This window comes from Cyprinodon tularosa, unplaced genomic scaffold, assembly GCF_016077235.1.
Source record: "Cyprinodon tularosa strain WSP-4 unplaced genomic scaffold, ASM1607723v1 ctg26, whole genome shotgun sequence".
Taxonomy (NCBI): Eukaryota; Metazoa; Chordata; class Actinopteri; order Cyprinodontiformes; family Cyprinodontidae; genus Cyprinodon; species Cyprinodon tularosa.
Genome location: NW_024038961.1, coordinates 1 through 144,179, shown reverse-complemented (window position 1 = coordinate 144,179; position 144,179 = coordinate 1). Strand labels below are relative to the sequence as shown.

Genomic DNA, 144,179 nt, shown 5'->3' with positions numbered 1-144,179 from the left:
AGTAGGCTTTTTTTACTAACACTTCTACTTTACGTTGCATCATTGTTTCTTTGGAAGAAAACTATATAACTCGAGTCTGTCATGATCTTGGGGCTGATAACTGGAGGGATTGCTGATTTCATTCATCTGCCTAGCTCTGCCCATATTTAACCATACCGTTCATGTGTTTCACCCGCTCCAGTCTCCATTTAACCTGCCTTCTTCCACATATCAGATTATTCAAGCCCTTGGTGAGAGACTTCTAGCGATTATTATTGTGTTCTGATTGCCTGACACAGATCCGCTCTGTCTCTGGACTACTGAGCCTGCCTGTTCCCGTTCTGGTTTGTTTGCATTAACTGTCTTTGGATTCCTGCTGGATTCTGCCTTTTTCGGTCAGGACTCCTGTGAACCTCCTTGTCATCGGCTTTGACTTCACCCTCTAGATTGCCCTGCCTTCATTCATCTGCTTGGATCTGATCTCCTGCCTGCTCTTCAGTCTTCAGGGCTTCAGTGCCTGGGACTCTCTCGGTAGCATCCGCCGCATCTTGTCGGCAGTCGACTGGCTGGAATCCACCTCTTCCTCCAGGCACACATTGAACTTTAAGACCAGGTTCAGGACTAACACGTTCATAATCTTCCTCTGCCAGGTTGATGTGGTCACTAAACTGTGTTTTCTTCCTGCAGAGGTTCCTGCCTCAGACGCCCCAGCTGTTTACTGCAGATCCATCACTTTAAATAAATGCTTTTTTATGTATCATACTGTCTGTCTTCTTCAATACTGGATCCTCTATTCTGAGCCTTGACATATTTTTCCTTGTGAAAACAGAAATTCGGTCTTAATACAAATTAATAGCCTTCTTTTTTTATAAAGTCTTCAGCAGCATTGTTAAATATTGTAGAACAAAGCTATTTTTTCTTTGCACAGCACTAATTTTTTCAGTGAACAAACACAGTGATTGTTCAGTTTTTAAACAAAGGTCTCCTATGTAATAACACTTCCCACTAGGGCAGCTCCTTTAACAGACAAATAAGCAAACATGGTTAATTAATTAGTTGTAAAGCATCTGAGTGTATCAATTTGTAATGTGGACTTTACGATTTATATGTCTGAGTTTCCTCATTTTAAGTCAGACAAAAAAAAAACCTATGAAGATGGAGGTCTAACTTGTAAGGTCAGAAGTCCTCACTCAAGCTGAGCTTCACAAGTGCATCCATACACAAACAGTACAACAAGCTTTCATGGACTTTTGGAATATAAATATTAAATACATAAACTGTTGTTAACTCAATTTTTATGAGAGGGAGAGAAATACATAGGCTGTGTCTGAACGTCCGTCCTAACCTCAAAATCCCTCAATCACTATGTAGAGCCGGGACTATATAGTGGACATTATATGGAACTCAGTTAACTGACCGTTCAGACAGATGATCACTGCTTTTAGCTCCCCGTTGGTCACTTGACTCTGGCTCTTTTTTCTTTCTCGCCTCCAAAACAAATCCCAGGGTGCTTAGCAAGGAGAGCCTTTGCAAGGCCTACTAGGATATATCTGTTGGTTTAGTGACTATGGATGCACATTTCTTTTCTTGGTGCGTTGTGGGTAATTTTGAGTCCACTACTTTTTCACCCACAAGACTTTTGGACACTAAAATGGCGTAACGGCTATATAGTTCTCTATATAGAGCCATGTTTGTCGGGCGGTGTTGCATGTGTTGCAAATTCCTCTGTTTCTGTAACATCTGAAGAGTGCAAAATCAACCCAGCGATCAAGTCATCTCTAGATTTGAGCTTTTAACTCAAGATAAATCAAGCACAGCATGTGTGTGCTAAAGTACATTGCTGTTGAACTGTAGCCTAAGTTTTTGGCATTCCATTTGTCTTGCACACTGAAATAAGCCCTGTCACATCAGTCTGAAGAAGGGGAATTTAAGGGGATTTTTGAGAACTTTAGTTCCTACTACATAATAAAATTAGGTGTTGCATTTCATGCGCTTATGCAAACTTTGGAAACAAGGATTTGGGATTTAAAATTCTTAGTTTGATTAAGACTAGTTATGTCACAACTGGAAAGAGTCCATGCCTTGTTTTATGTAATTGTCACTCTTTTCAACATTCTATCTCAGATCCTCCAGGGTATTTTTTTGGCCAATATTTCTTGACAGTATTCATTTAAAGAAGAGAGTACAGTCATGTATAAATCCATATAGGTTGTTTGCTCAAATCCATTGCAATATGTCAATTGGTAACATCACAGTGTTAAGAATTGGGAAAGTTAAACTTTTGAAATAAGTATTTAGGGTGTTTAAAAAATAAAAATTAATCCACCCTACTTTATAAAACACATACGTTGTACAGAAAAGAGAATCCTTTATGGAGAGCTTAAAAGCAGCACAGCCACTAACAGGGATGGACGTCATTTTGGGTATTTCTCACACACATTTTAACTCTTTTTGCAAAGTTTGAGTGAGGCAGTTTGTTCTAGAAAGTGTCCCACAAGGTCTTTCTTGTTTTATAGACCATGCAGTGATCAGCGCAGCCTTATTTTAATTGACTTAAAAATGAGTAATTTCTCCCTTGTGCATGCATAAATGTGATTATGTGAAGAGCAGCATGACCTCTCAATGAAATTAAACATAGCTCTGCTGAACTATTTAAAATTCATAACCAAGTCTCCCAGTTTTACAAGCAACCATTCAATGCTTCTTGCCATTTCTCTTCCAATTACACTCCTAAACCACCTATAGCTTTGGCAATTTAGCATTAATAATTTCTCCACACGCTTGACAGGACAAATATTTTACAAAAACTGTAAGCTGAGTACTAAAAGTAATGGGAATTTAGTGAAATGGAAAACACAATATATGGTAGACATGTTGATCTAAAATAATGCATTGTGTCGTACTTTTTCATTGGTCAACGCCAGCAGATTTGAGTTTTCTACTAAATGTCTTGGTACATCATTTTTTGTAGGACATCCAAACTAAGACCAAGGTCTTTGCCAATTCTTAGTAATATTAAGATCACTAAGCCTTATGTGGCTAAGTCTTGTCTTGATTGCGAATTCAGAAATGAATGTGCAACATAATCAGCCAAGCAAAAAAGCGGAAAAGAGAAAAGATTGTGGTAAACATTGAACACATCTGAAATTATTAAGCTCTTCCACAAAGGTGTGCTGATTGATGCCATCAGCCAAACCCTCCTCCATCATAGATTTTTTTTTTTAGGCTAAATCAGTCCAAGGTTTATAAAAACTGACACATTTCTTTAAGTGTAATTTTCCATACTACATTCAAAGCAACTAAAAACTGCTTTAATTTGCTATTCTGTGACTCTTGTTTTTTGTGAAAACGGTCCAATGGCATTGATGATGGTTAATAGTAAATTAAGGAAAAATTAGGTTATATATATATATATATATATATATATATATATATATATATATATATATATATATATATATATATATATATATATATAATGTAAAATTTCCAGTGTATAAACACCAAATATAGTTATATATATATATAACAATATTTGGTGTTTATACTCTGAAAATTTTACATTATATCCAAAGCCACAGGTTTCCCTCTGTATTGTCAATAGTTTTCTCTAGGCATGGTCTGGGTTCTATTTTTGTGCCTTGAAAATAGTATCATGTTTCACTCTTACAGAGGTTACTCTATTTCAGTTCGATGTATTGAAATATTGATTATCACTAAAATGCTTACTAATATTTTAATGGATAATTCATAGTGTTAGGAATAATTTGTTGGTTTAGTATCTTCAACTAAGGTTAAAAAATGTCTATATATTAGGTTTTTAATTTTCATGTCAATGCATTGAAACCATGTTATATCTACTAAGTTATTTTGAGTCCATGTCCAATTTTTTGAATCATCTTTAAGATTTGCAATGAGAATTTCCATTAAAATAGTTGACAAATTACAAATGTAATCAGAAAATAATTTGGATTGTAAACATGTTAATTTTCTCATTGTTTGATGAGTAAATGTTTAAATGTTTAACGTTTAATATTTCTTTCATTTCTCAAAATGAAATTCCCACTTCACTATTAATTTATTGGAAAAATAAGAAAAAGTTTTTGGTTTATTTATTCATTTATTTTTTTGTTTTCAAAAATGCAGCCAATTATGTTCTATGAAACATAATTTTTCTATTCTCAGAGAAATATCACAAATGAGCCTAGAAAAACAGCCATATTTCTGTACATCCAAGGAGCAGAGCTACCGGACCAATAAATCAGAAAAAACACTGTATTCAGCAATGCTTTACCAAAGCCTTCATTGGATCTCCATGGTGACCAGGACTTGCACTGTCCAATGAGTGATGGTAATCGCCACAGCATTCATAAAGTATCAGGATATGCATTTTTCAGAAAATACACAACTCGTCATCCGTCTAAAAGAATATTACTTAGAGCCAATGGACAACCACTTGCAGGAAAAAGCTGTGGCAAAGATATTTCTTGTAGGCCTTCACTTAGCCATGTCCAGCTAACTTTCTTGCTGCTTTTCTTTTATCTCCAAGCATTCTAGGCACCTTCTTGGAGTGAACTCAATCAGTTTCATCCACCTCAGCTATTTAAAAGCAGCTTCACCTTCATCATAATTTCTCTGGTATCCATTATATCTAATGGAAGGTTAAAGGAAACTAGATAGTAAAGATAAAGACAAAAAAAAAAAACTAGGTTCTAGAGAGTTCACTGATGAGATTTAATACATTTGATAATTATATGCATTCTTTCAGAAATAATTTTTGTCGTACATTTAAATAGTTTCAAATTATTGCAGTTCCTTAAGGATTGATGTTAGGTATAATACCTCAAGGCTAATGTTTCTCTGGACCCATTATGCATGTAGCTTTAGTCTGGTTTAGTCTAACACTTTTTCAGTTCAGAACTGTAAAGCCATAAAAATTAATCAGCCTTCTCAAGTCAGCCTTAATGACTCACTAAGATTTGACTCCTCAATTAACATAGCGAATATTTCAATCTGATTTCGGTTCACAGAACTCAGCAGGATTGTCCATCCTTGCCACGCTTGGTTTATGTGATTAAAATTTGTGGGGTTTCCATCAAACAGCAGCTTACCTGAACATTTATGCAGCCTCTCCCGATCTTGCACAACTCCCTCTTGCCTTAATTAATTTGATTAATTGATAACAAAGCAGGGTTGAAGCTCACGACATGTGATTTGTTCAGCTGCGAGGCTGACATAGTTTTAAAAGCTCTTACTAAAAACGCATTGGTTTGTTTTGGCTGGAGAGTCATGTTCCATTCTACAAAACGGGTTTGCAGACTACTGGTGTGGAGCCTCTCTGTTTGATTCAACTATGTGGCTCTGTGTGAAAAAGAAAAAAATTGGCTTTGTGTAATCACAAAGCAGACTCACGGTCTGAAAAAAAGCGAGAAAATGCTGGCAACTGTTTTTTGTTTTGTTTTTTTTGAACATTTAAAACTGAGCTTATAAGAGGAAGAAGGAGAATGGTTGGAAAGTGGGTAGGGGGAGACATTTCTGACCACAACTCATAAACCGCACTTTATTTAGACTGGCATGGAACCATTATTTGTTCACAGAGGCTTTCAGTCAGTCTGAGGGAAATATGTTCCAGCATATGGGGATGGGAGTGAGGGGAGGAGGAGGTGAAGCGGGAGGGAAAAGTGGGGGATGATGGAGGAGAGAGAGAAAGAACGAGAGAGGAGGTGGGATGAACTCTTGCCAGGTGTCGGCCGTTGCCATGGCGTTCCATCAGGCAACTCCATTGCGAGCTCATCAGTGACTGAATGCCAATGGGAGGGCGTTTTCACTGTAGAGGAACTGAAAGTGGCTCTAAAGCCCTGGGCTCAAACCAGTTACCACCCACCCATCCCACCCGAAGGGAACGTATAGCATGGGCCTTGTTTGTGTGATGTGTGATTGGCAGAGAGGACGTCTATATACAGCAGCGCAGAGCACTCAGCAGCAACTTTCTCGCTTAAGTCATATGAACATTTTCTATCATACATTTACAGAGGCTGCATTTGAAATAAAGGGTTAATGATTTCTTTTAGTTGTGATTTGCTCCAACTGTACCAATGTGACAAAATGGGACTCAATGATGCAGAGAAATATCTGCATATTGATTTCCAGTTTTAGCATAAAGTCTACCATCCAGTTATTTCTTCTTCTTTTTTTCTTTTTTTGTCAATGTTGTTGTTGTCAAACAAATTTTAATATCTGACTACAAAGGTAGAAACCCAATCTGGCCCTGTGATAGTTCATCTATGAAACACAGTAATAACCATTATCAACAATTGTATATCATTAGTTAGACTTTAACAAGAGTCACCACCTCACCAAAATGACTTCAAGCTCTCATTGACTCCTTCAATAGTCACACATTAAGCAGAATAAGATCTAGCACCACAAACTTTACCTACCTCAAAAACAGACAAAGAATACAGTTCATCCATTAGAGTATTCCACATCTAAAACCACAGTTGACCTAAAACAACACAAAGGCCCATCTCTTCTTTTCCAAATAAACGTTTTTGACCTTTAGCATTAATCCACTTTATGCAGCATCAGAACAACACCAGAAAATCCACATTTTACTAGTTTTTCAAAAATTAAGATAGCAATAACAAAGCAACATTAAAGCTTTGGCATGGCTTATTCAAAGTAAGGTTGATTTCAAACACCAAAGGGCCAATCACAATACACTCCCTAGCCCTACCCCTAAATTTTGCACATTGTCATGGAGGTAGTGATGTCCCAATTCCTCTTTGCATGTAGGGATAGTGGACATAACGAGTGATGAAAACAAGGACAATGGTGGAGAACAGTTGCAGCTTGATGGAGCAGAAAGCCGTTGGCAAAACAATCTTTTTGAAGCAGAGTCAGCGATAATTACTGGCCATGGTGGAGGGATGCACACAGCTGCTAGGCTTCCTGTCTGAATATTTCTCTAAGCTTGATTTAGTTACTCTGCGCGTCACTTGAATTTTGTTGTTCACCTGAAGAGTTCTGTCATCCTTTACAAAGCCTTTAAAACATTGATTGTATGCATCCTTGGATTCAGAGTGTGAAGCTCCTCTATTGTGCAGGCATTCTTCACTAAGTAAATAACTATAGGTGTCAAAGGCTTTAGAAGGCAGTTTGTCCAAGATTTTCTTTATTTTCTTGTGGTTCTCTACTTCAATCCCAACAGCAGAGAGTATTGTTCTCTTTCACATTGGTCAAGATTGTAAATATACTTTATCTTATTAGTGTAAAAGCCATGATAATCTTAGTTGTCTAGCGCTGCCCTTGCCTACAAAGATGGAGAGTGGAACACTTCTGCTTCCGATGTGTGGGTTCTTAGTATTAAACAGAATTGAATGGACACTGCAAAAATATTCTTGACATAAGTACAAATTTATTAAATTTAAGTGTATTTACCCTTAATTTGAGGAGGTAAATAAGATAATTTGCGAATGGAATGATAATTTTTACTCTTAACATAAGAGTATTTGATAATATGTACTTGAAATAAGACAATGTAATTGTTTTTTTTTATCTTATCTTAAATGTAAATTGTCTTGTTGGCAAATTGTCTCACTTACCTCCTCAATTCGACATTTACTTATTACTTGAAGAAATAAATTAAATAAATTACATTTTTTGCAGAGAATTCTTTTTTCCCACTTTGAGGAAATTCAGGTGCATTTGTCACAAAGTAAATTGGTATGAAAGCATGAAAGCAAGTATAAAACAAAGATTGTAAAATATGAAAAGAAAATGTATTGATAGAATTAAAGTTAAGAAGTTAAGAGATATGGCAATTGTTTTAACTCCAGTTGCGGTTTAATCTCCATATGTTTAAGGGGAAATCCTACTCATTCGATATCCCTCAGCGAAGAGCAATTCAATTTGGTTCATAATATATTTTTCATGCACACTCACTGAACGATTTATTAGATGTAGCTATGCATTTGATTTTTAGACCCAACTGGTAAATCAGCAAAATGACAGCAGTTCAATGCATTTAGGTGCACCGATGTGTTAAAGACACCTTGCTGAAATTTAAACGGATAGATGATTTCTGAGACTCTGAAAGTAGTAAGGTTTTTACCTGCTGGACTGGTTGCTCAATTTAAAGTGTTTTAGTGGGATTCTCACAAACACATATCACTTGGGTTTAAAGAGAAAGGTCAGAATAAGAGAAAACAACCATTGATTGAGAGGTCTGTGAACAACAACGCCTGGTTAAAGTTTGAGGTCAGCAGGGAATTGGCAGATCGGATTGAGATAACTGAAATCTAAAAGGTTGCAAGATTATGAATAAAGTCATTAGGACCAAGGTATGCTGAATATCTTTGAATGCATATCATGTCAGACTTTGAAGGAAATGGACTACATAGGAGAAGGTCACTCCCGATGAGTCTCCGGTCAAAAAAAAAAAAGGAGATATAGGCTGTAACTCCCACAAACCCACCAATAACAGACTAGAAAAACTTAGCCTGGTCCAAGTGGTGTTGGCTGTGACATAGATTCAAAGCTGATAACATGACAGCGAGGATCTATCCAGCCTTGCGTTGATGGCTCGTGCTACTGCTGGTGGAGTAATGGTATGAGAGAGATTTGTTTTGCACTTTGGCCTCTTGTTACCCTTGAGAATCAATCAAACCCCACAGCTTGCCTGAGTATTGCAGCTAACCATGACCAAACTGGTTTGAACATGACAATGAGCGCACTTCAATGGAACTTCATGTGCTATCATGCCAATATGGACGTTATCTTGGGAATATTTCTTTGCCTTATTTAATCTGTAAAAGCGATTTCTTTTCAAAAACATTTATAGGTTCATATGTCTTTCCAAAATAATGTCATTTAGACTTGACTAGACGAGACAAACAATGCATGACAACAGTTGAGGCAGGGTAATATTTTTAAAAACTTTGCATAGTGAAGCAAAAGGAGGGTTGCATCAATTGGAACGTTTATCTTTTATACTATATGATAGAACATGCCTTTAAGAGTGAAAAATTTTGCATGAAAACAACAGTTTTTCAACAAGCACACAGAGCTTGTCTGCTGAACTATTTCTTTCCCAGACGGAGCCCCACTTGTGGAGTTTTTTTACTATTACCTTTTCTAAAAAAAAGTTTTTTAAAAACTACGTATAGATCAGTCGCTCTTTGTTCTTTGTGTATGTCTGCTTCTGAACCCCCTTTCGGCCTCCGCAGATGGCCACTCACACTGAGCCCGGTTGTGCTGGAGGTTTCTTCCTTTTAAAGGGGAGTTTTCCTCTCCACTGTCGCTACAAGCATGCTTGGTCTGAGGGATTGCTGAAGAGTCGAGGCATCAGCTTTTTGTCCTCAATTTTGAACTAATCTGACTGTTTAATTTGATTGAATTGTCTCCTTAAAGTACCTTGAGATCACTTGTTATAAAGTGGAGCTACATAAATAGACTGAATGGAATTTAATTAATACTACGGTTAAAATGGGTCCTTTTTGTAACCAAGCATAGAAAGAAAATTAGTTGGGTTTTTTTTGCATTAGAAATAATATTTTACAACAAAACCATAAACACCACATGAGTCTTTGATGTATTTTGCTTTGTTACCTCTTCAATTATTATCATTCACAGTTTACAAGCATAAAGACTAAGAATGGATGGTGACTTCTCTAATAAGATTCATAAAGCTAAGAGATCTAGAGGCCAATAATGTAGCATTGGCATATATATGAGGAACTAACAACTGATTATATAATCGCTATTTTTTGTGACACGAGAGTGAGAGTCAAGGTTGAAGAAGTTCAAAAGAATTAGACAAAGCCGTAATGGATAAACTGTAGTTTTAACAATTTGCATGTTTCCTGCCATGGTTTGAATGATTTAGCCTCTCTGTTATTCAAGATTCCAAGCCCTGGCTCATTTATATCCTGCAGTTCTGTTAGAAATGTCACCATTATCAGCAATGATACATAATATTGCTCTATTCTTATTCACCTATATTCCTGCTCAGCCACAACTGTACTCACCAAACAGGGCTAGCTCACTGCAACTCGTAGCAACTGTTGCTATGTGTAACATTGTTGAACTGCACCCCTCGCATGCTCTTCAAACCTGAATGACTAATCCATGGTGGAGCGTGCTGAAAGCTCTTTGGAAGGCCCCTGGAGCCGCTTGACGCCCCCCATGACCCTCTCCTGGATGTTTCCTCATTACTTTATAATGTATTCATGCTTATGCTTCCGTGGCGCTCACCCTGGCCTCATAATGGGAGGAAGCAGCGAGCTGTTCCAATAAGCCCAAGCATAATTTTCACTTCATTTTTATTAACAAAAAAAAAAAAAGAAGAAGACAGCCCAGCTTTTGGTTTTGCCTTGCCAAAGCTCCCAGGCTCCGGCGTGCACTGCCGACAAATTCCCTGCCATGTGACGACAGGATAGAGTCTCTCAGCATCAGTGGGGTACCTCCGCTGGCCCCCGGGAGATGCTGTCATTATGCATGTTTGCAATCATGGAAGCTGAATACCTTGGCTGGAAGTGAGGGAGAGGACTGACGAAGGCAGAGGGAGGGAAGGGGGGGGTGGAGAGAATGTTTCGGCTCCTCGTCTGTGCTTTGAGCTCTCTGAAATGCATGTGCTATCATAGGCTGTGTTGTGTTTACCACAGCAGGAGGCAAACACAGAGTCAGGGAGGAGAGGCGCGGAAATGCCAGACACAGTAAAATGAGCAAAATACATATATTAGGACTCTCTGTATTCACCACACACAAGCAGAGGAGAGAGGAAAACTCATTTCAATATAAATAGAAGACAAGCAGGGAGAGTTTCTCTTTATATCAGCTTCTGAACATCTTTTTTTTTCTTTTTCTAATACTGTCCTCATGTAAATATCCAGCAGAAGACAAGTTTTTTCTGTCAAGTCGGGATATCAATAATTTTCTTACTGTTGCTAAGGAGACTCTCACACACATACACACACAGAGGCCTCGGTTCCCTCCCCCATGGTCACTGGGCTTTCAGTCAAAGAAGGCTTTCTGTTTCTAGTCGTTTTCTGGTGCAATCAGACACTCAGTAACATCTCTGCTTTGGGCTGCACCGCGGACCACGAGCACCTCAACATCTGGGGGGCTTATATTGATTTTCCTGTGGGGATGGGTGGAAATGTCCACCCAGTGAGCTATTCAATTTAGCTTCTACTGTGACCACCATGATGTACACAGTAAAAAGATAGACATTTAATAAATGACAGTTTTTTTAAGTGATTTTTTTTATTTTTTTATTTTACCTGTAAATTTTAAAATAAATTTTGGGGAAACTTTGATTAGAATAACTAAACTTTTTGGTGAAGTTAGCCATTATCCCCATTCTTCACATCTGCATTGATAAAACAGAAAAGCAAGACCTATCATCATTCATTTTAAGTCAATTAAAAAAAACGGATTTATTCCAAATGTAAGTTAAATAATAATGGGATATTATTTCAAATTCATCACTGACAAAGTTTTTGCTTTAGAGCTTCCACTTGCTTGATGATCATGCTAAAGTCTAAAGTCTCGAAAGTCTTTCTCATCCCTTTTTTTTCATACAATCTTGTTTAAATTGATTTTAAAAGTCAGTATCTTGTTTAAGTAGTTTACAGATCAGGTTAATGCTAATTCTAAAGTCAAATCTGTCAGCAGGTTTAACCTTTCTTCCTGTAAAGACCATATTCTGTGCCATTTTTGTATAAGAACAACAATGATTGTAGAAAAATCATGAGGAATTTTATTTTGTTTCTGCTTTAATCGTGCTTTAATGCTGGTATTACATGAACAGTTGAATAGCAACATGCAACCAAAGATAACCTTTGATAAATATCTGACAGTTTTGAATATTTTAAAAAAGGTTTAGGACTGGAGCCGTACCCTAAACATTAACCAGCCTTGTTTTCATATGTAACACAGTATTTTCATTTATTCTGTCTTTAACCAGTTATTCAATGTCAATTGAGAAGTAAAAGTGTTGTCTGTTGCAGCATATACATGTGAAATACACCCACATTTGACAACATTTCTTTTTCCATTAAGTAATAAACTTTTAAGTCATAAACAGTTAACTTACAATGTGCACACATCAAACTTCCCATTGTACCAAAGTGGTGAGATCCATGTTGCTTAGTATTTTATTTAATAAGTCTTATAAGATAGCTAAAATCACAGAATGTAAATATCCATAACGAATTCATTGTGAATCATGGAGATAGCTATTTTTGTCAGAGAAAGGGCTTTAAAAACATATTATCTAGCATCAACCAGTATAGTCACTAATCCAAGTTATTACCTTATTCGTAAACTTACTTTCTTTGTGATTGTTTTGAAATCTGAAGAAAAACCAAATGGATATTACCATAACAAATACATAGCAGCATATCAAGCTGAGTATATAGATTTAGAAATAGGTCAGTATTTTAACTGAATTATTAAAGTGAAGTTTTTGTTATTTTATTATTGCGTTTTACTTTATTACTACTTTTATACACCGCTTTCTTGATAGTTTTTATGATTAATTATTTGTACTTTATGAATGTGTTAAAGACTTTGGTCCTGATGGGTATTGAAAGTGCTTTATAAGTCGATATGGTATGGTATGGTATGGTATGGTATGGTATGGTATGGTATGGTATGGTATGGTATGGTATGGTATGGTATGGTATGGTATGGTATGGTATGGTATGGTATGGTATGGTATGGTATGGTAAATGTCCTTTGGCTAATAAAACTACAGAAATAAATTAATGTCTTACCCAATAAATGACTGTAAACTAATTTAAATGCTAACAGTTTCTTTTGTAAGTGTGGTTTTCTGTGTGGCCTCAGTCTAGAGGCTTGTATTTTTTTTTTTTTCCTACTTCCTTTGATTCTGTTTTATTTTCCTCAATTTTAATCATGTAAAGCACTTTGCATTGTCTTTGTACTGAGTTGTGCTACACAAATAAATTTGCCTTGCCTTGTATTACAAGGGAGGGCTTGACATAAGCAAGTAGTGTAATGTCTTTATACCTCTTGGTGCCAGACACTTAGCTGCTAGCAACACCAAAAATAATGCAGCAATTGTTTGGACACATTGGAGGAAAGTCTTTGCAAAATGCTAAAGATTTCAGTCTGTCAGTGTCTAGTTAGGACAGGAAACCAGTGACACAAATAGCTGTTGTGTGGCTGCCTCAAAATGATCCCTCTCGGCCTTTCGTTGTCACCTTTTCGACAGGCACGCCGTGCTTGATAACATCTAACTCACCGGGCGCTCATAGGTTTAGATGATATGCTGTGTGGCTGAGGTTGCACTAACACCTCTCACCTCACTACAGGCTCTCAGTCCAACTACATAAAATGCTGCTCGCATTTGATTACCACACCTATGGTACTGCATTTACAGGTGACACAGATTTGCAGCAACAAAACTAGTCTCTAGTTATACTGAGGGGCTCACTTTGCATGCAGCCTTTTTGAATTTCCCCAACAAAATTCAGTTAATTAATAAAAAAAAAAAAACATTTCTATCTGAACCATGACAATTTATTTTTATTAAAATGTAATTCTATTTAGTTTCAAGCAATGATATATTCTGAAGGCTTGATTTGCATATCAGCTGTTTAATCACACCAGACCTTCACAGGATGTTTATCTGCTTTTGTATTTATGAAAATTATCTTTATCTTTGAGATCAATTTCCTTTAGATACATTTTTGTAAATACTGAGACAGACACAGGTTTCTGAATGTAAAGCTTTATTTCACACACAGATACTCTTTCTAATTGTGTTTCTCTATACTACTTCTAAACAAATGTCTAACTTATTACAAATGATTCCAGCGATGAAAGGGCAGTAAAAAAAGGTAAAACAGCAAAGTTGCAGTTACAATATGTTTTAAACATACATGCACATGAATACATGAATATTGAGGTGCATTCTACCCTAAATAGATCTTCTGCCACTTTTGTCTGCCTTAAATTAAAGTCCATAATCAGCCTAAGTGCTTTGAATCATTAGGTTATCAATATATAAAACAGTTCCTTGTTTAACAAACTATTAATATTGATGCACATCTGTTTTTCTCCTCATCTGCTACCTTCTGTTATTGTCCTATGAATGTTTGACAGTGACAAAATCAAATGGCTTTATTATGCATGCAGAACGCACACAGAATGTCAACGGCAGACTGGGCTTTACATGGAAATTGGACGAGCCCCTAAGACGTGAGTTGATGTTTTCTAAGTGCATACATGCTAGGCGATGGAGTTGTTGCAGGCTGAGGGCTAAACAGGCAAAAGACAAAAATGACAGGGATTTCACTGGCGAATCCTTTTAGCAGGCCACTGACACATGAATGGGGGGCAAAGACAGAGAAAGGAGAGAAGAGGGAGGGAGGGAGGGAGACAGAGAAAAAAAGAGTAGACAACCAATTTGGGAGTAATGCAACTAAAAACTGACAAGTGTAATTTCATCCATCTGGGCCGATGTGTAAAAAGCGCTGCTCTGAACATTCCCCATGATTCCCCCTGATTGATCTTCCCCTGGTCTGAAACACCTATTATTAGCCACGAGCCTAATAGCACCAGGATGGCTCAGCGCTCTCCCAGGGGCCAATTCTCCGGTCATCTGCCCCTCACTCACCACAGCTGTGGAAACCAACCAGGGAGAGGGGTGGGAGAGCCAGGCAGCAGGAGGAGGAGGGCAGCAGCGATGAGGAGATGTAGCTGCCAAGAATGGATGGAGGCGTACCTATTGGGGGTGAGAAAGGGGTGAGGAGAGGAAGGGGGGAAAAAACAGAGAGAGGTATGGAGGGTTAGAGTTGATGTGAGGGAGTGGGTATGAAAAGGGACATGGAGTAGAGGGGAATAGGATGGAGACCAGAGGCTGGACACTGATGCAGTGTTAGGGGAGAATGTGAAAAAAAGCCAGGGAGACAAAAAAAAAGACAGAATTAATGACAGTGCAAACAGTCATTTATATTCTCAATAAACTTATCTCATCTTTGATTCGTTGATTTTATATTTATTTTTTAAAAAGACATTATATACAGAGTTTTCCAGAGCTGAAAAGGCAGCATCGAAAATGAAAAAGTGACAAATATGATTAAATCATCATTTTAACAAAAACAAAAATAATATTATTATCCATTTTGAGGGTCCTATTGAAACATTTTCTTGCAAGTAATAGAGATAGAGGCTTAAAGATAAACAAAAGCAGCTTAAACTAAAGCATCATTAAAAGAATACAGTCAGAGAAACTGTTGCAAATAAGAAAAATAGGCAGTTGTTCTTCACAGGTGTTGAAGCTTCTTCCAAAGAGGCGTCAGACAATTTGACACCATTTCTGAGCTTTGATTCATTATCATAAACAATGACATAACAAAAGGAATGAAGTATAAATAGGCAATTACTCATTGTGCAACACATGGAGCAGATCCGTTCTAAAGAATCGGAGAGGATGAAATGGAAGAGAGTTTGCATTCGTAACAGAGTGTTATGGCTTATTTGCTGAGTCAATCCTTTCCACTCAAAACGATGAAGGAAATATGTGAAAAAATCGTTCTACAAATGTTTTCTTGGCTCCAAAGGGGAAATCACTTTACAGAATAAGATAGATAAAATAAATCCAAGCAATCAAACAACTAGGGTATCAGAGGGTTATTGTAATCTAACCAAAAAAACTTGATGTGAAGAATCTTTTTCTGCATATATGATTCTATCTTAAAAGCCATTCATTTGGTCTTTGAGTTCAGATACAATTTTAGTGTCTGTAGTGATAGCTGCACCAATAATAATAATAATAATTATAATAATAATAATTATAATAATAATAAAAAATAATAAGGTTACAGTTTTTCTTCAGAGCCAACCCCAAAATACAGGCCAAATATGCTGCTGCTTAGGGCCGATAGGCCGAGGGGCTTGTTTATCTGAACCCCATTTTTTAGAAATGTTCTAATAGTTGCGATTAAAATTTTTTATTCATTTTGAATTTTAAAGAGCTGGCATGTTGCACAATTTAACTGAAAACTAATCAATGAACAATTTGGCCACCTTTTCTATTTCTGCCCTGGAACATTGTACTGTAGACTATATAAGATGTCTCCACATGTTAATTCCTGCTGTTTTTTTCTTCATTAATCTGGAATTGTGACCCCATATTAAATTCTGCTCAACTCCCCGTAACATTTTAAGCCTCCCACACATTCCATAATAATACCTTTTTCCCCAAAAGTGCTTCAGTGTTACTAATTAAACTGTTTGGGCTTTTTCTTGACTAAGCTTTTTTTTCAAATTCATTACTTAGCATATTAGCACCATTTATAATTGATCTTTTTAAATGCTATTGATTATAAATAACATTGATATTAAATAAATAAAATTATTAGTCAAATCAACACTGAGGAGATTATCTAAATTCCCCCTTTCTGCACAGCAATCTGCCTCTGACACTGCTCAGTAACCAGACCAATCATTGTGGTTGCTTAGGAAAGGACAAATTTTCAACTTTAAAAGAGTCACACAAAATTAAAAAATGTTGATCTTAGAAATAAACAAGCCATAATGATAACCAATGTGGTTGTTGAGCAGCAAGAAAGTTTACAGCATGAAGCCAAATGTTTCTCACTACTGGTTCTGACTCTCACAGTGGATTAAGGTGAGGGGTCGTCTGTTAAACGCCCATTCATCCTCTTTGATTGAGAGAGTCCTCAGGTGAGGCGTAATGCATTTTCAAGGGCAGTGATGACAATAATTGGCTACTTTTGCTTCACTGAAACGGACAAGGTCCTGAAAAAGAGTCTCTTCAAAGATTTAGATCCGACAGTTTGGGGCTAAATGAAAATAAAGGCACTATGGAGTTCTGAAGGCAACAAATTAATAACTGAAGCTAGATATAGAGCTTCTGACTGTAAATCAGAGGTTATGATGCAGTAGTTAAGATAATCTGGTCTTCAATCAAACATCTTATGAGACACTAGGAGAGTCAATTCTTTTGTTAAGACTTGCTTTTTTCATCTTTTGAATAAAACTATAGTTTTAATGACACACAAATGTGAAGAATTTTACTGTCATCAGAGTCCAGAACATAACTAAACCCACACTTTTTACAGCAATGAAATTGTTTAGGTAATTTTACTATACAATTCAGCTATTATTTTGCCATGTATTGTTGTGAGCAAATATGCCAGTATGCACTTTTATAAATCCTTTAAGACAGCAAGGTCAGGGCTTCCCTATAATCCATAGGTTTTGAACGTTTAATTTAATTACAATTTCAAAACAAAAACAGTTTAAAGTTAAAGCATCATTAAATTTAATTTAATTTAATTACAATTTTAATTAGGACTTTTGGGGGAAAAAATCACTGTCTTTTCCAGTTTGCCTAAGCTGTCATTCCCAATGCAAAAGCACATTGAACTGTCTCAACAAAAAACAAAATTGCAGCTTGAGAACAAACACCAGCATCCCAGTCTGATCTCAGCCTTTGCTTGCAGGTGGGAGTGCCTCAAGGTGCAGAAGCAGCAGCAGACAAAGGTGCAGAGGCGTATCACCTGACCAACCCCTGCCACGCACATTCTCCTGAGAACCGCAGCAGCATCTGAGAACCAGACAACCTCCTTTTTTGCACACAGCGTTTCACCAGGTGTGACTTCTTTTCTCTTTGCTTCTTTTCCACTTCACTTCACACTGAGCTCTTAAATTTCAGGCTCTTCCACTTTTGCAGGTAACGTTGTGGCCATTGTGTGCGCAGCACTTCCTTTAGTGAGGGGATTGGTTGTGTGTGTTTTCAGCCCCATGCTGCTTTGTGCCATTCCTTGAGGATGCACGCTTTGCTTAGTTTGATTAGATCAATCTTCAAATTTCTACATTAATCTTTTAAGGTGGTTTTTAATCATCTTGTTTTAAACTGAAGGCCTCTGAGGCATTATTAATGTTTGAATTAGACCTAATCCCACTCCTGTCAGAAAAAAAACATTCTATATATATATTGTTTTTTAGGGAACACCATTTTTATTAAAATGTCCTACTCTTTCCCTCGTAGTCCATGACAGTGGTGTAACAATGCCACAGATTGTATCATATCGCCGCTTCAGTGACAGCTATTTGGAGGTAGTCGGCAATTTATAATTTCCTCTCCAAGAGGTTTCACTGTAACTCAGGTTTCAGGTGACATTTCTCCATCTATCAGACTCCATGTCACATGTGGCGCCCTCAGAAGCTTTTTAAACCCACCTGCTGGACAGTAACCACCACCCAGCATGGCAGTACTAGAAAAGCCATGTGCTGCTGAATAACACTAACTGATGAATGAAGCTTATATCATTATGACAGATAAGAAATACTTAAGGCCCCAAAAAATAATGATAATAATGATGACTATTACTAGTTATTTATTTATTTATTTTTCATATTTTAATTAGTAGAAAGTTGAAATGTTAACCTTAGGGGTGGGATAATGTAATTTGACATGTTTTTAATATATATTCACAAAATTGAAAGTTATTATTATTATTATTTTATTAGTATTACTATTGCTGTTGTTAGTTATGTTAGTAATTAAATGTGTTGCTTTTTGTACTTTTTTTATAACTTGTCATCATTACTGCTATTATTATTATTGGTTTTTATATAAATTAAGCCTCTAATGTAAAATAAACTGTGTTTTTGCTGCTGCTGTTGTAGTATTGTTTGTAATTTTGCTAGGAAATGTATTTGAGTTGATAGAAATACTACTGCTGCTATTAATAATAATGATAATAACACTGATAATAAATAGGAAGAAGAAAACGAAGATGAGGAATAAGAGTGTTTTTATAACAAACATTTTTGGCTTATTAAATTGGTATACAAATGAAAAGGATTTAGTATTGTCAATGATTAATAGTTTAAAATTGTGTTGATTCATTCTATGTAAAGAAAAGAAATATATATATATATATATATATATATATATATATATATATATATATATTCACTACTGTCTCAGGTCACAGTTTCCCTAATGGTTAAACATGTCAGGAGTTTAGGCTACTTAATGCTCCTTGTTGTCAAGGATTCTGTCCTAATTTCTTTCTCTCTCTCTCTCAGATGAAAAGGCGCTCTAATTATTCCGGGAGGTTGGGAAATAAATGATTGGCTTTGAAGTAGGCTCGGGCCTTGGACTACATTAGAAGCCAACCATGTGATTTGCAACTGTTGAAGTAAAAAACCTTCATTCTGCTGCACTAAAGCAAGAAAAAAAATAAAAATAAACGAAGCAGAGAAAATGAGGAGGTTGGATTCTCTGCAAAAAGGAAAAAATGGTATCTTTGTTTGCTCTCCTTTTGTTTACCGGGAGATTCTAATTTTCATGCCCTTTTTTTTTTCTTGACTAACTCATTTCAATGGCTTTTCAATCTGGAAAATGGAAATGTTGCTCCTGCCCTCTGTCTCTGCGGCAGCGTCCTGGCAACAGAGCAATTTTCTATCATCAGGGATAAACGGCATCGAACAGTACATTCTGATAAAAAAAAAGAAGCCCATGATTGCTGGCCTTCCTGTCTGTCATCTAGCGACCAAATCCTCTCCTTCAAGACCGACCACTGTGCTGTCAGACCTAATAATGTCGCGTATTAAGTCGAGAGGAGGAAAAGGAGGACCATGTTGCACCGCCGGCCTGCACTGCTCTTATTTGTCACCACGCAGCATAAAATTCACATGAATCTCCTGCAAATAGTGCATTATGTTCGGGACTTGGTGCACAACATGAAGATGCAGGCATTAATTCTGCATATCACGGTATTTGAAAAACAATTAAAACTGCTAAAATGTTAAAACATGGTTGATGAAATAGTTGCATAAAACATCATACATTTAAATATTAATTATCGCCTTCCTAACTGTTGCTCTGATCAAATTTTTTTCAACGTTTGAGAAAAAACGACATTTTGAATATTTAAACACACTATTAAAGGTGAATGCAAGCAGCGCAGCCATGCAGTCAGATCCCAGCATGCAATATAAAAAAACAACAAATAAATAAATAAATCATAAATTAAAAATAATAATTATAAAAGAGGCGGGCACTAATTTTGGACCAGTTAATATATATTTAATCTTATATATATGGGTTACAAACCTAGAATTTGGGTATTGGATCTTTTGGCATTTAGGATGTTTTTAAGTACAGAAAAGTAAATTAATGGATCAATAAATCAACCAACAGCAACACCAATACACAAAAATACTAAAATACAAAAATAATAATAATTTAGAAAGTGCATTTAATAGATATTAAAAGGGAATCAATCTAGAATATTGAGTGATAAATAAATAAATAAAAAAGAAACAAACAAATACACATATATATAGCTATTCTACACGTCTAAAACACTGGTTAAACAACTACTGTTGGTCAGCAAACTTTACCCCTTACTCAACACCACCCCCTCCTCTGTATCGTTGCTGCAAACGAATGAATCAGGCGACAAGTGAAATGAGCAGTCTTAATTAGAGCACGGTCTTCCCTGAGTGAGACCAGTACAGATTCAGCCTTGCCAAATTAAATCCATTAGTCTGTGAGAGGCTGTGGAGACTCGGGTGTGCAGGCCCCGCTGCTTATTTTGTGGTCATTTATTGCTTGTCTTCGAGTACGCTACGTTGGTTCCATTTGAAGGCCCCTCTCCTCTAGCGCCTGCACCTGGGGCCATGCATATGCCAATTTTGCTATTTGCTTACGAAATAATGCCAGGAGCGCATTATTTATGATGCAAAACTTATGGTAAACTGCAATCCGCCGTGGGTGCGCTGCTTGGTTTGCTTTATGACCAAACCACACTACCCTTCGTTAATAGTCGTACTTTTTTTTTTTTTTTGCAAAACACATCAAAGCCTGGTTTAAGTGGATTTGTGTTCGTGCGCCCTGCGTAATTTAAGTGCGTAAAACAGAAATAAAATTGCGCATGGATCCTTGATGAGGCTTTGCTTACTGCATTTATTTATTTATTTTATTTTTTTTTATTATGGTTTAGAGATCTATAACATGCAAAGTTCCTGCATGGGGGCCAAAGCAAAATTTTGCACAAACAGTTTACACAAGTTATTAAAGAAATCAGTTTGTTGTTTGTTCATTTATTGATCAGTTTTCACAGCTAATTTATAAATATAACATTACTCTACAGACATAAGAGACAGATTACAACAAATTTTTGTTTGGATGTTTTTAACACCTGCGTTTCTTTAAAAGATACCTAGGTAATTTTGCTTTTTTTTTTTCTGGAGGGGGGTAAGGGGGTTGATGACATCACTGTACATTGAAATAAGGCTATTAATCTGGCATTAGTACTATGGACAGAATACATGTGAAGGCAGAATTTGATACAGTTTGCTGAAAATAAAGAGGACAATTTAGAGAATACAAGAAGAGCCATTGTGCCTTGTGTGATGTCTCCAGTGCCACTGACAGCTTCTTTTGGGAGGGAAGATTTTAGCTTTACAATACAAATGTTTAGGAAACCATCAATTCTTTAAAGTTTTAGTATAGGCCAACATATGGAGAAGTTTTTACACTAAATTTGTTCATTCTTGATAAGTCTAGCAGATTTGAAATTTAGAGAATAATAAATTGTGAGGCCCAATAAAGCAACTTAGTTGTTTTTTGCCTTGGGCTGGCCCCTGCATTGACCCACATTATGGTGACAGCTGAGCTGCGGTGTGCGATCGGGCCTCTTCCCGCCCCTCTCTGGTCAGAGATGGGGATAGTGTAGACGCCTGTGGCTTTGCACTGTGGAAGAAAAGAGGACACGTTGTTTAAGTCCGTCCCGGTCCCAGAGAATCCACGGAGTTTAGCCCACTAAAGCTGTCAAGGGGACCGCAAACGCAGCTCTTGCATGACCCCTGTCTCTGCAAGATCTATGTGTTAACTCTTAGATATGATTAACACATGAGGCCAAATATTCTGATTTAAGGAAAGAATATATAAGAAGGATCACTCAAAAGTCTAACTTGTCTTGGTTTATTATAAATCTGTCCCCTTAACACCATACTATAAATCATTGAATCCATGTTAAAGCTGCCCGTCCTGTTAACCCCAACACAACCTAACGTGATGCAGGTTTCACTCCTTAATGTAAATACTCTCAATTTTCACTCATCCCATAGTAGACAGTGGGTGTCATGGGGATCTCTGGGCCTGATCCGGCCCCAGTAGACATACAAAAAGATTTTACTTTAAGAGTCATTCATCAGCGTTTGCAGAAGACAGCTGGATATGAAGACCACTTCTGCTGAACCACTGGGGGGCATTGATTGTAAGGTCAATCATCTGCGGGTGATTTTTAGATCTACAGCAGCTGATTTTGTGATTGACACTCTGAAGTTGCAAAATGTTAAATAATGTCTCTCCGTGGAGGATGCTGTGAGCTGTTCAGCGCAGGATCATGAGAAATATAGCACCAGGAGGCAGGAGAAGGCAGGTGAAGCGTGGACCGAGAGGAAACAGTGGTGCCACTAAGGGTTAGGGCGGGAGGGCTTGCTATAGCACAGGGCCTTGTGTCAGATATTTATAAAGGCCTTATACCATAAGATAACTACATTGGAGTGCACCTGTCAATGAACCACAACCTCTTATTATGTATTAGGTTATCTATCTTTATGGAACACGCTGTTCATTTTGAACTTCATATTGTGCTATTAAACAGCAGAAATAAAAAAAAGAACCTATACAATGAGGTGAAGAGTGAAATAGTCACTAGTGTAAATGCATATTCCTAATTTTCAGTATTATATGGCTTTTGGCTTTTCTGTGCAAATCTTAGACACTCAGTCATTTCCAAAGCTTTCTGCAGCCACACATAAATAAAATTCTGTCTTTACTTTCAAATAATATGGACTAATAATATTAATAATAATAGTAATATAAAAATGTATTATTGAAGTTATTATTTTTGTTAGTATTGATATTATTAGTAGTATTCTTGTTGTTATTTTTATAGTAATACAAATAATAATGCTATTATTTCAACGCTGATTTCAATTTAGATTTAGATTGGAATAAGTCCTATATTAGTCAACATCTACGCAACAAGGTCGAGAAGCCTCTGATGTTAAAGACAATTAGTCCTTTCATCACTTCAATCTTAATCCCGGTGTTGACAGTTGACAAAATCTGGCAATGCAATCGAGCAATGCAATAATCCCGCCTGGTCAGCAGGTATGGAGGGGAAAAAAGGAAGAAGGAAAAAAAAGGGATGGGGATGTCTCGTATAATCATCGAACCCCGTGTTTTTTTAAACCCACAGGGAAGCAAGCAACATCGCTGCAAAGCATGTCTTTGTAGTAGCACTCAAAAGGCGATTAGAAAGGCCGGAGGATCTGGTTTCTCCTCTGCGTGTCCAAGTGGAACACGGGCACTGGGGGGAATTGGCCCCAGTGTTAGATCACTGATGGGTGACCGAGGCGTGCAGACTTCTACAAGGCCGGTGTGGCTTTGCAAGTCCGAATTGTCAAATGCAATCTAATAATATATCAGTATAATTAGACGTTAAACAAAGAAAAACTCCAATATTAAGGTCTTACCTGCAGCCCTCTGGAGTTGCTGAATTAAAAGGAAATGAATATAAAATAAATAAAACAAATAACAGCAAACAGATCCATCTGCGTGTCCTCTGCTCGCTTGGTCGCCTGCGCGCTTCTCTGTGGCTCCGCTGCGCTCCGACAAAATGATTATCCGGCTGGCTTGCGCACTTTTTAAATCCCACAAAGTAAATAACAACCGTAGCATGACGATAATAGCAAGGTACCAAGTTCTTGTTTCAGTTAGAGGGGAGAAAAAAAAGGAGAAAATTGAAACTAAACGCTGCATTTAGACAACCATTTTTGATAAGAGGATAATTGAGGCCACACTGGCGTATAATTAGGGGATAATTTATGCTATATCCACTTTTATTCCACCCTCCCCAAAATAAATCCATGTCCATAATCATTACAGGCGAATTGTTCTTAATTTTATAGCTGCAATTTGAGTAAAGTGTGGCCCGCTAATCAAATAGGTTTTCGCAGTAACTTGATTGCTGGCGTAATTATTTTTTCATCACCATTTTTTCCTTTTGCTCCTTCTGAAATCATAAATGCAGAAAAAAAAATAACGAGAGTGGTAAAACAAAAAAAGAAATAATTGAAATATCACCACTTCATATATATATATATATATATATATATATATATATATATATATATATATATATTGAGGACCTTACCGGGCCTCATGTTACAGCCTGATGAAAGACACTGTCAGTTTATCTGTATCCAGCTTTCTATTTTGCAAAAATAACCAATTGTACATCAGGCATATTGTTGTTTGATGTGTCACATGTGCTGCATTTTGAATCAATTGAGGGATCTTTAATCATATGGTCAGCACCTCCTGTTATAATATATGTAACCTGGGGGGGCTCTCATTTTTAGACATCAAAGGAGACTCATGTAAACCCAGAAAGAAATTAATGAATAAATAATGATAATTATATTTCCATTGGAAATAAAAAAAAAATCCCCTTTTAGTTTTAATATTGTTCTCTGTAGGTACTGTTTTTTTTCTTGCACCTTGAAATAAGGTGACGCTTTCTCGTATTTAATTAGTTCCTAGATCAAAGGGGAAGTAACTGTGAGGGAGACATACATTCTCCTACCTCATCTGACTTTACTTAAAGTGCACTCACTGTTACGCGTCGTGCGTAATTTCCAGCTTACGATGCCAAAGAAAAAAGATCCACTCTGCGCATCCACCGGGGCCGTTTTTTTTTTCTTTTTTTTTTCTTAAACTTGTCTATAGGAATTAGGCGTCTTTCCCCACCACATATTGTTTTCTCCCCCCGCATTTGTGGTGGGAGCTGGTAAGGTGGGTTAACTCTAGCTCAAGTCTCCGTAAAAGCGCAGAGCACTGATGACGTTGGGCCGGATGACCAATCGGGAGGCGCTGCCCTTTGGAGACAAACCATTTTACTTGTAGTGTCTGCATCAAGTCTGCAAGCGAGGGCTCAATTTTAACAGAATCCACCTTAAAATCTCTCCCTTAACTTATGCCTACCTTCTGCCACTTTGAGTGAGAATACCGCAGTATAAGAGAGGTGGGGGGGATAAACACGGCATCGGGAAATTTGGGGTGTTAATAGGAGAACCGGGTGGGGGGGAGGAAGAGACAACAGCACAGCGAGAGAGCGAAAAAACGATTTGGTCTTGAGAGAGGAGGGGGTGGGGGGGTGAGCGCTCTCAAGGCAGAAAATTCGATGATGACCATGACAACGATGGCTGACGGTCTGGAGGCTCAGGACTCGTCCAAGTCTGCGTTCATGGAGTTTGGGCAGCAGTCGCACTCGCAGCAGAGCTCCCCGTCCATGGCCGGCGGCCACTACCCGCTGCACTGCCTCCACTCCGGCTCTCACGCCCACCACCAACACGACAGCAGCGCTTACCCCGGGACCAACACCTATAACAGGTCGCTACCTTATCCTTACGTGAGCCATCCGCACCACAGCCCCTACCTGCCCTCCTATCACAACAACGCGGGAGGACAGACGCGGCTAGACGGCGCAGGTAAGAGACCCCCTCCAGCCTTGTTCAGCTGCAATTAAATGCATACCTGTTTTGTGCTCTTTGCGGCCCGGATCGAACCTTAATATCTCACTGATCCAACGCCTGGGGCGAGCTTTCCCCCCCCCCCCCCCCCCCCCCCCCTTCCTTCCGTGCGTAAAAACGCTCCGGGTAAAAATCCAGGAGCAACCTTGTTCGCCTGCTTCTTTGTTGCTTATTTGTGTTTTTTCCAGCACTCCCCTCCACAAAACCTCTGATTTAATGCACTGGGTGTGATCATCTCGACCACGCAATCCTCACCAACTACTCGTGAAAATTAGGCAGCCTGCACGCCTCGAATGTTGTAATTAGCATTTAATTGACATGTCATTACCAGCAATATCCTAAATATGACAGCGCATGAGGATTGTGGCTGCAGGAAAACCAGAGAATAGAGAGGGAGAGATGTCAATGTTTTATCATCTTCATTAATTTTCATTTTTTCCTCTGCTTCTATTCTTTGTAAATCGGATAATCCAAAGTATTTATTTTAAGTATAATGGTATTGTTGTGTGGCTTTTCTGGATTAATAGCATTGCTTGTTTTTGTTGCAGAGCAGCAGAAGACGACAGTGATTGAAAACGGAGAGATTCGGTTTAACGGGAAGGGCAAAAAGATACGCAAGCCGCGGACCATCTATTCCAGTTTGCAGCTCCAGGCGCTGAACCACCGTTTCCAGCAAACCCAGTACCTCGCCTTGCCCGAGCGGGCTGAGCTGGCCGCCTCTCTGGGACTGACGCAAACACAAGTAGGGCGCAAATTTTTGCATTTACTATCATTTGTAGCAGCAGCTTTTGCATGAAAGGCCTATCTTTTTACAGCCTCTCACACAACTTCATCCACTTATCCAAAAAAGAATAAATGTTAAAAAGAAAAAATGGATTAATATTAACTGATCAAGTAAGGGTTTTGTCAATTTTCTAGTCTTAATCAAATGCTAGTATTATAACAACAGATTATTCAAACTGAACCTTCTTTTTCATGTTTAAAAAAATAAAAATATATATATATTTTTTTGTTATAATGCCATAGTGATTAAATTGTGCCATGAAAAGTGTAAATTAGGTACAATTGGTCAAATCCAGTTCTGACCTTATATTGCTATTCCTACACAGCTCCCAAATCATAACAAAGAGTTAGAAATCCTGTTTGAGGCATCCCACCTGATTTGCAGCCCTGGGCAGAGAGCCATACCCCTAAACCAAAACCACTGCTGATAATTTGCAATAATGACTAAATTAAATGTCCTTTTTTTCCCTAACAGGTAAAGATCTGGTTTCAAAACAAGAGGTCGAAATTCAAGAAGCTGCTAAAACAAGGTAGCAACCCGCACGAGAGTGACCCCATCCCGGGCTCCATGTCCCTATCCCCGCGCTCCCCGACCATCCCTCCGATCTGGGACGTCTCGGCCTCTTCCAAAGGAGTAAACATGCCGGCCAACAGCTACATGCCCGGCTACTCTCACTGGTACTCGTCTCCACATCAAGATTCAATGCAGAGATAGACTGGCGAGGCCCAAACAGAGGGCTCAGTAAAAAAAAAAAAAAGCTATCTGCATGGAGGCCCTTTTCTGCAGGATCCTATCCCCGTGCAGTACTTTTTTTCCGCAAGGTAGCCTACAATTTGGACCCTGCAGAGGAGCAAGAAGGTGCTGCTCATCTACAGGAGGATTTAAACCAGCCAAGCCTTGGTGCGGGTACACAAACAAGGGGACTTCTCGTTGTTTCAAGCGTACGTGGCTGTTCAGTGCGCACGTTTTTGTCATGCTTTCATTCATGTCTACATCTGAATATACCAAATATTAGTGACATTTTTTGGGCATGAGAGGCAAAGACTGTCCCCTACCCGTGCGCCATTACGCAAAGAAAGCCCTTTTCTTTAGCACCCACGGACTGCATTTTATTTGATTTTCCAACATGCAAAACAAGCAAAATTGTCTGTAAATATATTCTACGACTTTAGTTGTACATACACTTTTTATGTTTTGTCAGAATGAGTAAAACCGTGACTCTAAACAAGACGCCTTCTGTTTGCATGATTTTCAGCAAGAAAAACAAAATGGCATTCATGTGAGGCCTTTTTAGTCATTTTTATATTGGGCCAACATCACATCAGTGCATCACTAATGACGCATTAAAGTTTATTAGACGGTGCTCAAAAAATAAAACATTTCATCAAGCATTTTAGATCCACCATTGGTTAGGATGAAACGCCAGAATATAGAATCAAATGCACTCACTCAACGCCAGAGGAAATGAACTTACCCCCGAAAGACATTTGCTCCAGGTCCAGCTCATCTCGTCGCTTCACCCACAATTATTAGAAGTATTGACAAAATGTTTTCTCCCTTCCCTCCGTCCTAAAATGCCAAGCTCCACGGGGATCGATGCTTGAACAAAGCAGCCAGCTGCAGCAGCGTTCAATATGAAGGAGATATTTGGGACAATTTGTGCGTTTTTATCCAAGTGAGCCCTTTTTCTCTCTTTTTTTTTACCACCCCTCCATTCTCATAAATGCAGGCATAATTAGGGTAATTTTTGATGTAGCCCCGCTGATTACAGCGTTTTTACCGTCAAAGATAATTACCTGTAATTTTCTACCACTTTTAATACTAAAAAGCCATCTTTATTTGGATTTGAGGTAGCAACGGATGGAACAAAAGGGGGGGAAATTATTCGGTTATTCATATACAAATTGTCAGAGAGAGGAGAAGGCGCACGGCTCGGGGTATTATCTGAAATTACGACTTCAGAAAAAAAAAGGCTCCGTGCAGCTGTCAAAGTCGCGGATGTCCCACACACCCATTCTGCTTCTTTTTACCTGCATGGTGGCCCCCACGGTTAGGTACGGAGGCCCTCTGTATAACCGGGCTGCAGGGAGCCAGTAGCTGCGGTTGAGTAAACATCAACACAGCTCATAAAGATGGAGTTTGGCACAATGAGGAGAATGCAAAAAACTGTTTGTAGAGAAATGGATGTGTTGCACAATGTTTTGCTTATAGATAGATAGATAGATAGATAGATAGATAGATAGATAGATAGATAGATAGATAGATAGATAGATAGATAGATAGATAGATAGATAGATAGATAGATAGATAGATAGATAGATAGATAGATAGATAGATAGATAGATAGATAGATAGATAGATAGATAGATAGATAGATAGATAGATAGATAGATAGATAGATAAATAGATAGATAGATAGATAGATAGATAGATAGATAGATAGATAGATAGATAGATAGATAGATAGATAGATAGATAGATAGATAGATAGATAGATAGATAGATAGATAGATAGATAGATAGATAGATAGATAGATAGATAGATAGATAGATAGATAGATAGATAGATAGATAGATAGATAGATAGATAGATAGATAGATAGATAGATAGATAGATAGATAGATAGATAGATAGATAGATAGATAGATAGATAGATAGATAGATAGATAGATAGATAGATAGAGGAATGAGGGTGCAGTCGATGGGGGTGTGGTTGCAGAGAATAATGTGTCACATGCACCTGCACCTCCAGCAGCAGCTAATGCATTATGTCTCAAAAATTTGAAACTGGAAATCACTGTACTTTTACAAAGGGATACACAATCTAAATGCCCAATCTAATATATATATTAAAAAATACAATAAAATGAAAAGAGTCATATTTTCATATAGAGTCGTGTTTTCCTAATAGAGCTATGAAACCTCGCTTGGTTCTCACAATGAGTCTAAACGACCAGGGAAGCTGCAAAGTTGACGCTTACCTTTCCTCGCTTGTATCCAACACCAAAATAAAACAGGCTCCCGCACCGCGCTGCTTTACCGCTGCTGGTTGAATAAGCAAAATCCAGGTGGGAAAGTGTGTTTGCACACCCTGGTAAGCTCTTATATATATTGCCTGCAAAATTAGCTGTTATTACTGTCACTGTTTAGTGATGGCGAGCTCGGAAAAAAAAGAGAGCCCTCTCTGCAATCAAGAACCAAGCGCATCTTTGCAAATTATAGGTAATTGTCAATGTCCAGATTATGATAATGGAGGCCCCCCTAATCCTGCAGAATAATTATTGTGGAGTGTTACAGTTGAAGCTGTCCAGTAAAGCTTAACTGTCATTATTTAGACTCGATTTGCAAAAACTGTGATGGGGGGGGGGGGGGGGGGGGGGGATGGGGGGGGGGGACGGTAGGGTGGGGGTCTAGCTGAGTGGAAAATGTTCGGTTGGAAATAAACGGGGGAGCTCTCTCGGTGTAATGGCACCTCTAGTTTGTGCGCGTGACAGATAACATTTTTGTGTGTTTGTGTTTGAACAGAAACAGCAGTGCACATGAAATTGTGCGCGTACACAAAACGTGCACGTTGGGTTTAAATTTCTGGAGTTAGCCTCTCTGCAAATTTGTTGGTGACGCTCCATCTGACCTGCAGCAGCAATAAGGGCAACCGAAAAGCGCACTGGGGCTTTGGATTAAGGGAAGCATTGTCTGCAGCATGTTGCATCAGTGGTCCTGTGTGCGCCTGCAGGCCGCAATCGCTGAAGAGATTGTGTGTCAGATGGAACATGCATAGGTCAATGTTCTGGTCATATCAGCGTGTGCGTAATGCATCATGTTCACCTGCACAAGCTCATCCATGGTATCATTCTGCACATGTCCCCTTAAATTCAACCATATGCACCAACCTTCATCCCTTCTCATGCAAACACCAGTGGTATTACTCTAAGTTAATAAAAAAATTATGATCATATATCTTTCCCCTTTTCATACTTCTTTCTTCCTCCCCCCGGAAGGTGGGCTTATGTCCGCGGGAGTGGCGAAGCGCTGGAGCCGCTCTACCCCCACAGGAATGCGGATTGTCTCAGATCTCCGTGCCGCCCCCTTCTCCCCTCGCCTCCTCTCTGCCATTCAAAGCGAGCGTAATTGTAGGGGAACACAAAGCGAGAGCAGCCGCAGACGGTCTGCAGCAACGAGCGGGCACTTTAACATGGGAACTGGAAAGAACTCCAATAAGTCCTAATTAGCTTCTATACTAAGACACAATAAGAAAAGGAATCATAGATAGACTGATAATAATAATAATAATAATAATAATAATAATAATAATAATAATAATAATAATAATAATAATAATAATAATAATAATAATAATAATAATAATAATAATAATTGGATTTCCTTACAATAATCGTCTATAATTAATACAAGTCATGCAAATTAAAGCATTATAATTCCCATATCTGTTATGGAAACATCAAATTCTGCAAGAATTACCGAGCTGCTTTAAAAATCCTTAAAGAACAATCCTTCCGAAAGAATCTGTTTGTCCTCTCTGACTTATTTCTAAAGAAGTTTTTTCAATTTTTTCATAAAGGCGCAACCAAATTTCCAAGAAAAAGCATTGTTGTTTTCTGGCTAAAAGGGTCATATATGTCAAAGAAAGCATCTAATTTAGTTCAGAGACATTAACGCACTTATCGTCAATATGATAAATACAGCAGCCTTTCATGGAACAAAATAATTTGGATTCAATAAATAAAGAGCACATTTGGTGCAGGTGTTACTCATCTTAATGCAGTTTAGTTAAGCCAGAGGTCTAATTAGGAGCAGGACTTATTTCAGATTTTTTTGTTTAGTTCGTTTGTTTCATTTAGTTTGAATATACCAGCTTTGAGAAGAAGAAAAAAAGAAGATACTGAAGGGATCTGGTTGCAAATCTCCATTGTCCATTTAAACGTTTAATATTCTTCCAAAATGCAATAAATTACATGCACACATTTACACATTTTACACGTTTCCTCTATGACTGCCATCAAATACATTGCATAATTCCTCTGAAATTTGAACACGAGTCCCAATAATAAGGAAAGAAAAAAAACAATGATAAAAAACCAACAGGAGAGGTTCTTTTGTTTGTTTTTCTTTTCAATATAACGTCCCAGCTCCAAGGGCCAACGAGTGCTGTATCGAGTTCGGTGTCTGAAGGTGGGGGGGCAGGGAACTCCCGGCTGAGGAGTACCAATTAGAGGTGTTGTCCAGAAAGTTAGAGGCCGCCGCGTTGATGCTCTGCGGCTGTAAGCTGTGAGACCTGGAGGGGCCTTGCGCGTCCCACACGGCCGGGGACTGCGGCGAGTTGCAGGCCATGAGGTCGCTTGAGCTGGGGCTATGCTCTGGAGGAAGCTCGCCGTTTTTCATGATCTTCTTCATCTTCGATCTTCTGTTTTGGAACCAAATCTTGACCTAAGAATTGGATTAAAATTTGAAAAAAAAGCATGTTAACATAATACCGTGAAGTTGTTTCATTTTTGTTTTTGTTTGGGTTGGTGTAGTATATTTACGCATGGTGCGTAAAAGTAAAACATATGCAGCAAAAAAGGCAGAAATGTTTTTCTTACTCAAGATAATCAAACCATTTTTATTGATTAATTAAAAAAATTAAATTAAATAAAACCCCACCTGGGTTTGAGTGAGTCCCAGTGATGCTGCAAGCTCGGCTCTCTCAGGCAGCGCCAGATACTGTGTGTTCTGAAATCTCCTCTGTAGGGCGGCCAGCTGGAAGCTGGAATAAATGGTCCGGGGTTTTCTCACTTTCTTCGGCTTCCCATTCACCATCCTCACCTCAGGTTCGCTTATGTCTTTTTCTGATATAGATAAGCAAAAACAAGGATGTAAATCACCAGATAGGAACAAATTTAAATTGTGTTTTATTTTTCAGCATCATCTAAAAAAACATTTATTCTCATATTTTGTATCCATCTTTATTTAACGTGGCTTTAAATCAATGTAAAATCAGAAATCAACAGTTTTTGCTTGTAATTATATGGGTAATTTTGGAAGGAATACGCAGGAATTTTACATTTTACATACATATATACACACACACATTATATATATATATATATATATATATATATATATATATATATATATATATATATATATATATATATATATATATATATATATATATATATATATATATATATATATATATATATATATATATATATATATATATATATATATAAATATAATATGTATTTTTAATTTTTTTGGAGGAATAATTCTAGTAATTCTAATCTACTTTTAAGGAGACAGATATTCATTTAGGCCCATACCTTGTGGACTCGGTTGGGCTTGCACTCTGCTGTAAGTTCCGGCATACTGGTGGTAGGCGGGGGTCGTGTACGAGCTGTAATCACTGTAAGACTTGGTCGTGTAATTCCCAGCAGATCCGTTCACACCGGGGTACTGATACTGATAGGCGTTTAGTGGTTTTCCGTATGATGACGAAGAACTGGGCGAACAGTAACCGTGAGGGACTCCACCAGCGGGGCTGTAGTATCCAGAATCCGTGGCCGATGACTCGGGTAGCGTGGGGGATTCCTGAGACGGATGATGCATGCTGGAGAGTTGAAAGGAGCTCTGGTAATCGGTAGGCTTTACACTTGGGATCCTCCGGTCGAAAACTCCGGTCATCGTTTGAAGGACAAAAAAACAAAACAAAAACGCGTGGTTTTAGGTTATTCGGTTATCAAAAAAATATATTTTTCTGAATAAAAAATGGTTCTGGCTCCAAAGCGGTGTTCAGATTAGACTCTCATTGCGTCTGGAGGCTCTCAGGCCGTCGTTGCTCTGATGAAGACTGTAGCCTGCCCCGCAGCAAAGACTTGGTTAAATCCTGATTCGCGCTCTTACGCACTGCAGGGAGGATCTGGTTCCATTGGCCAAGGCGCACATAGACACAGCTACACCCAGTTCACTCCGCCAGCTTTCTTACGAGGGGGGGGACCACTGGGGATACGTAGTGATATATATATATATATATATATATATATATATATATATATATATATATATATATATATATATATATATATATATATATATATATATATATATATATATATCGTTTTTGCATCATTCCCAATATTTAGTTTAGAGGATACTGCTTTGAATTAAAATAGGGTTTTAACATGTATTCGTTTGTTTTTATTGTTTTGAATTCGACTTTTAGTAAGAGGGTTCTAAGAAAAATCGATGATAATCTCTTAATGGCCAGACGCATTTATTATATCATCATTTATATTTATGGTTTTTAAGCCATAACTAAATATGTACATCATTTACATCATGTTAAGCTTAAACATGCTGCATGGAACACAAAGGCCAATGCTTGTCAGTCCATTTAGTGGTGAACAGCGCCTATGCGTGGTATAAAAAGGCACTGCAGATTGAACTCCAACTGGAAAACATGCAGATTATAGAGTTTTTTTTATTTCACATCATATATATATATATATATATATATATATATATATATATATATATATATATATATATATATATATATATACAGTGCTGCTTGAAAGTTTGTGAACCATCCAAACATGGCCATTGCTTTCTAAAGAAAAATTATAATAATCATGTAAAATGAACATCCAAAGCTCAAATTGTAATGCGGACCTTCCAGATATGAAACACAAAGACAAAAAAGATGCATCTTTTTATTATTTATTCAACAAAAGTATTTTATCTGTCAAAGACAGAAAATATGCCAAGTGCAAAAATATGTGAACTCTTTCAGTTAGTACCTTGTGGCACCGCCTTTTGCAGCCATTACTTCAACTAAACGTCTTCTGTAACCACAAACAAGTGTCTCACATCTGCTTTTTGGGATTTTCTATGGGATTGAGGTCTGGACTTTGACTGGGCCAATCCAGAGTGCAAATCTTCTTTCTCTTAAGCCATTCTTTGGTACTTTTGCTGGAATGCTTTGGGTCATTGTCTTGTTGCATAATCCATTTCCGTCCCAGCTTCAACTCCCTGACTGATGGCAAGAGATTCTGATCAAGAATTTGTTGATAGCCCTGGGAATTGACGGTTCCCTGGATAATATGGAGTCGTCCAGGTCCAGAGGCAGAAAAGCAGGCCCAGACTTTCACATTTCCACCACCGTGCTTCACTGTTGGGAGGAGGTTCTTCTCTTTAAATTCAGTGTTTACTTTTCTCCAAACATGGCGCCTGTGATTGTGGCCAAATAATTCCATTTTGGACTCATGCGTCCAGAGAATGGACTTCCAGAAGGCCTCTGGTTTGTCCAAGTGTTCTCTGGCAAACTTTAAACGAGCAGCTTTGTTCTTTCTTGAGAGCAGAGGCTTCCTTCTAGCAACTCTCCCATGAATGCCATGTCTATTGATATTTCGCCTGATTGTAGACGCATGTACATTTATCCCAGACGCTGACAGAGAGGTCTGCAATTCTCTGGAGGTGATGCGTGGGTTGGCCTTTACCTGCATCATTATTTTTCTGGTGCTTCTTTGTGAAAGTTTTGACGGCCGTCCACATCTGGGCAGAGTTGTAGTGATGCCTAGTGCCATCCATTTGTAAATGATTTGTCTTACAGTGAATGGATGAAGCTGGAATCTTTTGGAGATGGTCTTATAGCTTTCCCCAGTGTGATGGGCTGTCACCACCTTCTTCCTGATGTCCTCAGATGTCTCCCTTCCTCTCGGCATTGTTGATCTGGTCTTTATGCCTTGACACAACAGTGGTTTGTTCGGTTTCGTCTCCCTTTTAACCAGTGCACCTCCAAACTTTTCCCAAGGACGTCTCATTTGATTGGTCTGCTTAATTGATTACTCAAGCACTAACATGTGCTTCACCTGAGTCTTTTACCTGATTGTCTTTACCAGTGCAGCTGTGGTTCATTTACTTTTGCAGATGCTCTGATTCCGTTTTTCATTTAGTTTGCGTTCAACTCCCACATTTTCCTCAAAACAAATGAATGGAATTGATGAACATAAACCTGACATTTCATATACAAAAACTGGTGATGAAAAAATAAGAAAATCATGGTAAAAATAAAGAAAAATCTAAACTACTCAACTAGTTCACAAACTTTCAAGCAGCACTGTATATATATATATATAGTATATATATATATATATATATATATATATATATATATATATATATATATATATAAAATCACCTGAACATAACACCGCCATAGAAGACCTGTATGCAAGATGTTGCAAAAAATCAGTGTTATTGCACATAATAAAACCATTATCATTATGCTAAAAACGGAATATTTTTTATTATTTCAACCAACTGTCATTTTTTGCACACAAAAAAAAGTAAGGTTAAAAATGCTAACTTTTCTCCATGGGAATTGGTGATGTCAGTATTTAATCAAATGAAACAGAGTTTTTTCAAAGCAAAAATGTTGTTAAAAAATACAGAGATAAACCTTTAGAGAAATTAGCTATTTTTTCATGGGTCCTATTTTTTTGTTGTTATTTGTTTGTTTTCTATGGCTTTTAAAGATTAAAATATGCAGGTCAAGAAAAACTACCTGCTGTACCATTTTTAAAGCTATTTATATAAGATCTGTATTTTATTTGAATTGGAAAACGAATAACACAATTTTAACACAATGAACTCTGTATAAAACAAAATCTTAAATTTAAGTCCACTTAGTTAATGCCCCTTTCAATTCATAGTCCACTTATTAAACTATATCAAGTAATCAGTTCTATAAAATCTTGGAGTGCTGATTCCCTCTGTTGCCATATGTTTGCTTAGGAGGAAAGATTGATGCAAAAACAGTTGCAGGTGCAAAGGATTACTCTTACGTAGTAGATATCTACCACTCAGACATCATAAAGAGGAATGGACAACACTGCACAACAACTACAGTTGCAATGGGAAAGTAATTGAATTAATTTCTAACTATATAAAAAAAATGCGTGCATTTGAAAACCTTCAGTGGGATGGATGTAGTCGATATGCGGATTCTGGTCATATTTGGTCAAACAAAGAAGGGAGGCCAGATACTCCTTTTCTCGCATAATGGCCTTATTTTATTTGATGGCTTTGGCGACAATATTTTATTACAAGAACACATTTTTATATCAAGTGTTTGGTGTATCCAACAAATTGCTGCAACTGATTATATAGTAGGTAAAATAAGTGTTGAACACAACAAAATTTATAAATATATTCTATAGGTGCTATTGACATGACATTTTCACCTAACAATCCATACAATCCAAACATGGAAAGAAATCAAACTATAGATGTCCAGAAATGAAGTTATGTGTAATACAGAGAAATGGCAGTGTTGAAAACACTTACAGAAATGTACTTAATAATTTTTACAAAGGACTTTGTTGGCATTGAAATCTTCAAGACGCCTCCTGTATGGAGAAATTAGTCACATGCATTGCTCAGGTGTGATTTTGGCCAATTCTTCCACACAAACAGTCTTCAAATCTCGAGGATTTCATGGGCCTCTTCTATAACCTCTAAACTTTAGTTCTTTCCATAGATTTTCTATTGGATTCAAGTCAGCTGACTGGCAGTGCCATTCTAGCAGCTATATTTTCTTTTACTGAAACCTTGAGAGTCTCCTTGGTGTGTGTCTGGGGTCATTGTCTTGCTGAAATGTTCACCCACATTTCATCTTCGTCATACTGGTAGATGGCAGCAGATTTGTATCAATTATATAAAGTTTGTCAGTACCATATGTTGAAAAAATAGCTCCACACCATAATGTTCCCACCTCCAAACTTCATTGTCCGTATGGTGTATTTTGGGTGATGTGCCATCTGACCTCCAAACATGACGTGTATTATGGCATCCAAAAGTTTAATTTTCATCTCATCTGTCCGGACTATTCTCCCAGTATTTCACAGGCTTGTCTAAATGTTGTACAACAAACATTAAACAAGCTTCAACATGCTTTTTCTTCAGCAATGGAGTCTTGCGTGGCGAGTGCATTACTTATTTTCTTTGAAAAAAACTGTACCTGCAAATTCCAGGTCTTTCTGAAGCTCTCCACTAGTGGTCCTTGGCTCTTGGACAACTCTTCTGAAAATTATTTTCACTCCTCTGTCAGAAACCTTGCGAGGAGCACCTGGTCATTTTCGGTTTATGGTGAATTGATATTCTCTCCACTTCCGGATTATGGCCCCAAAAGTGTTCAGTGGAACATTCAGAAGCTTAGAAATCCTTCTGTAACCAATGCCATCATTTTGATTTGCAACAATAAGGTTGCAAAGGTGTTGAGAAGGCTCTTTACCTTTACCCATCATGAGATGTTTCTTGTTTGATACAAGAGAAGCCTTTTTATAGGCCATCATTTGGGACTGAACCAGCTGATATTAATTAGAACTGACAAGGGGCAGGATTGCTTTCTAATTACTGTGAGGTTTTGGCTGGTGTCTTGCCTTTTACACCTCCCTTTCTTCACATATCTTAATTTTTGGACATCTATTGTTTGATTCCTTTGTATTTGTAAATTGTACGGATTGCTACTGACATGTGGTGAAAATGCAATGTCAATAGTAGCTCTAGAAATATATTAACTGAGAAAAATAGTGGTCAATGCTTATTTTACGTCAGTGTTGACTATCCTCCTCCTAAGATCATTCACACTGTAAACCTTGAATTCAGTGCATTTCCCCCTCTCAAGCCAGCTTGTGGTGACAGTGGAATGGAACAACTCATTTTAAAGAGAAGGAAATCTGTAGCAGAACCAGGGCTGGATGAGAAGCCATCAGCACTGAACAAATCAAATGAAATGTATTTGTATAGCCCTTTACAATAGCCAAATGGTACCCAAATAGCTTTACAACAAAGCCATAAAACAATACATAACACATATGGAACATACAGATACAATTAAAAGTGCTGTAGTGGTGCAGCGCTGCAGGACATTAAAAGCCTTCCAGAGGTGCATAGAAAGGAGCACACAGAGAGAGGACATCTAAGATAGTATTATCCTAGTCAGAATTAAATGCTAATTTAAAAAAGTGGGTTTAAAGCTATTTTTTTTTTTTTTTTTAAACAGCAGAAGTTTAGAGGACACAACACAAAATAAATGGTGATGGTGCAAAATGTTCTAATCATATATGGTCAGAACTCCACTTGTTACCTGTTTAATGGTAACTGTCTGAACTTGTTATCTGTAAGACACCTGTCCACAGGCTCAATTGACCAGACACACATTATATAATCATATCTCATACCGCCGGACTCCAAACTATACGATGTCCAAGACCAATGAGCTTTTGAACGACACCAGAAAGGAACTTGTAGACCTGCTCCAGACTTGGAATAGGCCTACAATAGGCAAGAAGGTTTGTGTGAATAAATCAACTGTGGGACAGTAAGAAAATGAAAGACATACAAGACCATTGATAAGATCCCTTGATCTGGGGCCCTATGTAAGATCTCATCCTGTTCTTGAGAGTGGTGAGCAGAAATCCCAGAATTACACAGAGAGCCCTAATGAATGACTGGCAGAGAGCTGGGACCAAAGTAAAACAGACTACTTTTAGGGGCACACTATGCTGAAAGGGACTCAAATCCAGAGGTGCCAGGTGTGTCCCCCTGCTTAAGCCAGTACATGTCCAGGCTTGTCTGAAGTTTGTCAGAGCAGGTGGATGATCCTGAAGAAGACTCAGAGAGTATCATGTGATCAGACTCATTATGTTTGGAGGAAGAAGAATGTTGTGGCACACAAAGAACACATGACTATTTTGAAGCATGGTGATGGAAACAATATGATTTGGGGCTGTTTTCCTGCTAAGGCGACAGGAGGAGTGATCCGTGTTAAGGGAAGAATGAACGGGGCCATGTGTCATGAGATTTTAAGACAAAATGTCCTTCCATTTGGGAGAGTATTAAGGAACACTGCTGGGTCCTCCAGGATGAAGGAAATTTGTTGAGAGAGTTGAAAGTCAGTGTTGCTCAGGTACAGGTCTAAGAAAATCACTCCAATAAAGGATATCGGTTCAGAGGAATGGGCAAAAAGATCTACAGTGCTTGCAGACCTGATGTGGACTTGCAGGAATCAGGTACATCTGTCCAACAGCTCATTAATGCAAATTTCTAAATGCATGGCAGCAATTCATTGCATTTAGGCATGTAGACATTGTAAATATAATGCTATCTCTTCTATATGGACCAAACTTTCTGAGGAATTAATATATGCCACAAAGTACGGTATTAGGGCAGTTCTGAAGGCAAAAGAGGGTCGAACCCGGTACTACTGTAGCAAGGTGTACCTAATAAAGTGGCTGGTGAGTGTTTATATCTATGCATATATATCTTCTTTAATTGAGAACTTTAGCATCTTTCTCAAATATCTTTTCTATATTATCAACATTTCAAAATGATTAAAACTGGCAAGAAAATATTATTCTACTTATGTATCCCTACTTTCTGCGTTTATTAACATCTAAAGCTTGACTGAGGCCCAGTTTCAGCCCCTGTCCTGTTCAGAGACAGCAGCAAACATACATTTCAGCTGAGTGATAGATTGAAATTAGGACTATAGATTATAAGATATTTTATCTATAACTGAATAGTTTAAAATGTGAATGTTGGTTCCAAGCATATGTAAATCATAATTAAATTCAAATTCCATCCATCTTTTCCCACTTATTCTATCAGGTTCATGATGGGCCGGAATGCCCATATACTGCCTATCTGCGGCAACATGGGCAAGAGGTGGGGTACACCCTGGACAGTTCGCCAGTCTGTTGCAGGGCAACACAGAAACACACAACCATGCACACAATGATTCACACCTAAGGAAATTTTAGAGATGCCATTTAACCTAATAGTCATGAAAGGTCAAATGGCCACTGTGGGAGGAAGCCGGGGTGTCCGAAGAGAAACGACGTATGCACGGGAAGACCCTGAGAAACTCCATGCAAAAAGGCCCTGATCCAAGGATCCAGAACCTTCTTGGTACAAGGCAACAGTGCTACAAACTGCACCACTGCCCATCTCACAAATTAAAATTTTGAAATTCAAATTCTACATTCAAATCAAAATTAAAATCTATTTCAGTGCACACACACACACACACACCCCCACACACACATATATATATATATATTTATATACTGTTATCAAAGAACACTGCAGGGCAACAAGATTGCACATGATACGATAATTAACAAAATTTATATTCCATGGTACATCTCCAAATGATTACCATTCACATCAATGGCTTCATTTTGTGCAAAATGAATAAAAAATAAAGTATAGCCATGCATTCAGAGGATAGGGGCAATTGTTGTCTAAATATGTAAATTAAATATGAAAAAGGCTTCTTGAGTTTGAATTGCTTGAATTGCTTTGCATTTATATAAAACATTACTACAATTATAATAAGGTAAATACACCTTATGCGATTTATTTGGTTTAATTTTACTGTTTCCCTTAATGACGGACGGAGAGGGTGCCAAAAGTTATATCTGTTTAATTTCGTCTGACGTCACTGAGAAGGTCCTACAGCAAGATAAGTCCCCCGTGATGCAAAAAAGAAGAAAAAAAAGTCCCACCGTTATGCGCAAAAAAGTCACTTTTGTATTGACGGCAGTGTTTGAAAGCCCACAAAAATATGTAGCTATGGCTAGTGAGATATAATTAAGTAGATTTTTTTTTTTTTTTTTGAGCCACAAATGGAAACACACAGCACATTCAGCACATTACGGCTAGCCTAAATCCACACATATATTTTATTTATTTTTATTTTTTGTTTGTAGGAAATCAATCTAAAGAACTATTTATGGGTACAGTAAACGTTTGTTGGTTAAAAATGTCTTGGCTCGAGCTCAGGAGGTGGGAGGTGTAGGTTAAAAACGCAAGCGGAAGTGGTTGGGGGCGACTTCTCTTGCCGCACATCTTTTCTCTCCGCTCTCGTTTGTGTGCTGCTGGGGGGATGGGGTCGTGTCGAGGATGAGATTCAAAATATTTATCTCTTGGCTAACCGAATATCTATACTTCTGAGCCACACATCCTTCCCAGTTGTTGGACCATCAATCGATTTGGCTTCGTATGAAGCTCGGCGGTGTTCGCCCTCTGTAAAGTGGAGTATCTGAACGTCCACGATACGCTTAAAAAGTCGACAAAATGTATCCTGCTGGAGGTAAGTGCCGAAGCTACTGTTAGCAGCGGCTAACCGATGCGGCTGGTGGTAATTCATGTTTATAATAACTAGTAGCTTCCTTCATACTATATTTATGCAATTTATTAAAAACAGTTCATTCGGCAAAGTATGTTTGCCCTTGTATCTCAGCGGGCGATAGATTTAGGGTAAAGCTTAGTTAGCATCAAGCAGCCGTTAGCTAAATTAGCTTTAGCTGCACCTCGTTTTGTCAACTTGTTCACTGTGGACTAACTACTATAATCGGAAGAACCGAAGCTCAATTTCGAAAAAAAGAGTAATATATGCGAGATGAACTAATTACTTATTTTTATCCTCCTGCTAAACACATAACAGGAATTTTAACCGGTGTTTAACGCCCGACCACGCTTTCTAATCTGATCCCCAACCATACAGTAAGTCTAATACTGTACACCCTGATCAGGGTAAAGTTACCTCAGCTGTTAGCCGACGTTTTTATTTCTAAATTGACAAAAAATTCATATGAGGGAATTATGATTTTTGAGACTTAAATTTTAATTAATGTAAATTGCATTAGAGTATAAAAAATTAGTAAATATTACTCATACAATAAATAAAGGGAATGTCAGTTGGTGCCAAAGAAAACAAATTTCAAAAAGAGTTTTATTTTTTAAATAGGTAGTGATTAAGCTTATGGGGAGACTAAATTACTGAGGAATTGAATTAAAGTTTAAAAAATATTTCTATTTTTACATAAATGAAGACTCCCAGAACTTTAACTTTTTATAGATTAACTATGACCTGGATAACTTCACCAGAATTTTTCACTCTATTTTATTGTATAATTCTACAGTTGTTTTAAAACAATTTTATAGTGTTTAAAATAAAAATAAAAAGCCTCAGGTTCCTTTCTTATTTTACTGAAATAAAGCTTTGATTATTATGTTACAATTAATATACAGAAAAGAGGTACAGATATCAAAGGTAATAAACGATGTATTCTTGTTCATGAAACTACCTAACAGATAACCCTATGTATCCAAAGGAATCATATTAAAAGACATAACCCAATTTAATATAATGCTTCAATGTACTAAGAGTTGGTGAATAGATGTGAAGCTGGGGTTAATTTTTATATTTTCCTTTCAGTAAATATTGTTAAGGAGCACATCTGGCTGATATTGGAGTGTTTTCTTGTATCTGTTTTTGCTGAAACGTGCATGAGTTTACCGTTTATGCATTTAGCTCATGTGCATTAATATTTTGTTTAATTTGTAAATAATCTTACCTGGCACAGCTGAAACGTGGTCAAATAACAAAAATATAGTTTCTTAAAACTACATCGCTTGCATTTATGGTTCCTGAATTCATGGGGTATGACAAAGGTTTCAAGCTAATTCATCTGTCATTTTTACCCTTATTTTGCTTCTTTCTACTTCTATTTTCTTACATTATAAACAAAGCAATTGGAATTCTTGTATATCTGTTAATTTTCATTTTATTCTCATTTGATATTGGAAATAGATTGTATGATCTCACTCTTACAAGAAACTTTGTCTTATTAAAGACTGTGCTGTATTGCTTTTTTATGATTGGGAGCCCCATGGAGCATTCGACAAATGAAATCAAAATAAATGTGATTGACTACCAGATGATGGGTTATTTTCATGATTAGGATTATCTCAAATCTTCACTGTACTCTGGGATTTAAAATACTTTCAATCCTTTATCAAAGTAGGTATGAAGAAAGGGCTTTTTTAGTCAAGTTTTCTGTGGCTGATGCATACTTTTGTAACTGTAAAAGTTTTATTCGATAATTCCACAACGGCAAAAGACCTAAACTTATGTACACATACTTATAATGATTTTAGTGCCATCAAACTCAAAATAATCATGAGACTTAGTAACGACCATTTATTAGACTTAAACACTTTAATCTGCCTTTATTATCAATCAAGCAAGCTGTGGGGAAGTGCAACTTATTGATTATTGTTTGCTAACATTAAATTACATTTCCGTATGAAGTAGTTAAAAAAAATCAGGGTCTGTTTTTGATTAAAACTTCTACACTTTTGAAGACTATTGAATGAACTTGAGGGAGTTGGGTGGATTCTCTAATTTAAGGTTCCCAGCTTGGTCCAGGTCTTCTGCTTGTTTACTGATAAGAGTCCTTTCATCGTGAATGATGGCGCTTTAGTAACGATAAGAAGGAAATCTATCTGCAAAATGCAATTTGAAACAAGCTGCTTTCTTTATTTTCTTACAGCACGACATGTAAAAATTTGTCTCTCTTTGGATTAATAAAAAATGTCTAGATTAAATGATAACTAAAACAACTGAAAGCTGCAGCCCCCTAACCCCTTGTTACTGTCACATTTATGTGTAAGTGGACACTTATTCGATTCTAACATGTTTTCTTTTTTTGTTCTTTGCAGCTACAGAGGTTCTGGAGGGACCACGTTCCTCTGGCTCAATGAGCTCTGGTAAGATTGCTTACATTTTGGGTTTGAATTGGTCCCAGCTATAATGTTATACTACTGGCAAAATAGTTTAACAATTAAGTTAAGTTAACTTCAATCTGCTTAATATACTATACAAGTTTTGATAAAGATATGCAGCATGTTAAATCAAAATTCTTAAAATAAAGATTTGACTTCCTACTTTTGAAGCGATACTGAGGTCGTATTATAAAACCAATCTTAGATTGTTTTTATTCCATTTGTCTGTTAGGGTCCGCTGATGAAAAGTAATCCAGCATATTGGTGATTAAAAACATTCCATGATAAAGTCCCATCCTTGTAGCTAATGTTAAACCTCTTGCTAATTACCCTAGCTTTCACAAACATTTCAGGGTAATGTATGTTGTTTGTTTTCATCACCTTCCATCACCTTCTCTATGACACCTGTCGCAGAAAACCCAAAGCAGTTCCAAACAAACCAGCTACGGAAGTTCTGGGGAGCAAAAAATGTACATTAATTAATTAATTGAATTGTTTTTGTTCTTCCCAAGGCCTAATTTATACTACTGTGCATGAAGTAAAACATTTCATTTCAGAAAAAAAAGCTTTGTTTTTATAGATTCATGCTTTTATTCGAACTTAAAGCTTTATTTCTCAAAAACACACAAAAAAATAAATAAATAAATTGTGACTAATGCTTTTCACATATGTATATATACACACATATATATATATCAACTTTTAGGGGGATTCATATCATAGCCGTACCTTTCAACAATTCAACATGTCAACACTGAAATGATTAAAGCCTTAGAGATCCAGTTCCATCACGGGTACTCTGTGCTGGTCTGTAGACATTGACCAATGTTTCTAATTGGAGGTCCTATGCTTGATGTGTCGGGCGTTTAAGGGAGTTTGTTGCAGAATAAAGCTGGCGCTCAGAGATAAGATGGTGAAGGGTTTGGTGCACTCTGACAGACTGGAATATCAGAAGTTACATATGTGGAACACACTGAGTGAGCAAGTAAAAATGACATATCTTTAAAGGTTTAAAGATAAAAGTCCAGATATGGTTTTTTGGAAAACAAAATGGTCATATTATTATCTACTAAAAGTTTTAATGATATGTATGAGGAAGAAAAAACAAACAAAACAAAAGCATACATACCTTTTTTCTTAATATTAGCCAGTTTTCCACATGAACATGCAAAAAAAAAACAAAGTGGTGTATTTTCTGGAGTATAAGTCACACCAGCCCAGATATCTATTATAAAGAAGCAAAAATCCATAAATATGTCACACTGGTCGATAAGTTGCAGGGACCTAGAGTTGTGCTAATTTTCCATAAAAAGTTCAGATGATAAGAAAGATGATGAAGGGTTAAGGAATGTGGCTCTGCAACAGATGTCATTACTCAAATCAATCATGTCACTAAGGGTGCTGAAAATGGGAAGACGCGCAATACGCCAAGAGCACATTTTTTAATGGCACCTTTTCAGTCCTTCTCGGTTGTCATGTTAAGTTATCAGTAATGATTATTCATTAAAAAGTGTGACTTATAGTCAGAAAAAATAAGCTTCTCCATTATTCTTACTCAACTTTTTTTTTTTTTCACTTAACACTGGATCCCAGTGTTCAGGTTTTGTCCTCTAAACTTTTCCTTTGATTATTTTTGGATTCGGTTCTAACTGTGCATTTTGCTCTTCTTTAATTTCCATTCAGATCCTCCATCTTCCCCGTTGCCAGAATATGTGTTCAAGCCACCATCAAGGCCGGATTTCGGCACCATGGGAAGGGTAATCAAACTCCAGGCCAACTTTTTTGAGATGGAAATTCCCCAATTGGAGGTCTATCACTATGACATCGACATCAAGCCAGAGAAATGTCCCAGGAGGGTTAACCGGTAGGTCATTTTTTTTTTTTTTTTTTTTTTTTCAGCCAAGTTTGTAGAGATATGCTTTTTTGTTGTTGTTTGTTTTTGCACTGTGGTGATTAATTTCTTGCTGATCTTAGTGAAATTGTAGAGCACATGGTTCAGCACTTTAACACCCAAATCTTTGGTGATCGGAAGCCGGTGTATGATGGAAGAAAGAACCTCTACACGGCCATGCCTTTGCCCATTGGTCGAGACAAAGTACGTACTTTACCTCTGAGCCTGCTTGGGTTCCGTTTCCTTATACTTTAAAAAAAAGTTTTAACATCATCTGTTCTTCAATCACAGGTGGAGCTTGAAGTGACGATACCAGGCGAAGGCAAAGACCGCAGCTTCAAGGTGTCCATCAAATGGGTTTCCTGCGTTAGTCTACAAGCGCTACATGAGGCGCTAGCTGGACGGCTACCGAGTGTTCCTTTTGAAACTATTCAAGCTTTGGATGTAGTCATGAGGCATTTACCTTCTATGAGGTTAGATCTTTTGTTTTTGTATTTTGTTGTCACTTTTTATTGTCTTGTCTTTAAAATATATTCTAATAATCTTTATGCAAGTCCAGAATGTGTGTCAATTAAGGAGTGATATTCTGTTTTGAGCTTTATTTATGAATTCTTTACAAATTATTATTTTTAAAAGGATTTTTCATTTTAGCCATAAGCAAACATGCTTAGATTCTATGCTAACTATTGAACATATCATACTATGGTCTGATACAGGTACACCCCAGTGGGACGCTCTTTCTTTACTCCCTCAGTGGGATGCTCAAACCCCCTAGGAGGTGGGAGAGAGGTGTGGTTTGGTTTCCATCAGTCTGTCAGACCATCCCTCTGGAAAATGATGCTCAACATTGATGGTAATCTACTTGCTCTCCCCCAAATCAGTATAAACCCTGTCGTTTCCGCACGTCTCACCTCTGTGTGGTTCCATTTTGCTTGCAGTTTCAGCCACAGCTTTCTACAAAGCACAGCCTGTGATTGAATTCATGTGCGAAGTTCTGGATTTTAAAAGCATCGAGGAGCAACAGAAGCCTTTAACAGATTCTCAGCGAGTGAAATTTACAAAAGAAATCAAAGGTAAGAAAGCTGCTCTCATCAGTTGGAATCATAAACAAAATAAGCTTCCAGATATTCTGGTAGTGGGGAAAAACTTTTTTCTACATATTGTATTTATTTGTTTTAAAAAATTTACAGTTTTCATTAAGGCAGTGACATTTCCAGCTATTAGTGTGATATAGCTATAAGATCTGCAGCTATATCACCAACCCAACATGGCGCACACACTCTGGACCTATATGTCTATAATCTAAAAACAGCTGGAAAAATTGATAAAAGCAGAGTCTAGACAAGTGGAGAATTTTAAAGATGAAACGTAATAGGACTTGACGCTTAAAACAAAAGTCATTGAACGTATTTAACACCTTTGATTTCTTGATATAGGCCTCAAAGTCGAGATAACGCACTGCGGGCAGATGAAGAGAAAGTACAGAGTTTGCAACGTGACCAGAAGACCAGCCAGCCACCAGACGTAAGCCCACAAACCTCTTACCACAGTTTACTTAAATCTCCTTATCAATACATTTTAGATGAACCAGCACATGCAGCAAGAAAATGAATTGAAGAAACCTAATGTTGGCTGATCAGTTTTTGGGTTACTGTAGTTTAAATTGATATTTATTTGTCTTTATTTTCCTAGGTTCCCCTTGCAGCAGGAGAATGGCCAAACTATTGAATGCACAGTAGCCCAGTACTTCAAAGACAAGTACAAACTCATCCTGCGATACCCTCATCTCCCATGTTTACAGGTGGGACAAGAGCAGAAGCATACCTACCTCCCTCTAGAGGTAAGAATCTGCAACATTTCGGGTGTTTTGGGGAAAAAATGAAACGGATTAGACTTTTTTGTTGTTAACACATCTTCCATAAACATGGTCTGTTTAGGTGTGCAACATAGTGGCAGGACAGCGCTGCATCAAGAAGTTGACTGACAATCAGACCTCCACAATGATCCGGGCCACAGCCAGATCTGCACCAGACCGGCAGGATGAAATAAGCAAACTGGTAGGGCATAAAGGGTTAAATGAACTAAACAGGAATCTATAATGAACCAAAAAATCTAAGATAAAGTTTAGAAATGTCAATAAACAATTTGCACTAAAATAAAGGACATGGAGCTGATGCAGTACGTTTGTTTTTCTTCCAGATGAGAAGTGCCAACTTCAACGCTGACCCTTACGTCCGTGAGTTTGGAGTAATGGTGAGGGATGAAATGACAGAAGTGAACGGCCGCGTCTTGCAAGCACCTTCGATACTTTATGGCGGCAGGGTATGTTGAACAGTTCATTAGATGGATTTAAATGTATTCACTTTTTTTTCATAGTTAAATAGTGTGAAGCATTAAAAAATAATTCCTGATTTTGACATTTTCAGAACAAAGCAATAGCAACGCCAATTCAGGGAGTCTGGGACATGAGGAACAAACAGTTCCACACTGGCATTGAGATCAAAGTGTGGGCCATTGCTTGCTTCGCACCACAGCGACAGTGCTCCGAACTCTTGCTTAAGTACGAGGATTTTTTTTATGCATCTGCTGTAGCATCCTTATGTCATGCATATGTGGCAAAATACAAAAACAAGGCCAATTTGTTGATCTTTTGGCAGAGCTTTCACAGATCAGCTGAGGAAGATTTCTCGAGATGCAGGGATGCCCATCCAGGGTCAGCCTTGTTTCTGCAAGTACGCCCAGGGGGCAGACAGCGTGGAGCCGATGTTCAGGCACCTCAAGTACACCTACCAGGGCCTGCAGCTGGTGGTGGTCATCCTCCCTGGAAAGACACCAGTTTATGGTCAGAAATATTTGAATAACTTGTCTTACTACCTTGTCACTGCTGTGAGCTGTTGTGTTTTAAGTTAAATTTTTGTCAAATTTATTACTAAGAAATATCTATCTATCTATCCTCTCTTTAAGAATCTGTTATATTCTTACAGTTTATTATGGCTTCCTGGTTTAGTAAAAATAACTGAAATAGTGTTGCTGTAACATTTAAAACATTCACTTTAAAGTGTAATTTTGTTGCATTTTTCTAGCTGAGGTGAAGCGCGTTGGCGACACTGTGCTTGGAATGGCAACGCAATGTGTCCAGGTGAAGAATGTCCAGAAGACAACACCTCAAACTCTCTCTAACCTCTGTCTGAAGATCAATGTCAAGCTGGGCGGCGTCAACAACATCCTGCTCCCACAGGGCAGGTCAGTGGAAATGCTCACACCTCTGTTTAACGGGACTTACTTTTAAAATGAGCTTATAAACAGTTAGCTTCTGTCTTACAGTAGAAGTCTCTGAGTCTTCATTTCTTTTGTAAATTCAAATCATTTTTTATTTTTTTTTATTCACAATCCCTTTACACATTTTATTTTAATTTAAGCAATTTATGCAGAAACTAATGTGTATTTCCATGGAGATGAGACTTGATGAGCCACCAATGACCTACGTGTTCAAAACTCTTAATGACAACCGGCCACGTAAAGCCTCTCTGCTCCAACTATCTTTCTGATATAAAACTAAAATCTAGCGAAAAATTTAAAGTTCTATGGTGGTTAAATTTATAGATATTTTCGAATCCGGTCTGTGGTCCTTTGCCGCTTGTCTCTCCCCCTCTCTTATACCCCCTTTCCCGTCAGCCTACTGTCAGGAAAAAAAAGCCACTGGTGCTGTAAAAAAAAAAAAAAAAAAAATGTCTTTGCAAGAGCATGCATGAGCCCATTTCTCCTCGTGCACGCCCTGTTTAAAACGTGCTGTTCTAATAGCTACCGTATTTTCACGACCATAAGGCGCACCGGACTAAAAGGCGCACTCTCAGTTATGTGTCCCATTTCTGTATTTAACACACACAAGGCGCACCGGACTATAGGGCGCGTTTTTTATATACAGGTACATGTCCTCTACTACCTTTAAATACCTCTACTGCGTATTTAAAAATACAGCGGGGGCAAAACTGAGTATGACTGTGCTTTATTCATGTATTTATTACAAAGTATTAATCAAACCTGGCAGCTGAGAGAGACACATCGCAGATGACACAGCGCTGTGATCACTCCTAAATTAACTTAAAATCCTGAAACCTGCTGACGGAATATGTTCGCTTTTATTGCCGGTATCCTGGTGCCTGCAGCTAAAATTATTTAGATGAAAAACACCTGCCAGCAGCCGCGGTGAACCCCAGGCTGCCCAGCCTACAGGCTGCTGATGAAGAGATTTCTGCTGTCAGCGCACCGCTGGTATGTGGGGGTCTGAGCGCCTCCGACAGAAATAGATAATCTGGATGAACTGACTGCAATTATTAAGTTTTCAGGTGGACTTTCTCACTTAAAAACATATTAAAACTACTTTATTCCCACTGATCACAGCAAATATAGCTGCAAGATTTAGATTATTTAGATGAAAAAACACCTGCCAGCCACCGCGGTGAAGAGGAGGAGACCCGCCCAGAGGCTGCTGTTGAATTAAGTTTTCAGGTAGAAAAATAGAGCGGGAGCAAAACTGAGTATGATTGTGCTTTATTCATGTATTTATTACAAAGTATTAATCAAACCCATCAAAGTCATCATCCTCTGTTTCTGAATAAAACAGCTGCGCTAAATCAGACATGCCAGTTTCCCCTTCTTCGCTGTCAGTCACTTTCCGTGCAGCGCAGCTCCTCAGAAATAATGCCGGCTTTTGCGAAAGCTTGAACAACAGAGCCAGCAGACACTTTAGTCCAAGCATCTACAATCCATCCGCAAACGGTGGCGTAATCTGCCTGGCGCTGCCTTCTTATCCTGAAACTGTGGTCTCCGTCGGTCATCCATCTCTCCCACGCCGCTCGCAGCCTTACTTTGAACGGCTGCTTCACACCGATGTCGAGCGGTGGAAGCTCCTTTGTCAGACCCCCGGGATAACGGCGAGCACAGCGTTCATTTGATTCATCTTTTTTTCACATCGGCTGTGAGATGGGCACGCAGCGATGGTGATGCGTGGAAAAAACCACCTAGTCTTCTCAGATACACCTGCCTTTCATCATCTCCTCATCGATCCAGCCTTTTCATTTGCGTTAATATCATATGTCATCAGAGCGCTGTGTCTGTCTCGCTGTCAGCTCCCAGATCAGCTTCTCTGATTGGTTGATGCGGCGCGTCCAGCAGCAAAACTTAAATTTTTCCATGTCGAGCAGCAGCAGCGCGTTGGCGGTGCGTCAGATGCTTAAACGCTCCCGACGTGCTGCACCAAAACGCGCTGCGGGACCTTTTGCTGCACCTATATGCGCGTCAACCATTGACTTTGCATGTAAACTCGCTGCTTCTGCTGCACCTGCTGGGTCCGGTTCACACCCATGTCGAGCGGTTGAACAGCGAGCACAGCGTTAATTTGTTTCCCCATGTTTTTCACATCAGCTGTGAGATGGGAACGCATGGAGTTACATATTAACAGCGATGGTGAGGGGTGGAAAAAAAAAACAGCTGGTCTCCTTACATTCAGCCACTCTTTCATCATCTCCTCAATGAGGTGGTCTCAAAAGTCGCAGTTACAACACACATAGGGCGCACCGCACATTTTGAGGAAAAAAAAAGACGTTTAAGTGCGCCTTATAGTCGTGAAAATACGGTAATACAAGCTTACTGTGTCCACATACAGCGGGGAGTATTTAGTAGACTTTATATTCAACTCAGTTAACTGACCGTTCGAACAGATAATCACTGCTTTTTGCTCTGTTGCTCTTGTAACTCTTCCTCCTCCACTCATTGTCTGCACCATCTTTGTTATTAGTCGCTGCTATCCGGTAGCGATATCGGGCCGCTGTGACAGCAAATCACAGAACGCTTTGCGAGGAGAGCTCTGCTCACAAAGCATTCTGGGATATAGCTGCCTCTTCTGAGGCCTTTCTTTTCTTCTCATACACTTCGTAGACACTTTGTCTCTTACGACCCTCGGCCATTTTCAAAGAACTACAGTGAGAAAGATGAGCTCACCTCAGATATACACCTGATAGTGCATGGACAGAAAAAGATAGCTAACTGGGAACAAACACATAGGACGGCCTAACGTAAACATATCACCAGAATGATTGACAACTAGAAGGACCACTTGTTTAAATGATCCATCCAGAAATAAAATATTGTCCTTTATACGTTTATCGTTGTTAAAGTGTTTTTTACTCACCTAGTTGCATTATTATACAATTATTCTTAGCAGAAATTGTTGTTAAATGTAAGATTTTAAATGTTGCACCACCTACTGACATTTTTATTTTAGTTTTTTATTATTATTATTATATCTAAATATTACCTTGCTTGTGTGTTACCTTTTGGATGAAACCATGACTGGGGTTTGAAGGTTTTTAAATGTGTGTATAAACCACAATGATTTTTAAGATTCAAAGTTTTTGCTCTGTTGTTACAAATTACACTGGATTTATACTAAATTAAGTCCCTATGAAGGTCAGTTAAGGGATTAACTCACTCTAATCTTTGAAACAGAACCTCTGTTAAAGCAGATGTTGAATACGTTTTCAATATTTGGTTTCATGTATTACCAATGTCTTTAGGTGATAGTTTGCCTGCTAATAATCTGCTAATGAATGGAGCCTCACTCCATTAGAGGCCTAGACATCATTTAGATCACTGCCCAATATGCTGAGTAAAGAGATTTCTAGAAACGCACAAGAAAATAGGAGTGAGCTGAAATTGGCTTCACAGCTGCTGATGTTTCTGCTTCAGTATTACCTGAGCAGCCCTTGTACTGCAATATGTCATCTGGGTCCATTCTGTGCCTCTCTTTCCAGGCCGCTGGTGTTCCAACAGCCAGTGATCTTCCTTGGTTCAGATGTGACCCATCCACCTGCAGGAGATGGGAAGAAACCTTCCATTGCTGCTGTAAGTTGTGACGAAAAACTCCTGTCTAACTTGAATTGTCTTTTGAATTGTGTAAATGATGTGAGCATTCAGAAAGTATATTTGAACACAAGAAGATAAGTGCAAGCATTTTATGTATATATTTTACCAGATTTATTAGCTATATTTTAACTTTCAGTATTTGTATCACAGGACTAACCATTTTGATTTGCATTTCCCTATCCAAAAATGTAAACAGTTGAACATATCGCTTTCTGTCTCGTAGGTGGTGGGTAGCATGGATGCCCACCCTAGCCGATACTGTGCCACAGTGCGGGTGCAGCAGCACCGCCAGGACATCATCCAGGACCTGGCCAACATGGTGCGGGAGCTGCTCATCCAGTTCTACAAGTCCACTCGCTTCAAGCCCACCAGAATCATCTACTACCGAGATGGCATTTCTGAGGGCCAGTTTAGCCAGGTATTACAGCAACTCTAAAGCGACCAGAATGCCGTGACATTGTGTGAAATTACTCACCGTTTCTCACTTGTTGATTCTACTTAAAGGTCCTTCAGCATGAACTGCTGGCAATCCGTGAAGCTTGCATCAAACTAGAAAAGGATTACCAGCCTGGTATTACCTTTGTGGTTGTACAGAAGAGACACCACACAAGGCTTTTCTGTGTGGACCGGAACGAAAGGGTGAGTATTTCATACATATTGGCAACATAACCATGTATTTATTTATAAAAGCTGTGGTGCATTTTCTGACTTTGTGTTGTTAACATAATGTGGTTGGATTAGAAGCGTAGTACTTCTAGGGTTGTTGCTGTGTTTGTTTCCTGTTCCTAAATGTTGCATCAGCAGTCAAAACCTTTGAAATTATTTTAACTTGGGATTTTTTTGCAGGTTGGAAAGAGTGGCAACATTCCTGCAGGGACCACAGTGGACACCAAAATCACCCACCCATCAGAGTTTGACTTCTACCTTTGTAGTCATGCAGGCATTCAGGTAGGAGCCAAGATATGTAGCATCTGATTGGGGTTGTTAGCTTAATTGCAGGTTCACACCAACGAGTTTTAGTGTCAGGATGTTTGGTTTAAATGGAAAATCTAGGAGCATCAAGAGGTCAGGCGGCGTGGTTTGACTCCTGGGAGCGGCGGGTCTGGCAGCATTCCCGGTGTTGGGAGCTGTGCATTTTAAGATGTTTAAGTTGCCAAATCAGCTGATGCTGGAGGTGGAAACTCTGAACTTTGCACCTAGATTCTCGGCATTAATTAGAGGCATGCATTTACTGTTAGCATAATACATTTCTAGTCATGATAAAAAAAATAAAAATAATTGCTTTCATCGTCTAAATAAATTAGAAATGTGTTGATTAAAATTGGGTGAGTTGTGAATTTTATTTCTGATATTTTTCTTTAATTTCTTTTACATTTTTTATTGGTGCATTGGCAAATTTAAAGAATATGATAAAATGTGGTCACTTAGGGGTGACTAGTGAAATGAATCGCACCTTTTCATGTAACTAGTGTTCTGAAGAAGCCAGCTTTAACTGTTTTTTATTTTTTTTACTGTGTTGTTTGTGACTGTGGGGCCTTAATTACGGGGGCATGCATTCACAGCTAGGCAGCTTTCTAAAAACAACTTCAAAGAAAGAATGAATGGTTTTTATCATCCAGCCCTATTTTCAACCACTCAAAGAAGCTGACCCAGACACTAAATACAAGCCGTGATCTCGGCTTCTGCAGAGCTGTCAGTATAAAGCCATGAAAAACAAAAACATATAAAAGTATTGAACACAGGTTTTATCTAAAAAGGATAAGAATACTCTGATCATTATGGGTGGGCATTTACTATATTGTTGCTAGTCATAAAAAAATTGGGATTATGGCCTAAATGATGAATTACAAACTCCAGAAAATAAGTGAATTGTGAGAAATGTTGTTTTCATTATTTTGGTTCTTTTTATCTCCTTTTTTTTCCATCGAGGCATTTGTAATTTGAAGAATATGATTAAATGTGGTCACTATGAGATATTTAGTGATATAAGTCATACTACTTTGTTACTGCTGTCCTGAAGAAGCTGAATTAAAATTTTTATGCTTCAAGAGTATTATTTGTGATTGTGGAGATATGATTGCTGTGGTAAGCATTCAGCTTTACTTGAAAGATTGCAAAGATTTTTTTATTTATTTTTTTTGCCTTGATTAGTCTATCGTTTGTCGTATCCACTATCCAAAAGCCGACTCTGTCCAGTAAATTCACCAAAGGCTGATTTCTTCGCCTGACTCTCCGTAAAAAACGAAATATCCCATTTATAACCAAACTTCCTGAATGTTTCAGGCGCCGCCATGTTGATTTGCTTGTTTACCTCTAGAGAGCAGTAGTACTACTAGGAGGCGAGGAACCGTGCTTGCTTGATGTGTAAATGGTTGTATGGAACCAAGCTCGGCACGGTTAACTGATCCAAGCTCGGTCCAAACTCGGCACAGATCGGTTTTCAGACGGTAGTGTAAATGGGACTAGAGTCTCCATAACACCCAATATCCTGATTAGATTTTAAGCTCATATTACTCTTCTCTACTGATCATTATTACTCCACTGGAATATTTCCAATATAACATTTTATCACACTTGTCAGTTATACCTGTAGAATGTACTGTATTTATTCTTTTATCACCAAAGGGAATCTAGCGTTTCCCAGCAGCGTCTCTATCTCTCTGAATGGGGAAGACGTTTTTCTAAAAGAATTTCCTTTCATAAAGCCTTTTACATTCCTTGGAATCATCTTAACTTTATTTTATTTAACCCTCACCAATACTGAAAATGCATAGCAGTGCGTCTTCATCACTAGTTAACAGCTTCTTCCTCTGTTCCCACTGCTTGCAGGGAACCAGCAGACCATCTCACTACCATGTGCTCTGGGATGACAACCACTTCTCATCAGACGAGCTGCAGGTCCTCACTTACCAGCTTTGCCATACCTATGTGCGCTGCACCCGGTCAGTTTCCATCCCAGCGCCGGCCTACTACGCTCATCTAGTGGCTTTCCGGGCGCGCTATCACTTGGTGGATAAAGAGCACGACAGGTAAGATCAAACTAATTTTTTCTTTTTCATATCTGCCTTATCGTCTCCTTCAGTTTTAAGTTGTTTTTAATTTTTTTAATTCTTTTTTTGTAGTGCTGAGGGCAGTCATACGTCAGGCCAGAGCAACGGGCGGGACCACCAGGCGCTGGCCAAGGCTGTTCAGATCCACCAGGACACCCTGCGCACCATGTACTTTGCCTAAAAGCACAACAACTGGATTGGTGTGGGTAGAACCCCTCTAATGAAACCAGTGATCACCTTCTAGCTGTCTGTGAGCAGCAAATCCCACACCAGGGCTTCACATTTTCTCTAGGTGATGAACCAGTCACTTGCCCATAGGTTAAACTTCTCCCCTTAAATCCACTTAAATTAAGCCATCTACAGTTTAGAAAAAGGGCCATTTGATTTTTATGCATTTGATTTTTATTTTTCCCCAAAGTCTAAAAATAGAAGTTACACACTGAAATATATGAGGTAGTATTTTTTTTAAAGTAAGTGGGCTGTTATATTCTACACCAGTTTTTTTTTTTTTTTTTCTCCTGCAACATACGTGTTTTGATCCTGGTGCTTAAACAAGAGAATCAAAAAGTTTTGGAGAGCTCACTTATTGTTTATATGCCAACACGTTTAAAACCAAACATTATTAGCCAATCAAAGCAAAGTGCACTGACCAGGATGGGTACTTCAAGAAGGACAAAAGTACTTAATATATTTTGAATTACTTAAAGGTTTTTTTTTTTTTTTTCCTTCAGCATAGGTCATTATTTTATTTGGAAAACAGAAGTGCCATTTGGGGCTTTGTTTCTATGATGAATTAGTTAGCCCATGGTTGGACTTTCTACTGCAAATTGTTTTATGCCAAATCCAGTGAAGGTGAAAATAGTTTTCTCTAACTGAACCATCAATAGTTCTGAAAGTTTTGTAAAAATTTAGGAACAAGGTAACCACATTTATTGTTAAGTCCTGACCGATTTAAAGTTTAGTTCATGATTTAGTAACAAAAAACTGGGTGCACTGGGACTGGATCCCAGCAACCCCCCTTTTTTATGTTTTATTCTGAGCCATAATGATGAAACATTTAAACTCAGAGGCAATCGTGAGAATTTCTCCTTTTTTTGTTTGTAGTAAATCTTCATTGTATATGCATGTAGCTAAGATCCTTTTTCTTTCTTTTCTTTTTAAGACATGTAGGCATTTAAAGTAGTTTTCTCCTTTTACACACCTTAACCCCGCTTCTATTTTTTTATTGTATATAGCAGCAGGAAAGTATTTTCTGCTGCGTCGAGGTCAGATCGGAGCAGCCGTGTAGCATCTCCGTTTAGGGGCATTCGGTACAGCAATTTTTTTAACATTTAAACTGATTTTAAAATGTTACACAAGAACCTCTTTAGAGCAGAGGATGCTTCGAGAACTGTAAGCGGTATTAGCACAAAGCATGGGAGGTGGGGGTTTATGCAACCAGCTTTTGTGAGGTCTTTTTACTAAATGGAAATATTCCTAACCAGATATATTTTACATAAAGCTTTTAGTGGAAACGGCTGAAAAGTTTTAGAATTTAATTTTTTTTTTTACAGGCCAACGTTTTGTCAAAATTAACTCTTTGTCTACACGTTTTACATGCAATTATCTTGCCTTCTAAGACTGTCAGTTTTTACCAATGGAATTAATGCATAATGACACCCTAAGCTCGTGAATGTTTGTCTCGATTGAAGGCAAGTAGTGGATATTTCCTAACTATGCATACATTATTTTTAACACATTTAGCAGTCAGAGGGGATCCCACATGAATTTGGATCATGTATAGAAGGAGACAATCAGGGTATTTTCAGTTTCCTTTTTCTTTTTGCATTTTATTGTTGTTTCTTAGTCCTTATCAGCATCGTCACGTTTGTAGTAATGGTCATTTGTGACGTCGTAGATTTTATAGCTTAAAAATGAGTGTATCCTTTATAACACCAAATCTTTCACGGCCAAACAAGATTACAAACTTGTACATAATTATTGTTCAGCAGATTTAAAAGCACAAAAAAAGCTTTTTGACTCTAGGTGCTAGATGATTTCACTATAAAATCTCACCTCAAGTTCTCACTGTTCCTCCTTTATTTCCACGATCCTTTGTTACCCTTTTTTTTTTAAACACCCATTACACGTAAAACTAAAGATCAGACATTTGTTGGGCATTCTGGTTTAAAAAAAAAAAGCAAATCCCTTACTTGATATTTAATGTTCTGATGTCAATATTGTTCTTATTGGTGCTGGTCTCAAAATGTAAATTTGGATGCACTTTTGATAGCAGAATAATGGGTATATCTTCTAATGTGTGTTTTCCTTTTTATTTTTTCCCTTTTATCTGAAGCAAAGGCTCGGCCATGTTGAGCGACACTGGTGTAATTGCATGGAAATGGCCGCGTGTTCTACCTCTTGTTACCTGTTGATATGTTATGGTAACATCACACCGCTGGCCATTTCTGTATAATTACCCTTTCTATGTATCTTAATAGGCAACCGCTTGTGTCTCCTGTTGATTTTTAGAGGCTCAGTGAGCATGATGGTGATTTTGTTTTTATTCTATTTCTTAATGTTGCATAATTTCCATTAAGCGAAGAGACAGAATGTGTTTTAATTTCTATGACCAAATCCTTGGAGTGTGTTTTGTACCTACACACAGCTCTCTGCTTGTTTTTTCTATGCACCACTAAAATGACACTTTGATTTTAAACTTTGGCTCTTTGCTCGAGCTGTGTTACAACAAATGCAAATTCTCCTTCATCATGACCAAGTCGGTGTAATCTCGATGGTGCTATCATTCAGGCTGCTGGCGGAAGTTTTTAAGATGAGGAGAGATGCAGCAGCAGCCGGAGAGCTGGGGCTGATTTAGTAAAGCTTTGACCTGCCAATATGGAATTAAATCCACTTGTGATCTCTATAGCTATTATATAAACTATATTTTTTAGCAGCATGTATGAACGAGAATAGTTATCCTTTTTTATTTTTTTATTTTCTTAAACCTTATATATATATATATCAGCTTCTTCCCATTGTGTTTTTGTGACGTCTCACTGATTCTGTAAATGGATAACTTTGAGGTTCCTTCCCTTATTAATGGCTTCTGCTCTGAAAATTGTTGCTAGGATATGTTGGTGCTTTTTACTGGTTTTGACAATATTGGAGTTTAGTTTCCAGCCAGTCACTGTTGAGGTGTGGTCCATCAGACAATCACTCCGTTTCTTGATTTGTTTTTCTAGTAAGTGTCTTCTAGTAAGTGGCTGGTTAAATATGAAATCAGTTCTGAAAAAGAGGGTCAGATTGTATCAGATGGAGATGGGTGTGTTAGATCCTTGTGGTTGATATTGAGTATCGCTTGGCATAACGGCGATAGTGACGTCGGATGCAGGAGTTTGCCAGGTTCAAGCTACAGCTTTAAACGTGTTTTTGGGTAAGACGCTTCACCCACATAACCTACTAATTGGTGAAGGGTGGCAGCTGTGTATGGCAGCCTCACTTCTGTCAGTGAGCCCAATGGCAGCTGCCATTATCAGTATATGTTAGTGTGTGATTGATTAAATGACAGAATGTAGGGTAAAGCGCTCTGGTCAAGTCTCCTGACTGGGGGGAAATAAAACCCTATATATACTAAGTACAGGGCATTTACAATTGTCGTTTGAATTTGTGTGGGTGCAGACCTTTTTGATGCGTTCACACCATGTTTTAAATATCCACTTTCCCTTCATAGACAGGAGGCACCAATAATTGTAACAGGCTCCATGCTTTAACTTGGAAGAAACCGCAACTTATACATCTGAGTGCTTTCTACGGAGATGGCTGTTGAGTTTGTCGTTTGTTTTTGTTTTTTCTCGTGTGTGTGTTTTGCATTTCCTAACTATACCAGCACCTTATGAAACCAGATCAGAATGGCATTCTTTTTTTTCTTGATGCAAAACTCCAAATGTTGCATTGCACTAAAACTAAATAATCATGTAGCTATGGATGCATTGACAACATGAACCTGCAGGAACTTATTGAATTACTTTTATCCTAACCTGTACTTGTTTTTCCGGCAGAGCAAACAAAAGATTCTATCTAGCCAACTTAATTTATTATTTTTTTTATAACCAAAAGCCTTTAACAACAATAAGATGGTTCTTTGTGGTTAAGACAGAGGGTCTCCTTTTTACCAAAGTTGCGGCGAAAAATGTTTCCTATAGAGCTGCAACTAACTATTAATTAATCAATTAATCTGTCGGATATTTTTTCAATTAATCGATAAATAAACAGATAGCCAAAGGTTCCTTAAAGAAGATTTTTTATGAAATTAAACCAGGTGAAACTAAAACTTTTCCACTTGAGGAGTTCTGGATAGAGCATATTGACAGCCAAAAACATTTTTTTTTCTATCTTAAATGCAAGATGTTTAAATATATACTTTTTTTTTTTTTTTTTACAATTTTGATATAAGTACTGCTCTAAATGGGTCGCTCTGTCAGCTAAAGGCATGTTTTACCGTCTATACTCAAGATAACGATTAATCGATTACTAAATTACTTGACAATTACTTCTATAATCAATTAATTCAATTATTGCAACATTCGCAAACAGATTTTTTTATGGCGGTACCCTGAAAAACCTAACATAAGACTTTATTTTAGAATAAAAATAAATGTTTTCCTTCCCCAAGAAAGCCTGGATAGTTGAGGGACAATAAAGGCCAATGTTCACTATAAGATGCCATATCGAAGTATGCAATAGAGTATTTTTGTTGGTTTTTTTTGTCATTAATTTTCTATTTTAGTCTCATTAAGCCTGATATTTTACTTTTGACTGACTGATGGATTGAAAACTGATTCCTTATTTCCAAATCTATCCCATCTGTATAGTAATTTTCCTCTAGGCGGTTTTGTTTAGCAAAACTGTTGCCTGTGTAAGGTTTTAATTAAAATTTTTTTCGTAGAACCTGCTTTCCCCATCTTCAGATGGTACCGAATGTATTAAATCAGGTTGTAATATTTTGAAAGAAACAATGAATTACATTTTAACTCTTTTTTATTTATCATGACTGTGTGGCTCTACACTTGTTAGCAAGGATCTCTTCAGTATCGAGAGATCAGATGTCGATAAGAAAGCAACAAATCCCACCGGTGTAAAGTGACGTTGAAACTTCAGCTATAGAGCTATAGTTGTTTACCTGTTTTAAGGTTTGCATCGTTTGGGTATCAAAAGAAACTAGAGAATATCTTGTTTGCTGTTTGATTTCCATCTTGTGTGTGAGCTCCGTGTGGACTTGTTCTGTAATGTCTCATTTCCAGTGGCGGATTTGTTTTTAACTCTCGCCAGCGTACAGATTTCAGCAGCTGGGTCATTTTTGTTGAATTGGGTGTGTGGTCCGATATGTAGAGCCATCAGCAGGGTTCAGCAGACATAATTCCCCAGTTCCTATTGGTTTATAAACCCTCTGAAGAATCAGTTTGCCGCTGGGAGCCGTTTGCCATGCCAACCAGAGACGTGAGGGTTTTTGGACTTTTTAGGATGTAGAGCACCTTAACCCTCCTGATATATCAAAATATATATTTTTCTCAGATCTGGATGAAATATTAGAGTAGATTAAAATATGTTTTTGTAGAAAAAGCCTCAGTGACTAATCCTTGTGACTATAATGATGTGATGTGACATAAAATCTCGTAACATTAAAAGCAAACTTTTTAGTTACTGTCAGCAGCATTATTGTCTGAAATGAATTCTCTCAGATTTGTTATGGTTCTGGAAAAAGTGACAACGGGCTTCTTACTATTAGCATGCAAACATGCGAAGCTTCAATCTGTGTAGGAACACGTTTATACGCAAATAGCCTAATATTTTCTGTCAGATTTCTGACTTTATGGAGCTTTATATTTATTTTCAGTTTCCAGCATTGGAATTTAAACTATTAGATTCAGACTAAATGTTGCAGAAGAGGCTAAGATGAGAAGTGAAGAGCTGCATGTATGCTTAACTTTTATTTTAAAGTAAATGAGGAAGAACTTCTTCAGTAATCGTGCAAAGCAGTGGAAAAGCCTAAATCACAACTTGACAGCCTAACAGTGTCACAATTTGCATCTTATTGGTAGCTTATCAGTGTTTAATAGATACTTATGTTTTTTTTATTTAAAGACGTCTGTATAACATTTAATCACCTACTTTAAAATCAAAATGTTTGCTAAAACCTAACTTTAAATGTTTTATAGGGTTACAAAGCTTATAGGCTTCCTAACTTGAGAAGAACATGAAAGCCACAAAATTATGATTAAAAACTTATCACCAATGTTACATAAAACCAAAAACCATCATAGTTTTCCTGAGGCTTTTTAAAAGCTTCCTTCATTGTGCTGTACCAAATATTTCCCATTATCCTGTCAAGTATTCTATCATCGCACCCCGATTGGTTGGTTTAAAGAACAGAGTATAATTTTAATCAATTGCAGCTGTTAATTTCTCATCTGCCAAATGAACTACTATTTTAATTACAACAATGATACAAAATCCTTAGTTGAGGCTCAAAGAGACCCGGCTGCATCCACTGCTCTTTTAGTGTAAATTTCTTTTAAACCACAACTTTAATGGCAATCCTTTGAAATCTCCACATCAGCGCCATCAAATAAATCCGTAGACCTCCACCCCTGCCAGGAAGTGGTCTTCAAGTATTTACCCTGTTAATCACTTTTGAAAAAACTCTGTGTTTCTTTTTTTTATCCACCAGCTTGTAAAGAACTACCTCAGAGCAGTGTCTGGTGCTTGCTACGATCCCGTATGTTTGACAAAGGTATCAAAGTATTATCTCGTAGTGACCAAACCAGTACAAGTGAGAGAACTGTGCTGTGTTCAGAGCTTTTTAATAAATGGACTTTCTTTGCTCGATTACATTTTTTAGGGGACCAAATTTATTTATCTTGTTTAAGCAATCTGCACTTGGAGAACCCAGCAACAACTTAAGGACCCCTTCTTGATATAAACCACAATAACGACTGAATCTTTTACATGGTGCCATTCTGATTTGCTTGGCGACGACTTGGATTCTTTGCGGCGGGAGCAGGGTTGTTGTTAGGTGTGGATTTTCTGCTGCCGTGTGGGTTTTCCATCACTGGTAATCAGGCATTTTCTGGTGTGACGATGTCAGATTTCAGCTTAATTTGATTTTAGTTTTACCAGAAAGCCAAACTGTTTTGTTGTTGCAAATAAGTCACACACTCTGCTCATTCCTGCCTCTTCTACTAGTTGTTACACCGAGCATCCCTGTACGTTTGCGGGTTAAAGGGAAAATAAACCTATTTCTACCTAACTTACAGCATATCATTCTATTCGGCCAAAGGTACATATGAGCTGGTTTTACTCTATAGCTCTATTCTCAGCTGTAGACATCCACCGTGTTCGCAGTTGTGTATTTTCGTATGTGCCTTTTGTCGATTTCTGTCTATCCTACAACTCTTATTAGGTTTCAAGCCCCTGTCTCATCGTGAAGGGTTGGTTTATAAAAGAAAAAACTGCTTTGCCGTGTACGGAGTTTTCTCCGTTTTTCTTTTTTATAACCCTGCGTTGTAGATGCTGCATAGAACGATCAGTATTTGTGTTTTGCACTTTTTAAAAAGCAGTCTCTCAAAACAATAAAAATAAAAACACCCGTTAGCTCGGGCTGAAAGTTTAGAAGAAAAACAAAACTGACGAGGTATTTTATGCTATTAATAGGAACTATAAGGAATAATGACTTTGAGAAGCTTTTTTTAAAAAGATTGATATATCTATCTATATATATATTCATGAAGTACCTCATAAGCCTGATATATGCTGCATTGACTGTTTTGTCCTCTTTAAGTGTATAGCCAAAGGCTATTTTCTTTTACTTTTCCCCCAATGGGAGGTTTGAAAATCACAAGCTGCACACACTCCTTGGCCGACTATTGTGCCACATTGTTTGTCCGTTCGCCGTCTCGCTTTGTCCAGAACAGAGTATGGTGGGGGGCAGCAGTCTCATCAGAGACTCCCTGACTTCCCTATGGAGAAAGCTCATTTCAGCCGCATGTTTCCAGAGTCTCTTTCTTTTGGTCACAATCTAGACTTCCTGGCCATAGGCTAGGTTAGGAACGTAGACTGACCAGTAAATTGAGAAGTTTCAGCTGTCTTTCAACTGGGCTTGGATTGGGCGACAATCGGAGGCAACCCGATCCAAGGCTGCTTAAACTGCTATTGTGCCACACTATTTGGCCAAATCCACTTGAACTTCATCCAGATAACCCTTCACTTGTGTCAACTTTTTACTATTTAATAAAGTGGATTTTGTGCAAGAGTTAATGGTGCACCAAGCGTCCGTGTTTTAACACGACTGTTGACTCGGGTATCGCCATGGAAGGGCTGTATCTGCTCATTATGTACTTCTACCCCACCCCCTCCTTTACACCTTTGTCTTAAGGTAGCCTTAGTCCTATATGGAAAGTTCCCATTTGGCCTTATAGTGGAAGAAATTATGCACTACAATATCCTGGACTCCACACCAATGTCGTCACCCCATTATCTACCTCCTGTGAATGTAAAGCCTGTCCTGGAGATGTAGTTGACTTCAAAGATTCTCTTTATTCAAAGGAGATGTAAAAATAAAATCATTCATACAACTGATTTCAGAACACGTTTTCCAGTATCTACCCGCAACCCTCTCGACATTAACATTGCAACCCAAGGCTTTTTAGGCAGAGGCAGTGCTGCAAAGCTGTGACTTCAGACCTCCCTCCACTTCTGTTTCCTCTTGTTCTTTGAAAACCAACATGCCAAAAAATAAATAAATACATACCTGATTTTGCTGTCCTCGTTCTGGTGAGGGTTCTCCATGTTGCTGAATTTAATTTGTTCACATCCACTGCTAAGCTCCTTGTTGTAAAGATGGAAGCTTTTTGGTTTGTTTCACATTTGACGTCTTGTTTTTTTTGCGTAATAACTTTTGCTTACAGAACACAAAATATGCTGTAAACCCTGTTAGAACATAATGTGACTACGTATCACTTAATATAGTTCACACTTTGGCTTGACTGTAAATTGTGTTGATTAATAAAACATTTGAAATATTTGGTGTGGTTGTTTTACATTTTTATTTCAAAACTTTTCCCCATGATGTTTATCAGTGATATATTCATTTATTATTCTTACTTTTAAGCAGCAGTGAAGTCAAATAGTTGATATTTGCTCGCTTAAGTATCCAACCATTGCTTACATCTGCTGGTGAGACCTCTTGTCCATGGCATCTTCAGGGGACACCATAAATTCAGTGTTTTATCTTTTACAGGGTCTTACCAAAACTTGCTAAAAAAAATACTTGGCTTTCTTAGCAGCAAGTATTTGGCCTAAACTTGCCACTTGTGTAGCCATTTGAAAACCATTGCATAGTCTTTTTATATTCTGTTCTATTTTGAATACCTGCCAGGGGATTCTTCCTCTGCACAAAGTTGCAGCATTTCTCTTATATACAACTACATGTATGTGCAACATCTTACCACAGAGGCAGGTTCCTTGTGTCTAAAACAAAACTTGGCAATAAAGTTGTTTTTGGTGTTCAGTCATCACCCAAATGCTTTTACCATTGCTTTAAAGTTCCAACATAAGTTTCTATATATATTTAAAAACATGACAGACAATACTGCAGTTATAGGTGAAGATCCGATAGACTTTATTAGAACTTTACTAAAACATGTAAAAACAAGCATGGAAGGTGGAAGTGGAGACAAAATCACTGTTCGGTATGAGGCAAATTAAACTTAAAACTACAAATATTTAACAATGCAATCATTTCTCATCTGACAAATGCTTCAAAAATAGTTTTTTTTATTTTAAAGCTGAAAAAGAATAATTCTCCATTTATAATGTTTAGCCTTTGCTGGATGTGTAGAATTTGACTTTATATCAGTTTTACTGAGATTTGAGCTTCAACTTTAGGTGATTCTAAAAAGGACAGAGGGACTCTCATTTACAGACGACATGAACTGGTTGGGGTTTTGAAGACAGGAGGAGAGTGGGCGAGTGGCAAAGTGACACATTTTAGATAAATTAGGAAAAATAAAGCTGGGAACCATGTCTGATCAACCTTTACCCACTATCAATAACAGATTGAAAACAATATAATGACACACAGCTAATCACGAAATGAAGTGTTTGATCTTTTTTATAGCAAATCAAGTAGGTTTTTGTCCAGCTTGACTACTGGTAGTTCTGTCCCCTTGATCAAGCTGGAGGATGAAGACTAATGGATTAAGGGCTGGTTGTTAAAAACAAGATGCAATCGAGGGGAATTCAAGTGAAGAGAAGCTACAGTGGTTGTTCAGACATGAGCCACTTCATCTTAGAGCTTCAGTGATTCCTGTCACAGAGAAATGGCAATACAAAAAAACAAAGTCTACAACTCTAAAAACTACAATAAATTAAATGGAAAAAACACTAGCTCAAATACATGACAATATGATTGATTCCACGTGGGATATAAAGATTTTTCATTAAAAAAGTTATAAAATACATAAGCACTCTTTCCCTTTAAGTTTGGAGTAGAAAAGGAGTTGCACAGTGTGCAGGTCTAGGAGGAGAAAGAGCAATCAGATATTATTCAGTAGTATCTCCTCCCTTATGTCCTCTTCGCCGGCCATTTTTGTTCAGAAAACGCATTGGATCGCCAAGCGATGGTCTGTGGAATCGCTTCTTAATACACCCAGTTCACAGGGACCCACTGAGGCTCAGTGCACAGTTTGTCCACAGCAGCCCGTAACGTCTCAAACGCTTTGTCCAGGTTGTCGTTGACTATAGTCAGGTCAAAGTAGTGGTTGTAGGCCCTCTGGATACGGGCGCTCTCATCCACAGTCTTCCTCAGGTCCACATCCTGCAGACATGAAGGAAAAGTAGGCTTGTTGGACTTCGAGATCCCGCATTAAAATGTTTTAAATACAGATTACAAAACAAACCACTCTGGAATAGTACAATGAAAATGAGCCAACTGTATTGTACTACTCCTTACCATTTACCTCAAACTTAAAAGGGAATTTCGTTTTTTTTTTTTTTTTTTTTTTTTTTTTTTACACGCAACTTTGTTTTTAAAAGATATAAATATAAAAAATATAACCGCGGATGTCTGGGGGACAGTGATTCGCCAACAAGTTACGAATACTGGCGTACCATAAATGATAAATTATGAACCGTTTTAGTTTGTGCCTTTCAAGTTGTTTGCCCATAGGAGGACGTTACCTAGATATAACCTAACTGAATATCTTCAAAACGGCTCCAAATGACACAACACTCATATGGGTGAGTAGAACATGATGTAATAACGTAAAATCAAGGGCCAAATGAAAAAAAAAAAAACGGTTCCCCTTTAAATTAGCGATACCTCCGTTAACAGTCAAAGGCATCTCTAAAAGGTTTTTTTTCTTCACCAACAAAAGGGTTTTAAAGTCTGTTATCTGAGCTACAGGGAGCCAGTGTAAGGACTTCAGAACTGGGCTGATGTGCTCTACTTTCTTAGTTCTAGTGAGAACATGGGCAGCAGTAGTTTGGATCACCTGAAGCTGTCTGATGGATTTTTTAGGCAAACTTATGAAGAACCTGAAGCAGTAATCAATTCTACTAAAGATAAAGGCATGAATTAGTTTTTCTAGGTCCTTTTTATACATTAGTCCTTTAATTGTGGAAATGTTCTTTAGGTGATAAAAGGCAGACTGTGGGATGTATGAGGATCTTGGCCTCTCTTCCCCCATAACTTCTGTTGAACCAGAGCATATTGAATAAAATTCAGGAGAGCCTGAGAATGGATCAGGACCATGTGTTTTAATTCAAGTACTCTAACTGATGTGATCTCACTGTTAGGCATGTTAGTGGTTACTTACCGTGAGCTGTTTTGTTGTGAGGCCTGCATCCACCACAGCTTTGTGCATGGCTTTGAGTGTATCAAAATCAGGCGCTGCAATGAAAACCACGTAGGGCATGAACTCTGCTGTCTTCAGTACCTTCAAAGCCTGAGGAGGACATTCAAGCAGAGACCTGTTTACTTTTTAACATTTTGCTCTTCCTCTACAGGTGATTCATTGTGATATCCTCTGTTGTTTGCTCAGTGCTGCCTTTTATTTCCCAGCCTTCTCTGAGGTGAGATTCTTCGCCCCGTACCTGGGGGTTCACGTCCAGGATGCAGGTGCGTCCCGTGGCAACCACTTCATGGATGGATTCGATTTTTGTGCCGTACAGGTTGCCGTCGTACTCGCCGTGTTCTAGGAATCGGCCGGCCTTCACGTCCGCCTCCATCTCCGTCCGTGAGGTGAAGTGGTAGGTGTTGCCACTCAGCTCCTCGTCCCGGGGCCGCCGAGAGGTGTCTGAACGTAGAGAAAAAAGATTTGCAATAGATATTTGGTGATAAGGCCTTGAACTTTCTCAAATTTGGAAGTTTAGGAACCACCTTCTGCTGCATTGGAAGCTCTAAGATAGTATGAATAATCTACAAGAGACTACAGGAGAACAGGAATGAAACACACATGGTATAGTGGTGCCAAAGCGGGTGGGTTGGAGGACCATCAGTCGGTTCTTCAGGCTGCGTCGGCCGACCCCCTGAGCACCGATCAGGACCAGCGTCTTTCTCTGGAATGGAGGGACCTTTGCTACTTCCTCATAGATCTGCAACTCATGTCTGTCAAACTCTGTTTAAAAATTTTAGAGTTAGAAGTTAAAAAAAAACTAAAACAAAAAATGTAAACAGGGAACCAACAGTAAGGAGAGTGTTTTGACCTGCATTCTTCGCTGTTAAATACATCATCTTCTTTTTCTTTTTCCCAGCTAAGGTTCCGCAGAGGATTCCTAAAAGGAAAGGGAACAATTATTCACTTGCTTTAATTTGCAATTACATAATTTGGCCAGATGGAGGCAGACATAGGCTGTTTTTTTGGAGCGTTTAAAACCATTAGCCATTGTCTACCAAATATTTATCAGAAAAGGTTATTTTAGCAGAGAAGGTTGGATGCCTTGGTGTTTCTATAAGTTCCATGTTTATACAGGAATTCAGCTTTCTCATTTTTATGTGCAATACCAGCTAGAGGTTTAAATAAACTCATTATCAGTGAAAGAGTCATATATTTAATTCATTTTTAAGGGGAACTAGTAGGAATATAAAGTTACAACATAAAAAAAGAATCAATTAAAGAAGAAAATATAGCATTAAGATTTTAATAGGCAGACTCTAAGATGTGGCCCCCACTAAAAATTACTTGAATCTCATTTAGGCTGCAAAAAACTGTTGGCCTACATCAACACGGCCTTTGCTTAGTTCTATAATCAATGTAGGATCAGTCTCCGTCTCAGTATTAGTAGACATTATTTGGTTTTCTGGCACAAGCCAAGCTTTTCAGCTGTCCACATGTTATTTACTTCAAAAATTAAATTCAGAAATACTTTATAAATCCCAAAGGGAAATTCTCGTACTCGTCGTCTCCCGCTTTATCCGGAACCGGGTCGCGGGGGCAGCAGACTAAGCAGAGACTCCCAGACTTCCCTCTCCGCAGACACCTCCTCCAGCTCTGCTGGGGGAAGCCCTAGGCGCTCCCAGGCCAGCCGAGAGACGTAGTCTCTCCAGCGTGTCCTGGGTCGTCCCCTGGGCCTCCTCCCAGTGGGACGTGCCTGGAACACCTCCCGAGGGAGGCATCCAGGGGGCATCCGAAGAAGATGTCCGAGCCACCTCAACTGACTCCTCTCGATGTGGAGGAGAACCGGCTTTACACTGAGCCTCTCCCGAATGACCGAGCTCCTCACCCTATCTCTAAGGGAGAGCCCAGCCACCCTGCGGAGGAAGCTCATTTCAGCCGCTTGTATCCGGGATCTCGTTCTTTCGGTCATGATCCAAATTTCATGACCATAGGTGAGGGTAGGAACGTAGACCGAACGGTAAATTGAGAGCTTTGCCTTTTCGCTCAGCTCTCTCTTCACCACGACAGACCGGTGCAGCGTCCGCATTATTGCAGCAGCCGCACCGATCCGTCTATCAATCTCCCGCTCCATTCTTCCCTCACTCGTGAACAGGACCCCAAGATACTTGAACTCCTCCACTTGAGGCAGGGACTCTCCTCCAACCTGAAGGGGACAAGCCACCTTTTTCCGGTCGAGAACCATGGCCTCGGACTTGGAGGAGCTGATTCTCATCCCGGCCGCTTCACACTCGGCTGCGAACCGCCCCAGCGCACGCTGTAGGTCTTGGCAGGAGGGAGCCAGCAGAACTACATCATCCGCAAAAAGTAGGGATGAGATCCGCTGGTCCCCGAACCAGACCCCCTCCGGTCCTTGGCTGCGCCTAGAAATCCTGTCCATAAAAGTTATGAACAGGACCGGTGACAGAGGGCAGCCCTGTCGGAGTCCAACATGCACCGGGAACAGGTCCGACTTAATGCCGGCAATGCGAACCAGACTCCTGCTCCGATTGTACAGAGAACGGATGGCCCCTAATAAAGGGCCCCCGACTCCATACTCCTGGAGCACCCCCCACAGGGCAGCACGAGGGACACGGTCGAATGCCTTCTCCAAGTCCACAAAACACATGTGGACTGGTTGGGCAAACTCCCAAGAACCCTCAAGCACCCTGCAGAGGGTGTAGAGCTGGTCCACTGTTCCACGGCCAGGACGAAAACCACACTGCTCCTCCTGCAGCCGAGGTTCGACAATCAGCCGGACTCTCCTCTCCAGCACCCTGGCATAGGCCTTTCCGGGGAGGCTGAGAAGTGTGATTCCCCGATAGTTGGAACACACCCTCCGGTGCCCCTTCTTATGGAGGGGAACCACCACCCCAGTCTGCCAATCCAGGGGGACTGTTCCCGACCTCCACGCGATGCTGAATAGACGTGTCAACCATGACAGCCCAACAACATCCAGAGCTTTAAGATACTCAGGACGGATCTCGTCCACCCCCGAAGCCTTGCCACCGTGGAGTTTTTTGACCACCTCGGTGACTTCAGCCTGGGTGATGAACGAATCCAGCCCCAAGCACCCCGTCTCTTCTTCCCCCATGGAAGGCGTGTCTGTCGGGTTGAGGAGATCCTCAAAGTATTCCTTCCACCGCCCGACAATATCCTCCTTCAAGGTCAGCAGCTACCCACTCCCACTGAAAACAGTGTTAGCGGAGCACTGCTTTCCCCTCCGGAGGCGCCGGACGGTTTGCCAGAATCGCTTTGAGGCCAACCGAAAGTCTTTTTCCATGGCCTCTCCGAACTCCTCCCAGGCCCGAGATTTTGCCTCTGCAACCGCCCGGGCCGCGACACGCTTGGCCTCACGGTACCTGCTTGCTGCTTCAGGAGTCCCACAAGCCAGCCAAGCTCGATAAGACTCCTTCTTCAGCTTGACAGTTTTTTTGTTAAAAACCAATAATCCAGCTAGCAGAGCTAATCTATTATAGAATCATCCCTATTTGAAATCATTTAATGTTAGCCCTATATATACATTTCCATCTCAGTTCCTGTGTGTTTTTTGGATTATTCCTGTTTGAACACCCAAGTATTTCAACTCTGGCTGCTGATTTACAGTGAGTCTAAAGAATCCAGAGGGTGTTCTCCTCTGTTACTGTATCCACTTTGTATGACGAACCGATACTTCCATGCTTTACATTTGGAACAGTGTTTCTGGTTCCAAACTCACACTGTAAACATCATACTTGCACTACATGGCAAATCTTCAAATCCTTTTTATTGTATTTTGCACCTACTGCATTTTGCACCATATCTATTTATTTATTTGTGTTTGGCTCTGAACCTTCCACATCAATGCCTATTGCACTCTGTCTCTCCTACACTGTTTACATTTAATCACTGGTGCACATTATAAATGGAAATGTTTATTTCACTGCCAAGCTGCTCATTCAGTGTCAAAAAAGCTGTATGTATTGAAATTTCATTTTGGATACTCTCTGTGTATATAAAATATTATAAAGTTTGTCTAAGTCTCTAAAAAACTTCATCTTGACCCTCCAGAAGGAAATAGGAAAATATCTCCAAGAAGGTCAGCAAGCTTCTACCTCCCTATAAAAAACCAGTGGACTACGCTTTAAACCAGGTTTGTTATACAGGCATTCATGTTCATAATCATTGTGTTTAGACTTCAGACCATGACTTAAACAGCGGCCAGATGAAAGAGACCAACCTGATCCGTCAAAGTCTCGAGGAACGAAGGCTTTTCTCTTCTCCTCCAAGAACTGACTGGGTATTAGCCCTGTGGCCCCACCCACCATATGACACGCCTGCAATGGATAGCACAGCTGCTTAAGTTTTATTTGCTTTGGAGAACTTTGTGGGCACAAACAGAGGGAGTCTCACCTGCCACCAGTTGGGATCCTCCCTGTTGACGATCTGGAGGATGTCGCCTCTCTTAAAAGCCATTCCGGCCTCCCGACAGGGAATCAGGTTGTCACTGGCAGGATCATAGTCAAAGTACGGCCGCACATACACCTGTGGGTATCAGATATTCACTACCATGTATATCTACTTAATTTGTTTCTATATTAGTTTTGTTAATCAGAAGAAGATATTGATATGAGGCACAGCCAGAGTAAAAAAGTGACAAGAGAATCTCAAAGGGAGTTAATACTTTTTTTTCTGATTGACCAAAAGCGGGGGAGTTGGCCAGAGACACTAAGTGCTCTGACTGATGTATTAGATTAAACAAGCAGCAGGAGGAAGCAATAAAACAAGTCATTAAAGCACACAGCTCATGATGCTTGGAGCTACAGAGCAATATGGGATTTTTCTAAAATGTTTCCTTTGCCTCTACTTCCAGAAGTGGTGTTAATGTCCTTCTTAGCATTACTTTGATTTATGTCATTTGGTTGTTTTTACTTTATCAATGACCAAACAACAGAAAATGAGGATTTCATAACCTACTGTACTTTCCATGTGAGAGGACATGAGTGTGTGTGTGTATGAGGCAGGAAAAGCAATTCTGACCTAGATAGCATGTGGAGTGTTATTAATAGGGCTCCCATGGTTCACATTGATGTACAGAGGATTGAAGAAAGGGCCAGATCACCAGGCGGGTGCTAACGCGTACATCTACTGGCACTGCGTTGTTGTTTCACCTGCGGAGGTGCAGGGGCGTCCCTGTAGCTGGGGAGGATCTTCAGCGTGATCCCTCCACTGCAGTTCTTCAGCATCTCCTGCAGCTCTGTGGGGTTGTTGCCGACGTCCTTACCATTCACCTCTTTAATGATGTCGCCCACGTGAAGCAGTCCCTGCCTGTCGATCATGCCGCCATGGAGGATCCTGGCTATAACCAGGTCATCTTTCTCCACACGAAACGTAACACCCTGTGAGAAAGGTGAAAGGAAAATGAAACGGAAAAGCTTCACTTTTTAATCATTTATGCACAACAGTATTATACACATAAGCAGGCACAAACACAAGGGAAGCGCATGCTGTTGGTATTAACTTTGGCTCACCAGCGGCTCGCCGGCTTTCTTTCGGATGCCGATCATACGGACGGCGTCAGCCTGCATGAGCGCGCTGTTCACCGCAGCATCGTTGGCCGTCTCAGTCTGTGGAGGAACTTCATAGCATTTTGATGCCACCATGTCGTGTGCCTCCAGAAGAGACTAACAACAAGAAGGAAGATGTGAAAGAGAATTTATAATAATTAAAGCTGGCCAAGACAACAAAGGGCATTTTTTCCTTATGATCAAGGAAAACAAAGCCTCTTTAATATATTCACTCAGGATTCTTTTACTACATTAGTCTGGCTATTTTTTCTATAAAAGCAAAACATTTCATCCAAGTTAGTCATTCTGATTTATGTTGGACAATAAAATGCATGGTAAATATGAATTAACTGGCATTCATTTTGTAAATCCTGCAGTATATATACGACTGAAAGCCTTCAGGTAACTGAGACTTCCAAACATTTAAATCAAAGCCTTTATTTCTTTCAAGGCATGATATCTAATTTGAACTATTACACTTTTTTAAAATAACATTTTTAAATATGTGTTGCACATAGAAGTGGATACAGAACTTTTTAGACCAGTAATTGCAGAACTTTCTCATGTAAAAGGTATAGTGGAGGATTTTCGCAATTTAAAAAAAAAAAACCTGCCCTCTCCACTTGAAAAAAAAAAAACGCACATGCACAACCTGCACCTGCTCCCAAGAGGGAATGCCAATTAAATGCATGCAAGTAAATGCACAGCCCATTTCTCCTTGTGCACGATCTGTTTAAAAGTTTTTGTTTGCATCGTTCATACAAACTTACTTTCCAGAATAAGATTTATCACAAAGACTACCTTTTTTGATGATCCACCCGGAAAAAGAACATCCCTCTCTACTGCTTTAAAACTATTGCAATAAACTGGTCAAGGTAAACACTGATGTCCTTTGCAGGAAGGATCTTGGCAGACTCTGCCTACTTTGGGGACAGAGATCTTCCGGAGTTTGAATTTTTTTTTCTAACATTTTAGCATTAGCAAGTTAGTTATTTTAAGCCTAAATAGGGATTAAAAAGCTTATTGCTAGTTAGTAAAAAAAAAAATAGACTGCTAGTCTTGACTACTTAAAGGACACACATCACTATTAGCACATTAGTGTATTAAACATAATGCATCCATCCTTTAAATCGGAGGTCTTTAACAGGGGGTCCGTGACCCCTAAGGGGTCCACGGAAGTACTGCATGCCGAAAGTTTTGGTTAAATAAACCCCCCCCCCCCCCTTCAATTTTTTCCACTAATTGAAATGTCTTTACTCATTAACATGAATTCAACACTGAAGTAAACAGATAAATGGAGGCAGAAGATCTTTCAGTCATCAACGCACACATTCAGCGACACACAGGAGCTCTTTAAAGCTGGGCACCATTTCATTCACAACACCTGTCCCATCAACGAGGAATCTCAATCAGACATAATTTAATAGAGTGACTATGGGACCAGTTTGATCTAACACAATTTCATACAATATATAATTAGGGGGTCCCTGCTCCATCTCGCCATCAGTTTGGGGGTCTTTGGCCTGGAAAATGTTGAAGACCCCTGTGTTAAATTAAATAAAATTTCCTTGAAAGCTTCAATGCACCAACTATCCCAGTTCTGGTCCATAAGCTCCCCTGCTCTATATGTTTTCTATGCGTATCTGATTTAGAACAACTTTAGCAAATTGCATGATAGCAGCCATTTAGTCCTTTAAAATTCTGTTAAATACTTATTAATGTAGGTCATATAAGACCTTAAACATGCAGGACAGAGATACTAGAGGTGCCTGGTGGTGATCCACTGATCCAACAAACTAACTTCTGCTTTTCATTATGCTACAGCTGTGCTCTTAACAAATATCTTTGCTAAATATTTTTTGCTCTTTCGAAATTTCTGGTCATTTCAACTCTTTAGCAAGGTTTGGAGCTTAACCTCAGCTGACTGGCATAGAAATTCTGCAGAAAAGCATCCATTCTGTCATTTTAGAAGAAAATGCAAACCTTCTTTAGCTCAACTTCTCATGCTTACCGAGCTAAATTCTGTGTACTAATTTATATATCAGAAAACAGTCAATTAACTAATGGATTGGAATCTAGGATAATTCTCTGAATGTCATTAATTATTTTTCAGGCTCACTGATTATCCCTCCAATCCCGCAAATGTCCGTCACTTGCTCCTAAAATATCTTACCTTGATGATCAACAACAGCTCATCCGGTATTTCACAAACCATTCAAACTCACATGCACAGTCTGTGATGTAATATCTATTTCCCGTTCCTATCATCACAGAATCTCCCTTCCTCCCACTCTGTCTTCCTCAGTAGGTCAACAGGGTCTTAACTTCCAGCTAAACGCTTGGACGGTTTCGATTGGATCAGAGGGCGTGCCGGGCTCAGAATACAAGCAGTCATTGGTTCAGCATTTATTAAGCTGATGTTAGGTCCAAGAATTGAGGTTAGTGTAAGAACAGGGCCCAAACATCAGCTATCCAAAGTCAAAACATTAGAGCTGTTGGCTTTGTTAACCATCTAACCTAAAGGTTTGCTATATATGATTCATAGGATTCCGTCTAAAAGAAGCACATCATAGCCACATGCTTATAGCCACATTCTGGCTATAAGGGATCAAAATAGATACTAATGCTACTATCTTTTTTATATAATCCTCCTGAATGTGTTTGTGTTTATCCTTTCCCACCTGGAAGTGCGGCTCCTGGAGGATCCTAGAGAGCTCAGAGGCACTGTCATCTTTAACCTTGAGGTTGCTGATGTCGCCCAGGATCTCCGTCACCAGCTCCACGTTGTTGTCCTGCACAGCTTCTAGTTTCACATCCTCCTGCTGTTCCTGGGCCTTATAGGGGGCAAAGAAACTCAGATTGGGCAGAAGCTTCTCACAGATGAGGGTAAAAAGGGGAATTGTCTCTTTTAAAATGGTGTTCTGCATGTTGTAAGTAGCTGGTATGATGTTAAATTCTGAATGAAGTAGCACGGGACTTTCTTTCTGCTGTAAACAGGCTACTGATTAGCCTTGTGTTACAATAAAACCACTAATCTCATTTTAACATCTCCGCTCTGCAGGGAACAGGTGCAAGGTGGAAAGTTGCAGCTTTTATGGCAGAACCTACTGTGCTTAAAATAAAACCAGCATGCAAAAGATTTAACACTAGAGTAAAAATAAGTTGAGGTAAATTATTTATAATTAAAAAAAATCAGTACAGTCCATTGATAGCAACACAAAAAAGGCATAGCAATGAAAATTTGTAGCGTGTTTTTCAGAGCCTTACTGTGCTTAAGCAAAGGGTGCAGAGGAGGGCTTCGAGATGACAAGGGGTTAGTCTGCTCACAGCTTCTAACCCTGAGCTTGAAGTGTATGTGTGTGTGCTACCTGAGGATGGGAGCGTACAATTGGACTTTCCATGATTCCGCGAAGGAAAAGCAGGTCAATGTCTTTCACTCCTGTGGAAGTGGAACCTTCTCCGCCATTATCCTTCGCCTGCTGCATGGCTAAATAGATAAACAATACATGCAAAAAAAAAATAAAAAATTATGACAGGCATTTTGTAGAATGCAGTTAAGGTATAGATAGACTACACATCGCTGATGGAACGTCTGACCAACACATTTCTGTTTCATACGTTTTTTATTCACCCGTACTGAACCCAGTTTAGAGATGCATAAAGCTTATGCATGCTGAAGCTTAAAAAGCTGCTGAAATTCAAAGGCTGTCAGTAAATAAACAACGCAATCTTAACAGTTAAAGCTGGAGTCTGTTAAGACAAACAGATACGAGAGGTGTGGATTGTTTGTAAGAGGCAGCTAACCTGTAATGCCAGGGTTTCAAAGCCAACCCAAGCCCATTTAAGCCACTTAGAGCCCTGAAAAATTGTGTCAGTAATTTAAAACCTGTACCAGTGTGTCATTATGCACTTATGTGAGCAATTATGCTCACTCAGCATCTGTAGTCTGTTCAATTATGATATATTTCCCGTGAATCTGCTTTGCTAACCCTATATTACACATTTAACCTGAATCATGGTGTCATTAGGCAGTATTCTTGTTGACTATTGTAACTGTTAGAAGAAAATAGTTCAATTTACAAAATTACTGTCCCGGGAGCTCTGCAAAATATTGCCCTTACCTACAGAGAAACACTTTGAATAAATGATACATTATAGATACAATGTAATAAAGACAGCCTTTTTATTCTCTGCTGTGTGACATTAAACTACATCAAACTTTGCTGTTTTATGTCCAAATTATCTTTTTAATCTTAGACTAAATTTTATTTCATGTTTTTTGGGGAAATTTTTTCAATATTTTTTAAATTCAGAAAGGTCCCTACAGTAAGTTTATACCTCACCAATTCAAAAGTACCAGAGCAGAAGCAACATGTAAGTTTTTGCTGCATAAAGGATTGGGGCTGCTCAGTGGAACAGTGGGTAGCACTGCTGCCTTGCAGCAAGAAGGTTCTGGGTTTGATTCCTGGTCCGATTCCTGGCCCGGGGTCTTTCTGCATGGAGTTTGCATGTTCTCCCTGAGCATGTGTGGGTTCTCTCCGGGTACTCCGGCTTCCTCCCACAGTCCAAAAACATGAACGTTAGGTTAATTGGCTTCTCTAGATTACCCTTAGGTGTGTGTGTGTGAATTGTTGTATGTCCTGTTTGTCTCTGCGATGGACTGGTGACCTGTCCAGAGTGGACCCCGCCTCTCGCGCGTAGACAGCTGGAGATAGGCACCAGCACCCCTCGCGACCCCAATTGGGACAAGCATGTCAGATAGTGGATGGAGGATTGGTGGACAAATTGCATGTACATTGCAGGGAAACGCACAGATGAGCAACTAAGTGACACCAATTAACCCAAGAATCATGTTTTTGGTTTATAAAAGGAAGCTGGGGTGCCAGGAGAACCCACACATACACAGGGAGAACATGCAAACTCTTGCTCAGGTTTCTAAGCCCAGGTACTTCTCCCGCGAGGCAACATTGCTATAAACTGCACCACCATGCAGCCAACAGACCAACTCATACTGTGAAATTAGTTACGATATGGCTTACTGACAGCAAAGTCCATGGTCTGGAGCAGTCATCACAAACCTTTAAACTAGTTACAAAGAAAAACGTGTGAAATAGTGTAATCAAGCACTGCTGCTTACAAAACAGACTCAATCATCAGTTCTGTCAGGAGGAATGGGCAATAAGCCGAGCAAACTACAACCCGGTAGAAATTATTCTGTATTTTGATAGTACATATGATAGTCTGTGAACTTCTGTTTGTGTTAAATTTACCAGTTTAAACCACCAGCGGGGACTAGTTAAGTTTGAGCAAGTGAGTGAAAAAAGCAATAGATTTCTTGTCATATTTCAAAATGCTGTCAAATTATCTTTATTTTTACGTTTACATTTTCAAAGTCAGACTTTTAGCAATAAAAAACTTGAATCTGGAGAAGGTTGCTCTCAATGTAATTAACATATTATACTGCATACCAGAAGAGACAAAACACGAAACTAAAGACAGGCATAATTCACAAGCTCAGTCAGGCTGCTTGCCAGAAAACAACTGCAATATTAATAAAGGGCGAAAACACAAGGGAAGTCAAATAAAACATTGAAGAATGTTTCAAAGACAAAGAAATATGCTTGTATAATAAAAAAAGAAGCGCCGGTCTAAAATCAAGTTTGGACACACTCCTGTGTATGAACAATGTAGTGGGTCCCTGTGGGGACCACACACAGTCAGAGTAGTACTGTAATTGTACTAACAGATACACACAGAAAGGTAAACAAACTACACCTTTATTTCATTGTGCAGATTCCCACAGTCAGTTATAATCCACCATAAATTATAAGCAGTGAGTTTTACATTGTTATGAAAGAGATACAAATAAAACAAAGCTGGAGAAAAACACCCCAATTAAGCCTTTAAACAAGTCTGAGGGGGAATTTAAAAACCAGAAATAAAGCACATCTGGAAGCAAACACCCAAATGGCCATGTCCTTTACATGTTTATGGGATTTTCAGCTCTCTGTTTTGACCTTTACCCGCTCACTAAGATAAGTGTCATGACGTCCACGACCACAGGAATGTTTGCTCAGTTCGCAGCATGAGTACACAACCCATCTCGATGAGAACACAACAATCTGTTTGTCCAGTGATGAAGTGGTACTAAGAAAAAGCTGCATGCTTAAGCATTTGTATTCCCCTGAAATCTAAGCCTCTGCTGCAAGAGGCTGTGAAAGATGAGCTCTGAGTCTAAAAAGGGACTTTTGCTACATCTGATTCCTTTATCCTAATTATAGACTCTTTTTTGTGTGTGCTTTAAATCACCATTTTTCTCATTTACGGTGTGCACTGAATACTAATGGAGAGATTCCCTGCATTTATCTTTTCAGGATGCAAGACAAAACCAAGACTAGTATTCCAGTCACAATGCTTAACTGTAATATTATTGGTAAATTGATAGAGATGTGACTTGACTGTCACTTCAGTGTAGTTTTGTGAATTGATTCCAATTAAATGTTTATTTCTTAAGGATAATGCTAGGCTAACACAAAAAGAACACCCCCAAATGAGTTCCTCTTTAAATCTAAACTGCCATTATAAAACACTAGGGTGTAAACAAATAGAGCATGATGAACCATTTCAAAACCCTTTAACTTCTAATGGGAAAAGAATATGAAATATGAAAAAATACCAAACAATTTGTTATACTATCAATATGAACACCTGTCTATTATGTGACCCAAACAGACAATAAGAGATATGGAATGTCATAAAGCTGTTTTGGGCTGTAAAGCGCTACAGGTTTTAATGTCAGTACTCAACATGAAAAATAGTAGACATAATGTACATTTGTGAGTTATTCTTGTTGTCATTATTGCACTTTTATTTGTTCTGGATATTAAAATGAACAAGAAAGTTAAAGATATGGTGGTTTATTTAATTTATTTTTTCCATTACCTCCTAAACTGTATGTCTTATATAACTCAATAACAAAAACTAATAGAAAAATAAAAAAAATACAGGCAATAACCTGTTTCATGTTTGCAAAAAATACATTAATATATTTGTAAAGCAGTTTTTGGTAGCATTTCCATTCTACAAAGGCTCTGAAGGCTGTTATTTATTTTTATTTTTTTGTTTATTGTGCAAATGTATCAGTCAGGAGAAGGCAGCATGAGATCCAGAGCAGAAAACAAGACAGAAACTAAAGTTTCACTGAAATTAAAAGAATGACATGATCTTAAAAAAAACAAAACAAAACCACTAACTCATCTGATTTTAAAATGTGTGTTTGACACAGAAACGGAAAATTAAAGAAAGGAACATAATATCCAAAGTGGAACATGGTTCTGTTAGCATTATGATTACAGAACTTAGGAAGTCAATATGTGGGATGATGGTCGGCTCATACCAAAGAAGTCTGAATGATGAAAAGCCTGTCCACTAATGCAAACAGGTTATTGTAGCTTGTTTTGAATTCCTGCACAAACAGATTCCTGAATATCTGGGCTGCGTTACAAAAACCCCCCTGATATATCCTCTTTAAATCTCTTTTTCAGTTGTTATATCTTATTGTTAGAGAAAACCCTTTCAACCCACTGCAAACCTTAAGTCTTGTTTTTAAAATAAAGTGAATGATGACCATTTGCCCATACTAAGCATCTGTAGAACAACAATACCCTGTTTTTCCTTTTTTATTTCTTTTTTTTTATTCCTTACCTGAAAAACTTTGACCAATTAGACCAAATGATCAGAAACTGATCCATTCAGTTAGCGTTCACTAAAGTTTGTTTGTGTCCTTTCAGTTGCTCCTCTATTCAGTGGTCACCACAGCAGGTCATTATAACCTGCTCATCAGACTTAGTAAAGTTTTGACACCAAATGCCCTTACTGCCACAGTCCCCTTTGCTCAGTGAATTAAACCACTACACCATGTGAAACTACATCTGAGTTAAAGTTTATTAAAAAGAAAAAAAAAAGAGATAAGTTGTTGACTAAAGCACAAGTGACCAATTTTTCAATGCAAGTCTGTCATTTTGGAAGTGTAGCTGCTTTAAGCATGCACATATTTTAAATAAAGCTTTTTTTAAAACTCTTTAAAACTCTAAAACTAAAGAGCACGAGGAAGAATAAGAGTGCCGGCCTCCTCCTTCCTCTTTTCTCACCTCCAGACGTCTCCGCTCCTTGAGAGGACTGCACAGCAGTGGGCTCTTCAGCAGCAGGTTGTGCTGAGGGCATCGGTTCCTCCTGCACCCCATTCTGACAAGGATCGTCCATATTTGTGACCATAGCCAAGTCCTCCTCCTTTCTTCTTTCCTTCTAACCACCACAAAAATTCTAAGCTGACCCACTGTTAAACCACCAGTAGTAGCAAACTATGCCCTTTGTTCTCCAATATTCAGTTGTCTTTTCCTGCACTGCTGACCTGTCAGGAAAAAAACAAAAAAAAACAGAAGTAAGAATAGTGAGGAAAAAAGGGGGGTTCTGGACAGAGGGTAAAAAATATGAGACAAATCAAGGGAAATTTTGGGGGATTATCATCAGGCGATATCTCTAAACAAGAGAGGAGACTGATGAGGAAAAAGAAAGATGACCAATTCAGTGTGTGTCTATCCCGTTGCTCTACTCTGACTTTAATACCTTCTCATACTCAACTCCACCTCCTTTTTTTTGTTGATCACACACAGAAACACATAATCCCACAATCCTCTCCTGCTGCGCTTGCTGGAGCACCCTCGTGGATCCCCCGCCCTAACCCGAAGCAAGTCACCCTTCTCATTTTGACTGAGGAGGCAAGAACCCCCCCCACACACACACACACACTTACTTGAATTTATCATTATGTAAGTAACCTTATATAAGTTTGACTGAAGGGGGCTGACCCTACATTCCTACTACTTTCCTCCTTTTTTTTGTCATTCTTACTCTTAAGTCATGGCTTCTTGCTACTACAAGACGAGGAAACCATCAGTTTGAGCAGGAGTTCAAAATATATTCTATTAGTGTTTATCAAAAGTATTTGCAATAATAATTTTCATTAACAGGAAATACTGAAGTTCTAAAAAAAAGATTAATCACAATTTTGGAGTTGCATTCTGAATTTATTCCCAATTTTAAATATTTCTGGGCAACACACTGGCTTTGGGCTTCTTCTATGGCATATTTTTACACCAAGAAGATATCTCATTTTCTTTTTGGTATCATATATTCATCAATGAGAAAAGAAAGCCACTTAAGTAAAATTACAGAAAGTTAGAAGAAACAATACTTTAATGGCCAAAGGCTTTCAACTCGAGTCTCATTTGCCAATTTTACACAGGCAGTTTATGCTCTGAAGGGCCTTAGTAATAAATTACCTTACAAATTTCTTCACCAGTAGCTAACTCTGGTTTCATACAAAGACTTTTTGATTAAATTGTGGTGCCCTGTTGGCTATTCTATACTTTTTTTCTGCTCTATCTACAAGCAGTGATGGGACTAACGGCGTTGAAAGTAACAACGGCGTTACTAACGCCGTTACCTTGTTTTAGTAACGAGTAATCTAACTAATTACTTTTACTGTAACTATAACGCAGTTACCATTGCAGACACCCCGTTACTGCGCGTTACTCAGGTCGCACAATTAACCTTTTTTCATGATAGGACTCGTGCGCAGCTGCGTGAAGCTGACACCCCACCCACGTCAAAAAACTCTGCAAATAGACTGAATGGTTAGTGCAACGTTAGTGCAGATTTGTGCAGAAAAAAATATTGTTTGTGCTACTTTTGTTTAAGAGCTATTAAAGATTTTTTTTTTAGGTCATCCAGAGGTGAGCGCCTTGTCATGAGAGAGGGGAGGATGAGAATGGCTGATGAATAGTGAGATTCCGTCTGTCAGTTGGGTAGGTGGGTGTTTCTGCTGGCGGGTGTTAACGTACAGCACACACAGAGAGATGGAGAGTGAGGATGACTCCAGCAGCAAAACAGCGTTTTCCTGATGGAAATACCGGTTACGTCAAGCTGCGTTTCACCATCACATACGGTTTCCTCTGCATCTCCGCACAGCGCAGGCGGCATGAGTCACCGCGCAAGGACAGAAAACGCGCATGCTCGCTAAAGGCGTGCAACAGTCGCCCTGTGCTCGCGCCACAGGAGAACTATGGAGAGCGTGAACGATCAAATGATTAACCTGACAACAGCCAGAAATGATAGCCTGTATGGAGAAAGGGAGAAATCTGGATGGATGGATGGATGGATGGATGGATGGATGGATGGATGGATGGATGGATGGATGGATGGATGGATGGATGGATGGATGGATGGATGGATGGATGGATGGATGGATGGATGGATGGATGGATGGATGGATACTCTGCCTTCTCAACCTACTGTATTTTTTATTTTAAACATTATTTGATGGCCTTTGTGGCAGGGATGGAGATCCATATTTTATGTCACACACAGAGTATACATCTAGATAGATAGATGGATAGATAGATGTTGCAGTATCTATAACAACCCAAACACACAGGATTTCAGAATTAGACATCCCCAGTTATTAATTTCACCAGATCTGAATGTCCTGTTAAAAAACTTCACATGGCGTTTCCCCCCTGATGTCATTTACGTTGAGTTGCAATAACTGCTAAACTCTCTGCAGGTTCTTGTATTTGTCGTCCGCTCTATTCAGCTGGCTTTGAAACACAAGGCGAGAAGGTGGGGGCTGGGTGATGAGGTTTACGGGGGCGAGAAACGCAAAAGTAACGCAATAGTTACTTTTACTAGTAACTAGTTACTTTTATTGTGGAGTAACTCAGTTAGTAACTCAGTTACTTTCTGGGAGAAGTAACTAGTAACTATAACTAATTACTTTTTCAAAGTAACGTGCCCAACACTGTCTACAAGTAAACTTAAGCCTTTAATGTATTTCATATAACAAGATCATTTGATTGGTTATACAGTATTGTGCATGAGTGCCAAGCATGTCAGCAAAGCCCAGAGGAGGTGTGAAAGGAAGATAGGGAAAGTCAGATCAAGCATGAAACAAACAATAATATATTTCATGCCAAGAAGGATACGAAATTAAACGCTAACAATATCATATGAACACAAGTGCTCACTGGAGCTGATGTTGCAGAATTTGCAAAGTTGATAGATGCGTGAATAAATGATGCCAGCAGATGGTGACTGCGTACAGCAATGTTAATGTCTGCTGAGCACCTATGGTGCAAAAATTATGTTCAGGCTCAAAAAGAACAGAGTAAACACTATCAGGGCACATGCTTGGCATATATACCGTAATATCATTTAAAGATGGACGTATATTTTTTGTTGCTTTGTTTTTATATAGGCATAGTATGGCCAATAATGCTAAATGGCACAACAAACTAAGGATTGTTAGTTTATGTCAGCAAATTAAACATTTAGCAAATCCTCCAGGCTTCAGCAGGGTGCCAGCTTTGACCTGCATGTTTGTAAGTAACACTTTTCAGTCTAACCATAAAGGTGTATGGCTATTATGCAAATATGCTAGTTAGCACAGAACAACAATTACAAAAACAAGGTAGTATTTTTCAGAGCTTGAGTACTACTTTGTATTACATGATAACACAGTCGCAGTTTGCTATCTGTAACATTCATTTGTTGTTAATTTGAGGACTCACAAAATGCTTATACGTTTTTCTTAATTACCTATTTATATTGTGGCACAAGTAAAACAGTCTGATACTAGATTGTTGATTTGTCAAATAATTTGCCAGGCTACACACCACTGTTGCTTTAATGCAGCTAATAATTATTATTTTGTTGTTTTTTCAACAGGTTTCTAGTATTTCCAATCATCTAAATTTGCCTTGGCTGTTAGCCAGGGGAAATTGTAGGACCTTCTTTCAACCAGCTGACTGACAGTACGTCACAAGAGACACCTCAAGTCCCCTTTCATAATCTCTAGTATTATTGGGGTTAAGTCTTATTTTTCCAGTTTCAAGAATTTTTTAAACATAGTTTTTTTTTTACCAATATCAGAACCACACCATATTACATCATAATTAACCTCTTTATAGCACTGGTGCAGATGGGAAGTGAGTAAGAAAGTTGGCCAAGTTAGTCCTTCATCTTCCAGTATTACTACACAGCTTACTGCTACCAATGCACTCATTCATTGTCTTTGGCTAAACCAGAATCAGAACACAAGGAAACAGTTCCAACAGGAAACCCAGACATCCCTCTCCCCAACTACCCTCTCCAGCTCATTCTGAGGGGGCTTTGTCCTCATGCCAGAACAGATATAGTCCTTTTGTTAAGTTCTATGTCTTCCTCAGAGTGTTTCTCAGTGGGATTTGCCCAGCCTGACGAGATGCCAAACCACCTCTATTGACGCCTTTCTGTCGTGGACAAGTCCTCCCCGATAGCAGATGTTGATTTACTGTCATAATGGGCAAATCAATGATATGAAGAAAGCCCCTTTAAGCTACATAAAGGATCTCTTACTTTGACCATCATCAGAACCGTTTCTCATTGCCGTAGGTAAAGAATGAAATATAGACTTTCCAGTAAATCAAGGGTTTTGCTTGTTGGCTCAGTAGCCTGACATGCATTATTTCAGGCTAAGACCTAGATAAACTGTAGACTACAAAAAAGGGTTTTTCCCTGATTAGGGAAGACTGCGCCCCCCCCCTATCACAACCATAGCGACAGTGGGGAGGAAGACTCACTGGCAAGGGCCTGGTGATTAATGGAGCTTGGCTGAAAAAGCTACAGGGAGTCCACCTAATGCAAGGAAGGTCACCAAGTTTGGACCCCATGGGAGTTAAGTGGAAGGTGGGGGGTAGAAATCAGCTAGGTGATTTTTGGTTCCGTAATCTGGCATCCAAATATGGCAATTTTCTTTTTTGCTATTGTACTAATATCAGTCAGATAAGATAAATCACAAACATAGTAATTCCAAAATAAATTAAAAACTAGCGCATCCTTGACCATAGTTAGTTAGTAATTCCACTGGTTGGTCAGATTGGTGATTAGTGGGTAATTAATTGGCTTATCAGATGCTTGGTTTTCTGGTTCGTTGACCAGCTTTGTTTGGTTTATTATTTAGGTGGAGGGATTGTGGTTTAAAATCTAGCTGGTTGTTTAATTTGTTGCTAGCTCTGCAATTACAGCACAGATTGCACACAATCATTAAATCAGTTTTTCCGATGCTCATAAGGATTTTAAAATACTAGACTTAAAAAGTGCCAACTACAATAGGAAAAGACGTGAAGAATCGACAAAAGGCTCCTCCCTTCCATCATCCACCAAACTCCTGCCATAGTAACACAGCTGTGCAACGAGCAGATCTGTCGGCTCTAATCCAACCCATCCTTAAACCTACCAGTGAACCCCTCCCCCATGTTTGGACCCAGGATTTTAATCCGGCCACGAAAGCAAAGGATTACAGTTACTGTCTCTTCCTCTTTCATTGCTATCTGTTGGTAAAACCTTTCTGCCACGTTTACCCACTTCAACAGACTAAATTACATCTACAAGCAAGCGAAGATGCAAGGACATCATGAGAATACAGCGTTGCAGCACAGACAGCTGCACAGCTCCTGCTGCATGCATTTTAAATTCAGCTGTGCCTACACACGCAAACTTCAAGTTGAAAAGCAAGCATGTGCTGTTTTATTAAATACCTTTTGAATATATACATCTAAGCATGCATGGCGAGTAACTCCTCACTCCAACTGGTAATAAATATGTATAACAGAGTGAGGCTTTGGTAAAACTAAAACTAAATATTATGAACATACAAATGAACAGTCTGCTCGCTACAACAAAAGTCATACAGGAATTTTTTTTAGCAAATAACTCATCATTATTGTACCCACAGATATTAGTTGCAGTAATGAATATACTTGAACTTCAGAGGCATCTATTTGTCCATTGAGCTGTCACATCATATGAACTTGCATTCATTTTCTCAAATCATCCACTCTGTTTGGTGATAGAGATGCGTTTACCTTTGGCACTTTGCACAGTCCAGTCCTACAGGCTGCTCATCATTTCAGTGAATACCTGCAGAAAAAGACACATTTTGATATATTCCTGATACACACCAACATGAACATTTAGACAAACCAACTAATCAGACAAACGGAGAATAAATATTTTTCCTGGTGGATTATCTGTTTCATTGATCAACATCAACTCTTAACAGTAGAAGGTCAGTCAGTCACTGGCCTGTCCAAAGAACAATGAACACAAACCTGAAGCAGCTGATTGTGCTCAGCTATTCAAGCATGTCTGCATCATCAGCTGGCACTCTAGCGTCAACAAACTTAAAAGCCCCTATTTTCTGGAAGTATTGACAAAGCAGTGTGCATCTTCTCCCTTCGGTAAAGTCTCAGCTTTCATTTTCAGTAGTTACTGGACAGAGGTTTACGAGTTAAAAATCGATTTTTATAGGATCGCTTTCATACGGCTTTGCTCACTGAGAGTGGAGTGTTCATTTAAAAAATCCTGACATTTGTTATAGCCATCCATGGTCTTTAACCATTTCTCCTCACAGGGTTGCTCCCCTGTGGGAGGGGGAGTTCATTGAGTGAGAGGCACAGTTACATATCTATTCAAAATACCTCTATATTGCATGCAAGTGGCACAGTGGTAAGTGCGCAAGGCCCATGTACGGAGGGCTTAGTCCTTGACGCGGCCGACCCTTTCCAGTCAGCCAACTGTCAGAAAGTGCTGTAAAAACTCCAAAAAAAAAAAAACCTCTATACAACACAATGGTGTTGAAAAGGGTGGTAAATAAACAATACATATAAAATAAGTCAGAGATTAAGGAGAGCATTTAACAATAAAAATTCAAACATTGTCATAAGTGGCAGCGTGTCCAAAGTCTGCTCCAAATGATTGCTAGCAATCATTTGGATGAATGGATGTCATGACTTTTCTTAGACCAGGAGGAGACATTTTTCCAAGTTTGTTGATCACAGCCACACAATATTTATATATACACAGATTACAGAGACTAAATACAGTCTACCACAGAGCACTGGAGTTCATCACCAGCCAGAAAATCACCATTTATTACCATCTGTTGCATTGGGTTAGATCATAGACTAAAAGCTTTTGTTTACAAATCCCTTCTCATTATACTCCTGCCTTGATTATAGGTTGTATAATATTTGCAAGCTTGTGTACGACAGAACACATCGCCCACGCTATCTTGGTTTTGGTTCAAGGGTTCTGACGATTGTCAGAGATGTAATGCAATATATCGACATTAACATCTCTTGAGTGGTTGTGCCACCCTTTTGAATTCAGTTACAATATTTTTTTTTTGAGAATTCTCTTTAATACCAATTTAAAGTCAAAGCACACAAATAAATAAAAAAAGGTTTTGATGCTGGAGCCGACTGGTGTGCTTTACGTATTATCTTGCTCCCTAACCCAACTTAAGGTCATGAACTGATGGCCATACTTTCATAGTTTGTCTCCCAGAGACTAGAATGTATGGTTTCATAAGTCATGGCAGGTCATCTACATCTTTGAGAAAGAAAAGCTGTCCAACATCAGAGAGTACATATGCTTATATATTTTTAAATGCTCAGATAGTTTGACAGTACATGTAACCAGATGCATACCTTCCAAAAAGTCCTATTTGTCTCAGTAATTCATAGAATCATTTTCCAAAACTAATGGCAGTTTGACACTTTTCTTTTACTTATGGTTGAATAATAAACTCTGACCCTAAATGAGACAAGTTAAGCCAGCAGAACCTCAGATTTAGTCTTCTGTTCTTTGCTTACCTCTCTGAGTACTGATTGATGCATATTTTTAACTATGTATTATTATAGGCCAGCCTTATTATGATGCATGAAGTAAACCACAGAAGGTGCCACTGTTCAGTGGCCTCTGTTGCTTTAATCCAAAAAAAACAGGATAGCTATTGATAGCTACAACATATACACAGTCAATACAGTCTTAAAACAGTCAATCATGGAAAATAATAAAGTCAAATTATTTAAAACTAATAACTTCACCGTTTCAGATTAGCTGTTCTTTAGACACAACTTACAACATTCTGAATATTTAGGAGACCAAAGAACAAGCAAAAAAGCATTGTTCAACAAAGGATCAGAGTTGGTTGTTTGAAAGTTTACTTTTTAAATTTATAGACATTTCTTCTCATTTAGCTCGGACCAACTCGTCCCTTGTTGAAGGAGGTAAGGGGTATTGCTGATTATGCAACAAGGATTAAGATCATGCTGGGCAAGTGTATTGGAAGTGAAAGATATCCTGCAGAGGAATGTTAATGGAGGCAGAAACCACAAAACAGTTTCTCCACAAATCATCCGCTCCACAGAGCAGGAGCCAAGAGGAACCAGTCAAAGGTCCGAAAGCCAAGGGAGGACCAAAAACTTAGCAGAGAAAGAGGAAGGAAGGGCAGAAACCATTATTGGGAGCGAATAAGAATGGGCAGAGGAGCTGGAAGATTTTCAGTCAGGGAGTCTAGGGAGAAATTCAGAGCAAGGGAGCAAGGAACACATGAAAGGTAGTCTCGAAAAAAGGAGAGAACAATCCTTAAAGATTATACAGTGCTGAGGGAAAAGCCTCTGAAGTCCAAGTAGGATGAGAGGGAAAACATGAGAGAGTTTTGCAAGAGAAAAAAAGGGAGCCAGGAGTGATTGCTGAACAACTTTGTCATCAATTTGTACTGACTAACAACACCAACTAACATTTTGCCAAGTAAATTCCCAAGCGAACTTTGGGGAAATTTAGATTCCCTTTGAAACATACATAGAATTGAATGAAAGAGCCCATTTGCATAAAACATTTACAGGACTTAAATTTTAACTATCCAATTCATTTATTTTCCACAGAGCCATGTTGTTGGAGCTACTCAGATATAAACATGGCTTCTGATGGATCCCCATACCTCCTCCTGGGACAGATATAGAGAGAAGAAGAAAACAAAAGTGGAATTTGCAATTCTGGCTGCCATTGGCTGAATAAAGGAGCCAACGAAAGCCCTCTGGATGCCCCTGGTTGCCAGGCGCTCAAGTGATGGACAGCTCCTGGGAGAGGGATTATGAGGGAGGATCAGAGAGTATGTTTTTGTACAAAGCATCACAGCTGTTTGACTCAGATATGCATGTGCATATGCAAAATATAAAAACAAAATGACAAAAAAAATAAAAATAAAGCTCACGACTGGACTATGCTTTGATAGGTATTATTAAAACACTGAGTAGACCTATTTATTGGCTGCTTGGCATTTTTTTCTGTCAGGAGAAATCCCTTGCTTACCTTTACCTTCAAATTTTTTTTATTAAATTCCAAATGGCACAATCTGGTTACAATACATGTTAGAAGTGTTTTTTTTTTTCATTTTATTTATTTTCCAATATATTACATTTACCAGAAAATTCTTTTTTTTTTTTAGTAATCCATGACTTCCTGTTTTCCTGGGGTATAAATATGACTTGAATCCTTCTGGCCTAAGATCACTTCAAATCCCTAAATCTCACTGCTTGAGAAGACTGTCAGTATCTCAGGGACCCTGGGTGTACATAACATCAGCTAGATAACAGATAAAAAAAACTGCTTTTCTGGCAGGCAAGTTAAGAAAAGTATTTTCTGTATAACATCGTTAATGTGAAATTGAGGCTTTTGTCCAACTTTACTGGGCCTTTAATTGGAACGGTGTGCACTAGTATGATTACTATAAATATTTCTATTGATGTTGTGGCTGATAACCAAAATTTCTTGAAACTTTATGAGACATATTTTCCTAGTCATTTGACACCGTGAATAAAAAAAAAAAAACATCCCCAGTGCTAAGATTGCATCTCTGCTTCAGCTAAACACCCATAATCCTGAGCTGCATCACTGTCACATGACCAAAGGAAGACAAACTGGATGAAAATGTGTACCTCAGGGGTCTGAGTTGAGGCAATACGTATATTAATGATACTTTTAATGCGTCTCAATTACTAAAACTTATACTCTATGAAGATGACACAAACTTATTTTATTGTAGTGATAAGTATAATGAGCTCATCTGTAGTGTGAACAAGGAACTTAATGAAATAAAAAGTGGATGGAGAATAATAAATATGAATAACACTGAAGTAACGATGAAATGGTAGCTGAACATTTATTTTTGGGACAATAAATGATCCCGGAAAGCCCACATTACAGAAATAATAATAAAAAAAACTCCAAAAGCCTCTCAATTGTAAATAAAGAGAAATAATACGCCGATGTGAATGCGCTTCATACTTCATACTGTTAATTAGTACTCCCATATCTTATGTATTGTGTCAAATGGAACGTTTATCGTTCCAGTACTCATAATATGTTTATTCAATTAAATTACTAAAATTCTCAGACTTGGTTAATTATATTACATTAATAAACCTATAACAAGGCATTACATTTTTATTTCATAATGCTGGTATAGATTATGGATCAATAGGTTAAGTTTAAGATCTGTTGGTTGCAAACAATTATTTATCGACATTGGGAATTAAATAAATGGTTTCTCAATGCAAAATGGTTGCAGTAAACTACATTTCAAAGTCTTTAATTTCCACCAGCTAAAGTGGATAGCCCTGTATAAAGGCTCCAAAGGTTAATGTCCTCTATGATTCTCTATTCTCTTAGATGACTGGTATTTGTTGCCGTGGGACTTTTAACCCAAAATGCTGAGAATAGCAGCTCTTTTTTATTGGCTTGGCAATCATAAAGAAGAAATCTGAGCATTCAAATGTCCTCCAGGGTTGCAAGAGAATATCTGAACATGCTCTCCAGCCCGGAGGAGCAAAGTTTACAGCTTCCCATCTGAAAGACTGCAATATGTAATTATTAAAGCACTTTGCATTTGTGAGCATGCATCACTCTGCCTGGCTTTTCATATGAGCTCTCATCCCCTTGGCCAAGCCCTTCCCGTCATGCCTCTCACCCATCACCCGCTGCCTCTAGTCATACCCTATGTAGGTCACTCCCTGCGTTACCACAGCCGCTGAATAAGAGGATTACACTGCTACCTTTAAGATGGTCATCTTAGCAGATCAAAATCAACATACATATTTAATAATATTCTCAAACCAACAGTTAGTCCATTATTTTAGCAGTCAGCTCATACAGTTTTCATTAATGTACCAGAAATAATGAGAATCCAACTCTGTTTAACCTTTCTCTGGAGTCATTATTTGAGGCTGAAATCTAAATTAACATCATTTACTTCAATAAATGTCTTTTCATGAGCAGGCTTGACGCCAAACGGACCCCAAGTTACTCCCTGGTGATGTTCCAGCTGGTGGCATATCAGCTGGCCAAAGCCTTTCAGCAGCAGTCGCACAGGATTCTCCATAATGAGCACTGTGCGACATAATCTGAGCCGCCACATGGCGCTGTCTGCTTCTTTCATAGCCGCACGGCCGCTTTAAGTGATCATTAGTGTAAAAAAACAGGGAGGAGGGGACGGGAGGCGCATTGATGCAACAGCACTTAACATGACTGAAAAGTTTAAAGATAAGAAAAGTGATTGTCTGTGATGTCTGCTAGAGAAAGGAAACAGTAATGGTATTGGAAAAAGACCAAATAGAGGGAAAAGATGAGGTGAATACAAATGGGTTTGTCTTGTCAGGTCCTTAAACAGCAGAAAGGAGGCGAAGATCGTTCACTAACAGCCAATGGCCAAAAAAAAATACCTTTTCATAGGCTGCTTAAACTTTCTCTATAGCTTAAAGTTCTTTTATCGAGATGCCAAGAGAACCAGAGGTTTAGCTGTTTGGTAAATGACGTAATACGCCCCATTTACACTACTCTCTGAAAACCGATCTGTGCCGAGTTCTGACTGAGCTTGGATCAGTTAACTGTGGAGAGTTCTTTTCCTTATGACCGTTTAGACACCACGGAAGCACGGTTCCTCGCCTCCTAGTGACGATATATGGATCTACTGCTATCTAGTAGGAAAACTTTGTGATTATGTTTTGTGCCGACCAACATCACCTGGATAGCGTCCTCAGCTAGCATCCTAAGAGCCTCAGTCTCTGCATCATCCTAGGTCGCACCACGCTCTTTTGAAGCCATTTTTTTTTTTAATGTAATGTTGAGTAGATTTCGATTGTTGTTTACAGTTCTTCTTCTGTTTTGCGGCGGTTGGCAAGCAGCTTACTGACGTGCATTACCGCCGACTACAAGAAGCTGACTGTAAATAGGAGTTCAAGCGGTCTGTTCATGTACTTTTTGTTATCAGAGAACCGAGCCACAACCGAACTGCGTCGAGCCCTACTGCTGAACTAGTTCTAGTTTAGCACGGTTTGGTTGTGTCCAGTTCAGTTTGCGTTCCATTTACACTCAACAGTTATCTCTGTTACCGTGCTCGGACCGCTCTCGGCACGGCTTCAAAGAGGTAGTGTCATTGGGGCTATAAAGTGCTCCCCTCCCCCACCGGTTACTGCAATGAGCCGGCTGAAGAAATTAGGACTAACTTTTGAGTTGGTGAACTATTTGGGCTTTCAGCTTGACAGCAATGTCGTTCTGAACTTGCCAGATGCTGTCTACCCATTCCTCTAAGATAACTCAGAGGGTTGGGTAGCCCTACACTTACTTCCCCGTCATGATCAAACACATTTCATACTACCTGACCCAATGTCTGTAGTAAGCAAAGAAAAAGCACAGCAGCAATCTTTTAGACTCCTGACCAGCAGTTTGCAGCAACAGGTAGGGTAGGAGCAGCTCTGTATTACTAGAGGTAGATAGCAATTAGTTATATTTACTCAGTCACTTTTACTTGAGTAAGAATTTGAAAGAAATGTAGCCTACTTTTAGTAGTAGGTTTACTGTGACATACTCTTACTTTTACTTGAATAATATTCTTATAAAGTATCACTACTGTGAATTGAGGAAAAACTCTGAATACTCTGTCCTCTGTAATTTCAACTATCTCAATAGTAGTTCAGTACCATGTCCTAACATATATACAGCTCTCATTGTAAGGATTAGTTATCTAGCTTTTATGTCAAAAAAAAAAAAAAAGGTAAAAGTATTTATTTTGCACAAATTTGTTCTTGTATATTCATGACATTAATTAATATTCTTTAGGAATTTGAGTCTTTAAAATGCCAGAACTTGCGCATAAAGTCTGTTTGCAAGCATCATTTAGAAACATTATAACTGATGTTATTATTCAACTATTACTCAGTATTCAACTAGCATTTTTACCAATACTTTACAATTTTACTTGAGTAATTTCTTTAATGACTACTTTTTACTTTGACTTGAGTAAAGAAATGCTAAAGTATTGCTACTCTTACTTGAGTAAAATTGTGGGTACTGTATGCACCTCTGATATTACTTCATGCTCAATTAAGCTTGGTAGTATCTCTGCAAAGTGCCTTAGGATGACTTGTTTTATGACTTTCATCCCATTTATTATTATTAATTGAAATAATTTTGAAGCTTTAACTACATGTCAGTAGCTAGGCCATGTCTTCGGCAATACTACTGGGTTTTGACTGAAATTCTTTAAACCTTGAGGTTCTTATACCAGTCTATGCCTGTGAGAAAGAATTTTAATCTTTTAAGATTGTGATCCTTTTCCAGAGGGAAAACTTGACAGTTATTGATCAATTGGTGGCTTTGCGTGATATAAGAAGTGTTTGATTTAACGCATACTTATTTTCTGTAATCTTTAACCTTGATCCCTCCTTTTTCAGAGTCAAGCTGGATATTTACCTCCTATTTTGCTGTATTTATGTCAAATGAGAACTAAATGATGGGTTTCTAGATGCAATCAAAACAGTTTAAAGGCCTACATATAATTTTATTGAAAACCTACATTTAGACTGTGTTTTGATGATGGCAAAACAACGAGAAAACCAATAGATTTTCTTTCCACACCCAGACTATGCATACAATTTATAGAAGAGGTCACCTAAAGTTGAAAAACCAATTTAAAATATTTTCTCCACCTAGACTGGTTTTTATTTTCTGTATTTTCTTTTAGTTTTGTTTGTAATTGTGCGTGTCTCTTTCATATTTATGTAGTTACTGTTTGGATAATTAATCTTCATAGCCAACTGTAATATAAGAAAATAACAGATAAAATAATAAAATCTAAATCTTTGATGTGCAGTCTCTCTTAATCAGAGGCCCTAATCGGCCCCTTTGATGGCTTTCCAAAGGTCCGCCTCTGTATTTTTCTAATATTGATTAATGTCTTCGAGTGAACCAGCTGTCTAGCCTCTGGCAGTAACTGAAAAACCTCAAATGTATCGTTGGTGCCTTAGCTGTGTGTCTTCTCACCAGCTGATTATATAGGAGGCGGTATTGACAAAGTTCATAGGGAAGAAGAGCCTGCTTGGTGTTGGACAGGGGACATATTAGGTCTTTTAGAAATGTGCTGTCCATGCTTCAAAGGGTTTGACTGTTTTCCTCCTCCTCTTTTTCACCGCCTTTCTTCCACTTTATGAATAATAGAAAAGAAGAAGCTCCAGCATGTTGGATTTTGTCCCTGACTGGCTCACTCCCATATGCTCCCACACAAGTTGAGGGCATGTCTCCGACTAGAAATTCGTGTTTTCCTCCATCCTGCTGACAGGAAGGAAACACATAAGGGCATGGGAAGGCTCGCTCATCTTACTTTGGCAACAATAAAGGTCACCCTGGCTTCAAAGGAAAAACTCTCGCTGGATATTAAACCTCAGAGGCTGGGCAATTACTCTAATGCACTGGGCTGGTTCAGTCACTGTATCCTTCTTTTGTTTGATGTAATTGAATAAACAAAACTAGTTATGAAAGACAAAAACATCAAACCAAATATGGATGCAACACGATCCACTCTCAATGGTCCCATAGCCCAGACGGTCCCTCTCAGAAAGGATCCCCAGGGATGTCACAATACATCCAGTGGCTTCTCTGCATAACTCGCCAAAAGCTAAACTGCTTATAATCCCAGCCAAGTGGCACCGGTCTCCTCTGAGCAGGGAGGGCCTGAGGTTATTTGAGTGCTGTCAGAGCCTGTCTAAGGCATAAGAAAAGTAGTGTGCTAGACCATTCTCCTAGCCTTACCAGCCATTCTTTTACACAGCGTATCAGTCTTGCAAAGAGCTGGATGAGCTCAATTTTAAAGGCGGGACTAACAGGGTCGGCATCATCGGGTTAGAGCCAATCAGATAACTACAGATGTGACTTAGGATTTCCAAGCGACACACTCTGCTTTAGTATTTTTTTAGTCCCTGAAGCATGTTAAGCTGTTGGAGTTAGAGTGATGCATGGTAAAGCTGTGCCTCCTGTCCTATCATTGGTCCGGCAAGATCTGGAAGTTTACCTGACTAAATACTGCCTAAAATTCTCCTGGCTTTTTAAAACTTGGGGAAATTAACCCCTTTATAATTATTTATTTTAAATTTCATTACAGCTCTGTAGAAACAATCACAGCTAGAATGTAGCATCTGTCTCCGAGAAACATCCTGGATTATATTTTCTGATTGGTTGACGCTCCATGTCAAACTGAAAATATTCAGATTTCTGAAACCGAGTGTCGAACACCCTGATGGGCCAATGCTCTGATGCACCAATGCTCAGACACCAACAATGCTCAGACGCCCCAAGAACATGCCACAGGTTGATGTTGCTTGAGGTCATCCACCCTAGACTTTGCAAATCAGATGCTACGCTCAGATTGCGTTTGGTCTTAACGCACTAGCTTCTCAATTTATCGGCCGAGCCTATGCAAGGCAGGCTGACCTGGTTTAAAGGTCAAAGATTATGTTTGAATGGGGTTTGGGTTACAATTTTAATGCAACCCCCCCCCTTGGTCCAAACAGGTAAACCAAAAAACTAGCCATAATATTAACTGATATAAAAGCGTGAAACATTTTTAGCCATATTGGACAGCTCTACTAGAACGGTACTTCAATCTAATAATGCACATGTGATGGATGGAAGGAAAAAAAAAAATTATCAGACTGCGTCTGTAGTAAGGCTGAATGCTTTTGACAAAAAATTAATTTGCAATTATTTTACACCAATATTGCAAATAATATTTGATTTTCCTTTGCACTAGATGTAGATGTTTCACACCAGCATTTCAGTTTTTCCCCCATGACCTTGAAAGTTTGCTCATCCAGTTGTTGCAGGACTTTACTGTAACCTTTGCAAGAAAAAGTTCTTACTTTTTCCATCAATAGATCTGTGCGCTAGCTGCAACTCTCTCTTCCCTTCAGTGTTGCTGCAAACTGACTTCAAGTCTCTTACTGCCACCTAAAGGGCTGGAGAGTGATTTGGTGTCTTGTTTAATGTAGTGTGACTAAAATTGAATGCCTATGCGATTCGAAAATTAGGTCTTGCTAAATTGTGATGATATTGCAAATGCAAATAATTAACCCAGTCCCAATCTGTAGCGAAAATGTCCAGAAACAGAGAAAAACAAAAATTCAGAGTGAACCTTTTAAAAAAAAAAAAAAAAAACAGAAATCAGCAAATGTTTTGACAAAGGACATAAAAAAAATTATCAAATATGCTGAAAAACAACACCCTCTGATCTTAAGACCAGGTATCACAGAGACATTAAAATTGTGCCTAATAATATAGAAAATATTTCCATCTTTTTTTATTTCCTCATCTGATGATCTTTGGAGCAAAAGCAATTGTAACATTTTGTAATTAAAGTCTTATTTAGGGAAAGAAAAGTTGTTCTTTCATAACTACTTAAATTAGATTTTGCTTCTGGCAGCGGACAACCTTTGGCCAGCCCTGTGCGCAGCATTTATGATCCCATTAAGTGCCCACATAAGTTGAAATGGCTCAGACATTGTGTGGGCGCATTATTATTACGTTGGATACTCGTTTGTTAAGAGAGCAAGTAAAACCAGATCTAAAAATGAATATGAACAAATGTTCAGCATCCTATAAGGTGCCCTGTTGTATTTTGTTTTGAATTATTTCCCTGTGGAGATGGTGTCGGGACACTTCCAGCCTTCTCTCGCAGTGTTGTTCCTCTTTCCTCCGATCCCTCCAGGTTGGGGACTCTGCGCCACGGCGCTGACGAACAGTTGGAACCGTGCGCACAGATCCGTGCCAAAACGCTTTACGCCTTTTCTCGGCTGGCCAGACAGTTATAGCCCAAGCTTACACCGTTTAGGTTTTTTTTTGTTTTTTTTTTTTAACCTCACGTGCGGCCATTTTTTTGTTACCCATCCGAGCCCATTCATCGTGGTGGGCGCACACTTCCCAACCGTGCGTCAGATCCTCCCCCCCTTTCATGGAAGGAGGAGGTAGAAATGAACAAACCAGACACAGATCCACAGCAGGATCTAAGAGCAAACGAGTCCTGGCAGCGCAAAGGCGCGCAGCTTCTGTCAAACTCTGCCGCTGCTGCGCCGACCGTCTTTGTCTGACATTGCAACACCAATTTATGAATGAACTCAGGAGGACACGGCAACGGCTCGCGTATGTCCACGAGACGTGACTTACCTGTGGATAGCGCGCGTGGGTTCGCCGTGATCCACGGATTGTAGCGGTCGGACATTCAGAGACCCTCCTCTCTTCAGCTGTCTGTCCTGGTCCCGCAGCAGACTGCCGAGAACAAAACGCCAATCAAACGACCAGACCACGCCCTTAGCATTGGCGTCACACGCCATCGACCAATCACGGCTGGTACTTGTTACAACCATCACAGATGTAGATAGTATTCAGTTATCACCATTCACATCAACACATATGAGCATAACTAAATGCACAGCAGTTATGATTTAAACTGGGAATTAAAACTAAAAGAAAGAGACTGTGAGAGGAATATTAGTAGGTTCTACATGAATATGGAAATAAAAGCAATATTATTAAAAGGTCTCTAGGGTAAAGGGAACATTTTTTTTTTAAATGTTGTTGCTTCTTCTGTACACTATCTTTTTTTAAATACAGTAAAGACAGAAAAAGAGGGCTTTATCCAGATTTTTTGCAAAAAAACAAAAACAAAACATAAAAGATAGGAAAGCAAGATAGTACTGAACAGTGAAGAGGTTGGGAAAGAGCATACTGTTTATCCTTCCTAAAAGAAGAAAAAAAAAAAAACAATCCACTGGACTTTAAGTTTGAGGCTATATACAGTACTGTATATAGCCTCAAACTCAGCTATATACCGTACTATATATAGCCTCGAACTCAACGCTATTCCTGACATTTTCCATTGAAAAAGCTTCCTGGATGGGAAGCGAAACTTATTTTAACTGGGAAACAAAGTCCAGGGGATTGTTTTTTTTTTGTTGTTTTTTTACTTTGGAATGACTATTACCTGGATGAATCACCAGCAACTACAGTTTGCCAAGTTTTTTTTTAGAAGTTTTGTTATAAATGTGGATTATTTTTCTATTCAACCTTGTTTATTATGACACACCTACATAAAATATAATGTTACCCATTTTGGAAAGTTGTTGGAGGACATCAGAAATCTCATCACTTAGTAGAAACAAAGATCTAGTGTGGAGATTAGATTAAAACACATTGGCTGGAGGAGCTATAGAAATCCATACCTCAGCTAGAGAAATCTGTTGATAGGAATATAAATATTTACATTGATATTTTTTAGGAGCGGCAAAAAAAGGCGTTGAAAGAAAACCTTAAGAAGTCCTTTTTGCTTGTTTGTTTGTTTGATTCACAGAAAGCCCACACTCTTATCTTTAGCTAACAAAGAGTACTTGTCAGACTAAATAATACTACTTCAGCGATAGTTTCAAGGTGTTGCTTTATTGTATGTCTCGTACCATGTCTGTTGGTTGTGCTGTTCTTTTTGCATCTTGTTGCAGGTGATGAAGCAGACTGAAAATGATTTGTTATTGTCTCCTTTCTATCTCCTCTTTCTTTCATCTTTTCTCTTTTTTTCTTCTTCTGTTTTTCCTCTTCAGTTCTATTTACATTGCAGTGTCCATATAAACTGTAAAACTCCCTGCATAATTATAATAAAGCAATTTATAATCATGGAACAAGTGGAGCAATATGGCAAATGCCATACTGCTACACTTGTGAAAGTAAAATCTGTTGGGCTCTTTTAGGCATCAAGAAAATTAACTGTTAAGAAAAAAAAAAAAAAAAGAAGTTCTGTTTGCTTTGCATATCAAGCCATATAGTCTACTGTAAGGGACACAGCAAGCATGTGGGAGAGAAGTTAGACTTAGACAGATTTATTTTGTCATTTTGTATACGTGATTGTATACAAAAATAAATTTTGTTTAAAAACAGCTCTAGACAATTTCATTTTTTCAAAGTGCAGCCTTGAAAAACAGTCATAAATACATAAAAAAAATAGTAATATAAACATATGACTGTATATTTACAGTTCTAAGTAGTAGCCTTTTGGCTACTTGACCCCAAACATCCAAACCATACCATAAAAACATATTGGTAGCCGCTGTGTTTCTGTGTTAAAAACAGATTTATCTCCATAAATATTTTTGTTCGTCTTTTCTTTTTGTTCTACTTTTCTCTTTATTTGTTTTGTGGACCTGTACATCAGCCTGGTAACTTTGGTATATCTAACACTTTATTATTAAAATCTGATTTCGCAATTGTTAAGTTTTGTTAAAAAAAAATTTCTTTAAAAGTCTAAACGGTCAGGTTTAATATTCTTTCTATTATATTTGATGAGCTTTAGATAAAATGTACTATAAGCTTTGAGATAGAAAGCAAAAAAAGGTTAAAGAGTGTCCCAGTTTTTATCCTAGTAAATCCCGATTGAACTAAGAGCTTCGTGGGTTTACCCCATGAATATCTCTGTTCCAGATTGGTTTTTCTGAGCCTTTTACTGTCTAAATACTATCTTACAAACCAAAACGACAAGAGGATTAGAGCTCTGGAAATTGAACTATTTCACGTTAGAACAGGCTCTTACCCTTCCTGCCACAAGATGGCGCTATTAACTGGTGAAAAAAACATTTCTTCAATCAAAATATCTAATCTATCATGACTACCAGGTCATATTTGAGCCTATTTTTTGTTATGTATCCTCTAATAACTGTTTTCGAGTAAAAGGCAGGGTGTGCTTCCCCGCACAGGTCCAGACATGATCTAAGTTAAAGGAGCACATTGAGTTGAGTAATAAACTTGAGACAACATGCCCCATTATATACACACACAGCATAAAATAGTTTTACATGGGAACATTTAAATAACTGCATGTCACTGACCAAGTCTTCTGAAGAAAAGGTTTTGGATTAAATTTAGAAAATTTTTAATTCATTAAATTGTTTTCAAGGGAACAGACAACTTTTATTGTCACACTCCGTGTATACAAAATGGAGTGTATACACGGAGTGTATACAAAATTAAATTCCATTTTGAACAGCTTTTAGACAGTGAATGAGCAGCAGCCTAGCAGTGAAATTAACATTTCCATTACATGAAGTGCAGCAGTGATCGAACGTAAACAGTGTGTAAGAAAAGAAATGATGCAATAATAAATAAATAAAACTAGGGCAGGAATGCATTCTTTAGTATATTAAGTGAGTTAAAAAGCTAACACTAAACTAACCGGATAAAACTGTTATCTTATCTTAGTTTGGATGAAGCTTAAAGTGGACTTTAATTTCTGAATAATTGTTATAGGAAATTATTTTAAAATATTAAATTGGTTTCAGGGAATAATGAGTGACAGTCTGTCTTGTCATCATATATCCTCATAAGACATATTTAGAGTGATACTCTAAAAATCAGTCTAACAAAGAAAAAATATTCTTCAAATAAGTGCATTTTCCTTAATTTCAGCAGGTAAATAAGATCATCTGCCAAAGGAATGAGTATTTCCGCTCTTGAAAAAGATAATTAGATATATTATGCTCTTGTAATAAGATAATAGTGAAGTTTTTTTTCCTTAAACATAAATCATCTTGTTCCATTTGCAAAATCTTACCTCTTTGAATCAGATGAAAACCTGCCCATGTTTGTTTGTGTGTTTCAAAAGCTGTAAAATCTGATCAACCCTCAAGTCAGGGCACATGTTCATTCTCTCAAAGCATGTACCTTCAAACCCTGTTAGAATAAACTTATAAAGACAAGATCCATCTTTTCTTTTGTTTACACAATGTCTCACTTCTGGATAATTGAAAAATACCTTGACATAAACTTACTTCAAGAAAATTTAAGCTGGTTATATATACATTTCTACTGTGTATGTTTTCAGTAGAGGGACTTTAACATTGTCTGGGGCCAGTTCTACAGGGGCACTGGCCCCTATGGGCCCCTGTCTAGAACTGCTTATGCTCCACCATATTGTTTGTCTATATGGTTAAATGATGCCATGTTTTTTTTTAAGTTTCTTGAAATCCATATCTGCATCTTATAACCCTACTTATCTGTCAGGTTCAGGGGCTGGAACCTCTCCAGCAGCCTTTGGGTGAAAGGCAAGGCACACAGTTCACCTGCTAATCACAGGCTGACATAAGACACAACAAGATGCACATACTCACACCTAAGGGCAATTTAGAAAAACCAATCAAACACCATGTTTTTAGAGTGTGGCAAAAAAAAAACAGAGTACCCAGAGATAATCCATGCATTGAGAACATGTAAACTTCCGGAACAAAGTACATATTAACCTATGATTTTGTCATGATCTTGGCGCAGATTACTTTCATGATTACTCATTTCATTTACCTGCCTAGCTCTGCCCAGTTCTCATTACAGTTCATCCAATTCCCCTGTCTCAGCTTCTACTTAACCAGCCCCCTAACCAGTCATCAGTGCCAAATTATTCAAGCCTTTGGTGAGAGTTCTCTAGCTTTCCTGAGTGTTTCTGATTGCCTGATTCTGACCTGTTCGGCCTTTGGACCACTGAGCCTGCCTGTTCTGATCTGTTTACCTGACCGATTTTTGCAATTCTCCTGGATTTCTGCCTGTGTACCGAACCTGGAACTGCTTCTTGACACCATCCTGCATTTCCTTTCTGTACTTATCTGGACCTCTGAAATCCTTGCTCTGACTCTCGAGCACTTCTTCGACAATGGCTTTGTCCTCTGAATTATCCTGCCTTCCTTCATCTGCCCGGTTCTGAGACTTCAGCATCTGGGACTCTCTGAGCCTACTACTGCTAGCAAGACACCGGACCGGAAAAGACCTCCGCCTCGCAGGGTCACAAACAGAACTTTAACAAAGGTCAGTAACTCACACATGCATAATCATCCTTGGACATTTTCACTATCCAGTGTTCTACTCCTACAGATGTTCCTGCCTTAAAAGTCGATGCTGTTCTCTGCAGTTTCGTCTTAAATGAACATGTTTTTAAACCTGTCTTTCCACTTCGAATACTGGGTCCTTTTGTTCTGAGCCTGACAGATTTAGCATAAAACATATTCTGAACTAATCTTCATTTAGTACAAACATGATTAACCATTAAAACAGTAATTAACTGTGTCAGTCCGTATCTTTGCTTCAGTTTCATAAGTTAAGTCCAGAAATAATACCTGGTCGACACGTAGAATCAAGAAATCACTTTCATGTTACCTGCATCACATCATGACATAGGCTAAAATAAGTCAAATAGCAACATATCTAAAGAATTGTTGAGAATAATTCAGAAACCAAATCACTGAGCTTTTTTGGACTTCAGCAAACCCCGGAGTCTTTAACCAAAACAGGAGAAAACATGGCAACTGCAGTTATTTAAAGATTGCATATATAACTCATCCAAGAGGTCAGAAAAAAATGAATAATGACTACAGCACTGGTGAAAGTCTGTTTGTGAGCAAAAGTTTGAGCAAAATTATTCAGCAGGACAATGACCTGGAATGCATCAACAAGTCCAACACTGAAGTACTTACAGACACAAAGACAAATAGATTTGGAATGGTCTAGTCAAAGTCTGGATTTAAATATAATTGAGATGTTGTGCTGGGGCTTAATCTGCCATGATTAACAAAATCACTCCAGTGATGTAAAACCCAGGTTACAAGGAATGTTTGATGGTATCTGATGTCAGCCCCAGTGCCCAAAATTGTTTTTGAGGGAGCAATTACTTTTTCTAATAAGCTTAAGTTATTTTGGTGATCTTAATCTTTTAAAAGCTAAAAAACAGCATGAAATCTAACAGAGAGCTCCCAGGTCTTCACAGCTGAGGACACATATCTGTTATGACACCAATAACTCACTGACCTGAATACGTGACTGACCAATTTCAGCACTTATATGTATGTGAGCCTCATTGAACATATGCCAAAAATGCTTTTGTTCAAACAGTGATTGTTTAATAGCACAGATATACAATACAATCGACACGCCCCCCGCCATGTATCATTGGGGTGCTCAGATGACTCTCAATAAACTATTTACAGTGTTATGGCAAGATGGGTAATTGAAGCTTATACACAGAGACAGAGATAAGCTATGCAACAATTTGAACAGGTAACAGGTGAAAAGACAGAGCTGTGATTGGGTGGGGCATGGCAGGATGAACGGACAGACGTGGACATTATCAGCGCGTCAGAAGTGACCAAGGTGGTGGACGAATGAGGGCCATCACCACAAGGATGGGTCGTATCTGGGGAAAGGAAAGGAAAGAGATCAGCTTTATTTTACGCAAATGGAGAACTTCAACTCACAGAATACCTTACATGCCTTGACTGTGGAAGTGTGTCTCTGCTTTCCTTCAGCAGCATCTCTGAGACCACCGTGTCCAGAATCTCAGGACTGGACCTTTTACCATACCTTAAATTCACAAGGAAACAACGAAAATGAAATGCTTAGGAGAGCATCCATCTTCCTTTCGTACTCCATGTTTGTCTCCTTCTAGATATTCAGCAGGCTTGTTCCTTGGAGGTTTTTAAAGCTTGGCTAAAAACTCACCTAACTCAATTCCTAAGCTTCTGTTCTTTCCTTATTGGTGTTTTCTCTTGTGTATTGTTTTTATCTGTTTATGAAGTGTATTTTTATTTCTTATTTTACAAGTGTTGTCTCCTGCCATTCAGCACTTTATTTGGTAAAAATTATTATTAGTATTATTAACTAATGATACAAATGGCTTGGCACAAGTAAGTTTGCACGTTTTAGTATTTCATTTTTTCTGCCTGTGTTTGTGTCCTCATCCAAACCCAAGCAGAGTCAGACAATAATCTAGGAAGACAGAGACACAAGCTGCTTCACAGGGGGTTTCCTCGTCCCTTCCTGTGCTTTTGATAAGTCCTGTGGGGACCACAGATATCCTGGAGTGGTTTATTGCTTGCAGAGGCTTCCAAATGCGAGGAAAACTATGGGGGACTTTACAGAAAATCCTGGTAGTATAATGGGAACTCTTATTATTATTTTTTAAAGAAATCTAAAAAATGCTTTTAAATTCACTTATAAACTAAATAAAAAATAAATTTTATTTTAATTGTTTTATTATTTATTTATTTTAATTATCTTATTACAAGGATACAAATTTACCTCACCAAAATCATTCAGATAGACAGATAGAAATAGTTTTTTTTTTTTCTCAAAGAGATTAACAACTTCTTGCCTATATTAATTTGAATTTACCTTTTAAAATTCTCTTCTATTCTATGTTACCAATTTTTACTCCTTACCTCTGTCTTGTGATGAGGTTGATGTAGTGTCTCAAGGCAGAGTAGTATTTGGCCAGCTCCTCCGCCGGAGCATCCTCCCCGGGGTTCTCGGGTTTCACTGGGTACCCCTCTGTCAAGGCTCCCAGGCAGACCAGCGCCCACAGCAGGAGCCCCAGAGTCCCCAGCCAGCTCAAAAAGTTAGGATGCATCTGACACAGAGAAGACAATCCAGTCTGTGCCACGCTTAAATACTGCTGCTTCTGCTGCATGCCTCTTTCTACATCAAAACTCGCATGCACTTTGTTTTGCGTTCAAAGCCATACAATTTCTAGGATTATTAAATAAAGGAATGAATGCATTTAAAAAAGAGATGAATGGTCTACTTTTTTTATTTCTTAGAATAAATAGTGAAATTTCCAAGTACTTACATTTGTCAGAAGGTCTAAGTCAGATGTGTCCTGTTGTTTCTTCTCTGCTCCTCTGTGCGCTCTGTGCGCGACAAGGGGTTTTTATCAGTGCGCGCCAGACGCGCTCTAGGAAAAAAAGAAAAAAGAGCTCCTCTCTGTTTGGCCCTGGTCTCTGCCTTCCTTCATCTTAACGTCACTGCTGATGTCTTCATCAAGGTGCGTAAGTGCATGTGTAGTTTGTATCATTACAATGAAAAAGCAAACTAAAAATAGAGTAAGTTAATAAGCTTTGTTTCCAGCGAGAGCCTGGAAAGTTAGCTGCTTAAGGAAGACGTGAGCATACAAGCCCACTAAGTCAACTTTTCCACTGTACAGATTAAAACACATCAATGTGGAAATGAAATACTCCATATAGTCAAAGTATGCTATAAACATATACACTATATCAACATTTTGAAACTTAAAGTTCCTTAATGGAGGAAGCAAGTCATTAATTATTGAACAGTCAGATTATGACTGATTGATCTCATTTTCAAAATAAGATAAATCATCTAACATGAAGGTGCTAAAGAATGCCAGCAATGCAGCACTTTGGACCAAGTTCAAATGAAACTTTTACACATGGGCTGCCTCACCAAAAGCAGATGCCCCGGGATGTGTGGAACAAAAAGGTCTCAAACTGGTTCACATCTACACGACTGAATTAGTACATTAATTTCATTATGTGGCTCACTGCATCAGATGGAAAAGAAAAGTGACTGTGACTCGTTAAGTGAACAAAAGGAACAAATTTGAATATATAGATGCGTCAACGAAGGGCCCAGTCTCCAAGAGACCTACTTAATAAGAAAACCCAAATAGCATTTGCTGTGAATCTGCATCGCCAAGAGCTTCATTTACCTCCCATTCATAATCCTTTTGTGCAGCAGCTTGCTTCCATGTAATCTGTCAAAAATCAGCATTCTTTGGTAACGCTGCTTTCTAACTATCTCAGAGGATGTGTTGAGTGCTTTTTTTGTATAGCACCGGATGCAAAGAGAGAGACGAGGAGGGTGACACAAGCGAGATAACATGGAGCGTGGAGTCATGACTGACTGGCAGGAATTAAAAGATTTACTCCTCTTCAGGAGACACATGTGCCCTTGAAGACTCTCTTTAACAGGTATATCATCATTCAAAGGGAAGCAGCGTGAGCCTGTAGATGGCTGACATGGGATTTTGAAGCAGATGTGTAAACAGGGGGGGGGGGGGGGGGGGGGGGGGGGGTTGGGGGCGTAAAGATCAGAGAGCTTTGTTAAAAAAAACTCCTCTAGAAGGCTTTCAGTATTTTAGATAGGGGCAACTTAGTTAATGTCCTCTGAATTAAAAGCTTAACCACCCTAAAAGGCAGATGAGTGGAACCTTAAGTTCCTCTATACAGGGAGTTGACAGTCTGGTAAATTTCAGAACCTAGTTTTAAGGCACAGTACCTCACAAAAGTACCAGAGCACTTAAACTCTTTTATTTAGTGTCAACTTACAACCACAAATTACAGTGTAGAACGGACATGGGAAAAATGTTGCCTTTGGATGTTTTACTCTCTTTTGTAAACGAAATAATGGCCAATATAATCTACCCCAATTTAAAAAAAAAAATCAACGCAACCTTTAAACATAGAACTGAAGAAAAAAAAGCATGTGAATTGTTTGAAAATATGAATGTTCAGTATTTAGTAGTTGTATCTTTGGCTAAATTCACAGCTCTTTACTCTGTCCATGAAGAATTCCTCATTAGGATTCAGACATGTGCTCAGATTTGGCCACTCTACATCATCAATCACCTTGTTTTCAGGTCTGTTCTGCATGGCTTTGGCTGTCCATTTTGACATACCAAGTTGTGAATCACAGACAGACTGAATATGGCTGCATGCACTCCAAAATGGTTGGGTCACCCAGAAAGCTGGTCGGATCTGGATGGGAGGCATGTCTTATTGACATGTTTCATTTTAATGCCTTCAGGTTGCCATTATCATATGCCTTTGGTCAAAACATATCATTATTCATTATTTTAGTGTCTTTATTTGTATTTCTGACCAGGTTGCTATGATAAATTGCCCTTAATTGTGTTATTTAAGTTTTCTGATGTAGGTTGTCATCCTGGACCATATTTCTCTCTATTTGTTTATCAGCCTGGTGAAGTGCATCCACAGAGCATAAAGTTGCTACCATCGTGCTTCCTGATAGAGATGCCATGTGCCTGGTGAGGAGCAGTGGTGGGAGTTTATGACATATTGTGATACTGCTGACATTAAGTAGGTTGACTTTTGCTGAATTACTTCAATAAAGGTGCTTAAAAAATACATATAATGAGCGAAACAAACATTCAGCACAAATTGTGCAAGGTAAAAACAGCCAACAGATTTCTTATAAAAAGGTTTTATCTTAACAAAAAAAAAGGTATTGCACAGAATAACAAAGTTTGTAAAAGTAGAAAGTGTTTCTACTTCAAAACATACCAAAAGCAGCTGTTAGGATTGTATATTTAAACTTCTGAACATTTCAGTGAGCGTTTTTTGGATTCTGAATCCCTTTACCATAAACCATCCCTACCCAGATGATTCTTGTAAGATTTTTAGTGGAGGGAAGAAGATTCAAAGGAGTAATAGAAAGGGTTGTCCTAAAAGCAGAGGATCAATCCCAAAGAGCTTCAGACTACAGTTTTACCATGAAAACATTATCAGACTTGATGACAGTGTCCTCTGATCCCACTGCTGAGTGAAGAAGCAGCATGATGAGCTTGTTTGAAGTTATTTTGCAGAGGATTTTGACTAACCAGTGAAGAACTGGGAAAATACAGTCAGGTCAGATGAGGCCAAAGCTGAAGTCTTTGGATTTCCTTGCAGACCATTTATGAAAGAGAAGTGTCTTTCTCTCTGTGTTACTCTAAAAACACCATAGCATAAATAAGCAATCTGTAATGACTCAGAAGCGGAAGGACCCAGAATTCAGGCAAGACAAGCAGTGGAATAACCTAAAAAAGTGTTTATTCAAATGACGGACTGTGGATCTGGGGTATCAGGAGCTAGGGCGTCTAAAGTAGGAATGTTATAGGAGAGAAACACAGGTTAGAGACCACGATAATCTGACGGAGGATGATTATGAGCGTGCGACACACTAACCTGGTTTCACAGTTCAGTCTGTCCCTAGAGAATGAGGATGATTCTAGCCGGTCGGCTGACAAGACGCAACGGACCCTGCCAGAGAGTTCCAGACACTGAAGACAGGAAGGCTGCAGAACTGGCAGGAGGTCAGATCCAAGCAGGAAGGCAGAATAATGCACAGGGCAAAGTCATGAGGCTGCCCCTGTCTGAGCTGTTTGCCTGGCCGATCTTCGGACTCTGTTGGGTTTTTCTGTGGACTGGCAAAAACTCTGGAGTCCAGAGGAAGAAACTAGTCAGGATTAGGTAATCAGAAACACAACTGGGTACACTACAGAACTCTCACACAAGGATCAATAATAATCTGGCACTGATGGCTGGGAATAATATCTGTCAAAAATAATTATTTTTTCATTGCATTCATGTAATTAAATGTGTTATATTATCTTAACTAATCATAACAATAGAAATACCTAGAAATAACAAGATTTTCCATAATGCTGGGGGCAACTAAATTGGGACATTTTTAAGTTTACAAAAGTATATTTAAAGTGTACTTTAGTTAACAATGAAATTAACAATAGTGTAGTCAAGTTCACTATGAAAGTTCTAAACTATGAAATATAGTTTAGAAAAAGTAAACTCGAAGTGCACTGCCTGATTTTAAGTATGAAATTAGTGTACTTTTACCATAGTATACTTGAAAAAACTACTTTTTGCTAAAGGGTGACACAGCAGATCAGTAGCCTCACAAGCCAACTGCCTGAGAAATAAGCAAATCTTTTGCATTTAGGCACAAATCATTTCAAAGTTCTCTTCTTGTTTAAAGGAGCTGTTGGCAGAGGGGCAATACAATAGCTAACAGGCAATGGGTCTGATTTGATAAAAATGCTGTACACAGTTATAGGAACAAAGGTTTAGATCCCAGTCAAGATGGACTTGGAAAAAGTACGTATACCCCATTATGTATTATAATGTAAAATCATCTTCAGAAGGAATCCAAACCCAAAGAAGTTTTATGTGTGAGATAAAAAGGGAAAATGTTATTTAACTATTTAATAAGTTCCCTATTTATTTAATAAGTAATTTATTTCTACTTTGAGGAATCTAGGGAGGCCAAAACAGACGTAAAAAAAAAAAAAAATTAAGTTTTTAGAAAAGCTAATGCCAATTTGAGAATGTGGTTAAGGAACATGGTCTGAAGAAAATAACTTTAGACAAAATAATTTTAGTGTAATGTTACAAAGTCCAGGAATTCAGATTTGTGGATTTTATAAAATTCATGTTATAAATCATCTTTTTAAAATCTGTCATTAACAAGGTAAAAATGCCATTAAGATTAGGAACATATTTGTTGTTGTATATGTTTGTTGCCTGGGGTTTAATTTAAGTCCAACACTCTCACAACGTAATAATGAGGCTGTGAGGCAGCCTTCAGATTGCAGAGTTTCTGACCTCAGAGATTAGAACAGTTTATGGTGTTGCTTAAAGATGCATTGTTGATTATTCTGGATTCTAGTCCTGCAGCTTTTTTTACATTCCTAAATTTGCGGTAAAGTCCCAGTAAGTTGTCAGGCTATGGTTTAAGAAATATCTATACTTTACGATTGATCCTTTGTATACAACTAATGTTACAAACAGATTATTGCGAATCTTTGGTTTGCATTAATAGGGGTGTTGACGAGTTGAGTCTTATAAAATTCTCTTCTTGAATTATATTCGTGATCCACCCCGGGTAGTAAAAAAATGCTAATTGGGGATGTGAACTAAAAGATTAACTGAAAATGTGATCATCAGTTTTAATCAGCATTACTGCTAATGATATACGCCCTTGCAAAGATGGCAATCATCTCCTGTACTGTCCACTGAGCTGATTACATATCTGAAAATGCTCCTAACAAATTTCTCTGTGATATCCCCTGCATTCCTTAAGGTACGGAAAGTTATACATGCAATAAAAGCTTGGTGAAAGTTTTTTCCTTATTAGAAATCAGATTTGTAAAGACAGATTCCTTTTGAGAATAAGCTTTTTTAAATGCAAATCTGCCTTCTCCGCCTCTCATCAGCCTCCTAGTTCGTACAATAAGTTCTTCTATGAGATTTGTTAAGATGAAAGAACCCCATAATTTTCTGCCACCATGAATCACACTTTTCAAATTTACAGTGATCAAGGGGAGAAAGGGAATACTAACATGCAAGCAGCATCTTTCTCCTCGCCCAGGCAGTTGCATCCAAACAGAAAGAGAAGATAAATTTGATAAAAAGCCAACTTTTCTGTTGTTTTCTTAGGGTACCACCAATTTTTGTTCTAAGTCTTGACATCTAAATTGTTACTTAGTTCTGTAAGCTACAGGTGCTGGTCATAAAATTAGAATATCATGAAAAAGTAGATTGATTTCAGTAATTCCATTTAAAAAGTGAAACTTGTATATTATATTCATACATTACATACAAACTCATATATTTCAGATGTTTATTTTGTTTAATTTTGATGATTACAAATGACAACAAATGAAAATCTCAAATTCATCATATCAGAAAATTAGAATATTGTGAAAAGGTTCAAAATTGATGGCCCCTGGTGCCACACTCTAATCAGCTAATTAACTCAAACCACATGCAAAAGCCTTTAAATGGTCTTTCAGTCTAGTTCTATAGGCTACACAATCATGGGGAAGACTGCTGACTTGACAGTTGTCCAAAAGACGACCATCGACACCTTGCACAAGGAGGGCAAGACACAAAAGGTCATCGCTAAACAGGCTGGCTGTTCACAGAGCTCAGTGTCCAAGCACATTAATAGAGAGGCGAAGGGAAGGAAAAGATGTGGTCGAAAAAAGTGTACAAGCAAGAGAGATAACCGCACCCTGGAGAGGATTGTGAAACAAAACCCCTTCAAAAATGTGGGGGAGATTCACAAAGAGTGGACTGCAGCTGGAGTGAGTGCTTCAAGAACCACCACACACAGACGTATGAAAGACATGGGTTTCTGCTGTCGCATTCCTTGTGTCAAGCCACTCTTGAACCACAGACAGCGTCAGAAGCGTCTTGCCTGGGCTAAAGAGAAACAGGACTGGACTGCTGGTGAGTGGTCCAAAGTCATGTTCTCTGATGAAAGTAAATTTTGCATTTCCTTTGGAAATCAAGGTCCCAGAGTCTGGAGTAAAAGAAGAGAGGCACTTCATCCACGTTGCTTGAAGTCCAGTGTAAAGTTTCCACAGTCAGTGATGGTTTGGGGTGCCATGTCATCTGCTGGTGTTGGTCCATTGTGTTTTCTGAGGTCCAGGGTCAACGCAGCCACATACCAGGAAGTTTTAGAGCACTTCATGCTTCCTGCAGCTGACCAACTTTTTGGAGATGCAGATTTCATTTTCCAACAGGACTTGGCACCTGCACACAGTGCCAAAGCTACCAGTACCTGGTTGAAGGACCATGGTATCCCTGTTCTTAATTGGCCAGCAAACTCTCCTGACCTTAACCCCATAGAAAATCTATGGGGTATTGTGAAGAAGAAGTTGCAATACACCAGACCCAACAATTCAGAAGAGCTAAAAGCCACTATTAGAGCAACCTGGGCTATCATAACACCTGAGCAGTGCCACAGACTGATCGACTCCATGCCACGCCGCATTGCTGCAGTAATACAGGCCAAAGGAGGCCCAACTAAATACTGAGTGCTGTACATGCTCATACTTTTCATGTTCATACTTTTCAGTTGGCCAACATTTCTATAAATCCTTTGTTTTTATTGGTCTTCAGTAATATTCTAATTTTCTGATATGATGAATTTGAGATTTTCATTTGTTGTCATTTGTAATCATCAAAATTAAACAAAATAAACATCTGAAATATATGAGTTTGTATGTAATGTATGAATATAATATACAAGTTTCACTTTTTAAATGGAATTACTGAAATCAATCTATTTTTTCATGATATTCTAATTTTATGACCAGCACCTGTACTGTACAATGCTGACAATCTGTCTACTTGCGTTTGGAAAGAAATACTGTTTGTGAAAAGGAAAAGGTCACGCTCCTAAGCTAGTTAGAGATCTGCTTTCTGCATTGCTTTTTATTTTTTGCATGAAAATCTCACCTGAACACAAAAATAGTGACCCTGACCCAACGCCCTTAAAAAAGCATTTGTTAGTTCATATGAAGAGGTTAGGATTATATAAGAGATAGATTTCACTGATCTGCTGAAAGGAAAAAGTGCAAATGAGGACTCTGACATCTAATAATGGCAGAGTCTTCACAGTAGGACCCCTGTGTTGTTCCAGCTTTCTCTCCAAACTGCAGCACAAAGGCATTGTTCCCATGGCACTTGGTCTTCAACTGCAGAAAACAAGAAGGACTTTCTTTCAGAGTGGTGTCATTTTGGTTCACAAGACTGGAGGTTATAAATCTATTTCTTTTTTTCACATTTTTTATGGCAGTGCAAAGTATGTCTAATGTCCAGTAGCCTTATTAGAAGTGAGGATTTGTTCTAATTGAGTTTGAAACTTCGGATGTAAGAAGTCCAAGGTCCAGTTGGTTATTGCCAACAAATTCTAATTGAATATGTGTATTTTACAATGCTGATAGCTGTTTTCACACCAATTTTCACATAAAACGTACTTTCTCATCTGCCTTTATGCACGGATGGTTATCCCATTTTTGACTCTGGGTTTAAATTGATTTCACCCTTCCCTTTGCAGCATAACCACTAACATCATCTTAAGCCACTGTCATCACTTGGGTAACAGGAGTGACACAGAAGGGTTGCCAGGTGGACCTAAGCTTTGTTCGCTTCGGTCGTGTTGTCCTTCATCAAGACACTTCACCCGCAGCGGCTACTGATGTTGGTCCGAGGGCCTGGTGGCGCCTTTGTATAGCAGCCTCGCTTCTGCTTTGCCCCAGGGGAGCTGTGGCTACAGTGTAGGTTAGTGTGTGTCTCAATGTGTGAGTAAAGGAATGACTAAATGTAGTGTTATGTGGTTTGGAGTTCCCTGACTTAAAAAAAAGAGCTATATACAATAAGTCCAAACCTTTGACAGACTGCTTGGAAGGTTGTCCACGTTTGTGGACATTCTTAGAAATTATTATTTAGGCTCTAGTTGCCTTTATTTTGTTTTCTTTTACAAGTACAAAGTAAATGTTGCAGTGTTAAAGTAACACTCAAGTACATTTGGTCCCACTCTGAATTAGTGTGGGACCAAATGTACTCTGAAAGTGTTACTTTAACACTCAAAGTGTAACTTTAACACTGCAACATTTACTGTGTATGCAGACAGGAAAGTGGGTTAAAAGAGAGGGGAGAGACCTCCAGCAAAGGCCAGCAGGGCCAAACCTGTGACATCCAGTATATGGGTCATGCGCTCTACCTCCACGCCACAGGAGCACCCATGTTTGTGGACATTCTTAAAGCATGTTTGTGAGGTCATGCAATAATTGCAATCTGTCTGAAGGGGGTAGAATATGCAGGCTGACAGTCTGATCAGCAAGCATGCGAACCCTTTTCAGGAGTTTAGAAGTTATTCTGGATTAGGCAAGCTGACCCGAGTGTGCATGCCCACCCCACTTCACAGGTACTCTAAGTGATAGACAGTGGTCAGATTATTCCATCTGATACATTTACATGACACATGCTTAGTCCTTTTAAAGTCAGTTTTAACTCAATTACTAAATCAGTGCCATTTTTTTTTTTAGGTTTTTGAGTCCTCATACATTTCACTCCGATCGTAAACGTTTGTGCATATAAACACAGCTGATGAGGGAAAAGATGCCCAGACTAACATTTTTTTTGTTCTAATACATCCCAATAGTGTATGGACTCGTTTAGGACTCTGAGGAGGCAGTTAATTTTCTTCCATTCATTACTCCCTCATTAACTTAAGGTTGTTAGAGTAGGGTCATCTACAGTATAATGTATTGGTATGCTGAAGTTTTTCAATTTCATTTCACTGAAAATAAAACCCTGAATATACCCCTGAAGAACAGAACCATACCATAACCCTACTAAACTAGGACCCAATACGGACAAATAAATGATTTCCTTGAAATTGCCAAACCCAAATGGATTGTCTAATTAGTGAACAAATAAAGTCAGGTTTATAGATATTGGATAAGCAACACAATTCTAATCTTTTTGGCTCTATACATCACTACAAGGGATTTGGAAAAATAAACAACTGCAGAATTTCAGCTCTAATCTGAGAATATTTACATCCAAATCCAGGTCAATGTGCTTCCCACTTGTCCCATTATTTCCCAAAAGTAATGGAACAAATGGCTGATCAGCTGTTCCCTGGCTAGGTGTATGATATTTCTATATTATCAAGGAGCAGATAAAAGGTCTAGAGTTCATTTCAAGTGTGCTGTTTGCCTTCGGAATCTGTTTCTATCACATCTCAATATGATACAAAGATGCAACCTCATCAGTGAAGCATGGTGATGATAGTGTCATGACATGGGCATGTATGGCTGCCAATAGCACCAGCTCCTTGTACTTTTTGATGATATGGCTCCTGACAAAAACAGCTGGATGAACTCTGAAGTTCATTGGGCAATATCATCTGCCTATCTGCTCCAAGAACAAATATTAACTGAAGACAGTTGCAGTACATACCGGGCAGAGCATCATCAGAGATGAAACCCAGCATCTGGTGATGCTTATGCGTTTCAGACTTTAGGCTGTACTTGACTGCAAAGGATTTGCAAAAATGTATTAAAAGCTTGAATTAAAATTGCTAATTTGTCCATTTCGGTCCCTTAAAAAGTGGGAGGCACATATGCAAACTGTTCCTACACTGTTCAACTGACTTTATCCGTCCATCTTCTCCCGCTTAGTCCTGTCAGGGCCGCAGTTGGGTCAGTAACAATCACCGGCAGTCTACGGGCAAGAGGCGGGGTAAACCCTGAAGAGGTCGCCAGTCTGTCGCAGGGCAACACAGAGACACACAACCATGCACACACAACCTCACACCTAAGGAGATCTTTAGAGCAACCAGTTAACCTAACAGTCATGTTTTTGGACTCTGGGAGGAGTACCCAGTGAGAACCCACTCATGCATGGGGAGAACATGCAAACTCCATGCAGACAGACTCTGGGAAAGGAATTGAATCCAGCATGTTCTTGCTACAAGGCAGCAGTGCTACACACCTCTCCGCCATGCAGCCTGCAGTTGAAACACTGCTTGTTTATCCATCCATCTTCTCCCACTTACTTCGTCAGGGACATGGTGGGGCCAGTCTCTGGTACTCTATGGCATAATGCATTACACTTGGTGATAAAGGAACTACATAAACCACTCAATAATGCCGTTACTCTGACTACACTATATTTCTAAACATATCAGAAGGCTGAATGAACGTTGCAATTGACCTTTCAAACAGTTCATCACCTTTGTGTGCTATGTCAGAGCATCAATGTCTACATATGAAAATGCTGAACAAACTTTTTGTTCATGGACATAGAGTGGGATATGCAATACCTTTCTTGAATCATTCCTAAACACAAGTGGGCTCTAAAAGATATATCAGGATTGAAAAGTATATCTTCATTTCTAAAATCAAACATCTGGGTGAACCTCAGTAAAAAGCAGCACTGCATTGCTGTTTTTTTTTTTTTGCACAATTCATTTTATAAATACGTGCTCATTGAGAGCTAAGAAATCTCCCATCAGAAAGATTTGAAGAAGTTATTATCTAAAATCATTTACTTTTTCTTTCAGTAGTTTAATTAACTGTCCATTCAAGCAAATTGTATAATTTCTGTTTTTTACTGCCGACACAAAGATGTCTTCTTTGCCATTCTTTGTTACGGCTTTGATTTTAACAGACATAATTTGAAAGCAATTACAGTGCCACACAACAAGCTTCCTTCTGTTCTAGGCTCACAATAGTTCAAAGTCTTCTGTGGGGAAAGAAGACCTAATGTTCTTTCTTATTTGTCACTTTCTCCATTTAAAGACCCAATATTTACAGAGCTACATCGACTTGTCTTGGTATTTATCTAAGCTGTCTCTGCCTCTTCTCTCAGTTCTCCTTGTTGTCTCTTCTGATTTATCTGAACACGTGTCTTTCTCTGTACGTGTGTGTGCAATTGTGTCTCATCTGTGTCTTGGGTTTAAACAACACAAATTTCTTGTCAAGACTAGGATCGTACACGCTGCTTTGATGGACAGATTGGCTGAGGGTCTGGCCGTCCAGCTGTGGTAGGCTGGGTTGGCTCAGGTGTGCAGGTCAGAGTCCTTTGCTTCGATATGACAAAGTCTGATGAAAGTTGAGGCTACATCAAAATGGTGCTAAACTTTTGTTTGATGTCGTGACCTACGTCAGAACACAACGGTCTTAATGCGTCATTCCTAAGCCAGTAGTACACTTTCATATCCATAAATGTTTTAAATGTGTAAAATAGGAAACCTATTTTTTTCGAAAACCATTAGATGATCCAGAACAACAATGCTTATTAAATACAATTATCAGAATAATTTTTGTAGTGGATGAGATCTTTACATTAGTAATCTATGACAATACCACTGGCCACAACAATTGCCAAAAAGTGGTCTTTGTATAGTACCATTCATTTTAGAATAATTATCTGCTGGCAACATTACAGTTTTGTTCTATATATTCTGCAATATAATAAGATTTTTTTTTATTATGTTTTACTACATATTACTACTCCAGAATTTCTTAACTTTTTTGCTTCTTGACTTTTCAGCAATCAGCTTTTTAACTGCTGATATACTCCTTTGAATTTCATAGGTTTTTTTTTACTGTGATTTTTTTTTGTTTTATGTACACTAAAGTGTCACAGAGGTATATATATATATATATATTTAAATGGGAAACCAGTAAAGATATAAAGGAATGTATTTTTCTTGAATGTTTTTCATCTGGACTGCAGTGTGGTACAGTTTCTAGCATCACAGCAAAAAGGCACTGGGTTTTATTGCCTGGCCTAGGTTCTTTTTTAATAGAGTTCGGCATGTTCTCTGAGTGGGTTCTCTCCTGGTACACCGGCTTCCTCCTACACTCCCAAAAAATATATGTATGGTTATTTGGTATCTCTGAATAGCCCTATAAATACGCTAATTTTTTCTAATAATAGGTTTGTTTTTTCTTGAATTAAGGAGATAAGTGAGACGCTTTTCCAATGGAACAAGACAATTTACATTCAAAATTAGAACAAACTGTTGCATTGTCTTATTTCTGATGTCTATTTAGAGGGGATACCAGTGGGAAACTGTCAAGAATACAATGAAAGGCAATTAACATCCACAAAATAATGTTTATTTATTTGATACCTGCATATAAAGTCGTCTGTATTCACATTTATAAGTAAGGGAAGAAAATGATATACATGATTTGAAAAGAGGATGGAAAAGAAGTAATGACAAGCTAAAAACTTGGTACACTCTAAAGAACATTTTTCCAAACAATTTAACATATGCTGAAAACTACTGGCCCATTCAGGTTGAATATATTATCACTCGTGATGTTACAGGCTGGAAAGAGGAAAATGAAGTCTGATAATAGAGGGTAAATGTTCGCTACAAGCACTCTGAATGATGAAGTGGAGAAATTAGAAAGCATTTTAGATTCAATCATAGCAACACATTTATTTAGCAGCCAGGTAGGTTGTTTAAATGCCTTCTTTAAACTAAATGCATTTGAACATTAACTTTATTAATTAGAAGATATTTATCGTGTTGAATATTAAATTACTTTTCCTACATTTAGAAGATACTTAACACAATGAAAATTAGACTAATGAAGATATATCATAAGTACAGCACTGCAATATGTCGAAACACTGACATGTCTAAAGGATTCTGACAGAATTCTTTTAAAATTAATTATTACTTTTGCAACATTACTTCTATAACCTTTATTTTATGTTATGGTCTTTATGTCATAAAACAGCAGAAAGCAGCTCTTAATTCTAAAGTGGAAGAAATAGGTTGCATGATTTGTAGACTTTTCAACCACTGAAAATCTGAAAAGTGTGGTGAGCATTTGTTTTCAGATCCCTTTAGTCTGAATCACTAAATAAAAATCAGTAGTAATTACTGCCTTAGAATTCAATAATTCAGTGAGTAATTCACAAATAGATTGTTCCCCACCCACAGCATTTCAAGTCTGCAATTGTACTTATAGTTATAATTGGGGAGATGACTGCATTTCTCATCTCTGCTTTTAGATGTGCTACAAAATATATTGAGAGAACAATACTGTGTACTTTGGTTAAGTACGTGTATTGCTATAGATGTTGGCAGTATATATTGTAAGGAGTTGCTCCTGGATTGGTGGTATAATAAACCAGCAGCTTGGCTGGAAATAACACAGTTTGGTTTATTTCTGACCCACTTGTTTTTAGTGTCTAGAGGAGCTACAGAAAGGTATTGCATAGGCAAGAGAACGTGTTAAAGGACAACTATTAGTTGTGTTCTCTTCAAATTAGTGATTGTTGCCATGGAAAGTCATTAAAGTAAAAGAAAAAAATGCTTTGCTCAGGTTAGACTAGATTTGACCATTTTGGTCAATATCCAATGTGATGTGCATGAATACCACACTTAGCCCTGTACAGACAGTCCCCATAGTGAAACATGATGATGGCTGCATCATGTTGTGGGGAGGATTTTCTTAAGCAGGGACTGGGTAGTCTGTCAATACTCTGTTTACAGACTCTCAGTCCAGTGTGACGGTACAAAGAAAGTTTAACAAAAAAATCTGTTTCAATATGTGCAAAGCTGCTACAGACACTTAGATCATAAATTAAAGAAGATTGGTTCTTTGATTTATTTTTTAATCACATAAAATAAATGAATAACATGCTAGTATGTTTCATTTCATATTTTTTGTTACCTAATGTCTGCTTCTTTATTGAAATTCATGGTGGTAATATGATAAACATAAAAAAGCCAGAGGGTTATCAACTCTTTTTGCAAACCATGGGTCCATCTTTTTCTTCAAGAGAGAAAACAGCTACGATTTTAAAAGGGACAGAATTTAGCAGAAATAAAAGCAGCAATCCTCTTTGCTTTGTTAATAGCTTTAACTGGATACTAATGTAGATTAGGAAAATAAATTTGAAATCCCCTTATGCTGTTGAAACCCAGTTCTTTTTAAGAAAAGGGGCTATGTTTCCAGTAAACTCTGCTTTCTGAGTGTATTTCTTTGAAGAAATGACGTGGCAATGTCGCAAGTAACAGCACTGTTTACTTATCATTTCTTCCAATTAAGTTCTTCCCTCTGCTCTGATTACCAACTTAATCATCTGTGTTCACATTTTGATTTATTGACTAAAAGCTGTCAATCAAGCAGGGTGGGGTTTCCATGGGGAAAACAAAGATGTTGAAGTTATTTCCTTCAGCCAGTGTCCAAAAGAAATTACCTGTGGCCTCCTTCACAGCGTTGCTATGGAGAGGCAATTACCCTAAATTGTAATTGTGTGAGACTAATGTGTTATGGCTTTACCTCTTGATTTAATTGAGTTTTTCGCTCTCCCTCATCTTTTCCCATGTGCCGTGCACCTGACCCATTGTTAACCTCTGTGAGCAAGCAGAGGAAACAAGCAGATAGACGTGGCAGATATCTTAGACAACAAAATCCCAGAGCCAAGACACAAACTTTGTGTAATAAATGTGGTTTCCAGATGTAGAGTCGTCAACTTGGTTCCTCTTAGCACTTGGAATCGGAGACGCAGGTGCATCTGTGCAATCCTTTACGCAAAAGCCCTGCTTCTTACCTTCAGGAACACCTGCTCTTCTCTCTACTGATCCACATTTTGCCATAAGACATGGACAGGTTTTGATGTATGGCATAGATATAATTTGATAAACCACTAAATAGCACAATATGCTCTTTAAGATTTGTATTACAAATAGACAACTGAGAGTTGTTGTTTTTTTTTTATCAGATTTGAAATATCCATGGAAGGAGATTTTTGCCATTCTTCTTTATAAAATACCTCTGGCACATTCATTTTTTACATAGATAGCATATGTAAATCGAAAATTCTCAAGTCTTAATATTAGTTATAGTTCTGGAATTTGACCTGGCCTTTAAAATGCATTAATGCATTTTGATCTGAACAATTCCATTTTTGTTCTATCTGTATGTTTTTGTGTAGAAGAAACTTTGCGCTGCCACCACCGTGTTTCACCAAGGAGAGGATGTGTTCAGGTCCAAAGTATTTGCTGTGTCCTTATTGCAAACCTTAAAGCAGAAACTTTTCATGACTCTCTCTCAAGAGTAGCTTTATTGGTGCAAGTTTATGGGATGCAAATACTTCTGCTAGGTATTGTAATGCTGACACCAAAGAAGCAGTGGCTAGCACCAACGCTAACACTGTCATTAGATTAGGAACATCTGAGTGGGAATAAATCCTCACCTAAATCTTTTTTTTTATTGTGCTTCTCTGTTAAAGATGCCGGAAACTGGGCCGCTTGTGGAGAAAACATGATCTTCAATCTGCATTCACAGCATGGAATGATTCAGCTCACATCGCCGCTGATCTACCATGATGAATGGGATTAATCAATTGAAGACAGAACATCTATCCACAAATTAAGAGCTGAGCTCATCACTGAACACTGATCTCCAGTGTTATTTTGGTGAAGAGTTGAGTGGGTGGATATCTGACAGTAAGGATATGACAATCAAGAAAACATTGTATAAATACTCAATTAGCGAGCAGTTCAGGAAAATACGACTAATGCCTAGAAAACCGCAGTAAATTAAAATGATGGTTTGTTTTTGTTTTTTTCACTGACAGAGAAGCAGGGGGCATTTTTGAGGAGCGTTAATATTTGACCATGTCATTTATTCTCTTCACACAGAAAAAGACAAATTAAAATAAAACTGCAATAAGCGGAAAATCTGTAAAATTAATTGGTACAGATTTCTGAGACACAGCTAAAGTAAAAATAGAATCATTGTACATACTTTTGTAGTGCTTTGCTCTATTCTAAAAAAGCAAAAAAAAAAAAGAATCCACTGGACTTTGTTTCCAAGTTTGAAGACGTTTCGCTTCCCACCCAGGAAGCTTTTTCAATTAAAAATGTCAGACGTAGTGTTGAGTTTGAGGCTTTATAGATATGACCAAAAACAAAGCCTTGTTTTGGCTTAGAAAACATGCAAATTTATCCGGACAAATGAGTACGCCCCTTAGGAATGGGGAGTCGTTTGGATTCTTTGTTAGCCTGCTATACCTGATACTGGTCTATGCTTCTGAAAGGGGGGTCGTTAGGAGAAATTGTTGGCCTGGCTGAACAGTCGAGATGTTCTGTTCTCCTATATGGGGGTTAAAAATAAAATGAAAACAAAAAACAAGTATTGTCTTTGTGAAGATGCTTGCTATAATTTATTCAGTTTTGTGTTTGATATGCTAAAGGTCAGTCAAACAATTAATTGCAAATGTTGCTTTTCAGTGTCTGTCTGTCTGTTTCTTGCAGACGCCAGAACCAGATGTTTTAGCAGAGGTGTTGAGCTCCCTCACTGCTGAGCTCCTCTGCAGGCTGCCGTCTCTTCTGCCTTCATCTGAAAAGGAAAACAGCACCAATTATGAGAAACGGACGGGACAGAGAATGATGTGGTTCTCTAAGACATGCATCAATATTTAAGATGAACGGTAAACATACAGCTGAGACAGTTTTAACAAAGGATTTGTTAAAATTATTAAGTAAGGTAACTTGCCATATAAACACCCTGCTGAAAAATAAATGTGCTAAGTGTACTAAAATTTAGCATACTTTTGTGTACTTGAAGGCACACTAATCATTACTATACTTTAAGTGTGTTTATGATTAGTTAACTTGAAGGATGCTATTTTGGAACAACTAATTTTGTACTAAATATATTTTAATTGTAATTAAATTGTGGACAAGCTCAACTTGAAGTGTATTTAGTGTACTTTGATGTGCTAAAGTGGAACAACTTAAAGTATATTTTGTATACTTTAAGTATATGAGTTTATATGTACTAATATATGCTTAATTAGTCAAATTAAAGTGCACTATGGTTGTATTATAACTACATTAAAAATGATTTGTTAGTGTCTTAAAAATATATAAGCTTTATACTTTTAATATACTCTTACTGTGGTAATAATATGCTTAATTATACTGTTGGCTTATTCCAATTACTAAAAAAGCATACTTTGCAGTTAATAGTAAATATACTTTATCATTACATTGCTATACTACTTTCTACCTTGCACATTCTTGCAAATGTATTAACAGTATACTAAATGCTGAAAGACTTGTGGATATACTTCCGTGCAGATGAAAAAATATACTTTAATGTATTTGAAACATGTCCAAATTATAGTACATTACAAATAATATAACTTGTACTATCTCAGAATGTATAAACATTTACATATCGACGTTAACCATTTTCATTATAAAACTTACAACACATTTTCAAATATTGGTACTTTAGTACACTTTGTAGAAATATGTCAATTTCAGGCAGCAGACCTAAACATTACAAATAAACTTTAAAGAACGCAGAGGAATACTGAACAATGAAAAACAACATTCCTTATTATTGCACCCCTAAACCCTCGCACCATACAAAAACACGCCCACCACACATTATTTTCCTTTTTTTGGCTGAACTGCTCATTGTTACATTTTCGTCTGATGGCCGTGCGCACATCAGAGACACTTGTCTACGGAAACTCCAGAAGAACAGCGTCTGTTAACCAAACAGAGAGATACTGTAAATTCATAGTATTTTTGAGCAGTACATCAGAAAAGTCTGACAAATTGTATCAGTATGATATACCAGGGTCCATAAGTGCACCAGAAAAAAAAATTGTCCATTTCAGTTGAATTTAAATAAATCTGATGCATCAAGTGGTTTTATCAGATCTGATCAAAAAAATTAAACAAAGTAACAACAAAAATTGTCAGAGATCTCAGAAAAGAAAAAAATTATGAATCCGCAGAAAGAAAGGGAAGAAAAATCCTTAAGTTTCCTTGTTTTTCCTACCACCCTCCAGGGAACCGGATGGCATTCAAATTGGGAACATTCTGCATCAACATCTCTGGTGGAGTCTAGTCCAGTCCATACAATGAACCGCTCAGCTGTAACAGCAGATTCTGCAACTATGTAAAAAAAAAAAAACAGCCTGCACACAAATGTGCAGAGCAATTACTTCAATTGGAAAATAAATCATGTAATCACCATAATATAAATTGGTTTTTACCACATTTATACAGACAAAAATATAAAGTAAAATTATCAATTCACATGTGGTTCACTGTCTAAGAAATCATTATGGTCAGTAGTCAATACTTGTATCTGGAAAAAACAATCCAGGACACCTATGAAGGGTTAATTTTACGTTAACCCCTTGTGGGGGTTTTACAGCAACATCACACAAGATGTAGCTAGCTTGAAAGTGCATTTTCTTTTTTAGAAGAGCACATGGGGGGTGTGTTAGCCTCCTTCTCACTGTGCTAATGCATTCAATAAATCAAAAGAGCTAGTAAAATTACATATATTACAAAACATTATATCCTGACTGGTTTTACATCTCAAAAAATATATATATTTCATTCACAGGTTCATGTGAACTCACCAGGATATTCTTCAACACAATAATACAGCAAATCTTCCTGCTCAACCGATTACATCTCCTGTTTCTACAATACAAATATAATAATCAAAATCGCGTTTTATACAGATATCTTAAGATTTCAAAACCAAATGGGAATGTTTTGAAAGTTACCTCTCTCCATGCAGACCAAGGCCTTAAAAGAAAAGCACGCTAGCTCTGAGCAGGGAGGAGCCGTGACTAACTGCTGTGCAGGTGTGGTGCATTCAAAGTCTATGGGAATTCTGATATCAGTACTGAACCAAAAACTCCCCAAGACTAAAATTCTTGGGGAGCTACTACTTTACAGACATCAAGGCCAAACAACCTCCACATATCACTCCTATATGCATGAAGTGCTGTCAGCGACTTTTAAATATGTGCACTCACCAATTGGTCTTGTTTGCAGTAGCCCTGCTTTGATCCATTAAACAATACTAATGAAATGTTCTTTTTTGAACACTTGAGACAATTGTAATGTGTTAAGTTTATTTCTTTTGCATTTGGCCAGTATTAACTTTTCTGTTGCAATGTGGGTTATGCTATTTGTTAGATCATAATGTAGCACTGCACCAGCTTTAAACCACTTGCTTTTCAGCAGAACACACATTTTTGTGCACCTGTACTTTTGAAGTGAACATTTAGTGTTTTGTTCAATGTGGTTTTGTGTGTAAGATGTATTGTATCATATTTCTTTTTCAAAACTTATTAAACATTACATAACAACTGCAATAATTGCTATCTGTGTACTTTACACACAGCACAAAATTGCATAATAGGGTTTAAGTGCATTTTTGTAGTTATACTATTGAACACTTTCCAAAAGAATTACCTGAAGTACAAGCGTATATAACTTCACTTCATAATTAGATTCAAATGTAACTTAAAATGCACTCAAACTTAATATTACAGTGTCGATATTAAAATGTGTACTTTTAAAATATGCTTTCAATGTACGTTACAATGACAACTTTGAGCATACAATTTAAAATATAGCAAAAATATATGTAAAAACAAATTTAAAATAAGTACACTTTAGAAATTACACATAACTTTCACTTAAAGTATACTTTTTTAATAATATATTTCTATAAAGTGTAACATAGTGTAATTATGTTAAAGTGTGTTAAAAGTATTAGCATGAAAGCGTAATGTTAGTATACTTTTTATATATTTACAAAAAGTACAATTTGTCTAAGTACATTTTCAGTAAACTATAGGAAATATGAATATACTTGAAATACAATAAAGCACATTTTTTTTTTACCAGGGCATGATGATAGATAAAATGTATTTCTTATCATAATCACAAATATAAGTAACAAACAAGTGAAATGTCTTAAAAAATCCATTAAAAGGTGGGGAGCTTAGGGATGAAAGAGACAAAATGTCAAAAGTGAACATATTCAAAATGAAATACAAATATAACATGATTCAAACAGAATAATAAAATTAAAATAAAGACAAAAATATTAGATGTGTGTTTTAGTAACAGGAGTAATGTCATGAAACCAAAATAATGATATAGACTAACTTATACCTGGAATAAAGGATATATAATGTGTATAAATGATTAAGTTCCTGGTTTTTATATCCACAATTAAATTAGATACTTCATTTTGAAATTATTTCCAACATTTTTTATAAAGATTTATTGGAAGGCAATTTATCATCTATCTAACAACAAATGTGTGCAAATTTTGTGTGCAATTTGTGTATTTTTTCAAAGAATGGTTTTAAATTCAATAAATTTTTGTTCCTAAATATGTCAGTCAGAGCATGTGTCAGGATGCTGTGGAAATAGATACAACCATGAGTAATTCTGCAGATTAATCAATAAAATATTGAGTTCTGTGCAAGAAGTGATAATTGAATCCTTGAATTATTTCATAGTGTAATTTACTCTTGAAGTTACATATAAATTACAATTCATTTCAAGTTCAGTTTATTTATAAATGGCTAATTCACAACACATTTATTCATTGACTATCAACATTCAAAATTATGACATTTATAGCAGTAAGTTGTTCTTTATTTAACTTCTAGTTTTATTTAAATAACTCTATCCTTTTAATTTGTGGTGCTTTTGGCCCTCCTAAGAAATAAGATCCTTTCTATTTTTTTATGATTGACATAAGAGACACTTGTTTATAGATGCTTGAAGCTGTTGTAGAAACACACAAAGGGTAATTCTTGCATGAAGCAGCAAAACGTGTGTTTCGGTTTTCTCCCAGCAGGATAAAGCAGACTGTTAAAAGATACTGTACACTTGTGACCTTTGCAGATCTATGTTCCTTCAAATGTCTTTCATTCAACATTGACACTCTGCTGCTCTTTGTTGCCCTTTATGCCTTTAAAAGAGGAACTTGTCCCATCTAATGAAAAGCTCCCTTGCACCATGCGGCTGCCGTCTGCTGATTTCACTCAAATTTCCAGACTCCAGAGTATAAGAGAATTATGAAGCTGATAATATTTTGAAACCTCTTGTGTTTACAGGGAGAGACGACTACATTTTAAAAACTTTTAAAGCTCTACGTCTGGTTTTAATTAGAGAATGTGTAAAAAAAAATACAATAAAGATTGTTACGTGTGCAGGGGTTTTCCCCAGTGAGGTAACCATCCAGCAGAGAGCTAAACCCTGTCAGACCCCCCATGGCTGCATAAGGGACGTCTCTGCCAACTGGCTGACCCCTTGCCTGCCTCTCCAGCTTTGTCTCAACCTGTGATAAAGTGATAACGATGAGATAAATCAAACTGACTACATGGACTGTTATTATTTAATTTAACATTATTATTGTTGATTATTGTTTATAATCACTCACCAAAGTACGGTGCTCAAAGCATGGCCGACCACAGCCACAAGTGAAGGGACTGTGGAAACTAGAGCAAAAATTGCCTGAAAAAAATGTTTAATTGAGATGAAAGTTAGTTATAAAGCCTCACCTGTGTTATAATAATGATACTAGGATGTCTCACTCACACTTCTTGCACATGTGGCCCTGGGCTTCACTGTGATCCTGGGGTAAATGTTTGCACCTGCACCGCACTGGGTTACATCCAACCCGAGGAGTGTAGGTATAAGTGGAACAGTGACATCCCCTGACCTTGCATGGTAAGGCAAGGGATCGTTCGGAGGGAACCACCTCCCAGTCTGTTTGATGCTGCTTGTATCTGGTTGAAAATAATTCACTTGCATATAATACACAGCAAAGATATACATATCCTTTGAATGCTCTACTGTGTGTAAAGATGTATTATCTTACCTATGACCACAAAAACACTGTGTTTCAGGGCCAATCAGCTTGCAGTCAATACCGCCTGGTACACCATAGCTCACATACAACCTGTTTTTCATACGCAGAGGTAAAATCTTCTTCTTGTACTCCTCATATTCCTCTGGAGTAAAAAGTTTTCCACCATCATCGTCACCAACAACCCTTAAAATACAAATCAAGACAACAATTTCAACAGCAATAGGCTCTAATGTTTCTTTTCCTGTCTTATAATACCTACTTTTTATAGCTTACATATTGTCTAATGGTAATTCAGCATCAAATTCATGTAGAACTACTTATATCCTAGTTAGAAAGCAAACATTTGTTTGTACATATACCTTCTGTACTCCCAGTAGTCATCTACTGATTTCAAAGCCGATTTATCCAGATATATGGCGTCCATTTTCCTAAAATCCAAATTATTTGCTGTGTAAATGCAGTTCGTTTATGGCCCACAAATTGGGTTGCTATGGAGATGGTTTTAGAGCTCCCTCTACTGCTTTCAAAAGAGAACTGCAAAAATATATTTATAAAATAAAATAATATATATAAAATAAAAAACAAGAAAACGTAAAAAATACATAAGAAAACACAAGTTAAAGTAAGAAAACCTTAGTGAGAGGGTAAAGAATAAATCTGAAGTCCACCAGCATGTGTGGTTTGTAGGGGCCAGAAATGTTGAATCGATTAAAGAATTACCACCTCTCTGAATATATTCAAAAAGTATTTCAAGCAAAAACTATTTCTGAACCACATAAATCATTACCCAATATGGCTGATGACTAATATTCAGATTTGGATGATTAGATTTTGGTTTAATATGTGTGATGACTATATGGAGAAGCTTTTGAATATGTATGTGGTCTAGCCTTCATATTGTTGTGTGATGTGTAATGGTGTAAAAAAATTTCTGAGAAGAAGTAAAGGATGTAAGTGTATTACATTTTGAAAATATATGGATTATGTGTGGTGATTCTGTGTTTTGTTTTTTCTGTAGTTTATTTTTCTCTATTATGACGTCTATTTTATTTCATTATCTGTTTGATTTCTTTATTATAAGTATGGCTTCTTGGGGAGTCCCATTTTAAATTTGAATGTTAAATTTAAACAAAACAAAATATAACTCTCAAAGTAAAAAACAAACAAAAAACGACCTTTAAGCAGTGAGGAAACTAGCTAAAACTGTAATTATTTGCAAACAATATTCTTCAACATAAGCCTACATAAATAATAAAATAAAAAAAAATCATTCAATCATTATTTATTTCTCATCGTGCTCCATGTTTTAGTTATTTGTAGTTTATTATGTGACAAGCAGCGAGCGAAGACTCGCTTCAACGTCACAATAAGAATACATTTCCCAGGATGCAACACAGCTGACGCAGCCGAAGACGTATCTGGGGATCCATGACAGTCATTAAAGTCGCATGCCTAGAAGTACAGCAGCTGACGAATTAGAGTAGCTATGTTTAAAATAAGCTGTTAACTAGCCAACCGAAATAAGCAGCAACAAGAAAGACACGTAAAGACATGGTGCTTCGCTTCTAATATATTTTTCTACATTTTTGTGTTAAAATAATGAAAATGGGTGCGCTCCAAAGATGTTTATCCAGCGGTAGCGGAAACGGCCGCGGGGTGGCGAATAGCAAGCATCATCCCTCCATGCCCGCTGAATATCCCCTCAGTCCCAGCACCTCTGCAGCGTGAATCCCTCCCTCCACATCAAAGATATCCTCTCTGGACACGCAGCTGGACCAACGTTTCTAATTTTACCGGGCTACACTTATCTCCAGGTAAGTATTTCTCTACAGAACGTTACGGGACCATGTGAGCTAACACGTCAAGCTAACCTCAACGGAAGGTTTTGCTAGAATTGGAAATGGGTTAAAATAAACACTAAGGTCCCGAAATATAATTAAACCGAGTTTGTTTTTGACGGCTGTGTATTTGTGTATTTTCCCTGTCTTTCCATGTGTGGCGTTGGGTCATTTACATGTTCTCTGTATTGTGTAAATAAGTCAGAGAGTTTTAAAGGAAACTTGGCTGTAAGTTTTCTTTCTCCTTGGGTCGCTTTGACATATTTTCTCCCCCCTAATGCTGCTAACTTTTGTGTTTATATTCACACAAAAGTGTGAATAGATGAGCCATTCAGACATGTATGAAGAGGTTTATCACTCTTTATAGAAGAGCACTATATTTATACTCCCTTCTTTTGCTATTTATTGAGTATATATACATAGAGGTGTGGTTGGATCAAATAAAAATAGACATAGAATGACTCTTTAAGTTTTACATTTTTAAAATAATTTCTTCCAAAAGAGAAATAGATTGTTTTAGGCTTACAGCTGCACCGATTTAAAAATGTTTTTAAAGTGAATTAATTAGAACTGTGCAAAGATTTTACTGAAATTAAAAATAAAAATCCTTTACTTTGTTTTTAATCAATTTATCTTAAGAAGTAAGAAAGTTAAGGTTTTTGCCTCGTTTTAATATTTTTTTAAACATTGTATTTACCTTGGAAGTCAAATTGTAGTAAACATTTTCACAAATGACACTTCTTTCTTAAAATATGTCTAAGATAAATACTTAAAATAAGTATAAACTATGACTAAATCTGTGGCGTACATCAGCTTAAACATTAAATGAGTTTTGGATAATATTTTTACTATAATTACTAATATTTTTGTATGTTTACTAACCAAACATTCTGCTGGTTTAACAGTCATGAACAGATCTGTCAAAAATTAATCATTTGTTTGTCACTCGACAAAAAATCTCAACACATTTTGTTCTAAAAAATATCTAAAAAGAAATGGAAGCTTGGTAACCTAGATTATTGTTTGCAGTTCTCATCAACAATTAAGCTGTTGAAGCCCAAACAGTAGCTGCACACCTGCAGATGTTAACATATACGGTCATATGGAAAAGTTTGGGCACCCCTATCAATCTTAATTATTTTCATTTCTAAACTTTAGGGTTTTTGCAAGAGCTATTTCAGTATGATATATCTAATACTGCATATATTTCAGTATTGAATCTAGGTTTATGGGACTAACTGAAAATATTGAGTATGCATTAAAACAAAATTTGACAGGTGCGATAATATGGGCACCTCAGCAAAGAAGAGATGTTAATATTTAGTAGATCCTCCTTTTGTAAAAACGGCAGCCTCTAATCACTTGTAGTAGCTTTTATTGAGTTCCTGCATTCTGGATATAGGGATTTTTGACCATTCTTCTTTGCAAAACAATTCCAGTTCAGTTTGATGGTCGCCTAGCATGGACAGCCTGCTTTAAATCATCCCACAGATGTTCAATGATATTCAGGTTTGGGGATTGGGATGGCCATTCCAGAACATTGGAATTGATCCTCTGCATGAGTGACTGAGTAGATTTTGAGTGGTGTTTTGGATCATTTTCTTGTTGAAATATCCATCCCTGGCGTAACTTCCACTTCGTAACTGATTCTTGAACATTATTCTCAAAAATCTGCTGATATTTAGTGAAGTCCATGCGACCCTCAACTTTAACGAGATTCCCAGTGCCAGCATTGGCAACACAGCCCCAAAGCATGATGGAACCTCCTCTAAATTTCACAGTGGGTAGCAAGTGCTTTTCTGGGAACACTGTGGGGGTTTTTTTTATGCTGCCATGCATAACGCCTTTTTTATGACCAAACAACTCAATCTTTGTTTCATCAATGCACAGGACCTTATTCAAAAATAAAGCTGGCTTGTCCAAATGTGCTATTGCATACCTCAAGTGATTCTGTTTTTGGCGTGCTTGCAGAAAAGGCTTCTGTCGCATCACTCTCTCATACAGCTTCTCCTGGTGCAAAGTGCACTGAATTGTTAAACGATGCACAGTGACAGCGTCTGCTGCAAGATGATGCTGCAGGTCTTTGGAGGTGGTTTGTGGGTTGTCCTTCACCATTCTCACCATTCTTCTTCTCTACCTCTCTGATATTTTTCTTGGCATAACAAGAACCGTCCCTGTGGTCTTCCATACACTTACTATGTTCCTCACAGTGGAAACCTACAGTTTAAATTCTGAGTTCTGAGAAAACTTTTTGTATCCTTCCCCTGAACGACTATGTTAAACAATCTTTGTTTTCAGATAATTTGAGAGTTGTTTCGAGGTCCCCATGATGAATCTTCAGAGAAGATTCAAACAGGAGAACAACTTGCAATTGGCCACCTTAAATACATTTTCCCATGATTGGATAGACCTGGCTATGAAGTTCAAATCTTAATGAAGTTACCAAACCAATTTTGTGTTTCAGTAAATGAGTGAAAAGTTAAGGGTATTCAAATCAATAAAATGATTAGCACCTGTCAAGTTTTGTTTTAATGCATATTGCACATTTTCTGTTAGTCCAATAAACCTCAATTCAATACTGAAATATTACTGTGTCCATCAGTTATTAGATATATCAAACTGAAATAGCTGTTGCAAACACCCAAATATTTAGAAATCAAAATAATTATGATTAATAGGGGAGCCCAAACTTTTAATATGACTGTATATTGACACTTGATCGCAATTATGATTTCCAAACATGCAAGAACCAGTTCTTAGAATCAAGTTGATGTGAGGTTTTAAGTTCAAAATCCCTTCAAATTGAAGTTGTTTTAATAAGAAGTTGGAAAAAGGTGTCACAGTCACCCCAGCCATAAAGAGCAACTGACCAGCAGTGCACAGCAGCGAGTGGGGAAGGGGTGGCTGCAACCTATAAGCAGCATTTCTGTTAAGGAGCAGAAAGCTCTTCTAATTAATCTGCTTATAATAGTAATGTAGCTTTATGAAGTAACAAAAAAAGGATAATATTCTGCACAGTTTGCAAGTTTGAATTAAATTATGTATTGTAACTAATCTGCTGGGATGAAAATGATTTGTAGAGCATATTTACACACAGATAATGCCCAATAAAGTTTCACAGTAGCTATCAATGTAGGAGTAATTTTGGGAATTTAGCGTTATTTTTTTATTTAAAAATAATAAAATGATGTGTGATGTTTGGCTGCCTTCATCTTAAAAGCAGCTTTGATGTGACTTGGATGGCTTTCCTGCTGAAGCACCTGGTTGTGCCCAATTATTAACCACCTTCAGTGGAATCACTTTCAGATTAAAGAAAATCTGTCAATATGGTAAAAAAAAATAAATAAACCTGGAAACACAGTAAGGGATGAACTGAATAGAAGAAGAAAAAAAGTTGGAAAACTTCAAGCTCCTCTAAATGTTCAAACTTCTTATAGAGAGAAATGTTTCATGGTCACATAAGGTTGAAGTTTATGATGACTGACAAAAAGTCGTCTTCTGTGATGATATGAGCTTCAGACCTACAAACTGAACCAACTGTCAGGCATGGTGGTTGTAGAGTTATGCTACAGATCATTCTATCATCTAATGGTAACTGAGTATTGATGAGAACTCAAACAAACCTGTGAACTGTTCTAAAATAGTCAAGGAAGATAATAGCTTCTAGATTGGCCATATCCAGAATCCTAATCAAAACAGTGGAGTTTGCTGCAAAGTCAGGTCTTTTATTGTGACCTTGTAGATCCTTTTTAATGGCTATATTTATTGGTTTTATATATGTATTTATTTTTGTGCTGAAGGCTAATTCTGATACCTTTTTTGCCCAAAATGATTGTAACTCTATGATGACAGTAGCACTGCAGCTCGGAAAGCAATGCAACCTGAAAGATATGCTAGAGCCTTCTCTTTTATGTTAAATCCACCCATCACTAAAATCGCTGTGTCATGTTATCGGTTTCCTCAAAGGCCTTTTGTTTTGTTTTTGAGTGTCTGTTTTAAGCAGCCAAATTCCAGTCTCCATACAACTTGGAGAAGAATTTGTGTATCTATAAAGCTTCAGCACAGATTCAGGTTGTGTTACCTCGTCTTTTCATAATTTATATATTCAGCCGCTGTCCCCCGTCTGACCCTGAACTGAAAGTGACACCTCGCATAAGCCTCCTGAGAATGAATTTTGTCAACTAAGTTGTGAAAACTGAGAAATGATCACCTAATCTTTTCTTCTGTATGCGCAGATTGGTTTCAATAGCTATTGTATAGTGCGATTGAGAAAATAATGTCCTGAACGACTCTTGTCAGTTGCTTGGTCTACTGTCTGGGGCTGTGAAATAGATCTTTGTGAAATCTAAACTTGTAATTGGGTTTCTGGGCTAAAGAGATTTGTCTGAGTAGACTATAGCACACCCAGATCCAAAGCAGCGTAGAAATCTCTTTAAAAAATGAAAAGGAGCTTAAATAGTAACTGTTAATGCTGCTGCCAGCTCCCTTTTAATAAGAATCTAAAAAATGTCACCTTTATTTTCCAAATCATGAACTCTTATTCTAGATTTATGTCAAATAATGCATTGTATTAACTTTGTTGTTTTTTTTTGTGTGTGTGCTTCTTTAGCAAAGGTAACTATGCTCGTGGAGCCTGAATGCCATGACTGCATAGATGATTTGGTGTTCAAGATCTTGCAAGCAAAGGACTCCACCGAAGGTTCCTGATTGTTGGTTTTAAGGGTGTTTACCTACTTCTGGTTACACTTCCTGGCTTCTGCTTTTGCTCAGCATTTCCTCATCCCCTTCTTAAAGGCAGGATGTTTGTAGCTTTTGCAGAACTCTGACCTTACTGTAAAAAAAGGGCATCACGAGACTTTTCACCAGTGAACTGAGTTGTCACACCAAGACAAGATACTTGGCCTTGAAAAGGGCACCTCTACCTCACCCTTATCCCCCTGCCCTGTACCATGCTGGGTGCACTCTTGCTGCGGAGGAACATGTCCCAGAAGCTGAGTGTGCTGCTGCTGGTATTTGGGTTGGCATGGGGATTGATGCTGCTGCGCTACACCGTGCAGCAGCCTCGCCATCAAAGCAGCGCCGAGCTACGCGAACAGATTCTGGAGCTCAGCAGGCGATATGTGAAGGTCCTGACGGAGGAGAACCAGAATGCGCCAGGAGGGCCACAGGGAACGTCCATGGCAGGATACGGTATGCTGGTTCACAAATAAACAAATGGGTGTTAAAATGACCAACTCAAAGTCCAGACCTGAATCCAATCGAGAATCTGTGGAAGGAAATGGAAACTTCTGTTCACAAACGCCCTCCATCAAACCTCACTAGGCTCCAGCTGTTTTGCAGGAAGAATGGGCAACAATTTCAGTTGCTTCATGTGCAGAACTGATAGAGACAAACCCCAAGCAACCTGCAGCTGTAATTGCTACAAAGTATTAACTCATAAGGGCTGAATAATTTTATACAATACATATTTCAGGTTATTTGTTAAAGTTTCAAATATTCAATATATTATGTTCCAGTTCATGATTGTCTACCACAGAGGGATTTAAATCACACCCATCATGGCGATTCGATTCAGTATCAATTTCATGACCCAACGATTTGATTATTTTCGATACTCAAGAATAAACCACGATATGATTCGATTAATTGGTTAATTTAAAAAAACATTTTTTTTTTTTTACTTACAGGGTAGACAATGTCTCAAATTTAAAATAAATCAATGAAAGTTGCAATATCGTTATGCATTTTATTTGAGAAACAACAGCAAATAACAGAAGTAGCAAGGTATTATTCAACCTAGGCCTATGAAAACTAACCTGACTCCGCCAGATGGATTTACTCCGCATATCCATCTGGAAACCTTCGGTTGAAGTAATTTAGGGAAGGGGCGAAAATACTGGTTAGCTGATTGGCCTATGTTTGTGATAGACGGGCCAAATAAACCAATCAGATCAACGAACCACAAGCCAGGCTACTCTTGCCGAAACCAGTCGGGAGAAGAGCAAAAACATCTTTTCCTCTGAGAAAAGCCTCCAGAGCAGTGTTTTGCTCTTCTTTCAGTGAAGAAATACTCTGTAATTCCGATAAAACTTGCTCGATAGCCGCGCTAACGTTAGTTTCATCGTCTGAAGCCGCCATGTTCTTTAAACTGAACTGTCGCGCTTCTCGTTGCGTCACACCTCAACCCGCCTCAAAGCCAACGCTGATTGGACGTTCGTTTGGTGAACGGCTCCAAATTTTCTTTAACGGAGAGTCTCCAGACTGATCTGCGAGTGAAACCTTGAAAGCTCGCGAGATCAGGATGGTCTCACGAGGCTATATGAAAACCTCATTCACTGAAAAATAATGCCTCTGTGTTTACGCGAGTGTGTGTGTGTGTGTGTGTGTGTGCAAGCGGAAAGAGGGTAGGTTCTAAAGGAAGCGAGGTAGGAGGGCAAAATAGGTTTAGCGCCACCGCAGCGCGGGAGTCAGAATTACTTCCAGGAGCAAATGGAAAAAAATAGACCGGAGGGAAAAAAACCAAAACATGAATCAATACTCTTACAGACGTGTCGATGCATCGGATCGTCAGCTGTTGGATCGATGCATCGATACAAAGCGATTATTTTTTACACCCCTACTACCACGTGGTGATTTTTCACAAAAAAATTTAATTTTATATATTTTTTGAAGTCTAAAATGTGGCAAAAGGTCAAAAAGTTCAAGAGTACCGAATACTTTTGCAAGGCACTGAAAATAAAAGATGGAAGTTATGCTAAGTTATTCATACATTTTTTAGATCTACATCAATGTCCAGAATGTGTAGAAAATGAGACTGGTATCTTTTAAAATGTAAAATTAGAGAAATAAAGGATAAAAAGAAGGTTTCACTCTCCCTGCAGAAGCTCTCCTAATTTAGACAAGGAATAAATTAGCACCGGTGCATTGGGTCAAAGATGAGGCTCTCACCCTGACTCCAGCGCTGTTTAGTCATGTCAGCGATATTCCTTCCTGTGCATATAATATAATCCCAACAGTGTCTTTAAGTTACACTTTTGAACACTAGTTCAAATATTTGCCTGTGCACACACGGCTGCAGATTCTTCTTCGCTGATATTAGGTAGTTTCTATTTCCAGTCAGCAAACTGGGCATCAAAACTAGGAATCAAAAATAAGAAATTTGAACAATGCCAGGAAAAATGAAAGGTTAGAGGCGGTTCCGATCGATTATTGATTCTCAACGCCTAATATTAATTATCTACTACATTGCTTTGGTCTAGATAGGTGTCAGACTGCAGACCTTCAGGGCCAGTTTACCAACTTAGATATGTACCTCAATACAATGGCTTCTAAGCATGCAGTCACGTTTCCCATTCCTGTTATTGATATTAGCATACCGTTCTAGTGCGAGAAAACATGTAAAAGTTTCAGGAAACCTGTGGTCTATCACAAACATACTAATCAGTACTTCAAAAAAATTGTTGAAACGTGACAAAATGTTTAGAAGCAAAGTAAGCATAAAAAATATGACTTTTGTCATTATTGTGTGCACTTTTTCTAATTGAAATCTTTGCCTTCCAGCTGACCTGAAGAGGACCATAGCTGTTTTGCTGGATGACATTCTGACACGGCTGGTTAAACTGGAGGGGAAAATCGAACTGGTGGCAAATTCCTCCTCAACAAACACATCGCACTCGGCAGCAGCGGGTGTCCCTGCTGGCCTGCGGAAAGCTTCAAAGCAGGAGTCAGCAGGGAGCCATCCCGGGATGCCACGTCTTTATCCACACCTCCCTAGAAGACCTCGACCGCATTAAAACTGAGCTCTTTTCTCCTGAAGCACCTATACATCACTGCTCACTGGTGTATCGGCATCAAGTGATCAAGTAGCAATATAAACATATATATATATATTCGGTGCGGTCGGAGAAGGACATGAAGCGCTTCTTTGTTTCCCAACTTGTCGTTCTACATTCAGATTTTCGTGTTTATGTTTTATATTTGCATTGCAGAATTTATTTCAGTTTTTTTTTCCTTATCCTTGCAAGTTTGACTGTTAAAATAAATGCAAATTTCAAAGGAAACCAAAAAAAAGCTGAAAAAGGTGGTGAGAAATTTGCCTAAAATATCTCACACTTGCATCATAAATAGGTTTCCAGTACAGCATCAGCAAACACTGAGCTCAACCATACACTCAAGACCATGAAGAACAGCTGTGCTTTAGTGGTTCAGAAGGCACGCTTAAGAAAGATGACTATTTTAGCTTGTGATCATTACGCATTAATAAAGTTTGCTCTTAAGAATAACCCAAAGAATAGATTTTTAGCGCTTCATTCAAGGCAATATAAATGTACATGTTTTGTTGAAGTATGTGTAGAATGAAATGTCTTGCAACTGTAAACATCTGTCTGAGTGTGTGGGCTTGCCATATCTGTTCAAATCTAATGTGCCGTAGAGCTGTTTCAATACGGATCATGAAGAACATTGAATGTACCACGCTGTCTGTGGGTCTGATTCGTTCAGGGTTCATATCGCACTGTGACTACAGAGACTTCTTTAATATACCGAGCTTATCTTAACTTTAGCTTCAGGAATGTTTAAAGGGGAGTGGAATGTGTTGGAATGTTCCTCCGATTGCTCTGTGTAATGCTGATAAACTGGTGGAATACCAGTTGGCTAATTCACCGTTTTGATAGAGGTGAGGGTTTCTCAAACTGACATCATTTGGAAGTTTCGTGTGATTAAAAATTCAGTGTGGGTGAAAATTGTAATCAAAGAATTCTTCACTTTATTTCAAATTTAGTCACCTTTATCTGAAGGGGATTTTATTCAGTGGTGTGTTGAGAGTGATGCTGTAAAAGCCACAGGCTTTTTATTTTTGCTCAATTTTCAGTAGAAATTAACCTTTTATGAATCTGTTTTTGAAATCGTCCACAATAAAAATACTTGCAGGTTATTAAATTATTTGATAGAGCACAAACACATCTTCCTTGATCATCTGTTTGCAAACTTCTAATTATTTGAGTGGATTATTTATGAGATGAACAGCACAGAGCGGCACAAGACTGTAAAACAGGAGGAACATGTATATCTTGTTTTCAAAATATTAAAGAAACCTGAAATGACCTGCTTTTGCATTCACTTCCCCCGAGTCCATAATTGATTAAATCACATTTTACTACATTTACAGTCAAAGTAGCTTCATGAATCATTTTAGCACATGAATATTTCTTGATACTTTTCATTCTCTTTATAAAATTGCTGTGCTGCTTGTAAGTGCTCTATCCATCTTCATCTGATCCTCTTCCACGTCTGGATCCCCACAGTATAATCCCGCATCTCTGTGTTTTACCATGGGGACGGTGTGTTGAAGCGATCTGGAGTTATTTTTTTTCCACTAAAAGGTAGCATTTAGATTGGAAATAAAACTACTAATCTTACCACAAAAGCCTATGGCCGTTATTGGTTCTACAGTGGCTCCTTATCGTGGCAAAAAAATGACAAAAGACCCAAATAATATTTCTGAATGCAGTATAATAACATAGCAGGTTTAGAATTCAGTAGAACTTTTAAAAGTATAGTTTGATTTAACTTTTATAACAGATATTAAAAAGAACCGCTTATATGTTTTTCATCTCTATGGGAGGTGTTTGCCTAGTGGGTTAGAGCATTGTGCTTGTGCTCTGAGAAAGTTGCAAGTACCCGGTTTGATCCCCACAGCCTCCTCTCTGGGTTCCTGAGCAAAACAATGGCAGCCCGCTGCTCCCCAAAGGGATGGGTTAAATGCAGAGAGTGAGTTTCCCAATGTGGGACATTAAAGGGTTTGAATATTTTATTTTCCACACATAATCCATGTTACATCTTTATACAAAATTTTAGTATTTTTCTTTATTCTGAAACCTAAAATATAAATAAAATGTTAGTTCTCGAAAACAACACTTTTTCTGTAGCTTATATTTAACAAAAATAATACGTTATATTTTAAAATGCAGCTCTAATCGACTTGTATTTAGCTGGACCCAAGTTAAAAATGACTCTTTGGGTTTTAAAGGTTGCAGGTCGCAGTTATAAGCAGTAAAACCTAAAGGAAATCAAATCAAAAGCAGTTTGCTGATACAGTTTTAGATGAAGAGTTACATAAAGCCTTGTTGGTTTTTGATGGCGCTCTAACTTTTAACTTTGATTCTTATTTATCAGACCACAAGTGTGTTTTTTTTTCTTTCTTTTTTTATATACGGTAGCTTAAATATGATAGACCTGAATTCCAGACAAGAGATTGTAGGTTGTTTTATTTTCTTTATAATTTCTTCTTTATAATTATGCTCTTACTGGTCACTGGTCTATACTGGACATGATTTCAATAACTGTGATTTCATCTAAAAATCCTTTTAACAACCCTGTCACTGTCACTTGGCCTGCATGCCAAGACGCTGCTGGACATTATTGGACTTTCTTGACTTTTCAGGTATAAATTAGAGCTTTCTGATAGTGTATGTTTCGAATAAGCCAATGAAAATTTAAAGTTTTCTCTTTTTTCTACTTATAATGTGCCCCAAAAAATGTGGTTGTATCACAGCTTCGTGTGGGAGGAAATGGTAACTTAATTTTGGGCTTCCATTATAACTGCGGGTTACTTTAACAGAACATCCGTAGCAGCAAACTTTCTGAAACCTTCTGAAAACTATTTTCTTATGCTTCATCACTTATAATGTACTCAAAAAATTGCACTCAGCTCAGAGTTGCATTACTTATTAACATATTTTGACTTCAGTAAAAGTAACCAGTAGCCTTCCTAGAAATAATCCACATAAGAGTAAATTAGTAAATACTAACAAGGCTACACAAGCACTGAATAAGTAATTATAGCATCTGATTTACTTCATAAAATTATATAATCTGCCAGGACAAAAATATAAATCAATGCAAACCCTGGTGTTCTAATATGAAAATAAAATAAAACTGATTTAACTGAGCATTAACAAACTCAAGCAGAAGAAACTTTGTATGTTGGACGGTAAACTACCTCTAGAAACAGTATTGACTTTTTATTATATATAACTTTGACCTCCATATATCAAAGGCTTAGATAGAAGTGAGATTTTAGTTTCAAATGTGCTTGTTCTTTATTCTGTGACAGGTTGAGTAAAAATACTTAATGAAAACGATACTTAAAGAAAAAGTAGAATTTATGATGGAGTAAAACTACTTCTAAAATTCAATTTAAAAAAAGTGAAATGTAACTGAGTAAATGTAAATACCCACCTTTGCTTATATCATTGCTGTGCTTATATTACATGGCCAAGAATTATCTCTCAGCAAAGATACAAACTGTACTTATAAAGTCTGGCTATAACAGTATAAGTTGCCTGCTCTGGAGATAAGCACCACAGATAAGCAAGTATATGGATGAGTTAATGATTTATTTAGCATGTCTTCAATATTGTATAATCTCTGCAGTTTCATTCTAGAGATATAACATTTGTTATGAATAAAAATTTTATTTACTGCACATTAGCATTTTCTTTTGAGGCAGTAGAAATTTTTCTTCTTTATTTACTTTACATTTAAGGGTAAGAAGCAGCAGTTTGATTTTAGGTTAAGGCTTAATGGGCTTATTTGTTAAAACATAAAGGAAACTTTAACTGAGCAGCAAAAAACTAAATAAATCCAATAAGTTAAGGCACAAAATGCTGGCGAATTATTTCACCAAAAGCTGCTGATAAAACTGTTGTCCAGCTGGCTGTCAGTGACACCCTACAGCAGTGTTTTCCAACCTTTTTTGACCCGTTTACCATGAGTACCCCCTCAGTCAAAAGTATTGATGATTGTCCAAAAGTGAAAAGTACAAGAACTGATATATAAATTAAAAAACTATTTTACTTCATCTTTTAACTTTAGCATTTAATTATTAGGTATTTTATTCTTTTGATCTAAAAAAAAAAAAAAAAAACATACATATGTTGCCTGGAAGTTGGTAGGGAATCAGAATGAATACAAACAAAATCATATTATAAAGCTGTATTTATAAAACGGGAGCCCCTCTGAGTAACTCCCTCATTTTTTATATAGATTTAAATTTTATGAATATATTGAGCAAAACTTTTAGACTGATTGAATTTATTTTACTTTGTTTTCATCAAGACACCTGAGCTGTTTTGATGTTTTGACCTCCTTATAGAAGAAGAAGGCTTAGCTGATAGAAGTGAGATTAAGAAAACAAAGCTGGTGTTCAAAAAACAACTCATTTGAGTCAAACTAACTTTATTTGCATTTTAGTTTAAAATGTGCTTGTTCTTCATGTTGTGAAAAGTTGAGTAGAAATAATGAAAACAATATGAGTGGAGTAATACGGCTTCTAAAAGTACTTTTTTTTTTTTTCAAGTTGGCCAATTAAATGTAACTGAGTAAATGTAACTACCCACCTTTGCTTTTACTTAGGTTATTGCTCAACTAATAATTATCTTTCTGCAAAGATAAAAGCCCTACTTCTAAAGTCTGGCTATAACAGTATAAGTTGTCTGCTCTGGAGATAAGCACCAGTCTCTAAGCAAGTACATGGATGAGTTAATGATTCTTTAACATGTTTTTATATTCTACAATCTCAGCAGTTTAATTCTAGAAATATAGAATTTTTTATTAATAACATTTTATTTACAGTTTATTGTGTGTTTTTTGACAATAGGAACTGCTCGTCTTTCTTTCTTTTTTACTTTGCATTTAAGAGTATCAGCAGCATTTTGATTTTGTTATGTGATTGCTTGCCATACCTGGTCTGTGGGGAGCCATTCACAGTCCAGCATGACGCGCTCGGACCCAACCTACCTTATCCACCAATCACAGCAAAGCCTTGCCCTCTTCCATGTTTGCTTTTTGTTTGCAAAGAAACCGTGTACGTTTTTGTTTTTTCACAGGAAGGTAAAGGACCTGTTCTTTTGCAAACAGCTTGTATTACAGTCCCTCTGCAGCCATGTTTTCTGGGCCCCAGGCTACCTGGGGACCTATTCTAATTATTCTAGTTAATGCATTTAAACATCATGAGTGATATGACCTCACTGCTCTGCGTTTCTTGTTGAAACTTGTTTATTGTTGCTACATTAGACATTTTTTGCAAAGGTGACACAAAGGAGGAATCAGTGACAGATTGGTAAGTAGTTACGCATTTTATTTATGCTTATCTTTTTTTTTTAAAGGTATATTTGTTTCAAGCTTATTACCAGATGGGCCTATGCCAATCCTAGTGCAAAGTCTTCCACACACTGGGTAAGTTTTTTTGGTTTCTGTTTTTTTTTTTTTTGGTTTGTTTGTTTGTTTTTTTATTTACTACAGATTTATGACTTCCAGCTAATAACCAAAAATATCACAAAATGCTAATTTTTTTATGTGATGTGAGGCTACTGCAGATTAATTTTCTCTTTGCATACTGTAGCTCACACCAATGTGTTGTGGCCTGGAGCCAATCCGCCTGTGGCCCTCTTGAGGTCTATTGGAAGCCTTGGTTGTTTTCCTTATCACAAACAGGTTATCCCAGTTGTTGGCACCAGAGTCTTTCATCTTATTAGGGGGGCCACATGCCGAAGGCATGGTTAGGGGGGCCACATGCCGAAGGCATGGCCCACCTACTACTATTGCACATATTTATTCTGCGTATTATTAGGGGGGCCACATGCCGAAGGCATGGCCCACCTATTACTATTGCACATATTTATTCCGCGTATTATTAGGGGGGCCACATGCCGAAGGCATGGTTAGGGGGGCCACATGCCGAAGGCATGGCCCACCTACTACTATTGCACATATTTATTCTGCGTATTATTAGGGGGGCCACATGCCGAAGGCATGGCCCACCTATTACTATTGCACATATTTATTCCGCGTATTATTAGGGGGGCCACATGCCGAAGGCATGGCCCACCTATTACTATTGCACATATTTATTCCGCGTATTATTAGGGGGGCCACATGCCGAAGGCATGGCCCACCTATTACTATTGCACATATTTATTCCGCGTATTATTAGGGGGGCCACATGCCGAAGGCATGGCCCACCTATTACTATTGCACATATTTATTCCGCGTATTATTAGGGGGGCCACATGCCGAAGGCATGGCCCACCTATTACTATTGCACATATTTATTCCGCGTATTATTA

At 38.1% G+C, this 144,179-nt stretch overlaps 7 protein-coding genes and 1 long non-coding RNA gene across 12 annotated transcripts; 3 read left to right on the top strand and 5 right to left on the bottom strand.

Moving 5' to 3' along the window:
- Positions 1–24,858: 24,858 nt before the first annotated feature.
- dlx6a (distal-less homeobox 6a) lies at positions 24,859–27,608 on the top strand. The gene is made up of 3 exons (XM_038288885.1): positions 24,859–25,557; positions 26,148–26,341; positions 26,858–27,608. Exons 1-3 carry the CDS (start codon positions 25,251–25,253, stop codon positions 27,095–27,097), a joined length of 741 nt encoding a protein of 246 aa, XP_038144813.1. The 5' UTR covers positions 24,859–25,250; the 3' UTR covers positions 27,098–27,608.
- A 3,690-nt stretch (positions 27,609–31,298) lies between these two features.
- dlx5a (distal-less homeobox 5a) lies at positions 31,299–33,298 on the bottom strand. The gene is made up of 3 exons (XM_038288634.1): positions 32,708–33,298; positions 32,046–32,230; positions 31,299–31,829 (listed from the first exon to the last, which is right to left on the bottom strand). The coding sequence occupies exons 1-3, from the start codon at positions 33,066–33,068 to the stop codon at positions 31,515–31,517; spliced, it is 861 nt and encodes a 286-aa protein (XP_038144562.1). The 5' UTR covers positions 33,069–33,298; the 3' UTR covers positions 31,299–31,514.
- An 8,007-nt stretch (positions 33,299–41,305) lies between these two features.
- Positions 41,306–60,194, top strand: ago2 (argonaute RISC catalytic component 2). The gene is made up of 20 exons (XM_038288942.1): positions 41,306–41,541; positions 43,956–44,003; positions 45,702–45,882; positions 45,993–46,113; positions 46,201–46,382; positions 46,626–46,762; positions 46,848–46,982; positions 47,346–47,433; positions 47,602–47,749; positions 47,847–47,966; positions 48,109–48,231; positions 48,336–48,469; positions 48,567–48,751; positions 48,993–49,152; positions 52,722–52,812; positions 53,057–53,251; positions 53,338–53,472; positions 53,680–53,781; positions 55,663–55,862; positions 55,956–60,194. Exons 1-20 carry the CDS (start codon positions 41,526–41,528, stop codon positions 56,062–56,064), a joined length of 2,610 nt encoding a protein of 869 aa, XP_038144870.1. The 5' UTR covers positions 41,306–41,525; the 3' UTR covers positions 56,065–60,194.
- Positions 60,195–65,517: 5,323 nt separating this feature from the next.
- On the bottom strand, positions 65,518–98,922 carry mpp6b (membrane protein, palmitoylated 6b (MAGUK p55 subfamily member 6)). 3 transcript variants are annotated; one of them, XM_038288780.1, is made up of 14 exons: positions 98,773–98,922; positions 87,303–87,357; positions 81,492–81,751; positions 76,710–76,828; positions 76,023–76,175; positions 73,306–73,458; positions 72,946–73,173; positions 72,188–72,319; positions 72,015–72,111; positions 68,628–68,696; positions 68,378–68,539; positions 68,016–68,218; positions 67,739–67,867; positions 65,518–66,738 (listed from the first exon to the last, which is right to left on the bottom strand). In XM_038288780.1, the coding sequence occupies exons 3-14, from the start codon at positions 81,613–81,615 to the stop codon at positions 66,562–66,564; spliced, it is 1,746 nt and encodes a 581-aa protein (XP_038144708.1). In that variant the 5' UTR covers positions 81,616–81,751; positions 87,303–87,357; positions 98,773–98,922; the 3' UTR covers positions 65,518–66,561. The 3 variants fall into 3 exon arrangements, with proteins under 3 accessions (XP_038144708.1, XP_038144709.1, XP_038144710.1); XM_038288781.1 differs by having other exon boundaries at positions 76,728–76,828; positions 98,773–98,921; XM_038288782.1 differs by lacking the exons at positions 76,023–76,175; positions 76,710–76,828; positions 81,492–81,751; positions 87,303–87,357; positions 98,773–98,922 and adding an exon at positions 75,515–75,633.
- A 5,581-nt stretch (positions 98,923–104,503) lies between these two features.
- Positions 104,504–106,352, bottom strand: npy (neuropeptide Y). Of its 2 annotated transcripts, none has more exons than XM_038288905.1 (4): positions 106,253–106,352; positions 105,846–106,033; positions 104,895–104,988; positions 104,504–104,821 (listed from the first exon to the last, which is right to left on the bottom strand). In XM_038288905.1, the coding sequence occupies exons 2-4, from the start codon at positions 106,031–106,033 to the stop codon at positions 104,756–104,758; spliced, it is 348 nt and encodes a 115-aa protein (XP_038144833.1). In that variant the 5' UTR covers positions 106,253–106,352; the 3' UTR covers positions 104,504–104,755. The 2 variants fall into 2 exon arrangements, with proteins under 2 accessions (XP_038144833.1, XP_038144834.1); XM_038288906.1 differs by having other exon boundaries at positions 104,899–104,988.
- Positions 106,353–122,564: 16,212 nt separating this feature from the next.
- fam221a (family with sequence similarity 221 member A) lies at positions 122,565–128,704 on the bottom strand. The gene is made up of 6 exons (XM_038288712.1): positions 128,575–128,704; positions 128,225–128,398; positions 127,942–128,132; positions 127,784–127,857; positions 127,549–127,681; positions 122,565–122,896 (listed from the first exon to the last, which is right to left on the bottom strand). Exons 1-6 carry the CDS (start codon positions 128,637–128,639, stop codon positions 122,784–122,786), a joined length of 750 nt encoding a protein of 249 aa, XP_038144640.1. The 5' UTR covers positions 128,640–128,704; the 3' UTR covers positions 122,565–122,783.
- On the bottom strand, positions 123,776–126,203 carry LOC119785864. Of its 2 annotated transcripts, XR_005281102.1 has the most exons (4): positions 125,097–126,203; positions 124,947–125,010; positions 124,355–124,493; positions 123,776–124,057 (listed from the first exon to the last, which is right to left on the bottom strand). It is a non-coding gene; the product is annotated as an uncharacterized LOC119785864 (long non-coding RNA). The 2 variants fall into 2 exon arrangements; XR_005281101.1 differs by having other exon boundaries at positions 124,947–126,201.
- Positions 128,705–129,629: 925 nt separating the features above from the next.
- Positions 129,630–138,800, top strand: ccdc126 (coiled-coil domain containing 126). Its single transcript, XM_038288954.1, has 3 exons — positions 129,630–130,029; positions 134,663–135,243; positions 137,614–138,800. The coding sequence occupies exons 2-3, from the start codon at positions 135,003–135,005 to the stop codon at positions 137,844–137,846; spliced, it is 474 nt and encodes a 157-aa protein (XP_038144882.1). The 5' UTR covers positions 129,630–130,029; positions 134,663–135,002; the 3' UTR covers positions 137,847–138,800.
- Positions 138,801–144,179: the final 5,379 nt, after the last annotated feature.

Bases quoted from the DNA above. Each gene is read 5' to 3' on its own strand.
- npy (XM_038288905.1), bottom strand. From the start codon at position 106,033: ATGCATCCTAACTTTTTGAGCTGGCTGGGGACTCTGGGGCTCCTGCTG. The intron at 104,989-105,845 runs GTAAGGAGTAAA...TGTGAATTTAAG, and splicing joins AACCTCATCACAAGACAGAG to GTATGGTAAAAGGTCCAGTC. The intron at 104,822-104,894 runs GTAAGGTATTCT...TCCTTTCCCCAG, and splicing joins CACTTCCACAGTCAAGGCAT to ATACGACCCATCCTTGTGGT.
- fam221a (XM_038288712.1), bottom strand. From the start codon at position 128,639: ATGGACGCCATATATCTGGATAAATCGGCTTTGAAATCAGTAGATGAC. The intron at 127,858-127,941 runs GTGAGTGAGACA...CATTTTTTTCAG, and splicing joins GGGCCACATGTGCAAGAAGT to GCAATTTTTGCTCTAGTTTC. The intron at 122,897-127,548 runs GTAACAATCTTT...TTTCCTTTTCAG, and splicing joins TGGGGAAAACCCCTGCACAC to ATGAAGGCAGAAGAGACGGC.
- mpp6b (XM_038288780.1), bottom strand. From the start codon at position 81,615: ATGGTCACAAATATGGACGATCCTTGTCAGAATGGGGTGCAGGAGGAA. The intron at 76,176-76,709 runs GTAGCACACACA...GCCCCCTATAAG, and splicing joins TTGTACGCTCCCATCCTCAG to GCCCAGGAACAGCAGGAGGA. The intron at 68,540-68,627 runs GTCAAAACACTC...ATTTTTAAACAG, and splicing joins TTTAACAGCGAAGAATGCAG to AGTTTGACAGACATGAGTTG.
- dlx5a (XM_038288634.1), bottom strand. From the start codon at position 33,068: ATGACCGGAGTTTTCGACCGGAGGATCCCAAGTGTAAAGCCTACCGAT. The intron at 32,231-32,707 runs GTATGGGCCTAA...TATCTATATCAG, and splicing joins AGCCCAACCGAGTCCACAAG to AAAAAGACATAAGCGAACCT. The intron at 31,830-32,045 runs GTGGGGTTTTAT...TCCAATTCTTAG, and splicing joins TGGGACTCACTCAAACCCAG to GTCAAGATTTGGTTCCAAAA.
- dlx6a (XM_038288885.1), top strand. From the start codon at position 25,251: ATGATGACCATGACAACGATGGCTGACGGTCTGGAGGCTCAGGACTCG. The intron at 25,558-26,147 runs GTAAGAGACCCC...TTTTTGTTGCAG, and splicing joins GACGCGGCTAGACGGCGCAG to AGCAGCAGAAGACGACAGTG. The intron at 26,342-26,857 runs GTAGGGCGCAAA...TTTCCCTAACAG, and splicing joins TGGGACTGACGCAAACACAA to GTAAAGATCTGGTTTCAAAA.
- ccdc126 (XM_038288954.1), top strand. From the start codon at position 135,003: ATGCTGGGTGCACTCTTGCTGCGGAGGAACATGTCCCAGAAGCTGAGT. The intron at 135,244-137,613 runs GTATGCTGGTTC...TTTGCCTTCCAG, and splicing joins AACGTCCATGGCAGGATACG to CTGACCTGAAGAGGACCATA.
- ago2 (XM_038288942.1), top strand. The intron at 48,470-48,566 runs GTACGAGGATTT...ATCTTTTGGCAG, and splicing joins TGCTCCGAACTCTTGCTTAA to AGCTTTCACAGATCAGCTGA. The intron at 55,863-55,955 runs GTAAGATCAAAC...CTTTTTTTGTAG, and splicing joins GTGGATAAAGAGCACGACAG to TGCTGAGGGCAGTCATACGT.